This window comes from Furipterus horrens, unplaced genomic scaffold, assembly GCF_987537825.1.
Source record: "Furipterus horrens unplaced genomic scaffold, mFurHor1.1.pri manual_scaffold_11, whole genome shotgun sequence".
In the NCBI taxonomy this organism is placed as follows: domain Eukaryota; kingdom Metazoa; phylum Chordata; class Mammalia; order Chiroptera; family Furipteridae; genus Furipterus; species Furipterus horrens.
This window is the reverse complement of record NW_028327181.1, coordinates 2,929,910-3,048,172: the sequence shown is the minus strand read 5'-3', so window position 1 is coordinate 3,048,172 and position 118,263 is coordinate 2,929,910. Positions and strand designations below refer to the sequence as shown.

Sequence of the window (118,263 nt, the reverse complement as noted above, 5' to 3'; positions counted from 1 at the left end):
GTATGTGTGTATGTATTTATTTCTGGAGGGAGGAGAAAGGAGGGAGAGGAACACCGATGGGAGAGAGACGTCCATCGGTTGCCTCTGATACGCACCTGACGGGATCGACCTTACAACCCAAGCAGGTGCCCTGACCGGGATTTGAACCTGTGACTCTTCGCTTTTTGGGATGATGCCCAACCCGCTGAGCCACACCAGTCAGGCCACAAAGAATATGTTTAAGGCTCTAGGTGCTCATTGCCAAGCTGCGTGCACTTCAAGAGGGCTTGGCAAACGTCCGCTCCTGCCACAAACTAGGGTCTGCCTCACCACACCTCTAATGCCCAGCGATATTCGTAAAACTTTTTTTGCTAATTCGATGGATGAAAACATTCTCTCTTCGTAGGTTTGTGTTTCTTCAACATGTATGACAGTGAACCTTAAGAAAACCACTTGCAATGCTGACTAGGCAAGCAGAGCCTCTCGTTTTATTCTTGGGCATAAACGTGCAGGGAATGGCAAGGTCAAGGGGGGGCACTAGAACGTAACAAATGGGAACATGTCGGCCTGCCCACAACTGAGCGAAACGGGGTTCCGCCCCAGCCTTCCCGCTGGTGTCTTTGTTCAGAACATGGCTCTGACCCGTGAAGTGTCAGCTCCTGGTCTACCAGAGACGTCACTGTTTTAAACACAAATATTTGAGTTTATTTTAAGTTAAGCTTATTTGCTATTCAAATGTACAGCTAGCCAGGTCTCTTGTTGTTATATTTGTTATATTTTTATTAGTCTTGATCATTTTAAAAATTATCCCACTCTTGTCTCCATGCTGTTGCCTAAATATATTTTTAAAATATAAGCCAAATAGCCTCCACACCTGGCCTCAGGCTTCTCACTGGCTGCGCCTTTCACGTCGCGTGAAACCTGAGTGGCCAAGCGAGACCCAGGGGCCCCTTGGTTCACATTAGGAACAGGGATGCGCTCGAGGAAGATGAATTATAAAAAGGCCCTCCTCTTGGCGGATCTACAAAAAGGCATTCTCTGCAGAAGGCCCCATTTTTTACTGTGTTTAAAAGCGGGATCCACCACAGCTCCATGCCCCCGGCCCACTCGGGACGTCCTGCGTGACGGAGCCCCACCTGCCTTTCTCGCCTCGGTGCCTGCCACGCCCTCTTCCTCTGACCAGCCTCCCCCAGCCTACGCCCCGCCCCCAGCGACTCGCCGTGACATTGACACGGACTTCCTTCACAAAACCATCCCAAGTTCTCTCTCTTGGCTTGTTTACCGACCGTCTCACTGTTCATTTTCTCCCCGGACCCTAGAACAACGCCTTGCAGAGCTGACTCTTAACGAGTAGGCATGACAGGTGAATTTTGACTCCTCGTGACCAAGGTAGCATTTTGATCTTGAGTATTGCATGGTCACATGAGCAAATGACAGCAGCTCCTTAAAGAAAGGGGAAGTGAGCCACAAGTAAAGAAGGAAAGGCTCTATACTTAATGTTTGTGACTCGGGCACATCCTTTCATCACCTGCTTTGAATGAGGTGGCTGAATGTCCATGCCTCTGACTACTTAGAGGAGAGAATGTCATCAGTGGGTGATCTCCTGCCACGCCCTACAGATAGAAAAGCTCCGTCTTCGTGCTGCTTCTCTGCGGCCCAGAGACGTGAAGCCTGTCTATTGGGAATGTGTCGGCTCCCTCGCTGGCGTAGTGTTTGACACTTGTTTCTGAGCAAGAGGATAAGGCTAAGGAATTCTGGTGAGCGCATCTGTCAGACGGCAGTAGCCAACGACGCACGCAGAGCAACTCGGGGGACCCAGCCGGTTCTTTTTTTGGTGAATGCCAGCCTCATGCGTGGGATGGGCCTGTGGTTACTTTGTACACATTTATACTGCTGTATGACAGTAATCCTTATCAAAGTACAGGACATTCTAGGACCCCAGAAGACTACCTGGTGTCCCTTCCCAGAGCACGCTCTGTCCAAAGGTAACTACTATCATGACCTTTATCGTAGACTATTAAATTTTCCATGGTTTTGAACTTCATAAATGGACTCTCCTAGAGTCTGAATTCATGATTCGACATTAAAAGATTCATCCACATTCTTCTGTGTAACATTAGCTATGGTTCATCCTCTCCCACTGTCATGAAGGTTAAAAACCTCCGCAGTCAAAAGCTTTTTGGAAGAAAAGGGTTTTTCAAGCCATCTGCTCGCCAGAAAAGGACCCGGTCCTGGGAGCTGCGGCCCAAACCCGCCAGCAGTGGGGCTCGGGGAGGCGGCACCGGATCCATCATCTGGGACCCGATGGGCTCTTTTGAAGACGTAAGTTGTTTTGAAAGAATTTACGCTGGCCGTAGGTGGGGGCGGGGCCGAAAAGGTGACGCAGGGACAATTCTAGGGTAGGTGCATGTCTGTAAGGAAGAAATGTCATCCACTTGCAGTTTGCTGTGGGCAACAGGCCAGAAGCCTTGTGCGCACAGAGGATGGGGTGGCATCTGGGGGCCCCCGAGTTCTCTTTAGAGAACAGCCTGAAACTTGGTTCAGGGCCCCAACATACGTTCAGGAACATGAGCCGTGTTTTGTGAGCTGATCCACAGCTCGTCACTGGTTGATTACCCCTGTCTCTTCCTCCTGCTCTCCAGGCCCTAAGACTGAACGGAGGGCATCCGAGGACTTCTGCCTGTCGTGAGTATCCTATCGTGCCGATACACCGAGGTGGAGCCTTCCTACTGCAGACAGATCCTCAGGGTTGTTGCCGGTTTTGAGCTTTCTTGCCCACGTCTTTGGGTGGACATAAGCCCTCACCGTGGTGGCTCTATTTCCGGGAGTGGAAGTGCTTTAGGGGGTACGGCCGAGCAGTCTTCCCGGCGGTTGGACCAGCCTGCTCCCCGACCCGTTGTGCATGAGAAGCAGATTGCTCTACGTCTTCAACAACACGTAACCCCAGCCGTTCTGACGGGGCACCTTACACACGCTCTTGATGAGCCCTGGCCAGGCGGCTCCGTTAGCCAGAGCACCGTCCCATGCACCAGAAAGGCCATGGGTCTGATTCCCCGTTAGGGCTCACAGCTGGGTTGTGGGTTCCCAGGTGGGGCACGCACAGGAGGCAACCCATCAATGTCTCTCTCTCTCTCTCTCATATCAATGAACATATCCCCCGGTGAGGATTTTTTTTTTTTTAAGTAAGATCAAACATCTTATCTTGTCCTTCACTGCGGTTTCTCTTCCTTCCCCTTCTCCCTTGAGATCTGCGGCCGAGTTAAACTCGGTTTATCTGCGCATCTGAGAGTCCCGTGTCCTCCCCACTATCTGATCCCCGTGAGGGGGTGCCCGCAGCAAGATCCTAATCTTAAGTCACAGCAGCTGAGTCTTACAACTTTACCGAAGAGCAGAGAGCTAACAGAGCGTTGCGGGCTTTTGTTGTTGTCTTCCCGGCGCTCTGCGTATCCAGAAGCAACCTCACCTGTGCTTCTAGGACAGCCAAGACCCAATGTTTTCCAAAGGGCATAAAGAAAGTTCTAGGACGAGTACTCTTCTCCAGCTCCCCTTCCAATGTCCGTAGGACTCAGGAACGTGACTTCCAAACTGACTTTCCCTTGGGAAGTGATCCTAAAGCTTAAAAAATAAAACTTGGGGGAAAAATGGGACAACTGTAAATTGAATAACCAAAAATTAAAATTAAAAAAAATAATAATAAAAAATAAATAAATAAAACTTTATGGAGATATGGCTCACATACCTTACAACTCACTCATTTAAAGTGTACAACTCAGTGACTTTTGGGTCTGTTCACAGATATACACAACCACCACCGCCGTCAATATTAGGATGTTTGCCTCACCTCTGCGGGACAATCTTTACCTATTGTCCCCCGTCACCCCCCTTCAGCCCCCACCCCTCCCCTAAGCAGCCACCAGTCTGCGCTCAGTCCCTAGGGGTGCACCTGTCCTGAGCGTCTCCTGTGAAGGGAGTCAGGCAGCCTGTGGCCTTCTGTGCTGGCTTCTCTTACTTCACGTGTTGTGACAGGAGTCAGTGCTCCGCTCCTTTCCACGGGGGGACCGTGTGCCGTTGCATGAACGGGCCGTGTTCTGTTTATCCGTTCATCTGTGGATGGAAGTTTGGGTTGCTTTTCCTCTTTTGGCTGTCACGAAAAGTGCTGCTGTGTCCTCTGGGCTTTTTCACCATCTTGCTATTCGCAGGGTTTTTTAATTACCTTTTTTTCAACATGTATGTATGGACTTAGTCTAAAGACATCAGGACTCTAAAATCAAATGTCTTCCTACTCCCTGCGTGGTCCCTGGGAGACAATGCAATGAACCATATGAAATGCGTTTAAGTCAACACCAACTTCGTGAAATTATTTTGGCCCCGATGTTCTTTGAAACAGAGCAGGCCTATGACCTTGCTAAGCAGGACCGAATTTTATTCTTCTGAGCTCATGTCCCCAAGACTAGAAGAGCAGGAATGGAACGGGACTAACCGCCCCCGGCAGCTGCAGGCAAAAGATAACACAGGCACAAACTGCGCCTTAGACAAAACCACTCCAAACCCTCGCTGTTGCAACGCACCTCACAGCCCGGCAGCCACATATCAGCAACGCCCCCCCTCCACTTTTATAATCCAACAAAAGCAGGACCCCTGCGTCTCCCTGCCGGTGTATCGCTTCCCACGTAAGCCCCTTTCGTCCCGTGGGAAGTGAATAAACCTTGGCTCCCTGCATTTTCTTCTCTTTGCGAATTCTTCCACGTCACGAGCCACCCTGACATTCTTTTCTTAAATCTTCAAAGGATACATTACTCAGAGCCCTTACTATATCTCAGACCTCAAAAGGGGAAGTGGTAATTTCCACGTTTTCCTCTCCCCTCACCCCGTGATGCCACACGCCCTGGACCTGTCAATGTTTTGGAACGTGTGGAGCCAGAATATCTAGGAAAACTGTCCTTATCAAAAGCATTTGCTGGTGCTTCCCTCTTTCTCTCTTTTTAAATGACTCTTAGCCAACCAGGGTACGCAGCATTCCGAGTAATAGTTCTACCGTTCAGAAGTTTGCCGGGTAAAATAAGGACTCGACATGCTAATGTATTAGCGGGTGGCCTTTTCTCGGGAAGGTGCCTGCTTTGGGTTCAGTCTAGATTACTGGTGGGATGTTTCCATCTTTTCATTTTTACTCTGGGCTTGGAGGGGACAAAACGAGGAGCTGATAGCAAGAATGGGAAGGAAACGTGAGTGGTGAGGGCCGTAAGGACAAGTGAAGGAGGAACCCTGGAGCGCGAGAGGCAGAAAGAACCAGGTGACGGTCCGGGACCTTGTTGGGCCACCCCAGCATTTTCTGTCACCTCCTTTGTTAGGTCTCTTGAAAGGCAGTAGGAGAAAAACTCAGTTTCTCTCCCGTTTTCCCAAATAGCTCTGCGTTCATTTTCAGGGGCTGCCTGGGAACATCACAGCTTCATTCTGTCATGGTTCTAGAGGCCAGATGTCCAAAGTCACCGTGTCGGCAGAGCCACCGTCCCTCCGAAGGCTCTCGGGAGAAGTCTCTCTTGCCCTGTCCAGCTTCTGCTGGCTCCCTGGCTTGTGACAACATCACTCCTGTCTGTCCCCTGTGTTACATGGCGCTCTTCCTGTGTGTCTCCGTGTGTCCTCTTCTGCCTCGTAGGGACACTTGTGACTGGATTCAGGGCCCAGCCTAACCCTATATCACATCTGCAATGACACTGTTTCTGGATAAGGCTGCATCCTGAGGTTCCAGGCAGACATGAATTTGGGGAGCTGGGTGGGTAGCAACGCTGTTCCTCCCATTACAAGCTTCTTCCTGAAATCCCACTGCTTCTGCCTTTGGGAAAGCGCATACGCCTTTGCGGGACAGTGAGCTCTCCACCTATTTTTAAAATTTAAAAAAATATGTTTATTGATTTTGGAGAGAGAGAGAGAGAGAAACATCGATGTGGGAGAGGAACATCGATTGGTTACCTCCCATTCGGGCCCCGACCGGGGATCGAACCTGCAATCTAGGAAGGCGCCCCGACCGGGAATTGAACCCCCAACCCTTAGTCTTCGGGACAATGCTCCAGCCACCTGAGCCACACTGGCCAGGGCTCTGCCTAGCTCCTGATGGAAACATTCAGTTTATAAATTTTACTGAAGTAAACTAACGTACAGAAATTGATGGATTTCCACACAGCGAGCGTGCCCACCTAACAAGCACCCGCGTCAAGATCCAGAACGTTCCTAGTACGGATAGGAACCATATGCTCTCCTTGGTTCTCCATTAAATTAAGCAGTAACTTTAATGGTGGTAAAAATACCCATGAAATGTACCATTTTAACCATTTTTAAGTGTACAGGTCAGTGGCAGTAAACGCAGTCACCTCCATCCATTCCAGAACTTTCTGACCTTGTAAAACTGAAACTCTGTCCCCTTGGGACACAAACCCCACCCCCACCACCTCCGCCAGCCCTTGGCAGTCACCCTCCCGCTCTCTGTCTCTGTGAACTTGACTGCTCCGGTCCCCGGCGTGAGTGGAACCCGCAGTGTCTGTCCTGCGCCCGGCTTCTCTCCCTCAGCGTCACGTCCTCGGGGCTCGCCCAGGTACCAGGGGCTCCTTCCTTCTTGAGGCTAAGACGACAGAAAAACCATCTCCTTCTGAAAGGTGATGGTCCCCATCTTTGGATTTTGATGGCTAAGTCTTCCCTCATTTCCATCCCTGATCTAATTAATTTTTTTAAATGTATGTTTCTTCAGTGGTTTCCTCCTTGATGCTTAGAGATTTCAGTTTTCCGGGGTTTTTTAACCGGAATCTAGCCCTTCTGCTAGTTTCTGTGGTTTGGGCCTGTTACTCAATGTCCTGTGTGTTTTCACTATCCCCTTGAATCTACAGAAAAGCGAAGAAAGCAACAGGCTTCACAGTAAATAAGACGAACCGGAGGGACGAGTCTCAAAGAGCCGTTCTTATTCCTCGTTCTCTGTTTGCACTTGGCCCGCGGCCCGAGGTCCCCACGCAGGCAGCAGCTCGGCTGCCACTCGGCGTCCTTCCCGGCGACCCTCTGAAAGTCAGCAGGCTTCTGTGTTCTGTTTTATTTTGGTGCTTGCTCGTTGTTTTGGAAATACTTACATTCCAGGTGCTTCAAGATTTCTGGAATAAACAGCTCACCTCTCCTTAGACAGGACCCAGGGAATAAATAAACTCCCAGATGAGTGGGAAATCAGGACTCAACCAAGGCGTGAGGACAGGGAAGAGTGGGATTCCACACCCCTGTTAGATATCCTCAGATGAGTGCATCTTAATTCGTTTTCCTCACGGATAGTTTCCTGCAGCCCTTTTGGGGAACTGTAGCGCCTTCGTGAGCACAGATAAAGGATCTGTGTCCCTTAATCCATCCGCTGGGAAACAGGTTTGTGCTGTAGGCGACTTAGTCACTTCATTTTCATAGTTTACCCATTATACACCGACTTAATGACTACCTGCCAAGAGATACCGTGAGATCGAGATCAAACCCAACAACACTTCGAGTGTTAATCCCTAAAGCAGCCTTTAAATGTCCCTGTACGCACCCGCCCAGCTTGCTGTGTTGGGGGTAGGGCAGGAGCCTTCTGGGGCGGCCCCGGGAGGGACGGGACAGGTGGGGGAGAGAGAGCCAGTCATTGCTCTGCCTCCTCCCCGGCACAGCCCAGGGGTGCAGGAAAGTCAGTGACCTTGAAAAGGCACGTGCGCACCCTCACCGCCTGGAATGGACACCACACACGCAGAAAGTACAACTTCCCTCCAACGTCTGGTCCGGCTCAGTGTCCACGTTAAGATCCCGAGAGGAGCCACACACACTTTGGCGGTGTCGTTCTCAGAGCTGACAAGCCCATAATTATTTCAACACCGGACCTAAAGCGAGTCCATCCAGTTTCGGAAGTGCCAGGGAGCCAGCAGGGTGGGTGAGACTGGGGTTCATCTTGGGGGCCACACACGCACACACATACACACCGTCCGTGCCCAGCCCCGAGAAGGGACCGCCACGGAGAAGTCTCCATCAGTAGCTATTCGCCTATAAGCGGAAACGCCTTTGCCTTGCTTTTCCAGAGCCTTGAAGTCCGTCTCAATTTGGATGCTTTTGGCTGCAAGAAATAGAAACCCAGCTAGAAAAGGCTGTAAGCAAAGAGGGCGATGACTAAGTCTCGTGATCTGAAGCAGAGACAAGGTCCCCAGAGCCCGCTCCTCCCGCCTACCTTCCATCGACTTGTCTCCCCACCACCCCCCGCAGAAGGGGTCAGCTGCTCCAGACGTTACACCCTTAGGCAAAACTTCCCAAAGCTCCTTTCTTAAAAAATTGCAATTTACATGACACCATATGAACCATTTTTATTTTATTTATTTTATTTTTTAAGTATATTTTATTATGTTGTTACAGTAGTCCCAATTTTTCCCCCTTTGCTCCCCTCTGCCCAGTACCCCACTTCCCTCCAGCAATCCCACCCCCCTTAGTTCATGTCCATGGGTTGTGCATATAAGTTCTTTGGCTTCACCCTTTCCTATATTATTCTTAACTTCCCCCTGTCCATTTTGTACTAACCGATTATGCTTCTTAGTCCCTGAACCATTTCCCCATTTCTCCCCCTTCCCCTTCCCAGCTGATAACCCTTCATATCATCCCCACACCTATGATTCTGTTCCTGTTCTGGTTTGCTTAGTTGGATTTTGTTTTTATGTTTTAGATTCAGTTGTTGGTAGTTGTGACTTTGTTGTCATTTTAATGTTCATAGTGTTAATCTTTTTCTTAAGTAAGTCCCTTTGACATTTCATATAACAATAGCTTGGTGATGATGAGCTCCTTTAGCTTTACCTTCTCTGGGAAGCACTTCATCTGCCCTTCCTTTCTAAATGAGAGCTTTTCTGGGTAGAAGAATCTTGGTTGTAAGTCCTTGCTTTTCATCACCTTGAATACTTCTTGCCAGCAAAGTTTCTTTTGAGAAATCAGCTGACAGTCTTCTAGGCACCCCTTTGTAGGTAACTCTGCTTTTCTCTTGCTGCTTTTAAGATTCTCTTTTTATCCTGAACCTTGGCATTTTAATTATGATGTGTCTTGGTGTGGTCCTCTTTGGGTCCAGCTTATTCGGGACTCTGTGCTTCCTGGACTTGGATGTCTATTTCCTTCGTGAAATTTGGGGAGTTTTCCTTCATTATTTTCTCATATAAGCTTTCAGTTTCTTGCTCTTCCTCTTCTCCTTCTGGTATCCCTATGATTCGAATATTGGTGTGTTTAAAGTTGTACCAGAGATTCCTAAGCCTCTCCTCATTTTTTTCAATTCTTGTTTCCTCATTCTGTACTGGTTGACTGCTTTTTCTTCCTTATGTTCCAAATCATTGATTTAAACCCTGGTTTCTTTCCCTTCACCATTGTTTTTGTGTGAATTTTCCTTTGTTTCATTTAGCATAGCCTTCACTTCTTTCCTTATGCGTTTGCTATACTCAAGCATATCTGTCAAGCCTGTGAGCATCTTTATCACCAGTGTTTTGAACTCTTCATTTGTTAGGTTGGCTATCTCCTTGTTTGTTAGGTTGGCCATCTCCTCATTGCTTTGTTCTCCCACTGGAACCTTGATCCGTTCACTCTTTTGGGCCATACTTCTCTGTCTCCTCATCTTGAAAGGCTCCTGTGTTTGTTTGCCTCTGTGTCTTAGGTAGAGCTGTCGCTCCTGTTATGTTGTAAGGGGCAGAGCCTTAGGGATTCCTCAGTACAGGGCAACTCGTTTCACCACATTGTGACACTGTGGGGGGGGGGGTCTGAGAGGGAACAATGCTGCCTGCCCAGCACTCGCCCCTTTTCCAGGAACCTCTTCCACTTCCATATGGGACTGGCGCCCCTCTAGCTCTTGCCCTGGCCGTCGTTCCCAGAGTGGGTGGGTCTGCGGACATTCTAGGACCCTGGGGGCTCTTCAAACAAGCGGACTCTGCTGGAGACCAGCAGTTTCTGCCTCCGCCCCAGCCCCCGCTGGTCTGCACAGTCAGAGGCAATGAGGCTTGATTTTCCCTGGTGCTGGGACCGTGAGCTGCGAGGTCTGGTCTGGTGCTGGGAGCGCTCCCCAGGTGTCCCTCCTCAGGTGTCCCTCCCTAGTTTTGAAAACCTGTGACTGTGCTTTCTCCCGGTCTGCTGCTGCCACTACTGCCGCTGCCACCACCACACTGCATCCTCTCTGCCCCGGCTCTGTCCCTCCGACCTGTCTGGGTAAGTATTTCTTCTTTATATCTTTGTTTGCTGGACTTCCATGCAGCTTGATTTTCTGGGACTTCTTGTTGACTCTAGTTTTGAGGTACTTTTATTCCTTCTTAGTTGTGGAGGGAGATGCAATGTGTCTGTCTATGCCTCCATCTTGGCCAGAAGTCCCCAAATGAACCAGTTTTAAAGTGAACAGTTCAGTGGCACTTAGTCCATTCACTATGTTGGCAACCACCACTTCTATCCAGTTCCAACATTTCTATCACATGTTTAGAGAGAGGGGAAGTGAGGGAGAGAAGCATCAATGTATCAGTCCATTGCCTCTCGCATGTGCCCCAACCAGGGACTGAACCTACAACCCAGGCATGTGTCCTGACCAGGAATCGAGGTGACCTTTCATTCTGTGGGATGACAGCCAACCACTGAGCCACACCAGCCAGGGCATCACCAGCATTCTTGAGGCACAGAGGATGATGGGGCGGGAAAAACACAGGTCTTCATGTGCACATGTTGAAAAATGATCATAGGAGTCAGATTCTAAATGCAAAGACGTAGGACTACCTTAATTAATATCAGTTCCATTTTCCTTTTTATAGATGCACAAAAGTGTTATAGCGAATAAAAAAACCAAAGACTGAGACCAAAAATATCAAAAGGCTAGAAAGAAGCATGACGTTGTTTCACTCGTTGTATTATTTTCCTTTCTTTGTGGCCCATAAAATAAAGATATGTCTTCTAACATGTGATATTTTGCACTTGATTTGAGACAGGATGTTCCAGGGGCTTGAGCGTTTCCAGATCTTTCTCACTTCTCTGGGTTTGCTTATAGAACTTCCATTCCCTCGGGTAACCTGAGCATTCGTGTGGTTTTTTACAACCCAGAAGATCCCAAGTAACACAGACAAAAGTTGATCAGAAACTGATTAAGCTCAAAGCATTGTGGGCTCTGAAGGAACATGCCCCACCCCCTGGACCAGAACGAGGCAAGCCTCACCCCGAGGGCCAGCTGACCCCCCAATGACTTTTTTCCAAAGGTGAATTCTGTAGGGGTGTGTTTCAGGGGTGACTGTCAGGTGTTAGGCCACAGACTAGTCTTGGTGCCAGTGTTTCTTAGCCCTATTTTCCATTCCTGCACGTCTTCAAGCTGCCTTTTCAGACATCTTATTCCTCAGTGTCCCCCTCCATGAATTTTTTTCTTATGGTGATAAAATATACAAACATAAAGTCCACCACTCTAACCAGTTCTGTCTCTGGGGATTCGCCTGTTCTGGACGTTTCCCACCAATGGAGTCACCCACCCTGTGGTCTTGGTGTCTGATGTCTCTTGCTCAGCACCGTGTTTGGAGGTTCATTCACGTTGTCACAGGTGTCAGAACTTCATTCCCTTGTGTGGCTGGACCACATTTGCTTGTTTATCCAGTTGTCTCTTGGTGGACATTTGGGGTGTTGTCACGTTCTGGCAATTGTGAGTAACGCTGCTGGGACACCTCTGTGTGCACGTTTTTGTTTGAACACCTGTTCCGATCCCTCTGGATAGTTTCTCAGGAGGGTGCCTGCTGCGTCCGACGGGAACCCGGTGTTTGAGGGATGCGCTACCAAGCTGGTTTTCACGGTAGCTGCATTTTCCGTTCTCCTCGGCGGTGGGTGGGTTCCGGCTTCCCCGCGTCCTCGCCGGCGCCCCCGTGAGAGGTCAACACCGCGGCTATATCGTGCATTTGTGCGCGTGCTGTGGACCTGCAGGCGCAGCCTCTGTGCCTCGTGGAAACGTGGGCAGGGGTCAGAGACTCAGAAGCCCGCGGGAGTTCATAAGCACACTGCTGGCTCATCACACACACACGCCTGCCAGCCCTTTGGCCGGCAGAGCGCCGGGTGGCAGACCCTGAGGGACTTGACTTTAAAAAGTTTGCCGGGGCGAGGCAGCATAATTCAGTCTTTTCCCTTTTCCTTCGGATGGGCATTCACTTGGTTCACACACACACACACACACACACAAGCTCCGATAAACATCCTTGTCCTTAACTAGTGGTCTTTCTCTTTCTTTGGGACAGATTCCCAGGAGGGGGACTAGTGGGTCAGAGGGTATGTTTAGTTTGAATTTTAACAGATGTTACCAGATTGCTTTCCGAAACGGCGCCAGCCCTCACATGCGTGAGCGTGCCCTTTCCTCCGCATCCGCGCCAGCGTCCGCTGTCAGCCCTCGGTCACGTCAGTCTCATGGATGTAAAGTGTGGTTTCATTTCTTCTCCTTCTTCTTCTTCTTTATTTTTTAGATTTTACTTATTTACTTTTAGAAAGAAGGGAAGGAAGGGAGAGAAAGAGGGAGAGAAACACCCATTTATGAGAGCGATCGGTTGCCTCTTGCACGTCCCCGACTGGGGACCCGGCCTGCAGCCCAGGCATGTGCCCTGACCGGGAATTGAACCAGCGACCCCTCGGTCCGCAGACTGGCCCTCAGTCCATGGAGCCACACCCGCCAGGACTCATTGCTTTTTTAATTGGCATTTTCTGACCATTGTTGACTCTGAGGGTCCTCTCCTACGCTGGCTGGCCATTGGGCTTTGCCTCTCTGAAAACGGTCTGTTTATATCTCAGTCCGTTTCTGCATCGGTTCTTTGTCTTGTTCTGATCGGTTGGTAAACACTCTCTATAAGCGTCTGTTGGCCTTTGGCTTCATCGCTCAGAAGTGATTAAGAGCGCTGGCTGTGGGGCCGGAGGCCCAGGGTCACATCGGAACCGACCCCTGCCTGGCCCTGTGACCGCGGCCAGTCATTCACCCCGGTATTGTCTCTGTTTACTCATCTATAAAGGGGCCCCCGTTGTCCTCCACGTCACTCCTACTTCCTACCTGCCAAAGAAGGACGACGGTGCCTGGCACACAGTCAGTTCATCAGCAGCCGTCAGTGACTATTATTTATATCACAAATATTTTCCCAGCGCCACCATCTGAGCTGGCTTTGTTTACGGTTTCCCTTGTCACACAAACTGTCTTCGTGTTTACGCGGTCAAATATATCCATGTTTCCCTTCATCGCTCCTGAGTTCCCAGGCTCGGTTAGGACGGTACCTCCCGATCTCCTTTGTGACCAATTTCCTTCCACGGAGGATCAGAGGCACATCCTGACCCTGAAGGGCAGTGTCCTACCGACTCCAGGACCCATTTCCCAGTCCCCTCCCTCACCCCAGTGAGATGGGAACTTGAGGACACCGTCACTGACTGGAGCTCAGGCTTCCTGGTCGGGATTTCCCACAGCGTGGAAGCCGCCAAAGCAGCCACTACCCCCGGGCATGTGGTGTTGGGGGGTCCGCTTGTACTTACAACGCTGCAGATGCCAGACACGCGGGGTTTGCCCCCCCACCCAGCTCTCCAGATACCAACTGGGTGTCCTCCAGTTCCGTTTAATCCTGACACTAATGAATTACCCGGACTTGGCATCAGCTCCCACGGGGGAGGGCTCAGTCCCCGAGTGTCCCCCACCCCCACTCCAGAGACCAGTTGCAAGTCCCCTGTTGCCACCTGTACTGCTGACCACCCGGCTCTAAGTCAGGGGTTTCCATGTCTGATAATTGGCAGGAATGGCTCCCTGAACTCAGGGACATGCTTTCATCTGCTACTGATTTGTTACCAAGGGAACACGCGACAGGCCACATGAAGAGGTGCCCGGCGGGGTCTGGGAGTGTCCCAAGCACGGGAGCTTCCCTGCCCGTGGAGCTGGGGAGCTGGGCTGGTGACTCCCACGGTCTAGGGGTTTGCCATGCAGCTTTTCTTATGTAAGCATGAAGGATGAAATAATCGGCAGCTGATGAGGCAGCTCCCCATCCAGCGCGTCTGACCTCCCTGGAGGTCCCGGCTGAAGTTCAACTGCTAATTCTAATCCTGCCTGGGTCTTTCTGGCACCCAGCCCCGGCCCTGAAGCTCTGTGGGGCCCCGCCCCCGCCGCCTCATCAGCATGTGAAAGGCACTCATCTCTCCAGAGATTCCCAGGATTTCAGGAGCTGGGTGCCAGGTCAGTCTCCTGAGCTCGCCGGGCTCAGCCTTAGGCCAGGAGCGTGTGCTGTTCCCGGTCTGCTGGGCTCCTGGGGGCCGTGGCCACCGCGACCCGGGGCCTTGAGTAAGCCCTCGACCTCTGTGCCTCGTTTGCTAATTTAAAACATGGGTGAAATGAGAGCCACCTCATGGGCTTAAAGGGACCGATTATAAAACATGATCTTAGCCCCGGCTGGGTAGCTCAGTCGGTTAGAGCATCTTCTGATACAGCAAGGTTGTGGGTTTGACCCCTGGTCAGGGCACGTGCAAGAAGCAACAACGAACGCATAAATCAGTGGAAAACCAAAGCAAACTCTCTCTCTCTCTCGCTCTCAAATCAATAAAAAATAAAATAATACATGCTAAAAACAACTGAACTGTACACTTGAAAAGGGTGAGTTTATCACTTCTTGGCCGTTCAGCTAAGGTCAAGTATAAGCATCGATTAAAAAATGTATCAGGAGCTTCAAAAGCTGGGAGGGTCCCCGGGCTGCTCATCGGCTCTGCGCCCTGGCACCTCGCCCATGGGCGGCACAGCTGGCACTTTATGCCGGGAATGTCTGGTTCCAAAGTCCCTTCCCGCTGCCACACCCTGCTGGTGCCGTGCAGCCCGGGCCGGAAGGCCGTGCTGAGCTTGAGCTTTATTCCGTTAAAGGTGTTTGAGGCAGGAAAAGGGCATAATTCAACTTTTGGTTTAGAAAGAGTATCCTTAGGAGCTTTATGTGTCAGTTCTCAGTTAGAAGTAATAACAGCAGATTAAAATATTGAGGGAGGGTTTTTTTTTCTGGATTGATTATAATAATCTTAATAGTCTTGTTGAAAAAAAAATTTTTTTTAAATCATGACTGAAATAGCGGTGTCTACGGGAACCCCAGAGCACAGTGTAATTTTCTTCCGTCAGTCGGTTTTTGGAAAACACGCTCGTGGGTGCCTGTGCGGGGGGTTTCCGCCAGCGGACAGGAGGTGGGCTGGGGCAGAGAAGCAGCAGCTGGACAATGTTTGCCTGCGCAGAGCCAACCTGCCCTCCGTGGTACTCTTCTAGTTTGCCCGAAGGTGCATTCCTCTGCTGTGCAGCACAGGGGGCCTGGCGTGAAAGTCTGCTCGGCTTCATCTGTGCTGCGTGGCTTTAAACAAGCCCGTGTGGCGTTCCGGCCAAGCCGTGAAAACACAGGAGGCACGCGGGGGAGGGCGAGTCGGTCTACAGGCGTGAGCGCGTGAAACCCAGCGTTTATGCCTGTGTTATGATTTATTAATTACTGCATCCGTTCCCACGTGAGCCTCTGTACACCTGCCTCGGCCCCGCCCTGCACAAGGGAGATGATCAGACCCTGCGTCCATCTCCTGGGGCCGTCGTGACAAAGCGCCACAGACCGGGCGGTGTAGCCAGCAGGAATGCGTCCTGGCCCGAAGTCCGAGACAAGGCTCCGCGGGATGGACGTGTACCATGCTCTGTCCCCGTCAGCCACCGAAGGACATTGGCAGGTCCCTCTTCCCACACGGAGTCAAAGCGCTGCAGATGGTCACAGCCCCCCTTGCATGCCTTGCCCCCCTGCCTTCTCCAGAAAGGATCTGTGTCTGGCGGTTACTATGCCTCCTTCTCAGCCATGATTTTTGTTTTATGACATATGATGTTTCCGAAAACCATGTTATCTTGATGAGCAGGTGTGAGTCCTTTACCTAAATGTTACCATCGTGCGGGTATCTTTGGGCAGCTTGCTTTTCGCTCTAGATGTTACGCTCACGGCTCAGTCCTGTCGCTGAAGGTTCGTTTTCCTTCATTTCCACAGTGTCCCCGCCGGTGCCCGTGTTAGTTACTATGTATCCAATCCCCCACTTCCGGTTTGCACTATCATAAACAATGTTGCAATGAACATCCCGAATCTGCCCCCTTGTGAGGCGGCAGCTTCTTTAGAAAGACAAGATGAACTTCCAACGAGGAAGACAGCGGCCGTCCGCCAGGCAGCGTGGGAGAAGGGAAACAAATATTCACAGCGTGCAGGGCGCTGTCAGGCACTAAGTGCAGGGTCTCAGCCTGGACCTGGGAGGTACCTGAGGGTCTACTGGGGGGCAGCCTGGAAAGTTCCAGAAATATTGACCACCAAAGGGCGCAGGGGATTCACCCTACTTTTCCTGAGTTCCCGCTGCTCATCTGTCATTTGCATTTTCTCAGAAGCCTGAAGGCAAAGACTAGAGTCAGACTCTTTGTGTTTGCTCCCTCGGCCCCTCACTTAAAGGCTGGGTGACATCGGGCACGTGGTTCAAACTCTCTGGCCTCAGAGTTCCTTAGTCTGTGAAATGGAAACAGCGCCCCGCGACACCCGGGGAGGCTTCCGGAAGAATGAAGTGAGGTCGTCTGTGCGGAGCGCGGAGCGCGGGGACAGCACCCAGGACATCTCCGCCACAGTGGCTGACGGGGATCAGATGCTGCCCCCGAACATGGCGTCTTTCCTCTGCGAGTCTGCCTTTGCCTCGTTGCTTTACCAAACCTGAAAGGGACCGTCAAGACCATTTTCCTGCGAAGCCATCATGTCCCTAAGGGGGGATATTTCGCCGCCACGCTGAAAGGAATCCACGGTTTTTCAACCTGACCGCATCGTAGGTCAGTCCGGCTTCTCGTCTCGTTTCAGTTGCTTTGGAAACGCCACGCTCCACTCCTGACACCTGCTGACGGCTGTAAGCCCCTCTCTGGGTGGGGCCAGAGTGCCGGGCAGGTCAATATGCGTTAAGGGCCCAGAAGCACGAGCCACCCCCTGGCAGGGCCGTGGCGTTGTGGACCCCAGGTCCGGCCTGATGTTTGCAACGCCACACGCAGACACCCCCTCTCCAGGAGGAGACAGGGCGGCCGATTGTTTGTTCCATTTGAGCCCAAAGAAAATCCAGCACTGCTCACGGGCAGCTAAGCCTGCCCGAGGGTATTGCTTTGCCCCAACCTGGTTGCGTGATATAAAAAATAACCAGATTTCATTCTCCAGAGAGCCCTTCTAAAGGGTTCCGGAACTCAGGCGTGAAGGCCCATGTCTGAATGGGTTGGAGACAATTTCAGTGGCATCCCTTCCTGCAGGTCGGGACGATGGTTTTATAACATGGCGGACACTTGGAAAGCCAGGGCACCGAGAGGCACTTTGCTGAGAGTCCCAGCGTGCCGTGTGCCTCAGTGAAACACCAGGTGACCTGGAGTGTGCTCGGAGGAACACCTGGCGGAGAGCTGCTTCCACACCGACAAGAGTCTAAAAATACCCTTTACCCAGCTGCTGCGGGACGGCTCCCTGCCGCTGCAGTAAAACATGGTTGGAGATGCATCGGGGTCTCTGCGGTGGGAATCTGACCCGAGAGACCCAAGTATTGCGGACGGAGTCATATTCGGGGCGAGGAGCTGGCTGAAGGCCACGTGCGCATCTGCAGCAGCTGCCCGGGCCTGGCTGGCTGCTGTCTCAGCCTGTTGGAGGCCCGCCGCCCTCCTTCCAGGACTTGCCGCTCTTTTGTTTTTACTGGTTTTTTGCTTAAGCGAATTGGAACTTAGTGTCCATTGTTTGCATCCATGAGGACCTTGAGTTAAACAATTATCAGAAGAAGGCATCTTCTCATGACCATAAGGGGAAAAAGAATTTCTGTCCCAGGAAGCGTGCCAGTAATAGAAACAGCTCAATCTCAACGATCAAGGAACTTCAGTTCCAACTGGAAGAAGTCGTGAATTTCAGCCAAAAGATGGGGGAGCAGGGGGAAACCCATGGCTCGGTGGGTTGGTACATGATCCATTTCCGGTACGTGCCAACTTCACCAAATGCGCCACTGTCCAAGGCACCGGATGACCCACCCCTCAGCTAAATTCTGGTTATAGAAGCAAAGTAGGGGGAAGAAGGGGTCCGCTGGGCCTCAGGGACCACCGTGCAGACGGCTGCTTGCTGTAAGCAGGAAGCCAACAGACGGACGGTGGGCTCAGAAATTCTTTTGAAATTTCAATCAAAAGGCCTGTGACGGACCAGAATACTAGGCGCAGTTACACCCTCTCCTTGGAGGCAAGGCACCATGAGGCAAAGAGGCTAATACGTTTGGAAAGATAAGGGCAGTTCATAAAATTGGAAACAAACACAATGCTGCACCCTGATTTTATGTTTCTAGACATGGGGAGTGTGACCTCTTGCAGCCTGGAAGAAATTGTTTGGGGGTGGCTAGAAAGAGCCCTACTTCTTCCTTTGCAGGGAGTAAACTCATGACCCTGAGAGCGGGTACCTTCCAAAATAAAGAGGCAGCAATGGTGAATGCATAAACGATTAAGACTGCCCCTTCCAATATATGGACACATAGACCGTACACACTTACACATACACACACACACACACTGCCCCCCGCTTTGAGACCAAGCACAGCACCCCGTTGGGTTAGCCCAGAATGCCATCGCTTGCTCCTGTTTTAAAGTAACGTTGGGATTCCCCTGGTCGGGGAAACAGAAACATTTAGGAGACTATTCTCTTAATAAGTATTGTTGCTGAACAAGGAAGATGGGGGTGTCCTTGTTTTACAGACCTGTAACCAAATGTGATTTAAATTTTAAAGCAACATATGTTTATAGATAATTACGATAGTAATACAGGTCATCACTGGTAAGGACAAAATAAGCCAAAGTCTGGGAAGGAAAAGGCAAACCATCTGCGATCCCAGCCCCCAGAATCCACGCGGAGGCTCCGGTTTGTGTTCTTCTGCTGGGTCATGCTGGGCATCTACACACGGATGAGCAGATTTTAAGGGAATGGAGCTCATATTCTGTTTTGAAACTCTAAGGAGCAGAATTGAACATGGAAAGGCAGGTCCACCCAGGATCTCAGACTGTGCCCTTATTTGGAACAAGGGTCTTTGTAGATGTGATGAAGGTAAGGATCCCAAGATGAGATCGTTCTGGATTAGGGCAGCCCCTAAATCCAGCGCTAAGTGTCTTGGTTAGAGACAAAGAAGCAGACACCAGGAGAAGAAGGCTACATGGAGACGGGGGCAGAGATTGGAGTGATGCCTCTTCAAGCCGAGAAAGGCCAGCAATAGCCAGAAGCCAGAAGAGAGACAAGCCACAGATTCCCCCAGGGAGCCTCCCGAAGGACCCAACCCCACTGACACGGGGATTTGGACTTCTGGCCCCCAGAATTGTAAGCGAATACGTGTTCGCTGGTTTAAGCAGCCAGGTCTACGGTACTTTGTAATAGCAGCCTTAGAAAACCAATATGCTCATGGCCCAACTGGTGTGGCTCAGCGGGCTGGGCACCATCCTGCAAAGCAAAGGGTCATCTGTTCGATTCCTGACGAGGGCACGTGCCTGGGTTGCAGGTTTGGTCCCTGGTTGGGGTGCATGTGAGAGGGGGCCAATTGTTTCTGTCTCGTGTGGATGTTTCTCTCCCTCCTTTCCCCTCTATAAAAATAAAATTTTAAATTAAAAAAAAAAAAAAAAAGGCCCTGGCTGGTGTGGCTCTGTGGATTGAGCATCAGCCAATGAACTGAAAAGTCACTGGTTCGAATCCCAGTCAGGGTGCATGCCCGGGTTGTGGGCCAGGTCCCCAGTTGGGGGCACGTGAGAGGCAACCAGTTGATGTTTCTCTCCCTCTCTTTCTCCCTCCCTCCTCTCTCTCTCCAAAAATAAACAAACAGACAGGCAGATAGGAAACCGGCCGCTCACACACCAGACTCGTTCCCCCTCGGGGCCTTTGCACTTTCCATTCCCACTGCACCGGACGCCCGCCCCACCTGGACTTCTGCATTGTCCGCTCTGCCTGGTCATCCCGGTCCCTTTCCAGTGGAGAGTTTCCCAGTCGCCCCAGCCCCACGCCCGCGTTCTCCGGTCGCCCTGCTTCGCCGCCTGCCTCTCCCTCGTGACTGAGTCCCCTTTCTGTCTGCTGGGGACCCCTTTTCCATCTGCCTCCCTGCCTTGAATGTGAGTTTTTCGAGAAGAGGGTCTTCGGCACCTTGGTTCTCCTTTTATTCCCACCCACCACCCCAAGCAGTTGGTGCTTCATGGGCAAATCAAGAGAAAGGAAGAAAGCAAAGGGCGACGGGCGTTGCCAGTTCTGAACAGGTCAGAGCGGCGCTGCCAGGCTCCCCACTGACTCACTAGACCAGGGAGTCCCTGCCTTGCAGGGAGCAGGCCTCTGCCTGTCCCCTTCCACTTCGGTGATCTCCGCTTTCCACTTTCTACCTCTAGGAGTTGATGGGAGAACCAGATAGGCAAAGTGCTCCCAAAACACTTAAGACACTCCAGAAGGGCTATCTCTTTTCACTGACTGCCGTTCAGCTGCAGCGGGGCCCTGAGGATCTGCATGTCTTATCTGTATCTAAGTCGGAAGGTCAGAGCAAGCCTCGTCTTGCTAGAGATTCGAGGAGGGACAGGAGCTGGGTATGAAAGCGTAACAGAAACTTGGACGGATCACAGACTCAAACCGAGACATCTCCTTTCCATCCCAGAACTGTGAACCGAAACTTCCACAGAAGTTCCTTCTTCTCCTCCTCTGCAAACCCCAGTCTGGCCCTACCCCTTCATAAATACGCAAATAATAATAGCAAGAGTCACCAAAATCTTAATAAGAGGTAAAACACTCTTGCAATCCTGACTGTAACTACCCTTTTGAATGGAATGGTGTTTGTTTATCCCCTGCCCTGCCCCATCCTGGCCCCAGTGCATATGGAATCGTTAATGTTACAGGAGAGAGAGTTTCAACCAGGACACAGTAAACAGCCCGTCAGGTCTCTCTCTGCTTAACTGAGAAGCTCCAGTTCTGTGGATCGTCACCCAGACACATGCAACACCAGACCGTGTCCCACATCAAAGTTTATTGAAGTGGTGGACTCTTAGGAGTACAGAAACATGAGCAAGTGAGTTGTAAACAAGAGAGGGACGGGTTAATTGCAGGCTGTGACGCACAAATGCCATTTCCTTTCCCTTAGTGGCTTGGCTCAGTGCCTCTGGGGCTAATCTGTCTCCTTCTTACCACCACTGGGGACTCAGACAGTAACCGAAGTCCATGAGTCTCTGTCTGGTGCAGTTCTGCTGAAGCTTCGGTAAAAGATGAACGGATTCCGTGGGTCGCGGGGGATCTGCTGGCTTATGGGAAGATGCCTGGGTTCCCTCCAGGAGCAATAACTTCTCCCCAATCCCTCAGCTCTCCTTTTCTCATCCTGGGCCCCGGCCAGGCTGGGCACGGCCCCAGGAGCTGAGAACCATCCGTCCAAGTCTCAGGCAGGGGAAGGGAAGACGCTGGTGCCTCACAGGTGCCCACGGGCATCTCTGTGGCTCCAGCTTCTCTTGGCAGAAGTGCGGACGGTTTTGCCATTTTCAGGTCTGCAAGTATCTGAGCTGGAGCAGAAGGTTCCAACGTCTGGAAAATTCATTCTCCACTCGTCCAAGAGTCCCCAGGGTGGCCCTCTGCCACCCAGTGGCCCACTTCGCCCCAGCTCTCCTCTGTATCAGAGTCTCCCAATCAATCTGGAAGTTACAGGAAACCTCGGGCCAAGTCTCAGGACGTTCCTCCGTGCACCAGCCACAGTTTCCCCAGAGATCTATGTTCTTGGAGGAAATCTCCCTCCTGAGCCTGGTTACTTAAGTAGAGGCTGGAGTCAGACCAGGCGGGCTCCACGGCTCACTGAATTCGGTCATCACAGTGGCTGGGACACTCCTGCTCACACTCACATCCCCCGTGAGCTCCATGCTTGTGCTGCGGTTATTCTCCATCTCCTCTGGCGTCTTCTTCCGCAGGTAGCGGTTGATCAAGGTGGCGAAGAAGTTGGGGAATGAGGGGCTGGAAAAGTAGTACACCACAGGGTCCAGCATGCTGTTCATGTAGGTGAAGCTGAGGGTGATGAAAAAGGCCAGGTCCACAGAGCTGTATACGTTGCAGTCCGTCAGGCCCATGGTGTGCAGGAGCCAGAAAATGCGCATACGCACAGCCACGCTGGGCAGGAAGCAGATGATGAAGACCACGGCCACCACCATGATGAAGGTGATGGCCTTCTTGATCTTGGCATGCCTGTCCATCTGTCGCTGCCGGAGACTCCAGATGATCTGGACCGAGCAGAACAGGATGATGCCCAGGGGCAGGAAGAACTCCAGGAGGAACATGGCATCGTGCCACCTGAAGGTATTACAGATGCTAAAACTGCTGCACAGGTACGCGCCGTGATTTTCGATCAGCATCTTCTTGTACAGCAGGTGAACCGTCAGGCCGATGGTCACAGCCCACAGGACGCAGGAGATGACGGCCGCCGTCCGGTTGGACATCTTGTTCAGGGCGTGGTGGGGATGGACCACCCGGAAGTACCTGTCCACGGCCACCACCGTGAGGAAGATGATGCTGCCCTGGCGGTTCATGGCCAGCATGAAGAGCATCAGCCGGCAAGCGACGTCCCCGAACTTCCAGTCCCACTTCCTCACGTAGTTGTCCAACAGGAAGGGCAGGCAGATGATCAGGAGAAAGTCTGCCACGGCCAAGTTGAACAGGAAGATCCGGCTGGATTTCCAGGACTTGAGGTGGAAGCAGAAAATCCACAGGGCAAGGCCATTGCCCAGCAGCCCGAACACGAACTCCAGCCCCAGCAGCGTCGGCAGGACGTGGGCGATGAAGTCATCTCGGAACACGCAGCAGCTCATGTTGCGAATCTGCAGAAAGTGGCCCTGCTGGCGCGGCGGGGCCATGGATGCATGGAGGCCGGCGCACGGGCGCCTCACCTCGCCAGCGCTCGGGGAAAGAGGTACGTGTCTGTGTGGCGGACGTGTGGCTCCCCGCCCGCCTTTATGTCACGTCAGGGTGTTGAAACAGATGACTGAATGGTTACCAGGAAACTACAAAATCGCTTAAAAAAAAAAAAAAAAAAAAACCAGCAAGGCTCTTATGCAACCTGCTGTTTGCATAAACAAGTAATAAAAATCCCCAGGGCGGGCAGGAACCCACACCATCTTCTCAATGTAAAGAACAGCTTTGGACAAGCTGACTCACGTGTGAACCGCAGACACGTGGGGGGCGTCCCTCGGGAAGCCGGTCTACCGAGCGCTCAGCGCTGGGGGGTCAATCCGCCGTCACGTGGCCGGGGCCCACCGCCAGCAGCAACGGCAGGAATGGTTCGCGGAGCTCGGCAGCCGGGTTTCCAGAAACACTCAGAATGAGTACGAACTCGTAGCAGGCAAACGACCTAGGGCACAGCAGAGCCGTGATTTCTCTCGGGAAGGCCCCGGGGACAGAAAGGGTCTCTCTTGCGAGAACAGATGTCTTGCGTGTTAGGGTCCCGCGCCGTCTTCTCGGCCCAGACGTGGAGCGACTGCTTTCCATACCAGAACTCTGCAAGGACGTTCTCCTTAGCCCAAGGCGGGGGGGGGGGGGGGGGGGGGAGAGATATAAGCTCCTTGAGAGCAGCATAAAATGTCCTGCCACGCTGGGAGACACGCCAGGGGTCCGGGGCCCTAAGTGGAGGGTTTTGTTTGTGTTAGATTTTGATATGCTTTCCTGCCCAGGTGATTTGTGTCCACAGACGTGATTTTTTAAATGGAATAAGGTTTATTTTTCAGAGCAGTTGGAGATCCTCAGCCACCCTGAGCAGAAAGGACAGAGAGTTCCTGTGTAACTCCCGTCCGCACACGCACACAGCCGCCCCCACGCAGCATGGATAGCTTAAAAGCCCCCATTTTTCTTTTCTGTAATTAAACCTAGAGTGACAAGACTTGAGAGGACTTTTAACTCTACTCTGACGCAGGCCACCCCTCCACTCATCATTTCTTTGCTTCTCTGTGTAACTGAGTGCAACCCTGCAGCACATCACTGCCCTGGGATATTTTAGTCTGTGGACTTCTTGCTTTGCTAGAAGTTTCTAAATTGCTTCTACTTCGAGTTAGAAATAGGAAATGTTTCATTTTTCTTTCTTTCTTTTTTCCTCCCTTTCTTCCATCCTTTCTTTCTTTCTCTTTCTTTCTTTTCAGAGAAAGAGAAACATCAATGTGACCAAGAAGCATCAGTTGGCTGCCATCCATACACATCCCGACCAGGGATCAAACCTGAAACCCAGGCATGTGCCCTGACCGGGAATCAAACACACAACCTTTCAGTTACAGAGGACACTCCAACCTACTGAGCCACACGGACCAGGGCAGAACTTCTGTTCCTTTAGCTGCATGTCCAGGTTCAATAGCAGAGGTTTGTACACCCTTGACAGTAAATTAGTCAGGATGATCTAACATTAGACTCTCATAGGAACCAGACATACCCGATGAGGAAGATGATGATAAAGGTGATGCTTACGCCGAAATTCCAGGGAACTTCCAACATGTCAGACCCCATGCTCAGGGCTTTGAGTACGCGGCCTCGTCTTCCCCTGACTGAAGCCTGTGAGGCAGGGGCAATGACTGATTCAGATTTCAAGATGAGGAAAGTGAAGCTCATAGAGGCTGGTCATATATTCAAGGCTACCCAGCTCACAAGAGCAGAGCATGGATGGGGGTGTGGCCTTGGCCCCCAAGTCTGTGTCCTGGACCACCGCACACCCAGCCTCTTCTGCGAGCGTCCATCAGGCTGCACTGCGCCGAGGCCACACTGTGTGGGTGTCTCAAGGCTCCAGGGAAATGACAGGTATTCGGTCCCTGTCCTTGCTGCCTGTGACTACCACGCTCTCTTCTTGGGCACACGGGGACTCATCACTTATACCCATAAACTGATCCTAAGGGTCTTTATTAACTAAAAATTGGAGAAACTGACCACTACTAGGTTACTTCTGGGAGCTGAAGTTTGCCAGAGACCCTCCCTTTCTAAATGTTACAGTTTTATTATATTTGTGGATTTAATGATCCTCGACAAAATTAGAAAAGAGCAACAAATATTGTTAAGTTTGAAAAAAGAGAAAAACTGGAGAGGCTGGTGGCGCGCTCTGGCTTCGCCACCAACGGGCGGTGAACCCCCTAAACCCTCAGCTTCCTCATGGGCAAGTTTGGGGGTTGGATCCTCTCCAAGCTTCCTTCCCATTCTCACATCTTCGGGTTCTGAACCAGCGATTTTCCACTGGCATGCCGCAAGAAGTTTTAAAACACGCAAGACCAGGCTATTTAGTCAGGGGCACTGACCTCTTTTTTCTTAAATTGTCAAATAAAAAAATGACAGCAGCCCGCATGACTGTAGCCGTCTGGTGTGAGTGAACCAAAGTTACACCTGTTTTCTGGAAGACCAGCAACAACATATATTTTGGGGTGCACCGCAGAACCATAAGAACTGGCTTCCATGTGCCGTGAGATAAAAAGGGTCGAAAATCACTTCTGCCCAGTCACTCGGGCAGAAGGTAAATTCCGGCCTCCTGAGTCCTGGCGCCCGCTATGGAATTTCCAGTCTTCCCACCCCGCCACGGGCAGGTTTTGTCTTGCGTGTGTCCTTCGTGTGTGTATTTTTTTTTCTTTCTGGTGCATGAGTTGCACAGAAACTTGTTGTAATGAGTCATGTCAACGGCTCACACAGTGACTCGGCCGCATTTTGTGCAAAGTCCCCTTACCGTCCACGACTTCCACGGTAACGCAGATCCCCACACCTGCTTTTCTCATCAGAGCTGGAGCGTGTGCCCCTGAACTGGATGCAACTGTTTTTTTAAATTAAAGATAACAAAAGCAACCATTTATCAATGGTTTGCTCTGTGGCCGGCACTGGAGACGGGACCTCTCCTGATCCTCAGAACCCCTGCGTGTGCTGCGCTGATTTATCCTCATCCCCGTTTGACAGGTCAGAACGCGGAGCTTAGAGCGGGGAAGTCACTCACTACCTGTCTTAGAGCCGGCTCTGCCCCCGTGGGCCTGCGGTTGGCTGGGCTCGGCCGGGGAGCTCTCAGCTGGGGACCCTCAGAGGACAGCTGGATGCAGGCAGTACCCCAGGGCTTCTGTCCTCACGGCCCCTTCCTGTGTTCTCACCGCAGGGCAGACGAGACATCTCGTGAGGCTGCTCGGGGCTTCCAGAGTCCCGCAGGGTGACCTTGTTAATGCCTGGGCGCAGAAACCTCAGCGTGCCAGCTCCGCCGCATTCTGCGGGGTAAAGCGAGTCCTGGAGCCATTTCCTAGTGCACGGGGAGGGACCCCTGCAGGCGGGGCATGCAGGATGCAGGGGACAGGGTGGCAGACTTGCCTCGCAGATGGCAAATGACACTAACTTAGGACACTTGGCTGGTGGGAAGTAGGAGGCCTCTGGAGTGCTGATGAAGACGAGGAGGTAGGGGAACGGTGGGGGGGGGGGTGCGGTGGGGAAGTGAGGAGGAAGCTGGGGATGCCCCCAGGCAGGGGCACAGAAAACGGAAGAAGCCTGAGATCTTGCTTCCCAGCCATTGTCATCAGCCTAACTCAAGTAAAATCTTATAAAAATTCAAAAAGGAAAATAAAAAGAAAGAAGGGAGACACTTCAGGGTTTTGAAACAAAGTGTTGAATTTACTGTTCAAAACCCAAGGGCACGAACACTTGAAACATGTGTAATTTTATTAATCAATGTCACTCCCCATAAATTCAATTAAAACAAACAAACCAGTAAACCTAAGGGCCCACCAGAATAACCAAATGATGTTGAAAAAGAAGAACACAGTTAAGTAACTCACACTTCCGGGCGTTAAAACTCGCGGCAAAGCTTCAGAGGTGAAGACAGTGTGCGGTCCTGGCGCGAGGACGGGCGCAGAGCCAGCGGGCAGGGTTGGGGACGCAGCCACAATGCCGTCGGCCGGTTTTGTGTGGACAAACCAATGGCGGACAGAAGAGTCCTTGTAATAAGTGATGCTGGGACCGTCGGACAGCCGCGCACACGCCGAAGAATGAAGCTTCCTTGCCCCGCACACAAAAATTAACACAACACGCACCCCAGGCCTACAGGTAGGACAGGAAATTTTGGACGGAAACGGAGAGGTCAGTCTTGAGGACCTCGGCGTCCGCAAAGGCTTCTTCGCCCGACGGCAAACACACAAACAACAAATGTGGGACCTCGGACTTTGTCACTTTAAAGGAGTGTTGTTTTTTACAAAAGAAGAAAAGAAAGTGCTTGTTACACAAACAAAACGAGCAGGCGCCTGTGGGCAAGAGCGCAGAAGAAGGCCGTTCGTCCGCCGTTGGTTGGAAGTACTGGTGGGTGTCGCCATTGTGCTGGGCGAACCGTTGGTGCCTAACAAACGCCGATGCCATCAGAGCTAACGCCAGAGAGGACGGCAGCTGAGAGCAATAGTACTTGCGCTGTGTCGGGCCCCGCTTTCACATTTAAGCTCCTTGAGTACGACACCCTTTGGGGGCTGGTGCCTTCCTGGCCCCCAGTTTACGACGAGGAAAGAAAAGCATTGACAGGGTGAGCAACTGGCCCGAGGTCACATAGCCAGTCAGGGGCGGGACACGATGGAGCCCCAGCAGTCCGGCTCCCGGGTCAGCTCTCAGCCACTGCGCCTGACCTCTGACCCAGCACTTCCATGTCTAAGAATCTAGCTTCCCAAAACTCCAGCCCATGTGCCCAAAGATATGTCACTCAGAATATTCACCACAGCACGGTGGCAATAGAGGGACATTGGAAGTAGCCCACACATCCATTGAAAGGCCATTGATTACACCAAGGTTGCAGGTTCCATCCCCAGTCAGGGCACGTACAAGAATCAACCAGAGATGCATAAATAAATGGACCAACAAATTGATGTTTCTCTCTCTCTCTCTCCCTTCCTTTCTCTCTCTAAACTCAATGAATTTAAAAAAGAATTAAGGCCATTGGTTAGACAAACTACATGTGGTTTGTTTATACAACAAAATTGAGTTGAAAATACTGAGCTTGATCTCGGTTTGGATGGAAGAAGCAATTTATGATAAAAATACCTCAGAAAATTATGTAATCTTTATTATAGATTTTATATATATCCTGCTTTAGCAAAACAAAAGGTTCATTATTTGTACGCAAGTGTGTATATACTCCGACTGCTAAAGATCATCACCTCTATGAAAGGAAGACTTTTACTTCTTTATATATTTGTGTGTTCTTTGCATTTTGAACAAAAACATATGTGCTTTCTGTACTCAGAGAAATTTAATTTTTTTTTTTTTCAAGAATGGCATCTGAAAAGCTACTCACGAGCCTGTCCCGGCGGGCTGTGAACAGACCCTCGGTCCCCGTGGGTCCCACGTCGCCGCAGCCCAGCCCGGGCCCTTCACCCCTGCACGGGGGTCCCCGCAGTCCCCACCCTGCTTCCCCACCTCTCTGCTCCCTACCGGAGGGAATACCTGCGCCCACTGAGTCATCTGCTTGCTTCCTCTCCGTCCTCCAGCCCTAAGTCCCTGAGTCACTTCCTCTGAGAGGCCTGCCCCAACCTAAGCCGGGATTAGGGGGGTGGGGGGGTTCTCCTGCGGAACCACGTGGACCGCAGGTGCCCTGAGTGGAAATTTTAGTTCCCCTTGGTTTCTACAATAGAGCCCGTGGGGGCAGGAGCTGGGTTTCCCACTGCGTTTCTGCTGTGCTCGGCACGGAGCTGGCTACTAAGAAATGCACTGACAGGCGGAATGAACGGATGAATGTAGCTTCACAAGGAGGGAGACAGTGACCCCGTCCCACGCCCTTGTCCCATGGCTGGGGAAGCTGGTTACATGTTAGGCCCACATGTGAGGTCATCTGTTCACTTCAGCTCAACATCTCCCTGTCTGTCTGTCTGTCTGTGCGTGTAAAATATAGGGCCCCAGCTTCCTGGCTGAGCTCCGAAGGGCTCTGTGTTGAGTCTAACGCTCCGCTGTCACCACCTTGAAATCTGAAAACTTTGTGGAACAAGGGACCTCGCGTTTTCATTTGGCACGGGGCCGGCAAACTGCGGAGCTTGTCCCAAAGCCGTTCATAAACTCCCATGACGGTGGGGTCCCGACTCCTGCCGGAAACGCCCGTGGGGTTAGGAGGCACGGACGGCCAGCCCGCTGAGACCGTGCGCCACCACGTGTCCCCGGCTGGGCTCCCTGGGCCCAGAGCTCTTCTAATCCCCTCCAGGCAGCCCCTGCCTCTGGGGACTTCAGACCTCATCCCAACCCTTCCACTTAAAAAACTTATTTCTTCAGTTACAGTTGATGTACAAGATTATGTTCGTTTCGGGGGTACCACACAGTGGCTAGACGTTTCTATAACCTGCAGAGTGCGCCCCCGTAAGTCTGGGCCCACCGGGCACCGTACGGAGCTGTTACAGCACTGACTGTGCTCCCGGTGCTGCATGTCACACAGCCCGTGACGGCTCTGTAACCGCCAGCCCGGCCCCTCCGTGCCTTCGCCCTCCCACCAGCCCCCACCCGCCTCCCGTCTCCGCCGCTGTGGGTCTCCTTCCGCTCGGCCTGTTCGTTTGCTTTGTTCCTCAGATCCCACGTACAAGTGAAAGCCTCTGGCACTGGGCTTCCTCTGTCTGAGGACCCTCTAGTCCACCGTGTCGTCATCGGGGCATGACTCCATTCTTTTTTTTACGGCTGAGTCATAGGCCGTGGGACACACGCACCACTTCTTCTGTACCTGTTCATCTGCGGACGGACGCTTTGGGGGCTACACTAAATAACACTGCAATAGATGGATGGATGCGTGTGTCTTTTCAATGTAATGTTTTGGGTTTCTTTGGATAAATACCTAGAAGGGGAATTCCTGGGTCTGTCTTTGTCTCTTGTTTTGGCCTCTGTTTTAAAGTCTGTTTTTTAATCCCTTCACTTTTAATAAACAGTTAGGAAACCCACTCTGAGAATAGATCGGAACTGGAATGTTTATGCTTTCAGCACCTATAAAAGGTACTCTCTGTATGTGTGTATACGGTGCAATTTCTATAGAATAAACGGGCTGACAGCCATTCTAGCTTTTATGTGACCGTTCCTGAAAGACTCTGAGAAAGAGGAACAAACACCTTCCAAATCGATTTCATTTTCCTCTTCTGGGTAGTTTAAACCATCCCCTTCAACAAAGTCATCCTCCCCTTCCTTACAGTTTCTGAAGAACACGTCTTGCTAAGATTTCTCTTCCATCACATTCTATGAACCCAAAAAGGGAAGCAAAATGAGAGCCAAGTTCATGCTTGGGTTTTGGTTTTCCTTTTAATTGGCTCGTGTTGTGTGTTCACGAGAACCCCTGCACACCACCAGCTGTGAATTTAGACATTTTTCCATGGGGGGTAAAGTCTTCTGAGCCATTTAGCACAGGGTCACACACAGGCACGGACTTGCTTTGGGAACCCTTTTTATTAAAATGACGCAACAAAGGAGCAGCCCAAGAAAGAAGTAGAACTAAAAATAGAATTAAAAGCAGAAGTGGGAATTTTCACAGATTACTTTTAGAAAGATGAATGATTCTTTGTTGCTGAATAGAATTCTACCCTGGCCGGGAAGTGGACTAGGTTAGAGCGTCGCCCTGATGTGCCAAGATTCTGGGTTCGATCCCCAATCAGTGCACGTACAAGACTCAACCAATGATGCATAAATAAGTGGAACAACAAATTGATGTCTCTCTCTTTCTTTTCCTCTCTCTCTAAAAAAAAAAAAAAAAAAAAAAAAAAATCCTGGCCTCACTCCTCCCCAAGCACCTGGGGAATGGAAGAATTCAGGTAGCCACAGTGCAGCGTCCACGTAGGGGCTCTGAACCCCAAAGGAAATGACTTCTGTGCCTTCGTTTCTTTCCACGTAAAGTGTGCTAACATAAAAAGCCACAATGTTAAGTACTTATGGCCACTGGCTGTGCTGAACATTTTCTGCACATTTATTCATCCACTCAAATATTTGTTGAGCACCTACTATGTGCAGCCCCTCTCCCGAGCACTGGGGATATAACAGTGACCTAAGTCCCCATGCTTCAGAATCTCATGTTCGTTACATCTGCCCAACGACCTTCTGAAATCGACTATTATTGTTACTCTTGTTGGACAGATGAGGAAATTACAGCGTGGTTAAGTCCAGTCTGCCCCTGGTTCACACGTCCGGCAGGTGGCTGGGTGGGGGTTCATGCTCTGATTTCTCTGACTTGGCACAGCCTGTACTTTTCACCAGGCTGTGCAGCGCCTCTGAAAAGGGAAGCAATAAGGACAGCCCAGAGGGGGTTTGGGGGGGGCGTCAAAGGACTAAAAGCTGGTACGGTGCAGCCCTGACTGGTGAGGCTCTGTGGGTTGGGCATTGTCCTGGACACCTAAAGGTCGTGGGTTCAATTCCCCGTTAGGGCACATGCCTGGGTTGGGGGTTCGGTCCCCAGTAAGGGCGCCTACGAGCGGCAACGGATCGGTGTTTCTCTCTCACATGGATGTTTCCCTCCCGCTCCTTCCTCCCCCTTCCCCTCCCTCCCTCCCTCCCTCTCTCACAGCAATGAAAAAACAAACAAACTGAAAGCTGGTATGGTCTTTAAGTGCAGGGAGCACCCTGGGAATTTGAGAACACGGAAACAAAGACACCAAGAACCATGTTCCCCACGTTGTGGCTTGAGAACAGAGTTCAGGTTGGATCTTCCCCTGAGTCCAGGGCAGAGCAAACCCATCCGGCGTGGGGGGCTCTCCGTGGGACACCCACATGCGGCCAGGACGCTCGCCCTTCCCACCCTTGGTGTGTGTGCAGAATCCTGCACTGAGAGGGAAACACTGATGTTGACAGAAATTAGTCTCCAAACCGCTCTACAAGCTAGATTTAAGGGTGAACGTCATTAACCTCTCTGCCTCCCCCCAAAAAGCTGTGCTATCATATAAGCACTGACGAGCATAGCACCGTGCCTGGCACGGCACGCGAATGCAGTAAACACTGCAGAGCAGACGAAGGACTCCTTTCGGCTCACAGTCCCACAGCAAGCAGGCAAAAGCAATCCCGCTGGACTTGGCACTTCCCAAAGGCCAACGGGATTTGTTTCCTAAGCTCAGCTCCCACTGGAAAAATCAGGGCAGGTAAACATACCCCTCGGTGTGTTCTTTGAAATGCAAAGGCTTGCAGAAAAATGTGGAGCCCCAAGGAGGTCAGAGCAGATGGTTTTTGCTGTCATTCTTCCTGGGCCACTGAGAAGTCAAGAAAGGAACAGAGGCCCCCCACTCCCCACTGTGAGGATGAAAATCACCACAATCAAGACATTCCAATCTACAGAGCCCCACGCAGCTCGAAATAAAAGTCTTGACTTAGTCCCGTTTCTGTTTTCCAAGACGAGTGATGATTTAAGGTCAGAGACGAGGAAATACTCCTAACTCATCAAGTTCATTAACTCCCCACGAGAACGAGAACGTGACAGGTTCAGCACCTATTTCCTCAGCCGTTTAAAATGACACAGGTGCCCAGCTCGTCCTCACGCCCACCCCCACCCAGCACACCCATGCCCCGTTTACTGTCCCCGTCACTGTAATCAGATCCCATAGATGCAACCAACTCACTTCGCAGCTGGCACCTTCCAAAAAGGCCTGGCAGCCAGAACTGTGTTTCCAACAGAGTGAGGAGGTTACAGCCCAGAAAGGGGGGCCTTTTCAAAGCCCCCACCCCTCCGCGTCAATGATTTTGAAGTCCTCAATCTGTCCTCCTCGGCTCTGTCCGTCGGTCTGGTTCCGGATCAGTTCAACACATTTGGAGACGCCAGGGCCCCTCGGAGCGGCTCTGCGGGCTGCCCGCCCCGCCGGCGCAGCCTCTGCGGCACAGGGCGGGGATGGGCACCTCCTCCGGCCTCGGGGGCGCGGGGCGTCCCGGACGCCAGGGCCTCATGCTGCGGAGTTTGAGCTTGGTGTAGAATTTGGGGAACGAGGGGCTGGAGAAGTAGTACACCAGAGGGTCCAGCATGCTGTTCATGTAGGTGAAGCTGAGCGTCAGGTGCAGGGCCATGTGCACGGAAGGGCTGCAGACGCTGGAGGGCACCGTGCAGAGGAAGTACAGTCTGGCCGACACGCTGGGCAGGTAGCACGTGATGAACACGGCCGCCACCACGGCGATGAAGCGGGTCGCCCTCCGCATCCGCGCCTGCCTGGCCAGCTGCTGCCTCTGCCGCAGGCTCCAGATGACCCGGAAGGAGCAGAACAAGATGATGCCGAGGGGCAGGAAGAACTCCAGCTGGAACATGACGTCGTGCCAGCCGTTGGCCGACTCCATGATGAAGCTCTCGCAGGAGACGGTCTTCTCCTGCACACACAGGTGGCTCTCCGTCAGCAGATAGAGCGTCCCCAGGACCACCACGGCCCAGAGGGCGCAGACGATGCCGGCCGCCGTCCGGTTGGAGATGCTGTTCACCGCGTGGTGGGGGTGGACCACCTTGAAGTACCTGTCCACGGCCACCACCGTCAGGAAGACGATGCTCCCGGCCCTGTTCATGGCCAGCATGAAGAGCGCCACGCGGCAGGGAATGTCCTCGAAGGCCCACCGCCGGCCCCTGCGGTAGTAGTCCGTCCGCAGCGGCAGGCAGATCATGAGGAGGAAGTCGGCCACGGCCAAGTTGAAAAGGTAAATAGTGCTGGGCTTCCAGGTCTTCATGTGGAAGCAGAAGCCACATAGGGCGATGCCGTTGCCCAGGGCGCCCAGCACAAAGAACAGGATCAGCAGCGGGGGCATCACCTGAGAGATGGGGTCCTCCTGGATGAGGCAGCAGGACCCGTTGTCCATGGCGGACGGGGGGCCGGTGCTCGGGGTGCCGCGCGGCCCCCGGAGTCCCCGCAGTGCTTATCTGAAGGCTGCCACTCACCCGGCGGCTGCTTTTCTAGCTGCTTCTCCCCGGGATGCAGGCACCGGCAGCACATGAGAGCCTAGGGATGGCCTTTCTCTGGAGCCGGGGTCACCAGCTGCTGGACTCCCCTCGAGCCAGGCATGTGGCCCCGCAGAGCTGTGAGATGCAGGTGACCCTGCGGGCAGTCATCGTGGGGGGCGGCTGGAGAGGCGCTGGAGGTCCGGCCGGCTCCTGCTCCCTGTGCCGCCGAGCGCAGAGCTGCCCAGAAGGCACGGAAAGACCTTGTTTGTCCTTCCTCCTCCCGGAGGAGAAATACAAACAGTTCCCGGGAGGGAGGGGAGCCGTCCTGGGCCTCCGTCCGCTTTCCTCCCTAACCTTTGCCTGACTGGCCGTCCTCTGTCCTCTCCCATCCCCTGGGGCGCTCCCTGCGCTGCCAGAGAGGCCCGGGGCCACTTCCTGTGCCCACACCCAGAAACGCAGCCCTGCTGAGCCGGCGGGTCTGCAGAGGGGAGAAGTTCGAGAAGCCACACTTGTTGGGTGTTGAAAACAATTCTTTGAAGTGCGTGTGGGCCTCTCCTCCCCTGCGTTCCCCACCTCCCACACTTTGCCTCCTTCCCTGGGCCCAAGTGACCCGTGGCGTGGACCTGAAGCCGCTGGCGCAGGTCTGCCTCCACGGGGCAGCGTCCGGGGCCCTTGTCTCCCCGTGCCGCAGGCAGAAGAGGGTTTGGCTCGGAGCCTCAACACAGCCAAGCTCCGTGATACACATGTTCGTTTGTTTTTCTAATTTTTATTTTATTGGAATGACGTGCTGAGCACACTGGTGGGAGCGAATGGGGGTCGGGGCAGTTGGCCAAGGACTCTCTCTCTAAAATGATCACGGGGAGCCCTGGCCAGTGTGGCTCAGTCGGCCGGAGCGGCGTCCGGTAACTGAAAGGCTGTGCGTACAGTTCCCGCCGGTCAGGGCACATTACCTGGGTTGCAGATTTGATCCCCGGTTGGGGCACAAACAATCCGCAGTCTGGGCATTGTTGTGTGTGTGTGTCTCTCTCTCTCTTCCTCTGTCTCTAAAGCAATGAAAAAAAATGTCCTCGGGTGAGGATTAAAAAAATAATTAATCATAGGTAAAGTTAGACCGCACCGAAGTCGGAGTCTTTGCTAAATCTTCCGGTCCTTCGGTTTTAGGTACAATCTGTCTGTCCTGTGCCTTTCAGCCCCCAGCTTAGGAAAGGGGGGAGGGGAGGGAGTCGCCGAAAGAGAGGCTCCCTGCTCTCCTCCAGATGCAGATTAAATTCCTTCCACCCAATCCCAGACTCCGGATCAGCCCGGCCACATTCTCCGCTGCCCCCGCCCACGCACACACCACTGCCACCTCCCAGCTGTCGAAACTGGTGCGTTTCCTGACCGGTTTCCTTTCCTCTAGTCCATTCCCTGTGATTCCTCTTCCACGTGCAAGGTGATTTTTCTCAAGTATGGTTATGATCGTATCCTTTAAAACAACCTTTTTTCTTTTATTCAAAAGCCAGCATTAGCTCCCTTTGATCTGCCAATGTGGTAGCTATGTGGTTTGTGAGCCATATCTGGTTCGAAAACCAGTTTGATTTGGCCCACGTGGATACAACCCCAGGACTGTCCTATTAAAACCTGTATTTCTAGCCTCTCTTGGGAAACGGTGAGCTCTGGCTCCGCATGGTCAACAGTCCCACGTAGTAGCAACCAGCTGCCGCTGAGAGCAGCTGCCCCCTTCAGACAGGCCAAGAATTCTCCACTTTGCCGCAGTCCCCACCACTCCCTCGTGTATGCTCAGCCTCACTCATGCACATGCCTGGTCTCTGTTCTAGGTTAAAAGCCACATTCCTTGGATTAATGCACAAGGTCCTTTACAGGTGCTTCCCAAACTTCCTTTCCCATATCATTGTCCTGTTAGTCTCGTAACTTCTAATAAAAACGTGTGACCATCAAGCACCTACATTCAGCTCCCCCACTCATCCAAGAAGTCCCAGGAGACGGTGACCCTGGCAGAAAGAACAAAGACGAAGGGTCGCTTTCCACGAGAGCTGCCAGCCGCCATGTCCCCGCGGAGGCCTTGGTGGCTCTGGGAGAAGGCGTGTGAACATACGGGGTGACTTACAGGCTGGATTTGTCAGCAAACGGCACATGTTCTTCATGCTGTGTTAGCAGACGTGCCAGGATTCTTGTCAAAGCAAGAGCTTCCCTGTTCCTGTGTGGGTAACACCTGCCTTTCTTGTTTGTTTGTGTTTTCTACTTTATTTTTTAAATTGTTTATTCCATTACAGTCGTCCCAATTTTCCCCTTTACCCCCTCCACCCAGCCCGCCCTCCGCCTGCCTTTCTTTTCCTCTGCCTCTCTGGCTTCTCAAACGGCCTTCCCTTCTCTCTGTAGAATTTACTGGCAGGCAGAGGATTAAGGAAGAAAACGTAGGCTTCTCTTTCTCTGGAAGTCTGTTGTTGATCATGTGTGGGAAGGGGGTGCGTGCGAAATCTTTTTTGCTCTGAACCTAAGACTGCTCTAAAAAAAAAAAACAAAGTCTTAAAAACACTTATCCCAGATTTTAGTGCTGATCTTATTTTGACTCCTAGCTATTAACTGCAGTGCCCGAGGCAAATATAGGCTTTATGGAGGTAGTGAAACTAACATCATATTCTACACCAACTCCACTTACGTTTCAGAAATTAAATTAAAATGTAAAAAGGAAAAGTAAGCACAAAGGTTTATTGAGTGGACCTCCGAGGTGTTTCTGCCAGGTGCTGGGGGGTCCCCAAAGGAGGGAGATGCATGCGCTGTCTGCAGCTGAGTGTGCAGTCAGGGAAGGAAGGCAAAGGCATCGGTAACAAAGCAAACAGAACACATGGCTTAAGGCAACGTTTTCTCAGACGGTGGCAGACAGACGGACGGACTATAAGTGAGCTTTGAGGGGATACAGAGTAAAAAGCACCCGCGTTTTGTATTTACTGCTATGACTCGACTTGACTATGGGTTTCAGAAATACCAGCGGCCCCTGGAGCTCTGGGACCCCGGGAGTTCAGGCTTCTAGGGGCAGAAATGGGAGGAGCAGACACCCAGGCCTGGCAGGAGCTGGCAGAAGGAAGGCTGGGGGCGCAGCTGAGGGACCCCCCAGGCGGCTGGCTTTGGAGTCTCTGCCCCAGCACTGTGAGGGACAGAGCGGGCCACGCTGAGCGGGACACACTGCAGGGGACCCGGAACCCGGGGGCCGCGGGGAGCCCTGGGGCGGTGGCTTTGGTAAGGTTGGGGGGATGTAGTTGGAAAGGCGGGCTTTTGCCCCACCCCCACGGGCTCTCCTCTCGTCACTGTCACGGGGGAGTTGTGCAGGCTCAGAGCCCACGTTTTCCCTTTCCGGTGCCTCCCCGAAGCCTCTTCCTCGGACCCCACGTCAGACAAGGGGCCTTCATACCGTCCACCAAGTAGCTGACGCTGTGGGCTTGGGTCCCTCTTCTTCCTCACTCACCGCCCCCCCCCCCCCATCTGTTGAGCACAGGGCCTACCTCCCCCACCCCGGTTACCACCACTTCGACTGGTCCAAGGCTGCGGAGGAAGGACCCGCCTCCTGGCCGGTCCCCCTCCAGTCCGCGCCCCCAAACGCAACGCTGATGCTATTCCCCTGGCCGCCGCCCACCTGGGCCTGGCTCCCCGTTGTCCTGAGCAGGGAATCCAAGACAGCTGGGGAGACACCCCAGGAACTGGCCTTCACGCTGCCCAGGGGAGCCGCGCCCCCTTTAGTACCCGAAGGCGGCCTTATAGGGACCGCTGGGGACACGCGCCCTTCCCCCCGGGGCCTGGACAACTCCTGCTTTGTCAGCCTGCGCCTAGACCAGCATTTCCGATAGAAATCCCCGCAGAGATGGAAGTGTTGTGGAGTGTACCTGTAGCTTTTGAGCACTTAAAATGGAGCTAACGTGGGAACCGAAGGTTCCATTTTATTTCATTTTAATTAATTTAACACTGAAAATCCACACAAAGTTTGTGGTCAACATATAGGAACCCCGGGACAGACACCACTTCCTCCATCCTCCGGCCTTCTGGAATCTCCCTCTCTGGTCTGGCTTCGACCCTCCTCTCGGCCTTTCTGCCACCCACACACTCCGTGTCTGCCCCCCGCGAGCCCCCATCGCTGTGAAGGCTGGCACTGGGTCTGAGTTAGCTTCGCGTGTGCAGACGTAGCCCCGCGGGCGGCATCGTGGGGACACTTGGCAAGTATGTGCTGATTAAAGGAACGAGCTGAGGAGCAAATGACCCCAGACCTCGGCGGGTTACTTCTGCTCCTGGCTGGGGAACCACCACGGAACAGGAAGGGTGGACTGAAAGAACTGGAGAGCTGATCTGGGCTGATCTGGGGCGCCAGCTCCTCCGATGTCTTGCAAGATAACACGTCACTTCAGATGTGACAGGGGCAGAAAGTGGGGGATCTGCATGTGACAATGCGCGGGAAGACTCACTGCCCCTGGACACTTCTCCTTGATCCCCACGCTGCGGCCACCTGCCCGCACTGCCCAGGCCACGTGTGGGACGTTTTCCCCACTGCAGGTGATTCTGGGTGACCCCCTGGCACTGACCAGAGTTAGCACAGACCCCACAGGTTAAGGGTTTAGTCCCATGAAACGGCCCCTCATTTCAGAGGCCAGACGCAGGTTGTGAGTCCCCGCGTTACCCACAACTCTGTCCGACTTGGCTGCACTCTGGGGTTCCCATGACCCCCCCCCGATCCCATCATGTGTTAGAACCGCTCACAGAACTCAGGAAAACGCTCCCGAATGCTGATCAGTTCATTCTATAACAAAAGGATGTGACCCAGGATACAGATGAGTGCTAGGTACCCACAGTGAGGTCTGGAAGGGTCCCAGTGCAGGACTTCTGTCCCCATGGAGGTGGGGTGTGTCACCCCCCAGCACCTCCCCACGTTCACCAGCCCCCTACTTAGGGATGTCTGTGGAGGCCTCACCAACGGGCGTGGCCCATCGTCCACCCCACCGCCAGCCCTGCTCCCCTCTCTGGAGATTGGGGTTTAGGGCTGAGAATTCCAAGCTTCTAATCACAGCTTGGTCCTTCTGGTGACAAGCCCCAAGGATCACCTCAATGAGGACAAGAGACGCTCCAGATAATTCCGAGGCATTTAAGAGCTCTGTGTCAGGAACCAAGGACAGAGACCAATTTATACATATATATATATTTCTTGTTATTTTACTGGTAGGAATCCAGGGGCTCAGCCTCCCCCGAAATGCCCCTGCCAGGGGCCTGAGTATATGACTGTTAGCTTCCTCGGCTGCTGTGACAAATTCCTGCAAGCTTGGTGACTTGAGACAACGGGAATCGGTCTGAAATGAAGGCGAATGGGAATCGGTCTGAAATGGAGGCGTCAGCAGGACTGTGCTCCCTCCGGAGGCCGAGGAAGGGCTTGTTTCTGCCATTTCCAGCTGTTGGTGGCCGCCAGCAGTCCTGGGCTTGTGGCTGCGTCCCTCCAATCTCTGCCTCCCTGCTCACAGGACCTTCTCTCTCTGTGCCTCTTAGAAGGACACTTGCCATTGGACATAGGGCCCGGATAATCCAGGATGACCTCATCTCAGGTCCATTGACTTAATTACATCTACAAAAAAAATTTTTTCCCAAATAAGGTCATATTTGCAGTTTTTTGGCGGGGGTCAGAATGTAGACTTATCTTTTGTGGGGTGGCAACCATTTAGCCCACTATAGCAGCCTTTTCAACCTCAGGGTTTGAGTCCTGGGGTTCCTTTCTCTACCCAACTAGTTCAGAATGCTTTCTGTGGGAAGGAGCGAGAGTCACTAACTGAGATGAAGGTCCCAATGATTCATCATATCTTCTGCTTGTTTCTGCTCAGCAGAGCTGCTGTCCAGGAAGGAGCCAGTGAGGGGCCCAAAGGTTAAGGGGAAGGACAGGGATTGCTCCACTGTGAGATGGGGGAGCACCCTGACATGTGACAAGGAAGCTCCCCGCCATTTCAAACTGAGTCTTAAAAATTGTAAACTTTTTTTTTTTTTTACCTATATAAGGTGCAAGAAATATTAAAAAGGAGGGGTGGCTATAGATTTCATGAGATTTAAGAGCTAGATCAACCGACTATTGGTTCTCTGAGCCAAACAACTCCAACTGTTAAAAAGAATGCAAGCCCTGGCTGGCACCTAGTCGGTTGAAGCGTAGCCTGGTGCACCACAAGGTCATGGGTTCAATTCTCAGTCAGGGCACATACCTAGGCTGAAGGTTCAGTCCCCAGGCTGGGCTCACACGAGAAGCTCTGACGATGTTCCCTTCTCTCCCTCTCTCTCTCTCTCCCCCCTCCCTCCTTCTCTCTCTCTAAGATTAATAAGCATGCTTTAGGTGAGGATAAAGAAAAAAGAATGTGACATTTGGGGCAATCTGAACACCAATTGACTAAGTAAAGATATTAAGGAATTATTGCTAATTATTATAAGTGTGATAATGACCTGCCCTGGCTGGTTTAGCTCAGTGGATTGAGCGTCGGCCTGCGAGCTAAGTGTCGCTGGTTCGATCTTCCAGTCAGGGTACATCAGAGAAGGAAAACTCTGACTCCAAAAAACCTCCGCTGCCTTGCGGCATACCTCTTCAGGGGAAAGGCTAAGGGAGTAAACCCCGACAGAAAATCCGGAGCCGGAGTCCCTAAGGCGGTTTGACGTTGTAGTCAACACCGGCAACTCCTGCGGCGCACCTGAAGCCAAGCTGTATTGACTCCGTCTTTCCCTTGGACCCTTCAGCTGCGAAGAGAGGGGGGGTCTGCTGCATGGGCAACAGCAGACCCTCCATATCACCCTGCCCAGGCTCTGTAGCTTCAGCGTCATCACAAGAAGTCGATTCAACACGGGAGGAGACAGATACCGTGTCACTCCCAAGTCGGACTGCACAACCATTCTCGGCGGTGCAGATAGACTCTTAAGAAGCTACACCATCGTCTCTCGAGACGGACGGCTGCCGACGACGACGACGATAATGACAGGTTGGCTCTGTTTAAAGACAGAGCCCTTATAGTTTAGAAATCAATAGTGAAACAGATGTACATGTAAGTATACGATAGATGGTATGTGGTTCGAAGAAGTTCAACGGGAGAAAGGGCAGAAACACGTGAAGGGAGCTTCTGAGTTCTTGATTGTGATGCTTGCCTTATGGGCACATGGATGTTCACTGTTCTGTCCAGCCTGGGCTGCGCAGCTCTGCTGTCCCCGTACAGCGAGGCTGACCAGGAAGACGTCTAAGACATCGTGTTGAATGAACACACACACACACACACACTGGAGTGTGGGCAGCATATCTCCATTTTGGGAAGGTAAAAAATAACATGTACGCCCTCAGTGCTGGTGGCAGCGGACGGTGTTTCAGCTGCTGTGGGAGCCAGCCTGGCAGTTCGTCACAAAGTGAAACGCAGACCTGCCCAGTGACGCACCGACTCTGCGCCTGGGGGTCGACCCCGAAGAACTGAGAACAGGACCCCAGCAACCACTTGTATGGAAGACGCCTCGCAGAGCTGTTCACAGCAGCCGAAAGGTAGGTAGCGTGATGGTGGGTTTTTGCGTCAGCTTGGCTGGGCTGCTGGGCCCAGGTATCTGGCTGAACATCGCCCCGGGTGTCTCTGTGAGGGTGGCTCGGATGAGAGCAGTCATTAAACTGGTGGGCGCTGAGCAAAGCAGATGGCACCCCACGTGTCGGTGAGCCTCGTCCAATCAGTGTTGGGCGTTCTTCAAACGAAGCTTGATGTCCCCCCTAATGAGAAAGAATCCCGCCAGCAGATGGCCTTCAAGCTTGGCTGCCATGTGGAGTCTTCCCTGGGTCTCCAGTGGGTTTTGGACTTGCCAGTATTCATAATCACACAGCCCAAATCCTTAAAATTGCTCTGGCTTCAGTTTCTCTGAAGAACCCTGAGTAATACAAGTGGAGACAGCCCCAGTGTTTAACCCACTGATGACCAGGTAAACCAACTATGTAGATGCTGACAATGGAATCTTACTCAGCCGTGAAAAGGGATGACGTACTGACTCACGCTCCAAAGGTATGAACCTCGGGAACACTGGAAGTGAAAGCAGCCAGACACAAAAGGTGACCTCGTGCGTGGCTCCAGTTCCATGAAACAACCAGAATAAAAATCATCGAGACAGCAAGGAGGTGAGTGATCGCCAGGGACTGGGCAGCGGGACAAAGCAGAGACAGGTTTCACTGCAGAACGAACAAAGTGCCTGCCCCATCGCGATTACATGTATCATTTTTGTCAATTAATCCCCCTTACGTATTGAATATTTATGGGCCTCTTGCAGCAGAACCGGCTGTGTTCCTGTCAGTCCTGCGTTGCAAGAACAAATGACCTTATTAAACGTCTGCTTTGGGGAGAAGCAGAACAGGTTGGTTTTCATGAACTTCGGTCACGCCTGCTCCTTCTCTTGTCAGCTCAGTCCCCTGACCCTACTCCCTCTGAGCAGGGGTTTGGGGTTAAGGACCCAGCTAGATGCTATCTCTGTCTTCCCAGCATCCACACGCCCTCCTTTTGGCATCAGCCCCCTGATCTCCTTTGGTGACTCCTCTGTCTGTCCCTAAGCTTTGACCATCTCTGAGGTTTGAAAGACTTTAGCTGCATCTCGTCTCTAGGAATGGGCATGTGACCTGGCCTGGCCAATCAGAGCGTCCCACCCCTGTGGCCACTATGACTGAGTGCTAAGTGCTGACCCAGAAAAAGGTCTAAGATATCTTGTTAAATGATCAGGGATGGGCATAGGACTCAAAAAGCTAATGATTTCCTCCCGGTCTTAGTCCATCTGGGCTGCTCTAACAAAATACCATAGATTCGGTGGTTTCTAAGCAACGGAAATCGATTTCTCCCAGCTCTGGAGGCTGGGACGTCCAAGATCAAGGTGCCGGCAGATTCACTGTCTGGTGAGAGGCCATTTCCTGGCAACTATCTGCTTGCTGCATCCTCACATGGCAGAAGGAAAAGGGAGTTCCCGGGTCTCTGCTACAAGGCCACTAATCTCACTAGTCACCTCCCGAGGTCCCCACCTCCTGATGCCATCACATGAGAGGGGAGAATTTCAAACTGTGGAGCTTGCAGGGACACAAACATTCATCTATGGCAGATTCGCACCTGAGATGCATGCTAGAACCACCGGAAAAGATCGTCTCTCTTCTGGGGCTGCTCAGCCAGTAGAACATAACCGACATATTTTGGAATTATGATGAAAGCACGGGGAAGAAGCCAAGAGATGAAAAAAAGATAGTTTCCTTTCTAAGAAATTTTAAATTTGCAATAATTCGCTGAAAAGTGAAGTACACAGTGAGCCCCATACGTGGGCCCAGAACTACCAAGCGTAAGCACTTTTCGCGTTTGCTGAAGTGTAAAATTTTCACCAATGTCATTTAAAAAGTTTTAATAAACCATTTGGAACATCCAAGACCCAAGAGAAGCTACCATCTTGCTCTCGAGAAAGCAACCCTTAGAGGGTGTCCATCCTTTCAAGGGAGAAAAGGGACAAAACTCTCTTCTCAGAAGAAGAATGGGCGTTTTGGACTCAGACCCAAGCTAACAAGGTGGACGCATTAGCGCTGAAGGGAGCTCAATGGTGGGGGGTAAACTGAGCCCGGGTCACTCAGCGGTCCCCATTCATGGGGGCCTCCCCCCACACGTATGTTGATTCCAGCTTTCTGTGTGGCATGTGTCTGGTAATTTATTGCAAATATGAAAGCATCAGAGTTTGAGATGTTATTTTACGTACGCAACTGGGACAGATTGTGGGCCCTATGATGTCTCTGTTTGGGCCAGGCCTTGTTCTGAGAACTTTAAAATGCCCCCTTGAGTAGGGAAAGAAAGGAATGAAATGACAGCCCATTTATTTCTTTATTTTTAGCTAAAGGTTTTATTTATTTCTTTTTAGAGCGAGGGGAAGGGAGGGAGAAAGAGAGGGCGGGCAACATCAGTGTACCAGAGAAACATCGACTGGCTGCCTCTCGTGCCCCCATCTGGGAACCTGGCCCGAAACACAGGCATGTGCCCTGACTGGGAATCGAACCGGTGATCTTTCAGCTTGCAGGACTATGCCCAACCCTCTGAGCCGCACCAGTCAGGGCATGACAGCTCACTTAATCTGCCACAGTCCATACCAACCTGCCTGACACGTGTATTGTAATTAGTAGTGAAAGTACAAATTATTATAATGTTTTTCACTCTTGCAGTCATTTGGGAGCTTCATCAAAGCTGCAGATTTGTTTAGGAGACTGCGCTCCGCAAGGCCATGCTGTGCCCTGTGTGTGTACCAATGGGGGCAAAGGTTGGCAGACGCTGGGCTGGAGCAGGTCTTAACAAACCTCTGTAGGGGCTGCCCACGCCCTAAGCCCTTGCATCCAGCAGAACTCATTTGAAAGCGCTGCTCCAGTTAAAACTGGCTTCAACAAAAATGGGAGCTTGCTGACTTTGATAACTGGAAGGGCCGGGGTTAGAGCTGACCTCAGGCGTGCTGGGATCAGGGGTCGAAGTTCCCCGTCTCCCAGCTCTGCCCTCCCTCGTGCTGACTTTCTCCCCAGGCCTCATGGGTGTAGGCTGGCTGCCAGCGCCCTCTGAGACGCAAGTCCAGTGGCAAAGAGCCTCTTTTCTGGAAGTTCCCTCAGAGCGTGCTGGGGGGCTCAAGCTCATTGATCTACGCTTGATCAATTCATCACTGCTACCACAGGACCCCGCGTGCGGATGGTCTTAGACCCCGGTTACGTGGCTCACCTCAGACCAGGGTTGCGAAGTAACGGACGGGGGAGAGATGAACCCCTCCAGATCGAAACAGACCGGTTACAGAGACGGGGTGCTAGAAAGGCAACCCACAAATATCTACTCCACCCCAAGGAACCGTCTTGAAGATGCCCAGAAAGAACCAGATGGGAGAGAATGTGTGGCTAAGGGCCAAACCATCCCCAAGAGTGGGGGAAAAGCAACGCTCCGGTTCTGGAGAAAATAGGTGGTATGACAAGGTGTCACCTGTGGTGAGGAGCCACTTCTACTTCAAGGAGCCTGGGGAACTCCTTTTCTTCGCTGCAAGACTTCTCAGAAAGGGGCAGAGCGTGGCTTCCTCCGAACCACGGGTCTTGCAACATCGCTTCCCCGTCGCCCCCAGCCCGGTCTCCCTCTGACCCCTTCCTTCAGGCCTGCTTCGCTGGGCAGCAGGGTCCCTCTTGTCGTAAAGGAGATCCTGCACCCGATCTTCTGGTGGGATCATTGGGAATGCGTTCTGTGAATGAAAGGGGCTGGGGTGGAGGTGGGGAGGGTGTTTGATTCTCACAAGAGGAAGCTCTAGAAGCAAGACAGGCAGGAGCTGATATGGTGACTCAGCAATGCTGTCAGGGACACAGGCTATTTATACGTCCCTGTCCCTAATAATCCTTAGCATGTGTACCTTTGTCCTCAGGCCAGCTCACTCCTGCTGCGAGATGGCCGTGGCACCTCCCCCCGGCTGTGTTCAGGATCCAGTTGGAAAGAGGGGAGACAGGTCAAAGCTCTTTTTTAAAAAATCTGAGGCCTCGTCTTTTTATGTGAAAAGTGTTAATATATATATAATTTATATATTATATATTTGTAATAACACTTTTATATATATATGTAACTGATTTTAGAGAGAGAGGAAGGGAGAGAGAGAAGCAGCGATCTGTTGCCTCCTGTCTGCACCCCAACAGGGAGCTGAACCCGCAGTCCTTTGGTGTACGGGACAACGCCCCAACCCACTAAGCCACCTGGCCAGGGCTTACATAATATGTTTTTAAAAGAATAAAAGCATGGCTTTTATCCAATTATAAAATAAACGTGTCAAAGTTGATTTCACTCTGTAATTAATAAGGGACTCAATAAGACGTTAAAACCGATTCAAAGGAGAATCGCAGCTCCTCCAGACACGGTTACTTGCATTTCTATGGACAAGAGCTAGTTGCATGACTATCAGTTCTTTTCTACAACTTATGACATTGTAAAATAGCTCCAAGACACCCAAGAGAACGCTAGCCAGGACACCCAGTATTCTTTTTGTCCATTTAAAAGTCCTTCACAGTGCTTCCCGGCAGGAGAGACCCCCTCCTCAGCATCTGTCTGTGTGTATCTCGGCGACCAGAACTGTGTCACTTAGTTACCTTTGCTGCAAGGGATGCTGGGAAATTTCACCTGCTGTCTCATGTGAAATGGGATTCTGTTAGAAGGGAAATCTGCCTCACCTATACACCCACTTGCTGTGTTAAGGGCACTAGATTATTTAATAACTTTTAAAACCATTACTGTATTTTTTCCTATTACCATTTATCTTCTTCACATGCTCTCCCACCCCCACCCTGCCCTCCCCTGCATTTAATCATTTGTAGCACATGTGAGTATGAGGATGGATGTAGGAGACATCTGCTGTTTTTGATGCATCAGCATCACTTCCTCTCCTGGTCAGACGGCCTCGCATTGCTTTTGGGATGTACCCTGTCCCCACTCTCCAAACCCAGTTCCAAAGGTGGACACTCCTCTCAGGTCCTGTCTAGTTACGGTGACTGATTTAGGGATGAACACAGCTGGAGCCAGGCCAATCAGACCCAACTTTGGGATGTTTGACAGAACAAAACTAACTTACACTAGAAAACAGCAACACTTAAATCTGAAAGACAGCGTCCATTTTCTGACAATGCTTGGTGTACAGGTGGATTCTGTGTCCTTTCCAATAATTCGGCCTCCTCTCACAGAGCCTGTGGCTTCCTGGTGAGAAACCTGTGTGACATTTCTTTACTACCTTGCTCCTCCTTTTCAGACCTGAGAGCTGACGGGCTGTGGCAGGCGATGGGACTCGCAGATCTGGGTTTAAATGCCAGCGGCGACCGGCAGAGCCCACGCAGAAAACAGAGCCCCGTCTAAGTATGTAAAGCAGAGGAGAATTTCATTCAGGGGAATGGAAGACTAAACCGAAGTAGCTGAGACATCTCAGTGACTAGCGGCAGCAAGAAGCCATGACCACTAGAGTGGGGGCCGTGTTCCAGGAGCCCCCCACCCAAGCAGAGAGAACCTGCTACTGGCAGACTTGCTGTGCAAGAGGGTGGGGTGGGGTGGGGTGGGTGGGAAGGGGGCCACTCACAGGGCTGCCTCCCACTGGCTGCACCTCGCCGGAAGCTCTGGGACGAGGAAGCGTGGGAATACAGTCGATGCCGGCCAGCGCCCGCTTCCCTGCAAAGCAGAGCGGGAAGAGTGAGGGATGGAAATGAGGGCGTCGGGTCGGCCATGCAAGACTGGCCCCTCCATGTTTCATCACCTCTAAAGGGACACTGGCTGTAAGATGCAGCCTTAGTTTGTGCACCACGAAGAAAGAAAAAGCCCTGGTCGGGCAGCTCCGTTGGTCAGAGCATCATCCGCCTCGACAAGGGCTGTGGGTTCGATCCCCAGTCAGGACACAAACAAGAATAAACAATGATGCATAAACAAGTGGAAAAATAATTTGATGTCTTTCTCTCTCTCTCTCAAATCAAACAATAAATATTTTTTAAAAAGAAAGAAAAATGCTTCCAATTAACAATACAATGCTCAGGTTCCGTCCATTGCAATGCGTCTTGTTACGAGAAATGTTAAAACGTGAAAAATATGTCTTAAAATCAATAAAACACACTATTAGGAGTATGATCTTAAGCCTATGTGAACTTAACTCATCTCCACCTTTGGGCTTTGATTTTTTAAATTTATTATTTACTTTTTCGATTTAATTTTTATGGCATGTTTTCCCGATAACCCCCTCCCCGCAGCAGTGGGTTTTGATTTTACCATCTGGAAATTAAGAGACAATAATACCTAGCTCATGGGGTTTTTATAAGGATTAAATCAGCTACCACGCCTGAGGCTGCTGAGCGACAGTAGAGACTTTGTCTCTTGTTCGCTGTATCCGGGGTGCCTAGCGCAGTACCAGGGCACAGTGGGAACCCAAGGACGTTTTGTGGAATGAGTCCCTCTGGACTCTGTATCCCCCAAAGAGCGGGTTCTTAGCGCAGAGTGGGAGGGGGGGTGTCAATAAGCGGAAGCTATGCCCTGGCTGGTGTGGTTCAGCAGACTGAGCGCCGGCCTATGAACCTAAAGGTCGCAGGTTCGATTCCCCATCAGGACACAGGCCTGGGTTGCGGGCTAAGTCCCCACTTGAGGGGGCGAGAGGCACCCGATCGATGTCTCTCTCCCTCTCCTTCTCCCTCCCTTGCCCTCTCTCTAAAAATAAATAAGTAAAAAATCTTTAGAAAAACAAATGGAAGCTATTATTATTGGAGTCGGAAGCTATTATTATTGGAATCAGACAGGCTTGGGAACAAGATCTTTCACTGATGTCATCTGAAGCGGACTCTTGCGGGGAGGAAACTGCTCTCTTCCTGAAGAGAGATGTTAGAGTGGAGGCCACGGTCCGGAGGAAAAGACGAACCGGATGGGCTCATGGAGACAAAGTTCGTTCCGAACAGAACACGGAAGGGTGCTGGCGGCGGCGGCGGCGAAGGACGTTGGCAAGGAATCGGGGGGACTAAGGTGCAGGATAAAGCGACACGGAAAAGAACGCCTCGCCCCTCCTCCTCCACAAAGCGCATTTTTGTCCCCAGCGCTCCCCGATCGTCGCGGCCCTGCCAGGGCTGTCGGGCGGCTCCCGTATCACCAAGGGGCCCCCGCGGCAAAGCGCACACCCCCGGGCGTGCGCGCGTCTCCCAGGCTGCAGCCTCCCGCGGGGAAGCCGAGACGGGACCCACGCCACGCACAAGGGCAGGGAACCGCGAAGAGAGCGACGGAAACGTCGGCAGGGCGGCGCGATCGCGGGCGACGAGGAAAACCTCAAGGGCGCCGACTCGGTCTCTTTAAGAACAACGCGGCCAGCGCGGAACGGGGCTGAATGAAGCCCAACGCCTTTTCCAGCCGCGGCCTCCCCGCCGAGGACAAGCCTCCAGGATGCGTCCCAGGCTCCGGGACAAAGTTCCCGTGGCTCATGAACACGGGGTCCCAGCGGGTGGCGACGCACGTTTCCTCGGTTCGGATCAGCCCGCCCGGCGCGCTCAGGCTCCCGCGGGTAACGAGCGCCGCCTACTGGGAGTCGGGCTCTCGGCCGCTTGGCCCCGCCCCCGAGCGAAATGCGCATGCTCCCCAGTTCCTCATTGCCTTTCTGGCTTCTCGCGACAGCCACCCAGAGGCGGCCTGAGTCTCGCGATAAAGGCTCATTGTCTCGCGGGACCGCGCCGGCAGACGGGCTCTCGGGTGGCCGAAGCCGGAGAAGAGAAGTCGCATGTGTCGCTTCAGCTGGCGGTAGTGGCGGGAGCGGAGGCGTCGGCGGCTGTACGATCGCCTGGGTAACGACCCCTCGTGCTTTTCCCACTTGGGGGAAATTCGCGTAGAGAACGTGGGGGAAGCTGAGGCGCTGCCGGGCGGAAGGGGGCCGGGCCGGGCGTCTCCGCATCCCCGCCCACATGGGCCCCGCAGGTGCCCCCGGGATCGCCCCTCTCCGCTGGGCCGCCCCCGCCACCGCAGTGCCGGGACTTCGGGCCCCTTCCCGGCTCTCCTGCGCCCGTGTCTCGCCCGCGACGCCGGGCTCCCCGCCCCCTCCCGCCCCCATTCCGCTTTCCAGCCCCTGCCCTCCGGACCCCCCCGGCGGCCCCTCCCTGCTTCGCGGGTCCTTTTCTCCCACCTGCTTGGCGGCCCTTCTCTCGCGCCGCGGGGCGCATCCCTTCCCTCCCACCCCGTCCCCGCCGAAGTTCCCCCCGTGCTTCCCCCCGACCAGTTCCTCTTGTCCCGGCGCCCCCGCCCCCCCCGTTCCCTCGCTCCGCTGTGGGCCTGATGCGGGTCCGGCCGGCAGCTCGCGTCCCCGGGAGGGGAAGCAGAGCCGGGGTGGGGGGACGTGGGGCGGGAGGACGCGGCCGCGCCCCGCTTCCCCCGCGGCCCCGAGCGGCGGCGTTGTGAAGGCGCGCTCTCCCCCCGCGTGCAGGGGTGTGAGATGGCCGCTGACGGTTCCGAGGCTGGGGGGCCCGACGGCAGAGGAGACCCCCGGAGCAACGTCAAGTTAGACGCAGACTACCCGCTGCGAGTGCTGTACTGCGGAGGCAAGTGTACGGGGACGGGCAGCGCTCCGCCAGCCCCGTGCCAGCGGCCAGCCCGGCTGTGACGGGGGGCTTCCTGGAGGAGGGGGCCTGGGTCTTGAGGCAGGAGGAGGGCGTGGGCGAGGCGGGTTCAGGGGCCTGTAGTAGGACAGCCTTGGGAACGGGTTCTTGGTTCGATTAAAAAATAATCAGTAGCTCGGATCGGCTTTTCATCCCCCTTGAGTATTGCTCATCGTTTTCAGTGCAGAAATACTTGTGCATCGTAAGTGCTCTGATTTTATTAGCACCTTGGAAACTTTCAGAAAACTTGGAAGGTACAAAACAGTAAAAGGGCGAGTAAATAATAAAAATTTAAAAAGGTTTTATTTATGTCTAGAGCAAGGGGAAGGGAGAGGAAAAGAGAGGGAGAAAAACATCAGTGTGCAGAAGGCACATTGAAGGGTTGCCTCTCACGCGCCCCCCGCCGCGGACCCGGCCGGCAACCCAGGCCTGTGCCCTGACCGGGAATCGAACCGCTGCCTGTTGGTTCGCACTCCAGTGCTCAGTCCACTGAGCCACACCAGGCGGGGCTCAATATTAATTTTTTTAAGAAAATATTTTCAACCACTGATGTGCCCCGCTTGGCCATCTACTACTCCTCGTGTGACCTCGGCCGATTCCCACGTTTATAAAATGTATCACAACAGACGAGGTCAGAGGGCTGTCGTGAAGAATAAATGAGACACGTGCTCCCGAAGGCCCCACCTGCTAACGCCACCCTGTTGGGCGGAGAACCTCGAGATGGGGCTTAGAGGGACGAAGACATTCAGACCAGCGCAGGAAGGCTCATGGGTGACGGCACTCTGTTCTCGTGTATCACGCCGGCAGGCATGTGATGTCAGGTTGTGCCGCTTCGTGATGTGAAGTCTGCGGGGGGCTGCCAGACCTTTGCCCTGAGACGCTAGTTCACTGGGAGTAACTGATCGGACGAGGAAAATTGATTTTAGAAGCAAATAACGGTGAACTCACAAGAATTGTCCAGATTTGTTCGTTGTATAAGAACTTCCTGAACTGAGTATTACCGGAAACGATGTCCCGAGTCCTACAGCTTTCGTGTTTGCCGTGATGGTGTTAGCACACAGTTATAAACGGCAAGTGGGGCCGGGCGTCTGCGCCTGCCAGCGCCTGCCCTCGGGCTGGGGGGTGAGAGCCCTGCTCAGCAGGGGGGGGCTTCAGGACGCGGGAGAGAGAGATGCTGGGTGCCAGCTTTCTGCCGCGTCCCGCCTTGGTCACCGGCTGAGCTCGTCAACCTTTTTCATCAGGGCCTCCTCTCAGGCAGGTCACTGTCGTCCGGCCGGCGCTCAGCTGCCGCCTGTGCGCTGTGTGATGCAGCGGTTCAGGGCACGAGCTTCAGCAGCAGACAAGGGTTCAAGTCCTGTTCTGACCAGAGGCAAGCGGCCTACTGACTCCGTGTCTCGTTGTTGTCACCTGTGTGTGACGGAGATGATAATTCTCAGCTCGTGGGGTTGTGACGATTAAACATAATCACGATAGAAAGCACAGCCTGACGTGTTAGGTACCCACTGCGTGGGAATTGCCGCTATGGGTGGCGGGGTACCCCTCGCCCTCCCGCATCTCAAGGTACTGGGCACGCCGACCGACCCCATTCTTTACCTTAAAGATAAAAACAAAACGAGCAGTTGACCCGGTAATGGAGTTAGACTTACAGGTGGGAAGCCATTTGAGGCCTTGGGTCCCTCGGCCCATGTAAACGCTACAGTGACAGGGCGGCCCCAGCGCTCCTCCCCGCCCTACAGCTGTCTGGTCTTCTGTAGCGTCATGGGGGAGAGAGAAGGACGAGGAGCGTGACCGCAGAGACGGTGGCGGGGTGCCCCTGTGCTTCCCAGGTGTCAGTGTGGCTGACGGCGGTGGCCTTGGGACAAGCTGTTCAATCCCAGCCCCACTCAGGCGGCGGCGTTTGGGGAGCTGGCCCCTGAAGTGGTGGTGGGGACACCTTAAGGTGTGCAAGGTCGTCAAGGTAGCGAGACGTTCTTCTGTAGATCAAAGAGATCGGGATGATATTTCCATTAACCGTGTGACTTTTACCTTGGGCGGGGCATGATGGGAAGCTTCTACAAAGTAGCACAGAAAAAATAGAGGAAAAAGTAGAAATGAGGCATTTTATCAAATATAAAATAAAAGTTATGGTGAGTGCTGTACGTGTGTGTGTGTATCTATATATATTTAAGTTTTTAATTGTGTTTTTCTCTCCATTTCCCCAGTCTGTTCATTACCAACGGAGGTAAGTTCTTTTAAAATCCTTAAGCCCGCCCTGGCTGCTGTGGCTCGGGGGATTGAGTGCTGGCCTGCGGACCGAAGGGTTGCCGGTTCGGTTCCCTGGTTGGGGGTGTGCGAGAGGCAGCCAGCAGCCTGTCGATGTCTCTCTCACGCAGTGATGTTTCTCTCCCGCTGTCTCCCTCCATTCCCCTCTCTTTAAGAATAAATAAATGAAATGTTAAAAAAAAAATAATGTTCTTAAGCCTGTGCATTTGAGGTCTTTGATTTTACGGCTAGCTTTAGAACTTATTTTTCATTTTCATTTTTCTTTCTTTCTTTTTTTTTTTTTAAAGATTTTATTTGTTTATTCCCAGGCAGGTGCCCCGACTGGGAATCAAACCTGCGACCTTTCGGTTTGCAGCTGACATTCAGTCCACTGAGCCACAGCAGCCAGGGCTTAGCTTTCGTTTCTTATCATCTGATAGTAGATTTTCAATCTTTTTATTGAGAAATTTGGTTTAGAATATTTTTATGGTCTTACAAGTGTTTCCTTTAGATTTTGAGTCTTATGTGTACACCTTTTGGTCTTGGCTCTGCAGTTTGAATTTTTACATGGAACTCACGAGTAGTCAGGTCGCTAAGAAAACAGCAGTAACCTAACGCCAACGTGTAATGTACAAGCAGAGGAAAGCGTGCGTTATTTGCAAGACTTACGTTAACAAGCTTCTAAGTCAGGCTGTGGGCGAGTCCTGAAAATAACGAGACGCCTGTGTGCCCCCAGCAAGAAGTAGACACTTGTTTCTGTCACTTTGCTCCTCGTTCTCGTGGCCCTCCTGTTTGGTGGAGAAGAAATGAGTTACTTCAGTGAGGCAGCGCCTCGCTCCCTGTAACTTCTCATTTCTTACGGGCGCTCCCTGGCTGCATACAGGGTTCCTGCGGATAAGCCGCCCCGCAGGTGGGGGTAGTTAGTTGTGTTCTTTATGTAGCAAGTACGGGGAATGATTTTGTACTAAAATGTATTGGTTGATTGCAAATGTTTTGTTGTAACTCGGTTTGTTCTTTCCCCCCAGTACTGTGAATACATGCCTGATGTTGCTAAATGTAGGCAGTGGTTAGAGAAGAATTTCCCAACTGAGTTTGCAAAGCTTACTGTAGGTATGAACTTTTCTTCTTTCATTAAAGCTTGTGTACCTGACGCACATGCGCGCACAGCATTATTTTAAAGATACGCAAGTCTTCCTTTAGTAGGGTGGTTCTGGACTTACAACCTCTATCTATGGACTTTAACACTGTTTTCAGTTCTTGGGGTAAAATTTCTTATCTAAAATGACACACGGCTTCATGTGCCCGCTCTCTGAGTCACAGGGCGCGTCAGAGTCACCGTCCTTATGTGGAGAACAGGACAGGATTCGGGGCAGATATCTTTTCACTCATTTAACAGGTTCTTGTGAGTGCATCACGTGCTGCTGCCCTTTCAGATGCTTGGGGTAAAGCAGTAAACAAAAGATGCAGTTGGGCGTTATATTCTAGGAGGGGGACGGACAAAATAAGCAAAATAGGACAGACAACGTAATCCCGTTACAGAGCGGTAAGCGGGAATGCGGAGGTAAGAGTTCCCGGGGAGGGAACTTGAAACACTAGGGGCGGCCAGGACAGAGTTTGCTGAAAAGGGGGCGTTGGGACAAGACCAGCGGGGAGCGCAGGGCGGTCTCCGAGGGCCGGCGGGGCAGCCAGCCCAGGCCTCAGGCCAGAGCTTCCCGGCCCCCCAGGGAGCGGCCCGGGCCTCTGTGTCTGGGGCTTGTTGGCGAGGGGCGCAGGGAAGGAGGTGAAGCCGGAGAGGTAACGGGGGCCCACACCCCGAGGCCAAGTGCAGGCCTCTACCCACTGTTGCGGGGGCTTGGATGGGGGGCAGGGAGGTCGGACTTTGCTCCTCCAGCGCCTCTCTGGCCGTGGTCTGAACGGACGGAAGGGGGCACAGGCAGCAAAGCGGGGACACGGGCTGGGGGGCTCCCGCAGGGACCATTCAGAATTTGATGACAGCCTGGGCCAGATGGTAGCAGCGGCGGGGTGGAGAGCGGTCAGGTTCCGGATATATTTTGAAGGTAGAGCTGACGGGGTTCTCGGCTGCACCCCGGTGGGGGCGAGGAGAGGGCCATCCAGGGTTTTGACCTAAGCAACCAGACGAGTTGCTGGTGCCGGAGGTGAGGAAGCGTGCGGAGGGACAGACTTGCTCGGCTGGGAGAGAAAAGCGAGGCAGGAGCAGGAGGAAGGGGGGGCCGGGCCGGGGGCAGGCCTAGCAGGTGCAGCGGCGCGGTCCCGCTGGGCGCTGCTTTGGCTCCCGGGCGGCTTCCGTGCGGCACGGCCCTTGAAACTTGATGAGGCCTTTTGGGTATCGGCTGCAGGGTCACTGTTGGGGGCTGGGTGAGAGCCCCCAAGGCTGGTGTTAGAGTCGGGGTACGTGGCTGGCCCTGAGCTTGACCTGCCTAGGACAGGATGTGACTTGGGGCGGGGGGGGGGGGGCTTTATTCAGAACGGGGCTTCCTGGTAACGAGGTCAGTATGTTTAGATGCTGAATACTCCTGCAAAGTCTCCACGCTCCTTTCGTGCGGCTAAAAAATCACCACCAATCAGAGACTTCGCTTTGTCTCCGTCACCATACACTTAACCACAGGCATCGCAGAGTTAGACTTCCTGGGAATCTAGCAGCGGTGTCATTCGCTTTATGAATGTCATGCTCGGTTGTTGGCCAACTTATTTGTGTACGCAGTTGCTCGAAGGTGATACTCTTTAACAGTAGTAGGAAGTGATGTTAATGCTTTTGGATTTCATTTTTGCATCTAGAAAATTCACCCAAACAAGAAGCTGGAATTAGCGAAGGTCAAGGAACAGCAGGAGAAGAGGAGGAGAAGAAAAAACAGAAGAGAGGTGAGCCCCGCATCCGTGCTTTGAGGCCCCAGACCTGCCTCCTCTCTGCCCGAAGCGTGAAGTCATGAGAGCGACCCCGGTGTGAGCGGCCTCTGCCTGTTGCTGTCATTGCACGTCAGGCCCTGCAGAGGGACACAGGGTCTCGCTGTCGGCGCGTAGCGTGTGGTAGGGCTTGGGTTTCGTCAGGGAACTAGACCTAAGCAACATGCTTTGTCCGCCATGTGCACATAAAGCAAGCTCACTGATGATTTGAAAACTTTGTTACCTTATTAAAATACTTGTGTATTCTATTTAATTAGAGTGAGGACATTTATATAAAATTTTTCTCATTACTTCTGACAGCTCAGTTGAAGTTTTTTCTTAAAGACTATTTATTTAGTTTTAGAGAGAGGGAAAGGAAGAGAGAAAGAAAGGGAGAGAAATATCGATGTGTGGTTGCCTCTTGTGCACCCCTAGCTGGGGACCCGGCCCACAACCCGGGCCGGGCACGTGCCCTGACTGGGAATTGAACCGGCGACTCTTTGGTTCGCAGGCCGGCGCTCAGTCCACTGAGCCACACCAGCCGGGGCGGATTTTTTTTCTTTTTAACTGGTGTCGCCTGTGTCTGTCTGCGTGTCCGAAGATTAACTCCTGCTCTGGCTCCTGCCCCTGCCTGTTTCTCCTCCTTCATTCGCCCTTGCGACTAAAATTAGCCTATTAAGTATTTTCAGGACTTTGCATCTTTTAAAAAAATTTCCCAAGAGGCCATGTCTGTTTTCGCCTTATCCTTCTGCTTCCCTTCCCGGCCAGGCTTCTTCCGTCAGAGGAGACTCTGTCCGTGCTGTTCCGTCGCTCCCTGCTCACTGCCCCGCCTGTCCCGACCTGCTGTTCACGCCACTGGGACCCTCCAGTGAGGGTCACCAAAGACCTGGGAGTTGCTGAGCACTGAGGGCATTGGGGGCCCCCTCCTGAAGTGCTGTGCCTTCTCGGCCTCCGCGCTCCCCCTTCTCACCCCCTCCCTGCTCCCCAGGCTTCCTGCGGACTTCTCGTCCCCCTGCCATCTCCCAGATTGGGAGTCCCCAGGATCCTGCCCTCTGACCTTTCCATTCTGCACGTTCTCCTTGGGTGGCGCTTCCACGCTCGCAGCTGGTGCCGCCGCCGACACTTAATCCCCCGGCCGGTGTCCCTAGTCCCGGCGCAGGTCCCCCGGGCACCTCAGGGGCGGCCCTCTCAGAGTCAGCCCCGTCCCGGAGCTGTCCCTTCTGCTTACCTGCTTTGGTTAATGACAGCGCAGGTTCCCCAGTCCTCTCGGCCGGAGGCTGAGACCTCTCTCAAGTTCTCTTTTCTGTCCCTGTTCGTCACTTCTAAGTTCTGTTGCTTCTCTCTCTGTCTTACTCTCTGCCCTGGACCAGTAGCTGCCATTGCTTTGGTTTAGATTTTGGTCCACGTTTGCCCGAGCCACTGCGGAAGCCCCCTCCGTGGCCGCCAGCCTGGCTCTTCGCAGGCCCGCCCTCCCCGCCGTAGGCTGGTCTCTTAGCACGTCAGTCTGGTCATCTCCTTCCCGCGCCGTCGGTCGGTGGCGGGTCTCCTTCCTCCGCGGAAGAGGAAGCGGCCACGCTCGGTGTGCTGCTCCTGTGGTGACCGGGCCGTGCGTGCTGCTTTCCGGGCCGCCCGGCTCCGTCGGACCGGTGCGGCGCCTCGTCCTGCCTCTGCGCTCGCTCCCTGTCCCTGGAGCGTCCTTTCCGAAACCTCTCCAGCTTGGACAGTGGCTTGTTCTGCAAGAGCTTCGGTGCTGCTTCCGCTGGGAAACCTGCTCTGTCCTTCAGAAGCAGAGTAAATGCCGCGTTCGTGGGTCCTGTTGTCGTAGGTGGCAGGGCGCCGTGATCGTGTCCCTTTCTTTGTCTCCCTTCGCTGGACAGAATCCTTACAGGGGCAGGGCTGCGTCCTGTTCGCTTCCTGTCCTTAGCTCAGTGTGTGGCACATGTCACTTAAATATTTATTGAGTGAATACCCACGCACATGTTCATTAATTCTGTACTAGAAAAAGACGCTTTAGAAATAATAATTGGTACCTTTTGCAAATAACAAGTGTAAAGACAGTGTTCTCTAGTTTTGTTGAAGTGCAGCGATTAACACTGCGCTCCTGCTTACCGAGTACAGGTGGGCGGGGTCAGATAAAGCAGAAGAAGAAGACGGTGCCACAGAAGGTCACCATAGCCAAGATCCCCAGGGCGAAGAAGAAGTACGTCACGCGAGTGTGCGGACTTGCGACGTTTGGTGAGTTTAACCTTAAGTACATTTAAAATGTGTGAGCTATATATATTTTTTCTCTCTTAAAAATATGGTACCATGAAAATTTCAATTTTGAAGAGATTATATTTTGCAGAGGGAGCTGCTTTTACTTTTTCTTTTCCAGAATTTCGGCTAGGACACATTTTATGTAGAATGGGGAGGGCGAGATAAGGTCCGGGTGGAAGCCTCCCTTGGCCCTGCAGGCTGGGTGGCTTGTCCCCTCCGGGAATGACAGCAGAGGGGGAGGGCCAGTGGTGGGGGCAGAATATCCTGCTTCAGAGCCTCATCAGGTCCTGGAGCCTCAAATGACCAGCGGAGCGGGGTGAGATTGTAGACCCCAGTCCCCTCGTGTGACAACACAGATTGCAGAACGGTCACTGGGCTACATCTTAAATATTAGCTTTGTTTCTGAAAAGGGATAAACAGAAGAGCTTCATTGTTCTCCAGAGTATATGTGTAATGGAATCATGTCACTGGGCTTACTTTGTTGCTGTGTGAGTTGTGAATCCTGTTGGCGATGCTGTTTTATGTGCTGAGGTTTTAGCTGGCCTGGAATCTTTGGATTTTTAAGACCACTGTATGTGATAGTAACCATTGCTCTGAAAGGAATCCGAAACCCGTGAACATGTGGTCTCTTTTGTGAATTTAAAATGCAGATCAGATTTCAAAATGGAAAACTATCCTTGACGTACAATTCTAATTATAGTCTTGCTGTTTCTTTTCTTAAAATAACAGAAATTGATCTTAAAGAAGCACAAAGATTTTTTGCTCAAAAATTCTCCTGCGGTGCCTCGGTGACAGGGGAGGACGAGATCATCATTCAGGGAGACTTTACAGACGACATCATTGATGTCATTCAGGAAAAGTGGCCAGAGGTGGGTAAATGGGCCGTATCCACCTGTAGAGAGAAGTTTTTAAAGCAGGTTGCTTCCGTGTTATTTGGTACTGCAGCTCACGACATGTACTTATTCATGTTTTATAGGTAGATGACGATAGCATCGAAGACCTTGGAGAAGTCAAGAAGTGATTTTGAAGAGTTGTCTGTATTTAATGGTCTGAACTGAGAGCTGGTATAGCCAAAGGGGGAGAGGCCTTTTGAAAAAAAAGATATTTATCCTACAGTAAAACTGTAGCCCCCCTCGCCCTCGGCGTCTCACTGTTGCGTACAAGGCTGCTTGTTTTTTTATTGCCAAAGTCTAATGAGCAGGGGAGACCGTCATGCTTCTGCATGAAGTAGAATTTAGTCAAATAAAAAATTTTGGTCCCTTGGTACTGACTTTTCTCTTTCTCTCTTTTAAACTTTTTATTTTTGGAAAAACACTGTAGACTTTTTGTGGGAAGTTTATCTGTTATTTTTTAAATGGCCATGATTTAATCAAATCATGATTTCAAGTTGAATGTTTTAAAGAATTTTAATTTGACTTCATCCCCAGTACTATCTCCTGGCTTCTTTGGTGTGATAGTTTTGAGGTGCTTGAGCATCGGATAGATTTGTGGTTGAATTGGCTTCATTGTTACCGACCAAATCCACTTTGTGGGCACATCAGCATGGTGGGAGTTGTTCAAGCTATTCTGGGTGATATTTGGTGGAGTATATTAAAAGCCTTAAAACCATCTGCACTGTCCGACCCAGGAAGCCACTTCTTTGACATTATCCTAAAGACAGAGGTCTTGTGCTCATCGCGATGTTATTCATAATATCAAAAAAATTGCAAATGATGTAAATGAAAAATGGGGAGATGGTTGAAATGATGGTGTGTCACATGGTAGAATATTACACATGGTTTTGAGCGGAAGGCCATTCCCAGAGGCTGAGAGTTCTTGTTCTGGCTATACATCATGAGTGTAAAATTCTGCTAACCAGTTGCAGATATAAACCCATGTTGGCTGGGGAACAGCAGTTAAAACATGTTTTTTTCACAAGAGAAACTGACAATTTTAATGAATGCACTAAGTGAATTTAAACTTTGTTTTTATAAAGGTCTTAAGTCAGGTGCTACAAATTGAAAAGAAGACTCATGGTATTTTAATTGCTACAAACACCTTTAAGAAATTTAGAATCTATTGTCTATTGCCATGCAAATTACAATCTTGAATGTTTTTTTTAATAATCAAATTCTTAGAATGTGTAGTAAAGATATAAATTAAAGAAAATTTTGCATTAACTGTGAATTTTACTAAATATGATTATTATCTGATGAAGCAAATTTATCCATCAAGACCATTTGGTATGTGTTATGTATGTATTTTGTTGGTGCTGAAAGATGTCTGTGTGCCTGTATCAACATGTGTGACTTCATGTAAAGATTCTTAATGTTCACAGTTCTTGGCAAATGCAGTTTCAGTCCATATACCGCCAGCAGTTGAAGTTATTGCAGGAAAATGCGGGATTAAATTGTCCTTGTGTATAACACGTGTGAATCTTTTTCTTTGACCTGAATTTTAAAATGCAGCATAGTATAATCTCTGATTAAAATGTACCAATAGAACAGAGATGGACTGTAATTCATACATTCTCTTTATGTGTGTTTTATGGAACATTTTCACCATCTAGTATTTTAAGCAAAAAGAAGACTAACCCTTAAACAACCTGACCTCATAACGTGTGTAAGAGCATTGCCATGACGAAGCTGGTAGCTTCACATGCAAACGCAGTTTTGGTATGTGGTTTTTATTCATTAAAGAAAGAGGTGCCGCTAGTGATTTTAAATTTCTTTTTAGCTATTACATAGAAACCTCAGTCAATCAGCTGTTGCTTAAGATGTAATGCATGGTAGCTTTCTCACTTTTAGTTAAAAATGACTATTTTAAAGATGATTCTCCCTTTTAGAGCGTACCTTTGTTCTTTACTACATTTCTTAGGAAATGGGGAGGGAGACCGGGGTAAGTCCATTTAACCCATCCGTTTGTGTTAGACTGAGCGCAACAGCAATGCGGTGTAATTCTTAAGCTCTCCAAACATTTTGTGTCATTTGAAAGTTCCAGCTTCTCTTTCAAGATTTTGTTTTAAAGAAAACCTGTGGGCATGAGTTTAAAATATTGAGGATTTTGATTTGCAACTAGTCATACTCTCGCCACATCCAAGTAATATTCACAGCTGCGGTGTCATGAGGTGGACCGCACTTACTGTGTTCATACTTTTATAGCGAGGGTTTGGCATGTGGTCGCCCGGCAACCAATGGCATTTTAGGGCTTCCTTAAAACACACACACACACATCTTACGATGGTGAAATTGGAAAAGCATTTGGATTAAAATGCTCCCCAGAAGGAAAACTGACATGCAACCACTGTGTTTTGCATCTCCTTCCACTGACACACTGTTCTTAACAACTAGTCAGATTTTTATTTCTTGATTTTAAATTGAAGGTGTTGTCTTGTTGGTTCTGCTAAACACGACCTATCCTAAGGAGGCACCTGTCACCCAAATCAGTAAAGCTTGAGAACAGGAAAGTAATTTTGTTCCATTTTCAGATTTTATAAACAAGGGCATGTTTTGCTCATTCATAGTCAATCCAAAAGTAAAGCTGAAATACCGTAAGGCTGTATTTGGTAACTCGTCCTGCCAGTAACGCCCTCTTACCAATTAAGCAGCAAGGGTGGGTGACCAGGGCTTAAAGGTGATTATTATTATTTTTTTTTATAGTTCAGTTCCTGTATGACAGGAGTAAAAGGGGGAAGAAGGGGGGACCATGAAACCACATGTGAAAAAGCTTAGGTTCAACCCAGAATGTGGCCAATTTATTTGTCAGGATAAAGTTGCAAAATTCTCGTTGCTATTCAAGAGCTACATCTCGAGGCCAAACAAAATATTTTTTTCTTTTCATCTGCGATTCTCAGTCGAGAGCCGTCTGCTGTGCTGGCCAGGTGTCTGCCCCCCTCCGTTACCGGTTGGATGCCGCGGACTGAGCTCAGCGCCAGGCGCACGCGGCAGCGGACCCGGCAGCGCACGGCTCGGTGACCGGGGACCTAACCCCAGGCGGTGGGGACAGCAACGGCTCTTTCCTGCTCCATCCTTTCCCGGGCAGAGCCGGGCTGTGCGGACGGCGAGTAAGCAAGGGACGGCACGTTCTCAGGTAAACAATTCACGAGCCCCAGGCCCGCACGTGGAAGCACAAACCATCGGGAGCGCGGCGTGGTCCGTGGGGAGCCAACTTCCCGCGAGAGCGGGGTGACACCCCCCCCACCCGGCGACACCGTGGGGCGGGCGGGCGCGCTCCGCGGGGCAGGCGGTTTGGGTGGGCGCGGGGCTCGCGGGCTCGGGGCTCCCCCGCCGCTCCGGGCAGGCGCGCCGATGGCGTCTCTAAGGTGACGCTGCGCACCGCGACCTGCTCGGCGCGGAGGAAACGCCTATGAACCTTTCGGCGACCTTCGTCGCCGGGCGCCAGGTGGGCGGCCGCCGGCCACCTCGGGGCCCTGCGTGCGTTTCCGGCCGGCCTTGGGCGGGTTCTACGGCCCGGTTTCTGCTTCACATCTGAAACAGTACCCAGGTCGTCGGGGCAAATCGGGGCGCCCCGGCCGCTTCCTTGTCCTACCAGAAGCCTGTTACCCGTCCCGACGCGGAGACCGGGGGCGGGACCGGGCGCTCGCGTCCTGACCCACGGGAAACGCGGGCGCTGGTGGGAGCTGCGGGGCGCCGCCCCCGCGCTGCCTGCCTTCGTTCGCTCCGTATACGATACCATGCGCTTTTCTGAGTACTCGGCCCCTGGTCTCTTCCCTGATCCTAGAATATGTTGAATATATACTGTACTCCTCGTGGCGCGCTCCCTGCTGTCTCCCCAGCTGCTTGGTGCTCAGTAAATATTTGTTGAATGAATGAATGAATGAATAGCCCACCAACGACTGGAATTCAAGCCTTGTGATTTGGAATCCCTTGACTCCAAATTCCATTTTCTGTGTTTAGTTTCTACTGACTGTATTTCACTTGTCGTTATTCACAGTCTTCTTCAGGAAGCAGGAATGATGTGGTAGACTCGAGCCTCTGGGAACTTTCCCTCCCACCTTTATGATAGAATTCTTCAAGAAACACCTTTAGTTCTTTACTTCATTGGTGGGGACAGTACCATGTTTCGAAATGTAATGTCGTCGGCAGCCGTCCGTCTCGAGAGACGATGGTGTAGCTTCTTAAGAGTCTATCTGCACCGCCGAGAATGGCTGTGCAGTCCGACTCGGGAGTGACATGGTATCTGTCTCCTCCCGTGTTGAATCGACATCTTGTGATGACGCTGAAGCTACAGAGCCTGGGCAGGGTAATATGGAGGGTCTGCTGTTGCCCATGCAGCAGACCCCCCCTCTCTTCGCAGCTGAAGGGTCCAAGGGAAAGACGGAGTCGATACAGCTTGGGTTCAGGTGCGCCGCAGGAGTTGCCGGTGTTGACTACAACGTCAAACCGCCTTAGGGACTCCGGCTCCGGATTTTCTGTCGGGGTTTACTCCCTTAGCCTTTCCCCTGAAGAGGTATGCCGCAAGGCAGCGGAGGTTTTTTGGAGTCAGAGTTTTCCTTCTCTGATGTACCCTGACTGGAAGATCGAACCAGCGACACTTAGCTCGCAGGCCGACGCTCAATCCACTGAGCTAAACCAGCCAGGGCAACGAAATGTAATGTACAGTCTTGATAATAGTGAACGCTGGTCGAATGCCTGCAAAGTGCTGTGTCGTGTGACATGCTTGACCGAGCTCGTCTTGAGTGATCCACGCGACTCTTTAAGAAGTCACAGTGCTGTTATTACCGTTCTCCAGATAAGGAAGCGAAGGCTTTAAGTTCAGTAACTTGCCCAAGGTTATAGAGCCACCAGGAGGCTAATTCTGGGTTCCTCACTTGGTCAGACAACGTTCCTGCACTGGACTTTAAAATAATGGATGCTTGAAAGGGAACTCCTCTGGATAAGTTTGGTAGATACGAAACTGGCATCAAAGTGGCATCATGGTTATATGAACATGTTCGTTTTTAGAGATTCATGTGGGAGTTTCTTGTGCTGTCCTCCGTCTTCTGTGTACGTCTGAAATTCTTCCTTTCCAAACTGTGTTTCTTTAGAAGGCATGTTGAGTTTGGACCATTCCCGGTATTAAATTGTTCTTGGAATATAGATGGGTCAGATGTGACAGGCGTTATCTACATTTAACCAGTAATTATCTGACGCCGGGGCAAGGGAAGGGATCGTATTGCTGACTGGCACATGGAGAGGGTTGACCAGAGAGGAACAAAATGCAGGATGGGTTCATTTGTAATTAGCCAGTGGAGGTCGTCCCAACGGTCCCGCTCTCTGAGCGGCGTGTGTGGTGTGGCAGGTGACAGAGGCCGTGCACAGTGAGTGTGAACTTGTTTTAAATACACACAGTTTTGATGCCACATAATAAATAGTGAATAAAACTTAGTTAATGGAAACTACCTTGAACAGGCAGCAAAAAAAAAAAAGCGCTATAATTAGGCTAATGTATGCTGTGGATTCGTTTTATTCTGATGCACAACCCCTTTCTGTGACTTAGAACATCGGGTCAGAAAGTGAGGTCTCCACTGTCGAGAAGCAGCGGAAGGAGCTGCAGCTGCTCCTCGGGGAGCTGAAAGACCGCGACAAGGAGCTCAATGACATGGTGGCGGTGCATCAGAGGCAGCTCCTTTCGTGGGAGGAGGACCGGCAGAAAGTGTTGACTTTGGAAGAGCGTTGCAGCAAGTTGGAAGGTCAGACATGCGCTCGGCAGCCTCCGTCACGCACTGCTAGGAGCTCACATGTGAAGCAAGCTCACGGGCAGCAGTGCTATCCCGACACGGTGGTTACCTGCCGTCCTGGAGCTGCGTTCCCCTGCAGGCGCGCCTCTGCGACCATAGGCCGGGGCCTCCGCGTCTGCGTTATAACCAGTTCCCAGGTGGTGTCAGTGCTCCTGGTCCAAGGACCACGTTTGAGTATCAGGGCTCTGGAGAGAGTGGCGAACACGCACCAGGATGCGTGTACAGGGCCATTCAGAGCAGCGTTGTTCATTATTGCTGCAGAGTGGAAACACGGTTTGGCATAATCCTTCGATGGGAGCTTATGTAGCAACGATAGTGAGCAAACGCAGGATGCAGACAACATGGATAAGATCAGGAGCCTGATCTTAAGTGAGAAAAGCAAACAGAACAATTGATGGGGCATAACTTTATTTCTGTGTGGTTCACAGTAACTATACAGGGTGGGGCCCTGGCTGCTGTGGCTCAGTGGACAGAGCACCAACATGCGAACCAAAGAGTTGCTAGTTCGATTCCCAGTCAGGGCACAGGCCTGGGTTGCGGGCCAGGTCCCCAGTTGGGGGCGTGTGAGAAGGAACCACACAGTGATGTTTCTCTCCCTCTCTTTCTCCCTCCCTTCCCCTCTCTCTAAAAATAAATAAATAAAATCTAAAAAGAATAAAAAATAAAATAAACTCTACAGGGTGGGGCAAAAGTAGGTTTACTGTGGTATCCACTTTCGAATACAATAATGAATAAGTAATAATATAATCCAAGAATAAACTCCGTTTTAGGGATGTGGTTACAGGCGGTAAAACTCTAATAAAAAGCAAGGACACGAATAAGATCAGACTGGCCGTTGGGAAAGAGATTTTCTAGGGGACGGGGTCGTGCGTTCCTAATAAAGACTTTGAAAAGAGGAGTTATCGGGTAACTCTTCGGCGCACTTACTTTGTAACCGTGTGTTGGAAACCAGTGCGTTTTCAGCTTCCGATCTGACGACGAGGAACTTATTGATGAATTTCCCTCAGGTGAACTACATAAAAGAACTGAAATAATCAGGTCACTCACAAAGAAGGTAAAGGCCCTTGAAGCTAATCAGCTGGAGTGCCAGACAGCTCTTCAGAAGACCCAACTGCAGCTTCAGGAAATGGCCCAGAAGGCCACGCATTCCTCTCTCCTCTCTGAAGACCTCGAGGTCGGTTTTATTTTGTGATAAACTTCACTAGCCCAAATTCTGTTTGTCTTTCAGTTACTGAAAATTTAAATTTACACGTTGCCCTTAAAAATGCATACGCGTGTGTATGAAAGTATATCCATCCAGCCCTGACCTCGTGTGGCACAGGGGGTTGGAGCATCATCCTAGAAACCAAAAGGTTGCAGGTTCGATTCCCAGTCGGGGCACATGCCTGGGTTGTGGGTTTGGCCCCCATTCAGGGCACGAACGAGAGGCAACCCATCGATGTTTCCCTCCCGCTCTCTTTCTCCCTCCTTTCTACTCACTCTAAAAATACCTAAAAAGCAAGCAAGCAAGAAACTATATCCATCCATCCTCACAGGCTTGTGTTCATTGCCCTGCTCTGGTTAGCTGTCTGGGAGGTGAAGCTTCATGACAGCCCTTTCCTCGCTGGTAGGCCATCTGGTTTGGCGGCATCTGTCATTTCATCAACAATGCGTTATTTTAGAAAGCCTTTCTCAAAGTCTGAGATCAGCACCAGCACGTCTTGGTCACTTCCAGTTATGCTTTCTGAAGAACTGTGTCTCGTCTGATACGATGAGCAGATTCCGGCCCATGTCAGTGGCCCTTCGGGAATAATGTCTGTAAGATGGGCTTCTCCGTTTTCAGGTGAAACTGGTCAGTCACCAGATATGAGAGGCACAGGGAAGAGGCCGTTTTTTGGTTCTGTCCTTCAGATTCTTCTTGCTTCATAGTGATATTCGGTATAGATCTTGGTAAGATAATGAGTCTTAAGAACTCATAATAGTATTGCTTTTATTTTATGCCTTTTTTTCTTTTATACTTTTAGAATACTAGAGAGTTTCTAACTATAAACTATTCTAGACTCTATTGATATGTTCAGTTAAAAAATGGAAGTATTTCCGTCTGCTCAGGCTGCCATAACAAAATATCATAGACTAGGGGGCTTAAACAATAGAAATTTCTTTTCTCACCATCTGGAGGCTGCAAGTCCAAGATCAAGGTTCCAGCACAGTCATTTTCTGGTGAGGGCTCTCTTCTTGGCTTATAGACAGCCACCTTCTTGCTGTGTTTGGAACAGAGAGAGTCAGCAAGCTCTCTGGCTTTTTTTTTTTTTTTTTTTTTTTCCTTTATTGACTTAGAGAGAGAGAAAGAGAGAGATGGCCTATTGTCCCACTTATTGATGCATTCATTGGCTAACTCTTGCATGTGCCCTGACCGGGGATCGAACCCACAACACTGGCGTATTGGGATGGTGCTCTAACCAACGGAGCTACCCAGCCAAGGCTGGTATATTTTATCATAAGGATACTAATCCCATCATGGGGTCCCACTCTCATGACCTCTAATTCTATTTATCTCTCAAAGGCCCGTCTCCAAATACCACCACATTGGAGGTTAGGGCTTATATTTTGTGGGGGTTTCACATCAGTCCATAGCAGGAAGATTTTTTAAAATTAATACATTATTTTTAAGAGCTGTTTTATGTTCACAACAAAATGGAGTGGAATGTACAGATATTTCTTATATATACTCTGCCCCGCCTGCCCAGAATGAACATTCCTTTTGATCACTGCTTACTTAGCCCACTTGGTTACTAAAAAAAGTTAAAGAAAAAAACAAAATAGAAGAATGAGCCCAGAGTGTGGCTCCTGGTGGTAACGAAAGCTTTTATATGGCTCATAAATCGGCCTTTATGTGTTGTTTCCTTGCAGGCTAGAAACGAAAATCTCAGCAATACATTGGTGGAACTTTCTGCTCAGGTAGGACAATTACAAGCCCGAGAACAGTCTCTCACAACGATGATCAAGCTAAAGGTAATTCAGAGTAATACACCTCCTTTGCCGCGGTACTTCGTGGCTTATAAAGTACAGCCACTCACATTACGGTGCTTGAATTCCATAGCGGCGCAGACGGATGGAGCGACCCGTGCGGCTCTCTCTTTTTTAAAGTCTCATTTTAGGAGTGAGAGAAGCAAGTTTTAAAATGACGTCCCCAAGGCGTGGGGAGAGGAGGGAGGCCTCCACTTTTGGTTCCTGTGTCCAGATCTCGGTCCACGGCCGCGTGCACCTGCATTCCCTCGTTTCTTCCGGTTACCCGCGGTCAGGCCGTTGGCCATCAGAGGGCTTGTTAATGTTACGGTTTCTTTAATCGAGAGAAAAACGTTACCGACCGAGCCGTTATATATGTAGTCACTAACATGCCATAAACGGTGACTGATCAGCAATCTCTTTGGCCATAGCACACATGTTTGACAACTGATGTTCGTACAGTGGGTCCCTCATGGTAACTCACGTGTGATTTTGCCCGGCACATTAATGTTGTGAAGTGATCAGGGGCAGGCTTTCTTAAAAAGAACATGTTTCAAGCTCCAGGGCTGTCTGTAGTGAAGCAGTGACCGGCTTCGTGGCTTCTGCATGGCCCGCGAGTCTCAGTGACGGCGTGGAGGGGGTCGGCTGACTGACGCGTCCGGACTGGCACTGCTGACCTGTGTCTGCGGCCCTAGTAGGGCTGCAGGGTCTTTGCTGTCGGTCTGATCACAAAGGCCCATCAGCTTCCGAATGGCGTGCCTGGCCCTGTCCTTGCCCATCGCTCCTCCTGGCGTGAGGAGCGTAGGCCGGGCGGTTCCCCGGAGCGCTCTGGTGACGCTGTCGCACAAAGCCTGTCCTGATGCAGAGCAAAATCCTGCTGATAACGGTGATTCCGTGTGAGCGGGGAAGGGAGGGAGCGACTACTTACTGTTGACATGTTTATACTTTCCGGGATTGTTCGAATTGCTCTTCATCCAGCAGGTACTTTTTTTGTAATTAAAAAACTACCTGAACAATAGGAGGCTCTGATTTGGGCATTTGGGGGATGAGCTCTTGAGTCCGCCATGTTACCAGCGAGAAGAAGGGAAGAAAGAGGGGGCCCGTGGGGTTTCTCTGGGGTCCAGGGCACGAGCCTCTTAGATGCCGCGAGGGGAGTTGGACTGGCTGGCTCTGCACTTTCTGAGACACTGAGCCGCGGGGGGTCGGGCCTGGCGTCTGCGGCCCGCTGGCCGGGTTCCCGTGGGGGTCCTGTCACCGACCCGGTGCGTGGCTGTGGGCAGCTTGCTGTTGGCCGCCTCTCACGTGGGCGTGGCAGCACCTGCATCGGAGGGTTCCGGCGCGGATTAAATGCCTTACACAGGACGGCGCCGAGAACGGGGCCCGGCACACAGTGACGTCTTTTTGTCTTGACTCGTCGGAGTCCTACAGTCTTATCCCCCAGCCCTTCAATTTGGTGCGTAGGACAAAGACATCATCGAGGCGGTCAGTCACATCGCCGACTGCTCGGGTAAATTTAAGCTGCTGGAGCACGCTCTGCGCGACGCCAGGGCGGCGGAGACCTGCGTGGTGAAGGAGAAGCAGGACTACAGGCAGAAGCTGAAGGCCCTGAAGGTGGAGCTCAGTAAGCTTAAAGGTGAGGGGGAGACATACATTCTGGCATCTGCCCTGGGGACACGTTCTTTGTCCGCCCGGGCTCACTGCATCCGACGTGGGGTTGAGACGCGGGACTGCTGCTGGCTTCAGGCCCTGCCGTGGGTGTCCATGTCGCGTGCATGGAACCGGGCTGCCGTTTTTGTCCTACGAGACAAATGAAAGAGCCGGGGAGACCGCAGGAGGCGTGGTCTTGGTTAAAGAGTCCTGCCTTCGCTGCACGGGTACCCGCTGCTGGCCAGTGACACCATCTCCGTGGCGGGCGGCAGCGAGCCTCTGTCACCCACGCAGCCCGGAGCCCGTGGGAACCGCTGATCTCCGGGGGCTCAGTGGAGCTGCTCACTGGGGCAGATCCGCCCCCCACCCCACCCCCCGCGTCCCCGGCAGGCCCTCCTTGCCACGGTGAAGGCGGAGCGGAGGGAGGCAGCAGAACCATGTGAGGGCCGGGGTGCAGGGGGCTGCTGCAGGGGGGTGCACTTGGGCGGTAGATCCCACGGGCTCCTCATCATCGGAAGGGGCGCTGAGGCCAGGAGAGGCGTCACAGTGCGTGTCCTTCTAGGAACTGGTGTTTGTTTAAGAACTTTTTTCCCCCTTCTGTCTGTGAAGAGGATCTAAGTGAAAAGACAACGGAGAGCAATGAGCAGCGAGAAGAGATCATTCGCCTCAAGCAGGACAACAGTTGCTTGCACGACGAGCTGATTTTTATGGGTAAAAACAGGCGATCAGTGTAAGGGGCTGAATGCACTTGTATTATATTTGTATCCTAACCTCCCCGCGGTGCGGCCGTGGCAGGCCACAGGCATGATCCCTCTCTCAGAAACGTTTTCTCTTTTTTCTTTTCCAACACCCTCTGCGGGCTGGGGAGGGACCACGGGGCGGGGGCTTGCAAAGCTGTTTTTGCGCTGCCTGGTTAACTGTTTCCTCTCCTGTAAAAGCGGCTGCCACCCTCTCTCCTCACCTGAGCCCCTGACTGTACTTCTCACTGCAAGTTCATTTAGAAAGAACCCCCCGAACTGAAGAAGGAAGGTTGTTTTTACTTTTGCAAATACTACATACAAATTAGCGGTTAAACATTTTTCCGGTTTCGCCAAGTAGATTACCTGTAATCACCATGGTCGCGAAACTATTCACGTGTCTCGTGACCTTAGTAAGACCCTAAAATAACAATGTTGGGGGTGAGTTTTTCATGATTTACAAAGCAAGTTTACCAGCGGGGTTTCACTTCGGCCCCCTTCTGACAAACGGACGTCCCTGCGCCGCCCCCAGCGTTGCCCCGTCCCTGCGTGGCCCAGCGTCTCAGCTGCCACGGGGCAGGACCTCTCCTTCCTCTGCTCCCCGCCGAGACCCACTGGCACGCAGATCTTATCTCCACCCCTGGCAGCCAAGAGCCTTCCTATTAGGCTTCCCCTTTGGCGCATCATGTTAGGAAAATCATAGACTTGGAGATAAAATTCCAATAGAAATTCAACAAACATACTTTTGGTCTACTCACACCTGCCCTCAGTGCCCTGCCTTCTAGGGAGAGACTACATTTCTGCCGTTAAAAGGGACACGTGCAGTATTTTATTAAAACTTTTTCCAACTTGAATCTCATGCAGAAGATATGGCTCTAGCACTAGAGGTCACTGTTTCCATGGTTAGAGTTGCGGTCTCAAAGGATCGCCTCGCAGGGCTCAGGAGACAGAGCGGAAGGGACGCCTTGTATTTGCTACAGGTGTATATTTAGCTTCAGAGCGGAGCTTGAACAACCTCTGGGCCGGCGTCCGAGTGCCTGGCGCTCTGCTGCCCGCTAAGCGGCTCGGAGGCCCGGATGGAGGCACAGCTCACGGGGGGCCCCCAGCAGGGCAGGGCCAGGCTCCCCTAGACCGCCTCTCTTCTTCTTGCCTCACCAATTTCCACTCTTACAGCCTATTAGTATTTACTAAGTAAAACATCTGGAACCTGTTGTTAGACCTATAATAAACCCATTTTGTGAAATAATTTTTTAAATCACTTGCTCAGCTGGGTCCTTAAGCATCTTTTTTACTCCTACCCCCGTCTCAGAACAATTTCTGGGAGCAAAGAGGTCTGTATGGAGAGGGCCGATGACAATATTTCAGTGATATTTTCTCCTTCCACAGCAGAGAGAGAGAAAAGGAAGGACGAGCTCCTTGATATCGCCAAGTCGAAGCAGGAGCGCACGAACGCGGAGCTGCACAGCCTGAGGCAGGTGCGTCCCCAGTCACCCGCCGGCCCTCTTCGGTGGGACACGTTTACGCGCCAGCGTCAGGTTGGGAAACATGTGTCTGTTGTTGATTTTGTTGATGGAGCTTTGGGAATCCCAACTGCATTAGATGTGTTTTGTATTTAGGACAGCAGATAGGCTCTTGTTTATGGTTAATTAGAGGTTAGGAGACTAGTTACACCAACACACCTCGGTGCTAACCCGGGGGGGCAAAAAGCAAAAACTTGCACCGTATTTCTCTAATCACTACCGGATCTGTTTTAGCATTTAAAAGTACCAAATTGTGGACTCAGTTTAGTGTTTTTTAAAAAATTATTTATTTGTTTGTTTACTTATTTATTTATTTTTAGAGAGAGGGGAGAGGAGAGAGAGAGGGGAGAGGAGAAAGAGAGGGAGAGAAACATCACTGTGTGGTTGCCTCTCACTTGCACCCCCAACTGGGGACCTGACGTGCAACCTAGTCACGTGCCCTGACTGGGAATCGAACCAGCAACACTTGGTTTGCAGGCCGACGCTCAATCCACTGAGCCACGGCAGCCGGGGTTCAGTTTAGTTTTATTGTTACACTTTGCATTGATTTATCACTGTCTACGGCAGATTTACGTAAAACAACAGAGTGATCTGCAGTTTCTTAACTTCAATGTGGAAAATTCTGAGGAGTTACTGCAGCTCTATAACTCAAAGATGGAGGAATCAAAGGCCCCGGAGTCCAGGTAACCGCAGGAAGAAGCTGTCACCGTGCCCTTGCGTTTCATTTCATCACTGACCAATACTTGTTAAGGCGCTTTGTGGGGGCCAGCACCTACGGCTGTTCCCTAGGCAGTGGGAATGACCATGTGTGAGCTAACAGTGATCCTTGTCATCCCGGGTTGTACTGAGGCCTGAGCTTAGGATTGCAGGCATGATCCTAATCTGGCCACTTGCAAGAAGAAATGCATCAAACATTATCTGTGTGTCTGTTGTGGAGAAGGCTTTGAGTTAAAGATCATATGTTCATCCATTCAGGTCTCAGTGCTGCAGGTGCCGGGCGAGGAGCAGGGCAGATACAGGCGCCCAGGGTGGATACAGGTGCCTGGGGCGGATACAGGCACCCAGGGCAGATACAGGCACCCGGGGAAGATACAGGCGCCTGGCGCAGATACAGGTGCATGGGGCTGATATGGGCACCGGGGGCAGATACAGGTGCCCGGGGTGGATACAGGTGCCCGGGGCGGATACAGGCACCCGGGGTAGATACAGACGCTCGGGTGGATACAGGCGCCCGGGGCGGATACAGGCACCCGGGGCAGATACAGGTGCCCGGGGCAGATACAGGCGCCCAGGACCGGGAATGCGCCTGGAGGCAGTAACGTGGAGTGGCACACACAGCTGCAGTTAGAGCTCCGCTAGCTGAGGGCCTGCTCTGCTCCTACCTCGTTTTTTCTGTTCCCTTATTAATAGACAGAGATGTCGTCCCTTACCTATTATAAGCAGCATGTGAATTAAATGGGTTTCTGCAAAATTAAAATAGAAATGTGTGAGGCGTGGTTTGATTGAACAGGCACGTAAGTGTCCCAGTTAACCTTAGTCTCTTTTCTGAAGGGGTCGCGGAAAGGAGCCCCTTTTGGGGATGTTCCCCGCCGCTGCCCGTGACCCCACGGCTGCCCTGGGTGGATGGCAGCTCCTTTGCCCCCCAGGTCGGGGTTGCAGGAATGGGCTGCCCGGGGCAGGCCTTGGGGCAGACGGTGCAACAGGGGGCCCTGCGCGGCTCCCCCGCGGCCTCTGCTGGGGCTCCACAACGCCAGGGCCCCCACTGCAGCCCCTGCTGCTGCGCACCTGGGGGCTGGAGCTCCCCCGCAGGCAACGGCCCTGACCCACGGGCCCTTTTCCTCTGTTGAAAGAAACGCCCAAACCTGTAGAGAATTTTAATGAGTTTATTGGAGCCAAACTGATAACATACGCCAGCGATCGAGACCTCAAATGCCCCCCAGGGTGGCAGTCTTGCAGCTTTTCCGAGCCAGAATCAAAGGCAGGGGCAGGAAGTCCCTTGGGGGTAGGTTAAGTGCTGGCTTTATGTGTGTTCCTGTGACGTGGACAGAATCGGGGAGGGAAATGGCAGACCAGGCAGCAGGTGTTCACAGAACACTCAGCGTCGGTCGGAGTCTGTCGCAGGTCTCGGGGGGATTAAAAGGCAGCTTCTACACGTAAAAAAGTCTGTTGAGAAGACAGGGGACGTGGGACTTAGTGTGGCGGGAGTTAGGGGGGAAGGAGGAGGGGACAGCGTGGGCTTGGGGGTCAGAAAGGCTTCCTGAGGGGCGCAGGCTGAAATCGGGCCCTGAGGAAAGAGGGAATAGCCTTCCTTATATTTAATTTCAGACAAATGGGTCTTATTGGGGTTCAGGTCAACTAATGAGATTGGGGTAAAATATTTAGAAGGACAGTATCAAGTGTATCTTATTAACTTCCGTTTTTTTGTCATGCCACTGAAGCAGAGACATGTATTTATCTGACCTTGAAAGTGACCACGCAAAAGTCGACAGCAGGAGGGAGAAGAATCAGAAGCCACTGGTTAAGGACCAGAACTGTGAGGCCACACTGATTCAGCACCACAGGTCCGGCAGGAGCCCTTGCGATGCCTGCCGAGAGGGCAAGCCGCAGGTGAATGCCTCGCTGGGGGGAGGAAATGTGACTGCGGTCTCATCTCTGTTTACAAAAGACTTAACGGAGAGACAAAAGTCTTGGTCTCTGGGAGGAAAACTCCAGACTGAACCCGAAAACAAAAGTGCATTGTGCAAGGTCCATGCCACATCCCCCGGAGGTGACGGAATTGGGATTCCGACGGAAGAGAAACCGCTCCCAGAAGCCTCGGGCCCCTCCTATGAAAAGCCCTGGCACGATGTCACTGTTTACCTGGGCCTGGCCGAAGGCTCTGGCTCCAAACAACCAGAAAAGCTGGATGCTGAAGGCCAAGATCACGTGGAAACACTGGGAGTCTCATGTTGCCACAACAGCGAGGCCTGTCTGGGTGCAAATGGCATCTGTGGGTTCCGGTGCTGCCACCCGGGGGACTTCATCGTGGAGGCCCCAGGCCAGATGTCTGACACCGAGTGGATGAGCATCTTCAAGCCTTCCCACCTGCAGAGGGTCGTTTGCCGCAAGCCGGTGTGCACCTGCCCGGAAAGTGCCGGCGGACCCACGCACAGCTCCTCCCGCAGGTGAGTGACGGTGGCATCTCCAAACGCCCCGGGCGCCCGCGGACAGGCCAGCGGCCGTGGGCGTTTGCAAACGGAATTTGCGGCAGAGGCTCAGGTCATGACTGTACAGACTGAACTGGATTCCAGTGAAAAGTCTGTCCCTAGGGCAGCCTCTGAGGCAAAGGTTTGGCTTGAAAACCAAGCCAGGTGTCGGGAGAGCCGGACAAATGTGTTTTACTGGAAATCCAACAGGTGGGTCACCACGCTGCTCCGGGGCATTCCGCACCCGGGACCGTTCGGAGGGATAAGCCGTGTCCGTGTGTCCAGAAGGGATGCGTTCCGGAGGCCCCGGATGAGAGGTTCCCTTCGTCCTTATCCTTGGTTGCCCCCCGCACTTAGGTGTCCAACCGCTCCTGCCTCTGTGTTCGCTGTGCATTTCCCAGACTCTCTTAAATCATGCAGGAGAGCGAATACTTGTATTCCACAGGCCGGCAACGTGATTTAAGGAGAGAAAACGTGTTAGTCATTATTAGCATGTGCTGCACATGCATTATTAGTATACGTGCATCAGTCAGGCCTGTCTTCTCGTCAGAACGGCTGGAGTTGGCATGTGGGCAGTGCCAGGCTACTGTCAGCTGTGTGCGAGTCACACCTGGCTCCTCGGTCTTCGGTGGCAGAAAGGTCGGAGCTTCTGTATTAAGGGCCTTAGGATACTCATCACTTTGGCTGTCGTAGGACTTATACCTACATTCCCTTTCTGCTATTTACATTATTTGGACTGTCCTTTGGCTCTTTGAGAAGCCTGAGTCACTTAAAAGTCATACATGTAGTTAATCTGTCAGTTGCAACAATTTTTAAAAGTCAGTTGTCACACTTTGCCATCTGTTCACGTTTGGGTTGGAAAGATCCTCTCTCAGCAACGGTAGCTCTGAGCGGGGCCCCAGCGCCCAGACCTCGCCGAGCGTAGGGGACATGTATTAAATGTACAAGAGGAATCCAAATATAAAGTCAGAGTTTTCTTTCAAGACCGTTTTGACTTCCCTTCTGGTTCTGCCACCAGAGGCCCGTGCCAAGGCCTCGGTGACAGACGCGTGACTGAGTGGAGAAGAGAGCGCCGCTTCCCTGTGTTTCCCTCCCTGACTAAGCGTGCACATCTGTGCACCGTTCCATCGGACAGATCAGGGCACCTGTGGCGGGAGGAGCCCTGGCCGCCTGCTGTCGCTTAGTTACAGGTCACACGGAAGGCAGAGGGGCCGTGGCCTCCTGCCTGTCCCAGAGCAGCTTCGGCTGTTCTCTCTGCCTGCAGGCCAGACCCTGAGGACGGACGCGGAGCTGAGCGGTGTGTGTTTGTCCTTTAAGTTGGAGAAACCGCAGAATTAAGGAGCTGCAGCAGGGCCGCCCCACGTTCCCAGGGGGGCTTCCAAATGCGCCACTAACAAAAGCAGCCTCGCAAACCGGAGCTAAAATTTGTACAGATTACACTACGTCCATTTTCCCCTCCCTTTTGGTGGATTCTGTCTCCCAGCGTTTGTTTCTTTTGCGGGGCAGGAGAGGAGGGAAATGTCCGTATTCTATCATTACCCTCCAACTAAGAACTCGGTTTTAATTATCGCAAAGAGTACGCATTAATTTATAGTATGTTACTCAAGTGTTCTATTCAAATCTATAATGTTCTGCTCAAATGTGAGCTGCTTCATTAAAGAGACAGAGAGCGTGACTTCTGTCTGCGGGGGTACTTTCACGTGTAAGAGCTGGGGAGCTGCGCGTTTGCCGCCGTCCTAAGACGTCTGTTTCTGTCTGGCTTTACCCCTCCCAGCGAGCTCGCTGCCGTCTGTCCCGCGCTCTGTCTGGCTTCTGCCGGAAGGCAGGGTGAGAAGGTGCTGGGGACGGAGGCCCCGTCTGACAAGAAGAACTCACCTAAGATGCTGCTAGTGAGCAACGAGGCGGTGTCCTCCAGTGAGAAGGTTCGTACGTCCCTTAGAAACACCCAGCCCGTTCCTGCAGGACCCTCCCCGCCTGCTTTCCTTCGTCCGTAGCACTCGTGTTCACCTGCCCAGTCTTGGCCATTCCTCGGTCTTATGTAAGTTATAGGACCTTATGTTACAAATATCCTGTAGATTAGCTTTGGGCAAGATGGCCCTCAGGCTCTGCAGGGGATCGATGTATCAGGTTTTGATTGCTAAGTATTTTAAATGTACAAAAAATGAAGACAGTACCAAGCAGTTGCGTGGGACACTGGGTTTAATTAACATGTTTCCATTTTGCCCTAGTGGCTTTCTGCTTCCTGTTAAAGAGGAAAAGTGTTGCGGATAAGGTATCAATCGCCCCTCTCCCCACACCCCCTCCCCCGCTAACACCATTCTGAAGTTGCTCCCATGCTTGCTTTTATACTTTTGTTACATGGAAGTATATACTTAAACATCACATAATGTTGCTTTGCGTGTGTTTAAAACGCACATACACGGGAAAATAGTGTCTGTATTCTTTGCAATGTGACTTCCCCAACTTTGTCAGTACTTTGTGGCATTTAACCATGCGGACACCTGCGGGCCTGGTCTGCCCATTCTGGTTGCTGACAGAGGCGCAGTGTGTTGCCTGACTCACACGCTGTGTCTGTCCCCACCCCCGTGGGTGGTGTGGCCGCTCCCACCCGTCCCTGTGTGGGTGAGCCCATGTCGTCTTCATAAACAAGGCCTCCGTCTAAGCTCTTCCAACAGGAAATAAGTTCAAGTCCACTTAATGACGCTTGGTGTTATTCTGGAAAGATATCTGGCTTTGAAATCAAACTGAGCTGTGTCCAAATCTCACCTTTTGCTTTGTCTCAGCTCAGTGACCTTAGTAAAGTTATTTAATTTCTCTGAGCCTCGGTTCCTTCCACTGCAAATGTGCTGTAATAACATCACGGTCGCTTGGTCTAAATGAGGTGGTGCCCGGCCTGGCTCCTAGCGGGAATTTGATGAGCCTTTGTTCTCTTTGTCAAAAATTGACCGTGTGGCTCAGTGGACTGAGCGCTGGCCTGTGAACCGAAAGGTCACCGGTTCCATTCCCAGTCAGGGCACAGGCCTGGGTTGCAGGTCAGATCCCCAGTTGGGGGCGCATGAGAGGCAACCACACGTTGGTGTTTCTCTCCCTTTCTTTCTCCCTCCCTTCCCCTCTCTCTAAAAATAATAAAGTTAAAAAAAATTTTTTTTTAAGTTGACCATTCCAAGTGTTACCTGGCATCTGGAGCAACTGAGACTGTCATTCACTGGTGGTGGGAATATAAATGGTACAGCCGCTTTGGAAAACACCTGGGTAGTTTCTTAAAAAGCTGAATAGGCACCTACCGTGTGACCCAGATGTTTCACTCCTACAGGAGTGGAAACATGTGTCCACACAGAGACTCATACATGAATATTCAGGCTTTATCTGTGGTAGCTAAAACACTGGAAACAACCCGAATATATGTTAATAGATGAATAAACTGTTTTATACAATAGAGTGCTTCTCAGCAATAAGAAGAAATGACTACACACATACACACACACACGCACACCATGGGTGAATCTCAAGGTAATGACGCTGAATGAAAGAAGCCAAACGGACCAACGTATAACTGTGTTCATAAAAAATTCTAGAATATGTAAACTAATCTCTGGTGACAGAAAGCAGATTGGCAGTTGTCTGGGGACAGGAACAGGGGTTGGGGGTGGACTCACAGGGGCGGGCCTTCCGAAGAGGTACAGGTGTGACATGTGCAATCCCAGCTCACGCAGGTCAGAACCCTTCAGGCTGCACGCTGTGTTATACAGGTGACTGCATGTCAGTTCTACCGGGAAGCCATAAAGAGCAGAGGAAATACTACCTACTGCCTTTTTTAGCTTTGGAGAGACTTTTCTTGTCAATGTTTGTACCTGGTTTTCTGAGGCAGTGTATGACATTGCATGTCCATATTATCCATGCATGTGTACGTATATATATTTGTGTGTGTGTGGTCAATATATATTTGTTAGCAGATATTTATTTAGCATCTTTTAGAAAAAATGCTTAACGGAAAATTAGAAATTAGCTTTTCTTAATGAAAAAAATCAGTCTTGGTGCTTTTGAGAGTAGTTGGCATGCTAAAAATTCAGATCCCAAGGTGGAAAATTAAACCAGGACAAACTAAGGCACGCTTCCACATATTTTTAAAAGCCCATAAGCCTTTCGCGTTACGCATTTTGCAAGTATTCTGACGTTCTAATTACAGCTTTGGCGAGTTGGCTTAGAAGAACTCAGCAGTGCCTTGGATTCGCTTACCACGTGGATGTTGCTTAATTAGTTGTCGTAAGGTCTGTTTACATCAAATTGTTTAGCCAAGTAGCTTCTAAGAAAGAAATGGAATTTGGTTATTCTGTTTGGTATTTAATGTCCTGTTTTGGTACATAATAACCTACTGTCAGAGGAAGATCAGCGGACGGTCAGCATCTGGTTTGCTGCATTGTGTGCGTACCCGGGAACGTGGGGGGCTGCTTCTGGGTTTCATGGGCGCCTTCACCGTTGCCCCCCCAGGATGGCTTTTCTCCCACGAGCAAGCTGCAGCGCCTGCTGGCCGAGTCCCGGCAGATGGTCACGCACCTGGAGCTGAGCACCCTGCTCCCCATCAGCTCGGAGAGCCTCCCCGGCGCTGCCGGCCAGGTGCGTGCTGCCTTCCCTCGCGCCCCATGGGTGGGGCCCGGGTGCTCCCCTGAGTGCGCGCGTGTGCTGTGCGTTGCTGGTCGGGCAGGGAGCGAAGGTTCCCTTATGTCTCGGGGTGGAGTGGGGGGGGGGGAGCACCCTTTTTTTGGTTTGGCTTTTAGCACACTGGTTTTGAGGAAGAAAAGGTCATACTTGGTGTCACTGCACCCAGACGTCCTCCTTCTGATTACCTGGGCACAGGAAGATACATTCTTGGGGGTTAAAATGAACATTCCGTTAGAGAAAACGTCACACGCACACAGAAGTAGAATGAAGACCTTCCTGCCGCCTCTGTGTGTGCGTCGCCCCGGCCACACGCGCTGTCCCCTGAAGCGCTGGGAACCCACCCTAAACGTCAGTCACTGTCCTCACTGTGCCTCTCCAGCCGTAAGGACGCCCAGCCGCACCAATAATTATTCTTAAGCATCATCCAGTGACAAGATTGTGGTGATTTCCCCACTTATCTCAAAAATGTCTTGTTACTCTTTGCTCTGATTACTATCCCGCCAGGGTTTATACTTGGCATTTGGATTTGTCCCTTCAGGTCTCTCTTAGCCACTGACGCTTCCTTCCCCCGCCCTTTTCCCTCTTCTTCCTCCTCTTTCTTCTTCCCCTCCCTTCTGGGCCTCCTCCATTGTTTTCCCGATGACATTTGTTTACGGAGGAAACATTAGGTTACTGGTCCTGTGGAATCTGCCGCCTTCTGGATCTTGCTGACTCTGTCCTCACTGTTATTTAACGCATTCTTCTCCCCCCATAATTCCTATAAACTAGCATTTAGATAGAGCCGCTTGATGGGACTTGAGGTCCGTTTGGGGTTTTGTTTGTTTGGGCGACTGCGGCGTAGGGGTCGGTGGTGCCATCTGTCCCCTTCGGGCTCCACCGTGGGAGGCGGGGCCTTGGGGCTGGCCGCCCCGTTCTAGGTGGGAGGCTCGATCAGGCGCTCGGACGTCGGTCAGCTTGAGCTTTTCATTAGCGATAACCGTGCCTCGGATGAACCTCCCTGGCTGCAGTCCTGCCCCTGCGCAAAGCTGTTGTGATGTCTTAAAATGTCCTTTCTCTGTAGCACTGCCTCAGAATTACAGAATGCTAGTCCTGCCGCCAGATCTTACAATGTCAGTTAACGCACGAATAAAGAAGAGTCTGTGTTGTTATATCACAATCTTATTGAGTATTTTGGTAACTACAGTTACTTCTGCTGAAATACAGCAAACGCCTGGGTTCTTAAAAATCACCGCTCTCTGCCAAGCTGCACAATAAAACCCACACCGCGTGCAGGGACCATGGGGTCAGGAGCGTCGCTTAGCTCAGAAACTTTGTCAGTGATACGTTTTGAAAAGAGCTGGGAGTGGCATCAAATGGCAGGGCAGTGTTCTATGTGTTGAGAGGACCAAAGTCTGCCTGCGGGAGAGGTGGCAGCTGTGACCGACTGGGAAGTGGGAGAGCAGGGGTGTCGGACGGAGAGGGGCAGCAGCAGGGGGCAGATGTGGCTGCGAGCGCCCCGTGTGTGTACCACACGTGTGTCCCTGCATGGCTCGGCTCCGCCCAGCTGGGCACAGTTCGCCTGGTGTTTCTCGTGCACGAAGTCCCGTGTAAACAAATGCAAACTTCCCGCTCTGCTCAGACTGTTCCTCATATATCAGACGTGTCGGGACAAGTTCCCATTGTCAAAGCAAGTGCCACAGCAGGACCGGCGGCACCCGGCACTCCTGCTCGCCTGCGCCTGGCCTGGCTCCGCGCTCAGCCTCTTCCCTAGGGTTTGCAGCTCAGGTCCTGTCCAGGACACCATCAGCAGCCCCTCCCTCACTGTCGTCCTCGGAGCACCGTCACAGCACGTGGTGGCTGCTCCCACGTCTCCCTGCTTGCCCCTGAACCCGTTAGGCGGCCCCTCTTACTCAGCAACAGTGCCCGCTGCAGGGGACGCTCAGCAATGCCCCGAGAGGGGCTGGAGGGAAAGGGCAGAGCCGCGGCCTCAGATGTAGACCCCAGATCACTTAGACTGTTGGAGGCTGGAGAAAACGCAGCGGAAGAGGCTTCTTGAGCTACAGGGACCCAGAAGAGACGTCTAGTCTCGGCCTTCCGTTTTCCAGGTGAGGAATAGCGGTTAAGCCCCGCGCCTCCCATCCCGCAGCTAGAGTCCGACCGTCATTTAGCTGGGAAAATATTGGCTTGGGATGAAACGTGTTTCCCGCTGGACTGTTACATGATTCTGGATACCGTGGGACAACAATGAGCAGAAATCCACTGGGCAGTGACCTTGACAAGCTCCTCCCCTCTGGTCATTTCTGCAGTAGGAAGCAGGGGGGTGTCCGGATTGGCCTGTCTGCCCCACGGGGGTTTTGCCCTCTGTTGCGAAAGACAAAGGCCTCACTTCAAAGCCTGTCTCTGAAACGCTCAGGGCTGCTGGGGCGAGGAGCACAAGTGACGGTATCCCGGCAGGGACCGCGGCACAGCTGCCTGTGGGTGACAGAGCTGACCCCTGGGCGCAGCAGTGTCCCTGGGGGAACCTCTCCTGCAGACACACGTGCATGCATGTCAAATATTGCACGTCCTTCCTCGCAGCATTGCTTTATGACAGCAAACGCTTGGTGACAGCCGGGTGAACGGCCCCGGTACGTCCGCGCGCTGGAGCACTGCCCCGCCATGCCAGGACGAGGGCAGTCCCGGGCGCGGAAGCGTTTCTGGGGTGTGTTGTGAAGAGGAGAGAAGATGCTGAGAGCGTCACGTGGTATCCTCCGTGTGGACGAGAGGGGGTGGGAATAAGAAGGTACGAGCATGTGATTTTTATTTTCAAATCATGTCAGTGTGTTAACTACTGAAAAAACAGCAGGAATTCAAGAACAGAGGAAAAGAGAGTAGAACACAGCACAGCTGACCTTGACCTTGTCCCCTCCCGCTGCCACGGCAGCCGTCTGCTGGCTCGAGGTGTGGGGACAGGAGCGGCTCCACCTGGAACGGGGCTGGGAGCTTGGACAGATGCAGGGGGCGGCCGCCCTCACCCCAGGTCTGGGCCGTCGGTGTCATCGAGGGGCTGCTTCGCCGATTTGGTGGCCGCTGGTAGAGCCTATGGATCCCTCTTAGACTCGTGTTTTAAGTGAGGAAGATCAAACCCGTGGGCTTGTAAGGGGCGTGGGCAGGCTGTTTGAGGAGGGAAGGCAGCAGGCGAAGCCCGGCGGTCTGGAAGTGCGGGGTCAGCCCGGCGTGGCCGGACTGACGCAGGCCCACAGGGAGGGGGACAGCCGGAAGGGGGCCTGACCCTATGAGCTGGAGTTCACAGCTACATCTACCTGTGTCTTTCCAGGTATCATCCTCCTCTTTCCTTCTGGGTTTTACTTTTTTTTACCTTAAAAAAAAAAATCTCCCCAAAGGCCCAACCATGCTGACCAAGCCCTCAAGGAGGCACATCGGTGGATTAGGTGCTTAGGGGTGTTGATTCTTATTGGTGACCGTTACCTCCATGAGGGCTCCCCACCGAGTCTGGATTATGGCTGACAGAGAGGCAGGCATGTTTGGGCATCCTCCAGAGTTCAGCCCGCCCCACGAGGGGAGACTGAGGGCCCCCCGTCAATGCGTCTTTGCTGTGTGGATGGCTGGATGGGAGTTGTGTGAAGTTCCTTCGTGGTATTTCATTAATTCCTTGCGGTCTTCTAAAGGCACTTCTGCCATGTTTGCATATACTGTCCTTTAGTGCTTTCTAGTTTTTGTATCCCGGTTACTAATTTGGGACTTGTTTTGTAGAACTTAGAAGTCTCTGAAGGGCCACCTCCGAAAAGCACCTCTCAGTAACTGCAGAGAACAAGAGTCAGCGTCCACACTCAGCGTCCGTGGGTAACTCACCTTTGCTTCCCCTGCCTTCCGTCTCAAAGGGCGTTTAATGAGTAACCTGGGAACGCTGATAAGGCGGGATGAAGGCTGCCGTGTGTTTGACCTGCAGTCCTTTCTCTTCTGTTTGACCTGCTTACACATGCCTCCCAGATTTAATCGGGGTAAAATGTCAATTACCCCTAAGACACAGGGAGATCAAAAAAGTTCTTGTTCTCAATACCTAAGACTTTTAAATCCAAGGAAGTGGCTGCGTAGAGCTTTCAAAATCAGAATCTCCCTTAACATTTCATCTGACTGGAGAAAAGTCTTTTCGTGGGGTTTCAAGTTATAGAGAAAGGGTTATTGACTCAGGAAGCACTTTCTTGGTGTGTGTTTCCTGCTACCAAACCTTCATTTCACATGCTGCAGTTTCTTTAGAATCCAGTGAAAGTTAAAAGGTATTAATCATCTTAAATGTTTTCAATGTAAGCACAGAACACTTAAAAAAAAACTTGGTGGAAGCAGAGAGCCTCAGGAGTCCCCTCCCTTTCTCCCCTGTCCGGTTCCTTCTCTCTCTGCTGAGAAGTGTCCATATTTATAACCTTTTGCATGACCTTATGATGATGAACATCAGGATGTAGTTAATTTGTCAGAGACGGGGAGCTCGGAGCGCACCGGCCAGCAGCATTGGTTTTACTAACTTCGTGTTTCCATCCTACAGAAGCCCATGGCTCACCTCCGGCCATCAATACCTCATCCTTAACCTCGAAAACAAAAGGAGGATTGTAATCCTTCATAAGCGACATTTCATACCCAAGGGAGGCCGAAACTGAAAGTTAATGTTAAACATCTCTATTTTGTTTGTTTTCAAGTTAACTGTTTGCATGTGTCAGAAGTATTTTTCATTGTGAGAAATTAGACCTTCTTCTCTGTCGTACATACTCAAACTTGAAACTACGCTGAGAGGAAAAGACGCAGACGACAATTCGATACTAGAGACGCTCTTTAAAGTATGAACGTCAAATAGAGAACCCCTGTCTATAAAGTGCTATTTTCACTACCTGATTTTTTAAAAACCCGTGCATATATTTAACTTACAACCAGTAGCCTCTCAGAATCAGCTCCAAATATGTGACAAATAGTATTCTCTTCTCTTGTGGTTTTAGCTATAAAATATTTTTAACTGGAAGGTACCTCCTCGGTTACTGACCATTGAGGCCCTTCTGTCCCCACGCGGAGCAGAACCCCATCTTCCCCGGGTCTGTGATCATCCCGTCTGCCATGCACACAGCAGCTTGCTGAAAGATCACGTTTTACTGCATTTTTAAAAAATTATTAAAGTCTGAAACACTTCCATTTTAACTTGTAATTTAATTTTTTAAAGACTGTAGTATGTGCCTCTCTGTCCTTCTAAGAGAATTGATCAGCTTCAGTTAATAAAAAAATATTTTTAATAATAAATTTGTTTGGTGTCTTTTTATTATACAAGAGCGACATGAGGAAGGTTGGTGGCTTGAAACCGAACCTGGCCAGCTAATTTCCACAGGAATGGGAGTGGGTTTGGGGAGCATTTCAGATATCAGAGATCTGTTGTGCTGTGTGAATGCCCCTTTGTTCATGGGCTCCAGGGCTGCTTCAGAGATGATTTTCAGGAGAGTGGATGTGCCACCCCATTTAGCCTTTTTAAGTAGAGTGCTGAAAAGAGAAATTGAGTGAGGTTTGGCCGTGTTCTATATAAATGCTCGCTTTTTCCCTCTGGCTTGGCTGCCCGGTCCCAAGCATGTCCCAGAAAGGTATTGAATCGTTGATTCTGAATGATTGCCTCCCAGTTAGAAACCTCCAATGGCCCTGCAGAGGCTGACTTCCCCTCTGAGGACCAGCACGTTATAATTTCTCTCCGGTGGTCTGATGAAGTGTCTTTCTCTCCACGCATCCGCTGGCCTAGTGACAAGGGACCCTGAGTTGGTGCTAAGAAGGAGAATTTCAGGAGCTAATGGACTGGCGAAGTCAAAAGTTATTTTGGGGCTGGAGTTACGATGTTGTTTTATTTCATTTAGAGAGGACGGTTATTGAAGCTGGGGAGCGTGGAATGCAGGAGGGGCTGAGATAGGAGAGGCCAGATCGCAGCAACAGGAGTGAGCCTGGGCGGGGCTGCCTCGGCCCTTGGAGAGGAAGTCCCGGAGGCAGGAGAAGGAAGCCCGCTGGGCTGCGTGGACCCGGGAAACAAGGTACAGAGGCAGAAGGAGGGCCTTGGAGACAGGGTCGGGGTGGTCCCAGGATGAGCGGCCGCTGCGCTGACCCCTGGCTGCAGGTCTCCTGGGAACCTTCGGAGCTTAGGAGAAAGAGAGCAAAAGCACACTTTTTAAAATTTTCTGTGTGGCTGACGTTACTTAAACATGCGAGCAACTTCTGTTAAAGAGAAGCGGCCCCAGTGTGTTTGAAGTGGTTGCAAGATAAGACTAGATTTTCACATTTCCATTTTGTATCATGTATATTCTTTATCTTAAGAGGAAGCAGCTACATTGTACTCTAATTTGCCTGCCAGAAATTACCTCAGCCATCAGAAGAGACTGATGAAAGGGTATTTTTTAGAATTTGTGTGTACTCATATTTTCAACAAAATACCCTAAAAGAAAGAAATTCTGAATCAAAATAATACATAGACACTAAGCACAGTTTTCCCTGAAATGTGCTAATAGAACGCATGGGATTGAGAGGCGTGGTGCGGTGAGGTTGGCTCATTTCAGGAGCAGGGCTGAGTTTGCAGCCCTCCGCATGCCATGGCGGCCGGATCCTGGCGTGTCCTCGCTGGCCCTGAGCTGAGATTCTTTTCTCTCTACTGAGATACCTGTATCTAAGTGCTCGTTTTGAAACAGTTCACCTTACCTTCTCTTGAGCCATTTGTGAATGATTTTGTTAGCGTCCACTTCAGAAAGGTTCATCCTGGGGCTTCTAGTCAAGATAGCAGCACAGGCAGACATGGCTCAAATCTTCACACAACCACATCAAAATTACAACTAAACTATAGAACAACCATCACTCAGAACCATCAGAGATCAGGTTGAATGAAAGTCTGACAACTACGGATTTAAAGAAACCAGATCCATCCAGACCTGGTAGGAGGGGGGCAGACATAGGGCAGGTGGGTCCCTCACCCATGTGCGGTGGATAAAATCCGGAGGGATAGCTCGGGAGTGAGGAGTCCCAGCCCCACACCAGGCCCCCCTGCCCAGGGTTCCAGTGCCAGGAAGATAAGTCTCCACAACTTCTAGCTGTGGGGTCTGACCTTGGCCGGCTCCACCCGGGAAACCCCAGAGCCAGCGCACCCGGTGGATACTACAGACCACGTCGGGACACCACCTCCCTACCCCTGCACAGCTGATCCTCCGTGGAGGGCAGAGGCTGGTGGTAATTGGTCACAGCCAGTCCTTGCAGCTGACGGACCTGGGTAAATCCCTCCCATTGACCTTTCAGCAGCAACCAAGGCTCAGCAACAAGAGGAGGGTGTACTCAGCCCACATGAAGGGTGCACCTCAAGTACCAGTTTAGGTGACAGGGGAGGCGGTGCCACAGGGAGGCTGCCAAAACTAGGAGACAAAGAAACATGTCCCAAATGAAAGAACAGATCAAAACTCCAGGAAAAGAGCTACACGAAATGGAGATAAACAATCTCTCAGATGCAGAGTTCAAAACACTGGTTATAAGGATGCTCAGGAGCTTAGTGAGGACCCCAGCAGCATAAAAAAGGTCCAGTCAGAAACGAAGGACCCACTAAGTGAAATAAAGAGCAATTTACAGGGAAACAACAGTAGAGCGGGTGAAGCCTAGTATTAAATCAATGATTTGAAACATAAGGAAGCAAAAAAAACAACCAATCATAACAAGGAGAAAAAAGAATGAAAAAAACCCCACAAAAACAGGATAGTATAAGCAGCCTCTGGGGTGCCAGGAGGAGAAGAACAATAAATTAGAAATTTATTTGAAAAAATAGTGAAAGAAAACTACCCTAATTTGGTGAAGGAAATAGACATGCAAGTTCAGGAAGCACAGAGTCCCATACAAATGTTTGCAAAGAGGACCGCTCCAAGACACATCATAATTAAAATGCCAAAGGTTAAAGATAAAGAGAGAATCTTAAAAGCAGCAAGAGAAAATAAGTTAATTACCTACAGGGGAGTTCCCATAGACTGTCAGCTGATTTTGCTAAAGAAACTCTGCAGGCAGGAAGGGTTTGGCAGGAAATATTCAAAGTCATGAAAAGCAGGGACCTGTAGCTGAGATTGCTCTACCCAGCAAAACTATCATTTAGAATCGAAGAGCAGGGAAAGAGCTTCCCAGACAAGAAAAACTAAAGGAGTTCATCATCACCAAACCAATATATGAAATGTTAAAGGGACTTATTTAAGAAAAAGAAGATCAAACCTATGAACAATAAAATGGCAAAAACAAAACAAAACGCATATCTATCAACAATTGAATCTAAAAAACAAACTAAGCAAACAAGAACAGAGACAGAATCATGGATGCAGAGAGCATTTTGATGGTTGCCAAATGGAAGGAGCTGTGGGGGTGAAGAGGTGAGGGGATTAAGAAATACAAATAGGTAGTTACAGAATAGCCGTGGGGATGTAAAGTACAGTATAGGAAATGGAGCAGCCGAAGAACTTATATGCATGACCCATGGACATGAACAATAGTGGGGTGACTGCCTGAGGGAGTGGGCGGTGCTGGATGGAGGGGGGCAAAAGGGGAAAAATCAGGACGACTGTAATAGCATAATCAATGAAATATAATGTTTTGTTTTTTTTTTAAAAAAAGGTCCACCCTTCTAGGCCTTAAGCAGAATAATCTTAGCCCTGGCTGTTATGGCTCAGTGGATTGAATGTCAGCCTGGGAACCAAAAGGTTGCCAGTTTGATTCCCAGTCAGGGCACGTGCCTGGGTTGTGGGCCGGGTCTCTGGCTGATGACTTTGAGGTACAATTGATTGATGTTTTTCTGCCTTCATTTCTTCTTCCCTTCCCCTCTCTCCAAAAATAAATAAATAAAATCTTAAAGAAAAAAAAGGATAATCTTAGCAACCACTTCATAAAGGATAGAGAACAGAATAATAAACTTGGGTTAAGAAACCAGACAAGGTAGGTTAAAAACCAGGATGGTTTTTGGGAGGAGTTTATCCAATGAGGAGGGCACATTAATCACTCTCGTGAGGGTGATTTCTGGGTTCTCTGCCAAATATGTACTTAGGAGATCTAACAGAAAAAGAAAATCATTTGCCCTGGCTGGTGTGGCTCAGTAGATTGGGCATTGGCCTGCGAACCAAAAGGTCACCGGTTTGATTCCCAGTCAGGGCACATGCCTGCATTGCAGGCCAGGTTCCCAGTTGAGGGGTGTGCAAGAGGCAATCAATTGAAGATGAACGTTTCTCTCCCTCTCTTTCTCTCTCCCTTCCCCTTTCGCTAAAAATAAATAAATAAAATCTTTTTAAAAAAATCCTTTGAGTACACACAGAAATTACTGCGCTTTGCTGGCCACTAGAAGAGACACACAGCAGTGAGCAAAGCAGACTCAATGGTTGTGTACAGACCTTAATCAAATAATCACAAGTAGGGCATGAAAAGCCGGTATGTGCTATGAAATACAGCTCTGAGCACTGTGGTGGCATGTAACCAGGGCACAGGGCAGGGGCGGAGGTTCAGAGAAGCCTTCCCTGAAAACGTGCTGCCCGGAGCAGGAGGTGAAAGATGAGTACGCCAACAGAAGAGGAAGAGCATTCCAGGCAGTATGTTCAAAGGCCCTGGGGTAGGGAGTGGGACGTGTTTTTGGACCTGCTGGGCCAGGATGGCGCAAGAGGAAGCTGGACGAGGGGGTGAGGGCCTCACACATCAGTGAGGCAGAGTGGGGGTTGCGGCACTGTCCTTTTAATGAACGATGTCAACTCTGCTCTTTATCTTCTTGGTTTTTCCTGGAAACAAGGTCTAAGTCGTATCCAGACCCTTTGCCTTGGTGACGCCCCAGGGGAAGCATGGAACAGCCCTGGAGATACACCGCAGTGACACCTGCTTCTGTGGATGCGGAGAACCCCAGCCCTGGGTTGCAGGCCCAGCCTCCCTGAGAGGTGTTCCCCGGGATGAAGCTCGAGCAACCCAGAGCGAGGAAGCGGGGCTCCTGTGTCCCCAGGAACGCTCTTTCATAAAACCGAGCCAAATGTCTACATGTAGCAAGCGATGGGGGTTATGACTCACTTTTCAACCCTTCGTTTCACATGCATTTTAAAATAACTTTAAAATTTTATTTAACTTTAGAGAGGGAAAGGGAGGGAGAATGAGAGGGTGAGGAACATTGACGTGAGAGAGAAACACCCATCAGCCGCACCCCAAGTTGCGCCCCCGGCCCGCAACCTAGGCATGTGCCCTGACTGGCAATTGAACCGGTGATTTTTTGCATTGTGGGATGACGCTCAACCCACTGAGCCACACCGGTCACGGCTCACGTGCAGTTTTGAACACCGCTAGGCATCCTGCTAGGCACTGAGAGTATAAAGCTGAGGAAGACGGTGGTCCTTGCTCTGTAGTAGTTCAAAATCTTACCTACATGCAGATAAATTAGGATTCATCAGAGATGCTGTAGCCCAGGGCTGTGGGATCCCAGCAAGTGTTCAGCACGGTGCCTAGCATGGTGATATCCTCCTGAGTATTCAAATGAGTGGTAGTCGCTTGCTAAATATCAAGTCACTATAGCGGATGGTCTCAACCCAGCGGCGCTATTGCCTGGTGTAAAAGAAGATGCGGTGTTAGGTGTGATGTTCGCTGGAGAACCGGAGTTTGGGAAGAGTTGGTGTGGAGCCAGCAGCCCCTGGATGGTGGGCCGTTGTTCCACCCCAGCTGACTGGGCGGTGGAGGATTAAAAATAAGATAATGCGTGCAAAGGGCTTAGCCCAGTGCCTTAACAAATAAGGAGCATTCAATAACTATTCGCTGCTGCAGTCACTGCGTGGTTATTCTGGGAAAGAAGCCTGCCAGCGATTGGAATTAGTACGGTTAGGTCCTCTCTGGTGGAGAGCCTCATCAAGTATCCTTTTCCAGGTCCTCAGTGTCTGCTCCAGGGCCAGGCAGTGAGGAACCACCGGCCTGCAGCAAGGGTGGGGAGACAGTGGTCAAGGTTACAAGGCCGTCACTTGTCCTCTTCCAGAGAGTCCTTCGTAGCTGTTTTGGGTGATTTCACACCTATGCTCCACTAGGAAAATTGAGGGTAACGAACAAACAACCGTGTGAAAGCATATACTTGGGAGAGCTGTGCTTTTTAAAACAGACTTCAGTCCTGTGACCAAGAATTTAAAAAGCAAAGCCAACGAAAACAACGCTGTCGAAAGTCCCCTGCCACCTGCCGCGGCATCTCTTGGATGCACTTCAATGGCTGCCTCTCCGGGCCCCTCCCTGCTCCTCGGCCCAGCAAGGGGTCCGCAGGCGGAAGCCTGCAGTCTAAAAACACACCCCACAGCCCCGCGCGGGTGACAGCTGCAGTTACGTTAGAGATGCACAGACAGGGGGCCGCTTCATTGTCTGCATTTTGACACAAATTCTTATGACGCTGAAACAAACAAAAATGTCTAGCTGTGCTTCCATTGGTCAGATTCATTGAGGCCGAATTTTCTCCAATGAACCAGATCCCGGGCTGGTGTAGACGGGACTTCTTGAGCCCGGGATGGTGGGGTGTGTGTGGGAAAGAAGTTGGCCTGGGCCCCCCCATCGATAGGAAGAAGGAGCGACGGCCCGGGGAGCGGGCAGAGTGAGCGCGGAGCGGCTGTTGGCCTTGGCCTAGACCGCCGGGCTAGGGGGCGGGGCGGGGCAGGGCGCGGGGCGGAGCGATCGCGGGGGCGGGGTCAGGAGCCGGGGAGGCGGGCAGGAGGGGCGGGGCGATCTCGGGGGCGTGGCCAAGAGCCTGGGCTACAGGAGGGTGGGGTGGGGCCAGGAGCCCGGACTGCAGGCGGGAGGGGCGGGGCCAGCTCCGGGGCGGGGCCAGGAACCCTGGCTGCGGGCGGGAGGGCGGGGCGCAGCGGCCTCTAGGTGCCTAGGCTCGGGCGGCCGGCCCGGGCGCGCTCATTCGCGCGGAGACGGCCGGGGAGCGCAGGCGGCGGCAGGATGAACAGCATCAAGAACGTGCCGGCGCGGGTGCTGAGCCGCAGGCCCGGCCACAGCCTGGAGGCCGAGCGCGAGCAGTTCGACAAGACCCAGGCGAGCAGCGGGGCCGCGGCGGGCTGATGGGCGGGCGGCGCCCTCTCCCCTCTCCCCTCGCCCGTGTCCCTTAGGGCCTGGTCTGCGACCGCATCCGGAGCGCCGGGGCCGCTCCCCGGCCTCGGCCGCCTGAGCCGCTCCGCGAGCAGGTGAACCGGAAGCGCGCGCCGGCGCCGGCGCGGGGCCGAGGTGCGGCTGGGGACCGAGGTGGCTGGGGGCCCCGGTGGCCGGAAGCCGAGATGCGGCGGTGGGCCAGGTGGGATCAAGGCGGCTCCGGGCCCAGGTGCGCGCCGGCGCGGCCCGACTGGATTTCGCTGTCCCGGCCGTGTCCCCTCCCCAGCTCCGGCGGACCAGCCCCTGGCCTCTTCCACGCCTGATAAAAAATGCCCCCATCGCAGGGAAGCAATGCATGTCCTTGAAGGAAACTCCCTGTTTCCTTTTCTCCCGAGCTGTTTTTCGGGGCCGCGCAATATCTTATTACCTGCTGGGCGAAAAGTTTCACGTATGCAGCCAGACTTGTTTGCCCGAGCGCTGGCTCACACAGAAGTAGTTTCACACCCCCTTATTAAATACCGGCGCCTGACAGACGGAAACTTCCTGGGCCCCCTTCCTGCACTTCCCACGCGCCTGCATCTCCGTCCCGGGAAGGTTATTTTAATCATGAAACAATGGCGCGGGTGTATATTTGGACATGTGTTCCTGCGGGAACACGACGCTGTGCTTCTGGTTTTCTGTTCCTTTTCATTTTGCAAACACGGAGGCATTCTTAGGCCTGGGGGATGGTAGCGCACACTTGTTTATTTGCCAAAAAAGTCAACCAAGGCCCCCTGGCCAGGTAGGTAGCTCAGTTGGTTAGAGCGGCATTCATCCCCAGGTGCCAAGGTTGTGGGTTCCATCTCAGGTCAGGATCAGCCAATGAATGCGTAAATAAGAGGAACAACAAATCGACGTCTTTCTCTTTTTCTCTCTAAAATCAATAAATAAAAGTTTAAAAAGTCAACCAAATTTAAATAGCCAAGAAAGATCTTACTTTTGAAATACAGGAAGCCAGAAGGACCCCTCCCACCCCTGCCTGAAGCTGGAAGGTGCCATTTGTGGCGGCCGGAGCAGGTGCCTTCCCCACCTCTCCCTACAGAGAGCAGGGACTTCTGCGGTTGCTTTCGAAACAAGTTAGCACATACGGTCTACCACAGCTGTTGTGTTGAAAGAAGAACTTGGGGAGCTACAACTTTCGTGCTTGTGATTAACAATGAAAATGGTAATAAAAGGTTGGGGCACCAAGGTCTGATGGAAAGCCTAGTGCCACATTAACCTAGACACAAGTTAATTTATCCTTTTGATCATCATCCTCTGGCCTATGGTGTTTGTCCGTTTTTTAACCCCGAGAGCCCATCATAAAAACAAATGTGGCATTTAAACTTATTCATACATAATTGATTGTGCCAGGAACTTGCGGAAGGATAGGGAGAAATTTAATTGGCAGAATCAGGGTGTTGTCAGAAGCTTTATTCATTCCCTGATTTTTTTCCCCTTGCTTTTGAGGAGGTGTAAAGGGGTCTGATTGCTACATAGAGAAGGTGGAATTTAAAGGGCTAAGTTCATTGATCTCCTTTTTTTTTAAGTTCCTGTGTCCCAAGCACTTGTTTTAAAAATATTTTATTTATTTATTTTTAGAGGGAGGGGAAGGGAGGGAAAAAGAGAGGGAGAGAAACAATATGTGGTTGCCTCTTGCATGCACCAACTGGGGACCTGGCCTGCAACCCAGGCATGTGCCTTGATTGGGAGTCAAACTGACGACCCTTTGGTTCACAGGCCAGCACTCAATCTACTGAGCCACACCAGCCAGGGCTTGATCTAACTCTTAATCAAGGGCAACCTTCTTTAATGTCAAAGAGAAGGGATCTGATATAGGTCCACACATTTTGGTGGTTGGTTTTGTAAACAAGGTGTTTTGTTTGTTTTTGCTTGTTGGCTTTTCTCTCAGTGGCTGAGAACGTTACTTACAATAAATAGCTTTCTAATGGATGAAAATAGCATTTACCTATTTCAGGGCTCGCTTTTCTTTCTCCTAGAAAAGAGAGTTTGGGCTCAGTGTCTGGCTTTGCTTGTCTTCAGAGTGGCTTACTGAGGGATGTAGGAGTAAGGTTTGTGCATGGTTAATATTTAATTAGATCTTTCCCAGAAATATCTAGTGAGCTGCCAGCCAGGCCCCAGAGGTGGAAGGGACCTGGAGAGCTGAGCTTGCCACTTACATGTTTCCTCTGGACACAGAATAGCACGTCCGATCCACAGATGCTCCTTCCCTGTGTGTCCACAGCGACCACAGCAAAGGGTTGCTTTGGCCTCCTTAGAATTTACATCCTTGCGACCTGTGAGCCTTGCCCTTCCTTGTGAACTCCTGGGTCAGGAACAGGAAAAATGCTTACATATTAATTGTCTTGACAGGCCACACACCCTGTTTAACAGTCAGGAGTGTTCGGGGGGAGGGGGGTGTACCCGGTAGGAGTGGGGGTTGTGGTGTGTGTGCAATCCTAGGGGGAGGGTCCAGAAGGCTGGTCCGTTCTTCCCCGCGACTTCAGTCCCTTTGGTAATAAAGCCCTTTTCAAAACGGATGTGAGAAAGTGGTGTTGGCTTGTTGCTGGTGCAGTGCTGTTCTGAATCTAGGGTGCCCCAGGGTACAGGGCACCGCATTGTGAACCCGCGCACAGCCCGGACTGCAGGAAAGGGGGTGTGGCCACGTGGAAGGCCCCTGTGGGCAGGTGGACCTGAGCGCTTGTCTGTGGCCTGGGGCCAGGTGCTCAGCCCCTGAAACTGTTTCCTTGTCTGTAAAAGCGGAGGTAATTGCACCCACCTCATATACCTGTTTTAAGGCGTAGGTTGATGTGGGATGATCAGCTGAATATCAGTCCCTCAGAGATGCACATGCCCTGATTCCCGGAACCTCTGAGGGTGCCAAGCAGGTGCTCATCAGCTGACCTTAAGGTGGAGCTAATTGCCTGGGTGAGCCAGGTGGGCCCAGTGCAGCAGTCACAGGGCCTTCAAGTGTCGCAAAGGGAAGCGGGGCAGGTCGGCAGTGTTTCAACCGCTGGCCTTACCAAGGGAGGAAGGGGCCGCTAGCAGAGGAACTTGGCCGGCATCTAGAAGCTGGAAAAGGCGGGCAGTGGATTCTCTTGCAGAACCTCCAGAAAGGCCCCTTTCGCACCGTGAGATCCCTTTTGGACTTCTGAGCACCAGAGCTGTCAGATGGTGTGTGTTGTTTTAAACCTCTGCCTTTGGGGCGATTTGTTATAGCAGCAGTAGGTCCCTAATACACACAGAATGCAAAGCAGGTAGTGTTGCGCTCTGCAAGTTGTCAGCTAGCTGTCTTTCTCCCTTCCTGCCCCGTCCCCCAGAAGCTTTAAAATTTCAGAACCATTTCAGGCCTGCCTTCCACTAGCAAGGAGACTCGCCTTTCAGGCCTGTTATGGATGAGGACTCAGCAGACAGGAGTCTTGGAAATGCCAGATTTCCGGTCTTGCTTTTTCCTTAGCTGTGAGTTCCTTTGCTCCTCTGAGCCTCAGTCTCCCCTTCAGGACGTGGAAATAGAGCCCCAAAGCTTCCCCCCAGGCCAGTCGGAAGAGGGGCCCCGCTTGGGCTGCCTGCCCGGGTGTTGGGGGTGTTAGGCGTGGGGAAGGAGCTGGAGAGAGGGCAGGCTGCGGAAACGAGGTCATGGGTCTGACTTTCCCAGGTCAGTGACATGTCCCCACAGCAGCCTCAAGGAACCCAAATCTCGTAAAGAGGACCACTTAGTGACTGAGGACCTCAGCCGTGTTAGGACAGCCCTGCCCAGCAGGAGCAGAGCCCGAACCACGACTTGACTTCCCACGTCTGAGTAGCCACGTTAAGGAAGTCAACAGAAACACGTTCCTTTTTATTGTATCTTTTCTTCAGCCCGGCGTCTCCAGATGTAACCATTTCATTCTGTAATCTCTATAAAAGTTATACGAGTGGGATAGCTGACATCCTTTTCCTCCTCCTGAGTCCTCCGAATCCGTGTGTGTCTGACACTCAGGGCTCGTCTGGGTGGGGGCTCACGCTCAGGGGCTCAGTAGCCACCGGGGTCCAGAGAGGACGGCACAGCGCAGTGTGAGAGTCACGGGGTCGGGGGCGTGGGAGCTTTAAGAAACATCAGTGCCTGGGTGCCTGAGAGTCAGCGTGGTGTGGTCCGGGCCGGAGCCCTGGGCCCTGTTTCTGTTTTGTTTTGTTTTGTTTTTTGAGTTTCCCTGCCAGGAATTCTTTAGAATCTCATTATTAAAGGCAGACCACAGGGCACAGACAAGTGTTTGGTCACTTACCGTGAGCTTCTGGTCTGCACGCTGTTCTCAGACACACAGCGCTCTTTCCACGCGCGCTGCTCCCTCTGCCCTGCCTCTCCCATCCCGCTCCTGCCCTTGCTCCCTCCAGGGCGTCCCCTCTGATGGGCAGGTGCCCTACGCGCGCCCACCCTGTGTCTTCATTACTCTTTCTAAGCTCTCTTAACTCACCCCTTTCTGGGCCTCATTTGAAAGTTTACCAAAAATCCCTGAGTCTGAGGAGAAATCTAATCCATGTAGTGGACAGCCATCCTACCACTGTCGCGGGGGCGCACCTCACCGTGTCCCCATGTGCAGGCCTGGCGCCTGGCACCTGCCACAGACGGGTTCAGTGGCTGAAGAGTGGAGGCAAGCCAAGGCTCCTTTCTGCAAAGGGGAGGGAGAGCCCGGTTCACAGCCACCCTAGGATGCTGCCCCCAAAGCCGGACATGAGCCGCTCCGGCCGCACTTACCCGCACCCCCCAGGTCCTCCAGCTGGGGTGGGTCATGGGTGGTGAGCTGTACCCTGCCACCTGATTCTGCCCTCTCTGTGATGCTCAGGCAGGCAGCTGACTTCCTGACTCTGGGGCTGCCAGAATCCCCCTCAGCCCCCTGGGTATCCAGTGACCTCCTGGTGCAGATGGGGGTGGGGATGGAGCTGCCAGTCCTTGCCCTCCCTCTTCCCATCTTTGATGGTCATTTGCCCCGTAACACGTGCAGGAGAAGTGTTTACTGTGTGTCTGTTGGCTCGCTTCTGGTGCCTTGGGATGTGCTACAGGGAGAGGAAGATCATTTCTGTCCCCCTGTCCCCTCCAAGAGCCATGTTTCGGTGAAGAAGGTGGCAGGTGCCCTGTGGCGAGCCGTTAGGAGCGGACAGTGCCTCCGTCTCCTGTTCTGCGCAGGGGACACAGTGTGAACACCCAGGTCACGCCGCGAGGGTTGACAGACTTCCTGGCACAGAGGAAATGCCGTGTCCACGGTGGCGCAGAAGGGCAGGTTGGACCAAAAGAAGTAGCAATAACGTCCCTCTCGGGTCCTGTCCCTGTGCCCTGTATTGGCAGGGAGGAGCGGGAGCTGATCTGCAGCCCGGCTGGGCGGACCCCAGCAGGTGCTCACGGTCCCCTTCCCTGGGACAGCAGGCCCGCTTCCAGGGACTGTGTCCTCTGGGAAGATACTCCAGGGGAGGCCCCGGGGAGTCGGGGCAGCCGGCTTGTGACTCCCTTGGCAGAAACGCTGCCCTTCTGACCTTGCCCCGGGCCAGCGCCCCTCCGGGCCCGGCAGGGCGGCCTGTTTGTGAATGAAACCCGCCCGGGCGCCCGGTGCAGCAGCTCGGAGTGGAAACTCTGGAGCCGTGTCTGGGGCTGCTTGGCTGGGCACAGGGAAACCCAGCCAGCTAACCTGAGACGCCAGCGGCCGGGCTGCGCTGTCGCCAGGCCCTCCCCTCCTGCACTTGGTCCCAGGCGGAACTCCGGTGTCACCTGGTCTGGGAGGCCGGCAGCTGCGCGGCCTTCCAGGCTCCCCGGTTCTCATGATGTTGCCGGTCTGCCTCTCTGTCCCCCGCATACTGCAGCTGAGCTGGGGCAGTGGGCACCATTGTGTCGCTTCCCCTCTGGGCCTCCGAAAGCCCCACCCCCTGAGCCCCAAGATCCTCAGGCAGGGAGGCGTGGCCTCCTCTCGTGTCCCAGCGCCTAGGGGCACATGGCTCAGGGGACACTTGGCGCATGCGGCCTCCGGATTCCCTGTGAGTCCTCAGAGCTGCGGAAGGGCTGAGTCTGCAGGGAGGGGGTCACGTGAGGCGGGGCTGTTGCTTCTCCTGCTGCCCTAAACAGTCCTCAGACTGCAGAAGGCTCGCCTGCCGGCGAGTGACTCAGGCCCCTGGCTTGTGGGACAGACAGGTCTGTGGAGTGATGTCACCAGGCCCAGGGAACGAACCGCCCCGGCTGGCTCCCTGTCCATTCCCGGGGTGGGACTCAGGGCGCGGCTGGTCTTCTCCTGTGTCACCAGCAGTTGGGGGAGAGGAGGCAGAGGGCGGGCCCCTCCTGGGAGTGGGAGGATCCTTCCTGGCTCATGCCCGTCCTCCAGGAGGGCAGGTGACCATGGCTTGGCCCTCAGTTTCACAATTGAGAGGCTGGGACCGACCGTGAGCTGGGAAGTGAAGGAAGAGAAATGGCGGTTCACGCCGCGGGACCGGCGTCGCTCCAACGCCTTCCCAGCCGCAGAGATCACGGAGCTGCAGCCTGGGGCCGAGCGTGCCTGGCTGCTTTGCATGTGACCACATCCGAGCCGCCTCCTCAGCTACAGAAATTCTGTGTTTTTGTTCATCAATGGCCTTTGAGGTGGCAAAGGCGTCTGAATGAGGCCTCTCTGTCCTTCAGACAGCTCTGGGCACGCCGGGGCAGAATAACCCACCTCTCTGCCAGTGCCCGAGCCCCGGCCCTTTGAAGGACGGTTTTGTCCCCGCCGTGTGCGTCATGATAACAGTACAAGGAGGCTTAAGTCTGATTCATCGCAGGGCTTATTTTTAAAATAGAAATTGTTTTATAGTTGACTTCAGTACTTAACTCCCGTGGTTAAGTTACTAGCTGGAGAAAGACACTCACAGCCTTGAATTTAACCAGCACTTATATTTGAAAGAGCTTTGTTCACTCAAATGTTCACTCTTCCATTCATCCAGTGAAGACTTATTGGGAGCCAGGGTCGGGGCTGGGGACTGGGGATATAGCAGGGATCAGACCTGCAGGGTTCCTCACGCCGCGCCTGTCTGTTCAGGGATCAGAGGTAGACAGGGAATAACTCATGAGCAAGGCAGTTCCTGAAAGTAAATGTCCTCAGTGAGAGTCAGCAGGAGGACTGCGTGTGGGGCGGGTGGGACAGACCCTCCCGGAGGGGGCATTTCAGCCACCGCGGGGGGCTGGGGGTTTTTCTTCCTGCTTCCCAGATGGGGAAGTTGTGATCTGGGAAGGGGGCTTTTCCAAAGCGAGGGCTCCCCTTGGAGTCAGGCGGATGGGGACATGGTCTGAGGGCTGGGGCGCTGCAGTGACAGTGGTGGAGCTGAGTGAGGAGGCCTGTGTTTGTCCCCAGACACGTGGGCCCCTGGGGCGGGGTTTCCCTGAGTTCGTGTCCCCCGCCATGAATAGTGAATAGTGCCCGGCAGACGAGAGGGTGTCAGATGTCCCTGAGAACAGCCAGGGCTGCAGCCTCTGGTCACGCAGCTCTGACCCCTTGCCGAGGACTCGGTTGGTGCGTGATGGACTCCATCCCTCAGGGACTGCCCCCTCCGCGCTGCCCCCCGGACTGTGTGGCTGTCCCCAGACTTCGTGTGCCCCCTGTGCCCAGCATGAAGCCCCTCAGCCGATGGAGTGGGCACTGGGCTGAGCCGCCCTTGACCAGAGCTTCCTGCTTGGTCCCCTGGCGTCGCCGACCGTCCACGCCTCGAGCTCACATCAGGGGAATCACGGCCGTGGCTCCAGCTGCCTCGCCGGGTCTGGGTCTCCTGTCTCCTGAGTCAGCACCTGGTGTGTGTCCCTGCACGTGGCCTGACCAGGGACGAGTGTCATCGTGGCTCTGTCCAGCCCGGTCCTGGATTGTCTCCTCCAGCTTCACTCCTGGGGCCCCTGCCGGCACCAGATTGGGTTTTCATTAGACAAACAAGGACGAGATTGTTCATGGAAGCCAGGGCAGGTGTGGCTCAATGGGGTCCTTGTAAGAGGCCTTGGGGACTGTCCCCCCCCCCGGCCACAGGACAGAAGCCACCAGGGAGGGAGCTGGAGGGAGCTGAGGTGAAGCCCAGGCCCAGGGTCCGACACCCTGGCCCACAGGAATGGGGAGCTGCTTGGCACCACCCTGGTTTGAACAAATCCCCATCCAGACTCTGCGTCCTGCCTGGAGTCAGGCCAGGTCCTCAGCGAGCTGGGCTCCCGTGGCGTCTGCGCTCCCTGGGCCCCTCCCCGGCAGAGGCGGGCTGGGGGTGCGGTGGGGGCTGAGAGGACAGGCAGGAGGCCCACAGGCTGTGCTGCAGTCTCCTGGTGGGACTTGATGGGGGAGGGCCGTGTGAGGGTCTGTGAGTGCGTGAAGTGTGCAGGACAGCGCCAGCCAGCGCAAAAGCCCTCGGCCGGTGGTCCGTCATCGTGACCTGGGGGGGCGAGTAACTTCCTCAGCCTCGATTTCCCCATCCTTCCTCATCCCCCTGCTCCCAGGGCCACTTCGGAGATTAACTGATACAGCAGCCACAAGGCACTCCGCAGAGCCTGGCACTCGGCTGAGCGCCTCCGAGTCCCTTTGTCCCTAGGTTTTCGCGACCTGTGGCGTGACAGCGCTTTTACATTCTGACTCTCTCTGGGACGTGCTAGAGCCTCCCCAGCCCTGAGCCTCTGGCCGCTCCGGCCCCGGCCGCCCCGCTGCCTGGTGCCCACCCTGCCTTGGGAAGAGCAGGCGGCTCCCGCCCTCACCGAACGGGGCGCGGACCGCTGGAGAGCTCCAGGCCAGGCGGCCCGGGCCGGGGTGCGGACCTGTCCGACGTCTCCAGCACAGAAGGAGCAGTGTGGTCTGAACGGCCAGGAGACCGGTCCACACGCCGCCCTCTCTGCCTCTGCAGACCCTCTGTGCCCTCCCCTAAAGCCCCCGGAGTCGCTGTCCTGCTCGTCCTGCTGTCCTGCCAGCGTTCGTGTGTGTGGGGGAGCCAGGCCCTGCCCCCAACCCCCCACCACTCAGAGGGAGGGTGGAAGCTGCCCTCTTCCTCCCTGGGACCCAGAGACGCTGACATCCCCAGGGCGGTGGCCACCCGCTCCCCAGCACTGGGTCCTCCGTCCCAACATGGGGGCGTCGTCAGCCCGTCCCCGGAAGACTGCTCTGCCTGCGGCGGTCGGTCCCGTCAGCAGCTGGAGGGACTAAACTGCCTGCTGTTGGTGGGTGCACCCAGGCGCAGGGAGGCGGGGTTCTGGGAGCTCGTGGGCTTGGAGAATCCACACATGGTCGCGGGCCCCCGTTTCTGCTTTGGTTTCCCAGTCACCCCCGGGGCTGGCGTGAGGCTGCCGTGCCATGTAGACAGAGCCAGGTGACAGCGCTGCCCCGATGGGACTGTCAGCCCAGGAGCCGAGCCGTGTCGGAACCGCCCCGCGGAGTCCAGCCTGAAGGAGACCCCGAAGCATGGCCCATGTCTGCGGCCCCTGCGGGGGGGTGTCCGACAGGCCAGGCCAGCCTGGGAGGCGGCGGGTGTCCCCGGGGCTTGGCTGCGGCTACCGGCAGGAACACGGAGGCCCTGTGAGGGGCCCACAGGCTCCCTCTGTGTGAGCTCCGAGCCCCCCCACCCGCACATCTGCCCCTGCACACTGCGGGCCGTGTTCCCCCCGGGCGGAGCCCCGGGCCTGCAGCCAGCACCAGCGGGCAGGACTGGAGCGCGGGGTGGGGTGGGGGGGCTGACAGATGCTCCATGCTACTGAAAGCCTGAGTGCCAGGCACTGGGGGGGGCTGGGGGGTGCGGCGGTGACTGTCCAGGCAGGACCGCCCCTCGTGGTGCTGTCATCGGGACGGGGAAAGCAGGACAAGGGAAACATTGTTGTCAGTGGGTGCCCAGCACGTGGGGACGCGTCAATTGGGGGGTCTAAGTAGGGTGGCATCAGGTGGCAGCAGGACAGTGACAAGATGAGCAGAGACCCCAGAGGGTTCGGGGTGGGGCCCAGCAATGAGAGGCGCTGCTGATAAAGTGAAAGCCTGTGCCAAGGGGGCTAAGGGGGGGCCGGAGGAGGGGCGCCTCGCCCTAGCCGCGGGCCCTGCTTAGCAGCTGCTCCTCCCTGCTCCGGAAAGGCCACAGCCAGCCTGCGCCTTAGGTGGGGTCCTGCCCCCCTGCTCGCTGGCCACTGGCCTGGAGGAGAAAGGGGGAGGCCTGCGGGAGGCCCAGCCCTTCCTGGGGTCCGCTGGGGCCCTGCTGGGAGTGCGGGGTACACCTTCGGTCCTCAGCCGCCCCCGGGCGGCCTGCTCTGCAGGGATGGCTTTCAGCTCCGCTCTTGCCTGGAATCTCTGGACCAGGTGGCAGTTGTCAGAAGAGCCAGCTCAGGTGTCAGGGCAGCTGGGGGATGGGGTTACACAGCCCGCAGACCAGACACTCCCGGCTTCTGAGCTGGCAGCGGCTTATTGCTGGGGTAGGTGTGGCCCGCCCCTTGCCTGGCGCTGCCCGAGGCCCGCTCTCCCCAGCTCCGTGCCCACAGCGGGAGGTGCCTGGGAGCAGCCTCGCTGAGGACACAGGACGTGAAGGCAGCCAGGTCCGCCTTTGCCCTCATTAGTTGTACAGACAAGAAACCTAAGCCCCGTGCCTTGGTTTTCCCGTCAGGGAAACGGGCTCACAGCCACGTCGAGGGTTTTTGCCGGAAGGCATGTGGCCTGTGCCTGGTGCCTCATTGCCCCTGTCGCGGACGCAGTCCTGCCTGGGCGGGGAGTCCTTCTTACGTGGGCACAGCGTCTCCCACAGCCGCTGCTCAGTGGTGCTTGCTGCCCGGAGGCAGGCGCTGAGGGTGAGGGGCCTCCCCCACATGGTGGCAGCGGCTTGGACAGCCCGAGAAGCCAGAGCCTGCAGGGGCTGCTGTCCCAGCCCGGCCTTGGTGCTGCGGAGCGGCCCCCAAGGGGCCTGGCATGTGGTCGCAGCCCCAGCACTGCCTACGCCCCTGTGAACCGGGCTGCGGTGAGCACCGTGTGTGGAAGGTCCGCCTGCCTTGCTGGGGGGTCAGGGGCCGCCCCCGCCCAGCCCCCAGCAACACCAGCTCCTGGGTCTGAGCGTCTGCAGAGCAAGGCCGCCTTCGCCCCCACGGGGCTGCTTCTCTTACGGAGGAAGCCCCTGCCCACAGCACACCAAACACGAGTGGGCCGCCTCCGCGCCCGGCAGGGCCAGTTTCTGTTGTCAGATGCCACAAGTGGGGAGCACGGGGGCTGCTGGCGGCGCTGTGCCTCAGGCCCCCTCTGCCCTGTCCTCTCGCTCCTGCTTCGGGTCGTGTGCTTCCTGTTGGCAAGGTGGTGACCCAGGGCTCAGGGCCTGGCGCGGGCTGCAGAGCCAGCGATCGCGCAGCTCCTGGGCCAGCCTGGGGGGCCTGCGGCGTGGGCCCTGGCTGAGGGAGAGGCGGCCAGTCCTGAGGGGTGTCTGCGTCGGTCGGGGCCCTGCCCGTCATTCTTGGGCAGCTCTTCTCGGTCCCCAAACACTCGTGTGCCCAGCTCAGTGCTGGGTCAGTGGACAGAAGCTTATGAGACCTGCCGCCAGGTGGAGAAATAAAACTTCCGCAAGTCAACCCAGGGGTGGGGGTAGTTCCTGTGTGAAGTGGGCAGGGGGTGACTGACAGCAGGTGCCCTGAGCCTTTGGTGAGGGAGCAGTCACATCCAGGAAGCCTTCCTGGGAGAGGAGGCATTGAGCTAAGGACGAGACCAGGCTCTCGAGAGGAGAGTACCTTCATTAAGGATGAGATTGCTGCTTGCTTAGGGCCCAAGTGGCAGCAGCAGGTGTGCTGGGCAATCCCCTTCTGCCACCCCCACTGGGGCCGTGGTCACCATCTGCCTCCCTGGGGTGGGAACTGAGTCAGGGCTCGTCCCCACCCGGGACAGAGGCCGCCTGTGCGGCAGGTGACAGGTGTAGCCTGGTCCCCATGTCGCGGCTGTGTAGGCCTTGTCAGCTTGTGTCACCTCGGGGTCCTGCCACGGTAAGGTCGGGCTGCCACACGTCTGGTCACGGGGTGCCGTGAGGGCTCAGCTTCTCCCAGAGTTGAGAGAGGCCAGGTGTGGGGCCGTGGCCGTGCCCAGCTCCCTGGGGCCAGACAGCCAGCTTTGTTCCTTATCGCCCAGACCCCTGAAAGCTCCTGGCGGCTTTGCGGCTGCAGGTGTCAGCTGTCGTTTGAGCTGCGCACATCAAGCCTTCAGAGGTTCGGTCTGATTGTCTCTACGCTCCCCTTCGCCACCCTGGCTGAGTGCCGCCCTGTTCTCTGCTGGGTGGTTTCTAAGCTCTGCCTCCTCTCTCCCCTCCAGGCCATCAGTATCAGCAAAGCCATCAACACCCAGGAGGCCCCCGTGAAGGAGAAGCACGCCCGGCGTATCCTTTCCTTCCCTGCCTACAGTGGCCCCGGCCCTTCGTCCCTCTGGGTCCCTGGGGGGTGGCGAGAGGGTGCAGGCGGGCGGGGGGCTGCCCTGCATGGTTCAGGGCAGCAGGGTGGCGCAGCAGGCCCACCCTCACCCAGACGGGAGGCCCACGGGGCGTATCCACCTGTGGCCCTGGGCCGGCCAGCTCTCCCGCTCACCCAGCTCGGGTCAGACTCTGAGTCCCATCTTGGGACCACCGCTGGGTCCAGTTAAATCCGAGGGTCACGACCCTGCCTTTTTTTGCCCTTGGCTGAGAACCATAGCTCTCGGACCTGCGGCAGGTGCGGAGGGGTGCGGGGAGGAGGCGCTCGGAGCCGGGGCGCGGCGTTGGCTTCCCGCACGGGTCTCTGCTCCCCGCACTTGGCCTTAACGCTGGTGGGCATCATCCTGGGCACGCACCACGAGAAGGGGGCCTTCACCTTCTGGTCCTATGCCATCGGCCTGCCCCTGCCCAGCAGCTCCATCCTCAGCTGGAAGTTCTGCCACGTCCTCCACAAGGTCCTGCGAGATGGGCACCCCAACGTGAGTCGCCGCCGTCCACTGGTCCCGAGAGGGTCTCCCGCTCCAGCCACCCCGCTCTCAGGGTAGCGGGGGCCGGGGGCCTGGCCTTCTGTCTGCTGCCACCTGAGCAGGCGGGCACCCCAGGGGAGCAGAGGAGCGGTGTCCCTTTGAAACGAGAGACTCTGTCCTGCCTTGCCCGCTGCCCTCAGCCCTGTCCCCCCCCAACCGTGTGCCAGCTAGCAGGGGAGTCACTGTGTCGGGGCCCTCCTGCCAGTCAGAGTGCTTCTTCTTCCCCCCTCGCCCCCACAGGTCCTCCACGACTGCCAGCGGTACCGCAGCAACGTCCGGGAGATCGGGGAGCTGTGGGTAGGTGCCGCGTGAGCTTGGCGGCCTCGCCCCTCGCAGACGGCACTGTCCACAAAGTCCAGCCGTGGTCCTGCGTGGCGTTCGAGGGCCCCAGCATGGGGGCCGAGCACTGGCAGCGCCGGGGATGGGTGTCTTTCTGCTCACGCTCTCAGAGCAGAAGTTGGAGTGGTGCTTTTGGGGGCGGGAGTGGGGCGAGGTGAGCCTCCTACGTGGGGCTGCGGCCTTGCCTTAGAGGGTCTGGGACAGGAAGTTTCAAGTGCAGGGCTTGGGGCCCCCGGTCCCTGAGAGTCGGGACGCGCGGCAGGCCCCGTGTCTGGGCGTGTCTCAGTGGCCGTGCAAGCCCTTGTGTGGGGTGCAGGCTCCTGGGCCCCCCAGACCGGCTGCTGTAGGACCTTGGGATTGGAAGTCTGTGTTCTCTGGAAGCTCTCATCAGGGATTGGGCGGCCCCTGGGTGGGAGTGATGATAGGGCCCACAAGGGTGGCAGAACCCCAGAGCTGCTGTGATTTACCAGTGCCCCCAAGTAAGGAAAGGGGCAGCCGGGGTGCCGTTTGCAGATGCGGGCCCAGCTAGCGTGGCCCCGGGGGACGCGGTGTTGGGAGGTGACGGGAGAGGCAGCTGGGAGGACACAGTCACAGGCCTGTCGGAATGCGCCTCCCCGGCTGCCGCCAGCATTTTAACAGCACTCAGCTCAGAGCCGGCCGCTGCCCACACGAGGAGCAAGACGCCCAAGTACGGGCGCGGGCAGGGGCGGCAGGCTGGGGGCCTGCGGGGGTGCTCAGGAGGGAGGCGCCGGCCGCCTCTGGCGGGTTGTGACACTTGCTGAGTAGGTGACGGGGTGGGTGGGTGATGACTCTCGGCCTGTCACCTCAGCCTCCCGGTCTGCCCTGTGGCATGCCAGGGCCTGTGGCATTCTCAGTCCCATTCCCGGGGCAGCGGCCCCTGACCCCAGCCCCTCTCTCCGCAGGGGCACCTGCATGATCGGTATGGACAGCTAGTAAACATTTACACCAAGCTCCTGCTGACCAAGATCTCCTTCCACGTTAAGGTAGCTCCTCAGGGGGGTCGAGGGGCTGGCGGGGCCCTGGGCGCTTCCCTCGTGTTGTCCTGTGACTTAGAGGAGGCGGCTTCTGCTCTGTCCTGAACTGGATCCTAGGCAGGGGTTCCCCGCCCCCGCCCGCCGGGCCACAGACCAGTACCTGCTTGGGCTGCCCAGCAGGAGGGGAGGGGCGGGTGGGCGAGTGAAGCAGCCTCTGTATTTACAGCCGCCCCCCAGGGATCTAGGCTGCGGCTCCTCAGGAGCATCTAGTGCCCGAGGCTCGGGGGGTGGAGCCGGGCGGGAAGCTCACGCCGCACTGGGCAGCGGCTGCAGACACAGACTCCCATTAGCAGGAGGTCTGACTGCACAGGGACCGTGCTAATCGGCTGCTTGCAGGCTCGGGTCAAAACCCTCTCAGAGCGTGAGTGGCAGGTGACAGCTGAGCTGCACCTGGTGGCCGGCGTTAAGTCAGACTCCGACCTTCTTCTAGTCCGTGCGCGGCCCGCCCGTTATCTTACCGACCCCTCCCGTCTGCGCCTCGGTCCCAGCATGTGGTGCGCTGTGTAGTTACTTCATTCTGTCTTATAATGCGATGAAAGCAGAAATAAAGTGCACTGTAAATGTGGCGCCCTGGAATCACCCCCAACCCCCCCTCCGGCTGGTGGCAGAACTGTCTTCCCCGGAACTGGACCCTGGGCCATAGGCTGGGGGAGGCTGCCCCGGGGAAGCGAGGGGTGCGGCACCCCGAAGTCAGAGCGCCGCGAGGCGTCTCCCAAGGGCACCGGAGGGGGCCCTGGCCGGGCCCTGCGCTCCAGGCAGCCTCTCGCCCCGGGTGCGCGCCCTGTCCTCTGGCCTCGGCCTCACGCAGTGCCCAGGGCAGGTGGAGGCTTCTCCAGCCTCTTCCCTCCCTTAAAAGCTGGGGCCGGTTCTGGGCCCCGGCCTCCCGGGGCTGCTGTTGAGTGGGGGTGTCCTCCACAGCACCCCCAGTTTCCTGCGAGCCTGGAGGTGACCGACGAGGTGTTGGAGAAGGCGGCCGGGACCGACATCAACGACATGTGAGCCCCTCCGGGAGGTGGGCCAGCCTGGGCCCCCCTGAGTGTCCCTGAAGCCCCCCAGCCCCGCTCTGGTCGTCTCCCCAAGGGATGAGGCTGACGTGGAAGGGGTGGGGTTTGTGTGGGATCCGGCATTTCTGGCTGGAGGGCTGTTGTCCTGTGCAAAGGTGCGTTGACAGCCTGGGGGGGTTCTGACAGGGGCGTGGCCCACAGTGCCCCCGCTCAGCGCCCCCCTCCTGCAGCTTCCAGCTCACCGTGGAGATGTTCGATTACATGGACTGTGAGCTGAAGCTTTCCGAGTCAGGTGAGCTTGCCGCCTCTGAGCCAGACACTCACCGTCGCCCCACACACCTGCCCCTCGGGGGTCCACACGCGGGGGTGCCGGGCCCCTGGCGGGTATGGTGTCTGCTGTTCCTTCCACCAAGTGAACCCACTCCTCCTGGCACGGTGTGGGAAGGGCAGGGGCGGGGCTGCATCTTTGGGTCCTGACCCGGGGTCCCGCCTGCGAGGGCCAGTTCAGGTCACCTGGCATGTTTTCCACTATGAGAGGCCTCTGAGTCACGGCGCCAGGGAGCTGGCAGCCATGGGCAGGAAGTCTCAGGGCTCCCCCTCCTGGGGCCATGGAGGTAATTGTTTTGGGTGACAGCTTCAGAATAACTTGTGGGTGACTCACGCTTCACATGGGCAGATTGAGAAGCAAATGCCTGTTTAAGGGAAAATCAAGAGTTAGAGGTGGGTCTGGACTCTGAGCCTGGGCGGTCCAGTGGGCACTTGGAGCTAAACCTGCATGCCTGCGGGGGAAGGCCCTGCCTGGGACCCACCCAGGGAGCGGCGGGCCAGTGTCCAGGGCCGTGGCAGCCAGCCTGTGCCCTGGCAGAGACGCCTGTGGTCCCCACCCGTGTGCTGCCCTTGGCCTGGGTGGGGGCTGAATGTGAGGAGGGCAGGGGTCCCCACGAGGGAAGGTGGAGAAAGCCCGCAGGCAGGCCCGCCAGCCCTGGTGACACTGACGTCTTGTTAAGCACAAATAAGGGGCACCCCTTTAGTGCCACGTGCCAGGGTCTCCCTGGAGAAAGGTGCAGGGGCGTTTCCCCTGCTGAGACGCTGCTCCTGGCTCGGTCTGTAGAATAACAGCTGGGATGGGGGCGCCCTGAGCGCCCGTCTGTGGAGAAAAGGCTATGTCTGGAAAAACCTCCAAATGGTACATCAGGTGTGTTGTCATTTTTCCTGAGAAAAAGTGTACTTGACCTGTAATTAACAATTAAGTGTTTACAACGGGAAGGGCAGCACTTGGCTCCTGCCTGTTCCTCCTGTCCCTCCTGGGCATTCCTGTGTAACCATGGAGGTGTGTGGCAGTCCCAGCCCAGGCAAGGGGACAGCGGGACCCCTGCTTGGGACCAGCGTCCCGGCGGCCCCCCCGCCTTGGTGTGCTGCCTGCACCTCGTCATCTCTGCCCAGACAGGAGGCCGCGGGGGAGGCGGCCTCATGTTTACCCTTTTCCCTCCTGCTTGGACGACCTGATGAAAGGCATGATTGTCAGGGTTGACCCTGGTGCAAGTGAGGGTTGGGGGTCACTTGGGGTTTGCAGAGCCGAGTCCTGACCCTCCTGCAGCTCTGCGTCTCGGGCCCCCCCGGCCCAGCTGAGCTGGGTTTTCTCTGCCTGACCTGTCACCCTAGTTCGAGGGAGCACTGGCCTCGCTCTGGGGCTGCCATAGCCCATGGGGCAGCCAGTCTGGGCGTGAGGAGCCGTGGTGTCTGAGGACCCGGACAGAGCCCCAGTGTCCAGCTGGGAGTGGTAAAGCCAGGCCACCCAGCCGCCTCCCAGGGCTTCTGTGACCATATCACGCAACCGCAGCGGGGCCTGTGCCCAGCGCTGTCTGCACGCGGCGCGGGATCACCTGCCATCCTCTGCCTGCGCCTGCCAGCCCCTGTGCTCACACGCCTCCTCCCGCCTCTCCTCTGCAGTGTTCCGGCAGCTCAACACGGCCATCGCCGTGTCCCAGATGTCCTCGGGCCAGTGCCGCCTGGCGCCCCTCATCCAGGTCATCCAGGACTGCAGCCACCTCTACCACTACACGGTCAAGCTCATGTTCAAGCTGCACTCCTGTGAGTCCAGGGCCCCTGCGGTCCAGCCAGAGCCCAGAGGGGCTCGTACTGACCGGTGTGACTGTGTCAGGGGTGAGAAGTCGAGAAATTGATTAATAGCAGCAGTGATAAGCTTATTACCCAGTAATATAAATACCATAATCGGTGAAAGATCACCACTTTCCCAACCAAACCTTAGTGAGAAAAGCGCGTGGTTCTGCCATCCTCTTGCGCGTGGGGCCTTGGAGAGGGTCCCGTGGCCCCTGTGTTCAGCCGGTGCCTCGTGTCTCTGCAGTGGGGTCTCCTCCCCAGAGTCACTCTGAGAACCACTGGCCAAGGGCATGTGAGCCTTTCAAATACTAGCCCAGGGCAAACTGGGGTCGAAAGCGAGCTCACAGCCCTCGGAACCCGGCCCCAGCGGGACCGCCCCTCCCACTCAGGTTTCTTCCCTCCATAGCAGGCACCGGCCGGCTGGCGGTGATCTCTGGTCAGTGAGGCTTTCTAGAATATGGAGGAACAGGCCGGGGGAGGGGAGGTGTGACACTGGAGTTTGGGCGGCCGCAGAGCGTGAGCACAGACCAAGTTCATTAACCCTGTGCCCCAGGTCTCCCGGCGGACACGCTGCAAGGCCACAGGGACCGATTCCACGAGCAGTTTCACAGGTAGCGGTCGGGCCGGTGGGCTGGGGCCACCCGCCGGGCCGGCTCCGCCCTGACCTCCCGCACACTCCCCGCAGCCTCAGAAACTTCTTCCGCAGAGCATCCGACATGCTGTACTTCAAGCGCCTTATCCAGATCCCCCGGCTGCCCGAGGTACCAGCCTGATGGCCCTGTCCGCCGGCCGCCGCCCAGGTCCCCACTCTGGGTCCTGAGCCCTTGCAGGGCCCGGGGTGCCTGGGAGGGCCCCCCCATGGGCTCTGGGGGTGGTGAGGGAAGGCTCCTGGGTGGGCTGGCTGGGGTGGGGGACGCTGAGTTGCTCCCGCCTGTGACCCTCTCAGGGCCCCCCGAACTTCCTGCGGGCCTCGGCGCTGGCTGAGCACATCAAGCCGGTGGTGGTGATCCCCGAGGAAGCCCCTGAGGATGAGGAGCCAGAGACCCTCATTGAGATCAGCACAGCCCCCCCTGCCGCCGAGCCAGCGGTGAGCGGCCCCTCCTTCTGCCTGGGGGGCTGGGGCAGCTGCACCTCCCTCCACTCCCCCCTCTCCTGGCCCGGAGGGTGAGAGTCACGGTGCTTTGCTGTGGCAGGTGGTGGCGGACCTCTTTGGTCAGACCTTTGGACCCCCCAATGGCTCCGTGAAGGACGACAGGTGAGGCCAGGGTGCAGCTGCAGAGGGTGGGGCGGGGGGTGGCCAGCGTGGAGCTGGGGTTGGGAGGGGCCCCAGGCGGGGACAGAGACTTGGGACACCCAGATCCCAAGGGACCGCTGAGGAGCCCCCAGCGCCCGTGCGGGGTCGTCTGGTTCTCCTGGCTGACTGAACTTGAATGCCAGGCCTGTGCGGGCCTCAGAGAACCTCTGTCCGCAGGGACCTCCAGATTGAGACCTTGAAGAGAGAGGTGGAGACCCTCCGCGGCGAACTGGAGAAGATGAGGCAGGAGGTGAGGGCGCCGGGCTGGGCGGCTGCGCCCACCACCCGCACGCAGGCTCGCACGGGCCCACGCCCACGTCCGCATGCTTCCCGCCGCCACAGGCCCAGCGGTACATCGCCCAGCTGAAGGGCCAGGTGAACACGCTGGAGACCGAGCTGGAGGAGCAGCGGAAGCAGAAGCAGAAGGCGCTGGTGGACAACGAGCAGCTCCGCCACGAGCTGGCCCAGCTCCGGGCTGCCCAGCAGGAGGGCCAGCGGCACCGCAGCCTGCGCGAGGAGGCGGAGAGTGCGCGGCCGGGGCGGGGCGGGGGTGGGAGGCGGAGAGTGCGCGGCCGGGGCGGGGCGGGGCGGGGCGGGGCGGGGCGGGGCGGGGCTGGGATGGGAGGCCGAGAGTGCGGGGGCGGGGCGGGCCGGGGCGGGGGCGGGGCCGGAGCTGGGGTGGGAGGCGGAGAGTGCGCGGCCGGGGCGGGCCGGGGCGGGGCGGGGGCGGGCCGGGGCGGGGCGGGGGCGGGGCGGGGCCGGGAGGCCGGTGCGGGGAGGGGCGGGGCTGGGGTGGGAGGCCGAGAGTGCGGGGGGCGGGGCAGGGGCGGGGCGGGGCGGGGGGGGGGGTGGGAGGCCGAGAGTGCGCGGCCGGGGCGGGGTGGGGCGGGGCCTGGGCGGGAGGCCGAGGGTGCGTGGCCGGGGCGGGGCGGGGCGGGGGCGGGGCGGGGCGGGAGCGGGGCGCGGCCGGGCGGGGCAGGGCCGGGGCGGGGCCGGGGCGGGAGGCCGGGCCCAGCGGGAGGGTCTGGTCCCCAGTGGGGGGCGCTGCTGAGCTGGGGGTCACGGCCCCCCCTCTCCCCTGCAGAGAAGGCCAGCGCCACAGAGGCGCGCTACGCCAAGCTGAAGGAGCAGCACAGCAAGCTCATCGCCACGCACGCGGAGCTGCTCAGGAGGGTGGGGTCCTGCCCTGTGGCTGCTGGCAGGGGTGGGGGCTGGGGGGCGCCCCCGGCGGTGGCTGAGCGTCAGCCGGTCCCTGCCCGTGCAGAACGCAGACACGGCCAAGCAGCTGACGGAGAAGCAGCAGAACCAGGAGGAGGTGACGCGGGTGAAGGAGCAGCTGGCTTTCCAGATGGAGCAGGTGAAGCGGGAGTCCGAGATGAAGGTGCGTCCCCTGCGTGCACAAGCCGGCTCTGGAGTCCCCTCGCACCGCTGTCCGTGCGGCACACTGGCCCCGTGACACATCCTCCTTCCTGTCCAGCTGGAGGAGCAGAGTGACCAGTTAGAGAAGCTCAGGAGGGAGCTGGAGGCCAAGGCCGGAGAGCTGGCGCGCGCGCGGGAGGCCCTGAGCCGCACGGAGCAGGTGCGGGGCTGCTGCTGCAGGGCCTGGGGGCAGGGGCAGGGCGGGACGGACGGGAGGGGCCTCCTTCCCACGAACCGCGCCAGGCCGAGGTGCCGCTGGGTCGGTCAGAGGCCCCTCGGCAACCCTGGTGCGTGGCTCCGATCCGGCACGTGGGGCCCACGCAGGAAACGGGCCCTGGCCTTCAGGAAGCTCGCGGCCCCGGGGGGCGGGTGGAGATGGGCCCTGGGAGCCCCGCTCACGCGCCGGGTGTTCACAGAGCGGCTCGGAGCTGAGCTCGCGGCTGGACGCGCTGAGCGCAGAGAAGGAGGCGCTGAGCGGCGCGGCGCGGCAGCGGGAGGCCGAGCTGCAGGCGGCCCAGAGCCTGGTGCGGGAGAAGGAGGCGGCGCTGAGCGAGGAGCAGCAGCGTCACTCCCAGGAGAGGGCCGAGCTGCAGGGGCGGCTGGCGGACAAGGTAGCGGGCCTCCCACACCAGGCGTGGCTGCCGGCCAAGGTGTCCCCCCCACGGGCCCCCCACTGGGAGTGGCCCAGTCGGTGGGTCACGGGCTCATCCTCCACTCCTGGGACGTTTCACGGCTCCAGAGGGAGCCCCTCCACCACCCCAGCCCCTGGCCGCCTCTCACCGGATTTCTGTCTCTGGATGAGCCTGTGGGGACATTGCAGAAATGGAATCGGAGAACAGGGCTGGCTTCTTTCACTCAGCACGTGTGTTCTGGGCTCACATGTGTTTCAGACCTTCATACCTCTTCCTGGCCCAGTAATGCTCTGCTGCGTGGACGGACCACGTGTTGTCTGTCCGTCAGCAGGTGATGGACACTTTGGTGGTTTCCACTTTCTGGTTATTGCGCGTGATGCCACTGGGAACGTTTGCGTACAAGGCTTTGTGTGGACGCGCTTTTATTTCTCTTGGCTACGTAACGATGGGTGGGTTTTCTGGGCCATGTGGTGACTGTGTCTAACCTTCGAGGAGCCACCAATGTTTCCTGAAGCAGCTGAGCCATCTTCCCTGCCCCCAGGGCGTGTGCGTGCGTCCCGGCCTCCCTACGTCCTTATCCGACTTGTTGCCGCTGTTGTTCTGGCCAGAAGGCCTAGTGCTGCCTTGCTGTGGTTTACATGTGCATGTCCCTGGTGGCTGATGCTGAGGCTCTTTACGTGTCCCATGGCCCTTTGTATGCCTTGGGAGAAATGTCTGTCCAGAGCCTTTGCCTACTCCTTTAACTGGGTTGTTTGTCTTTCTAGTGCTGAGCTGCCTCCCCCACTCTCGGTGAGGGGGGCCCCATCCCTGGGGGTGGAGCAGGGCCTGGGTGCCAACCACCTCCCCCGCGAGGGTCTCAGCTGGCTGCCCTGGGGGCAGGTCTTCAAGCTGCCTCTCCCCCCTCTGCCCCCAGGAGTCTCAGGAGCAGGGGCTGCAGCAGAAGCTCCTGGATGAGCAGTTCGCGGTGCTCCGGCGCACCGCCGCGGAGGCCGAGCGCATTCTGCAGGACGCCGTGGGCAAGCTGGACGACCCCCTGCACCTGCGCTGCACCTGCTCCCCGGGTAGGGCCGCCGACCTGGCCACCTGCTTTCCCGACCAGCTGGCAGGGGGGTGCTCACCCACCCCAGGAGGCTCTGCCCCTCACCCCTCACCCCTGTGCTCGCAGACTACCTGGTGAGCAGGGCCCAGGTGGCCCTGGATGCTGTGAGTGCCCTGCAGACGGGCCACGCCCAGTACCTGACCTGCAGGACAGGTGAGTGCGGGGGCGGGGGCGGGACTGGGCGGGCAGAGGCTGTCGGCAGTTGGGTGCTGGTCCCTGGACCCTGGCTGTGCCCTGCCTTTGGCGAGGTTTCCCGCAACGGTCCCTCTTCAGGATGCTGAGCAGGGCCTCCCACCATCTGTGCCCCTTGGGAGCCCTGTCCTGCAGGCCTGGGCCACAGACCAGGGTTTGGTTCCCGCTCTGCTGCTTTCCGGCTGCATGGCCTGGGCCTAGCGCCTCCCACTCTCCTGAGCGCTCCTCTTCGCCCGTGGACCGGCGTGGATTCGCGTGGACTGGGGCCCGGGTGCCTGTGTCGGGCTTGCTGGGTGGGGGAGCAGCGCCTGCTGGGAGGTGCCGGCAGCCTCAGGGAACTTGCTCCTTGCCCGCAGACGCCTCTGCCCTGGTGGCTGCCCTGACCCAGTTCTCCCACCTGGCTGCGGACACCATCGTCCATGGCAGTGCCACTGCGCACCTGGCGCCCAGCGACCCTGCTGACCGTAAGTGGGCCTGTGCCCCACGGGCCCTCGCGATGGGCCAGGGCAGGGACAGGTCTGGTGACTGGCCGGGCGCCTCCCACGGGTCTCGCGCCCGCTCCCCTCACAGCCCTCTCCCGCAGGCCTGGTGGGCGCCTGCAGGGCGTGTGGCGCCCGGGCGCTGGAGCTCGTGCGGCAGCTGCAGGACCCGCAGGCTATGCAGCAGGCCCAGCCCGGCCTGGTGCGGACGCCCCTGCAGGACATTCTTCAGCTGGGCCAGGTGAGTGTGCAGCCAGGCTCTGAGTGTGGACTGGGCTCTGTTCGGGGACAGTGGGGCTGGGGGCAGGGGCTCGGCTCCCCAACTTTTCTGCCCCTTCCTTCAGTTTGTGCTGGACGGGGGCTCATGAACAGCCTGCCGCTGTGGGACCTGGGGGAGGATAGAGCACCCGTTCCCGCAAAGTCCTGCTGCCTCGGGCTCCTTGTGGGTTGACTGGGGGTCGAAGGCACCCCACCAAACCCCTGGGCGCCCTCCTTCCCCAGGAGCTGAAGCCCAAGAGCCTGGATGTGCGTCAGGAGGAGCTTGGGGCCATGGTGGACAAGGAGATGGCAGCCACGTCCGCGGCCATCGAGGAGGCGGTGCGGAGGATTGAGGTGAGGACCGGGATGCAGTTTCCCCAGAGCCCTGGCGGCTGGGGGGCTGAGCGCAGGCCGCTCCCACCTCTGCAAAGGACAGGCGGCCGTGCGGGTCAGGGCAGGGAGGCAGCCTGGCGGCTTGCCCTGAGCTGAGCCCTCCCCTCCCCGGCCCAGCGGCTGTTCCTGGGGCCTGGTCCGGCACCGGAGCCCCCCTTCCCCTCACACTGCCCTCCTCCCCGCCTGCTCACGGCTCTGTCCCTCGCACAGGACATGATGAACCAGGCCCGCCACGCCAGCTCTGGGGTGAAACTGGAGGTGAACGAGAGGTGAGCGCCCTGCTTCCCCCGGCCCATGACGAGGCAGGTTCCCACGGCCTCCCAGAGCCAGGGGCTCTGCCCTCCTGACTGCGTAGCTCTACAGAAGCACAGGGAATGGGGCCCACACGGCTGAGCACCTGGTGGCAGGCCCGCGTTTGTCCATACAAGAGGCTAGAGGCCTGGCCGGCTCCCTGACCTCCATGCCCTCCCCGCTGCGGCTTCCCCGGGGCCACACAGCAGATCTCTCTCTCTCCCCCCCTGCCTCCTCCCGTCCACAGGATCCTCAACTCCTGCACAGACCTCATGAAGGTGAGCGGCCGGCTGGGACCCCAGGGCGGGCGGGTGGGCTTTGTCGTGGCGAGGGCTGCCCGAGAGTGACACACGGCGTGGTCTTGGCAGGCCATCCGGCTCCTGGTGACCACGTCCACCAGCCTACAGAAGGAGATTGTGGAGAGCGGCCGGGTGAGTTGGCCCCGCAGCCGGGCAGCGAGGCGGGGGCTCCTGCAGCGGCCCTGACCCGTGCCCTCTCCATCCCGCGCTGCCCCAGCCCCCGCCGCAGTGCGCGCAGTGCCTGGAATCCCAGCTGCAGCCCCTTCCCCGCGGAGGCGCCCCTGTGGCCTGCGGGAGGGGGAAGGACTCCGGGGGCATCCGTTGCCCCTGTGACGGCTGACCGGCCGATCGCGCCCCGCCCCGCCCCGCTGTCGCCACTAGGGGGCAGCCACGCAGCAGGAATTTTACGCCAAGAACTCCCGGTGGACTGAAGGTCTCATCTCAGCCTCCAAGGCCGTGGGCTGGGGAGCCACGCAGCTGGTGTATGTCGCCCCAGGTGGGGGGCAGCAGGGAGCGTGGTGCCCGGGGCTGGGGAGGAAGCGTGGGGGTGGCCCGGCTCTCCGTGGGGCTGGAGACCCAGGCCCTGCCCGGCTCTGCCCCCAGGGAGTCGGCGGACAAGGTGGTGCTGCACACGGGCAAGTTCGAAGAGCTCATCGTCTGCTCCCACGAGATCGCAGCCAGCACGGCCCAGCTGGTGGCCGCCTCCAAGGTGAGGCTCCGTGCCTTGGCTCCTGGCTGTGGCCCGAGACATCAGGCCGGGGCCACGCTCACCACCCCTCGCTCCCCCAGGTGAAGGCCAAAAAGGACAGCTCCCACCTGAGCCGCCTGCAAGAATGTTCCCGTACCGTCAACGTGATGGCCGCTAACGTGGTGGCCTCCACCAAGTCAGGCCAAGAGCAGATTGAAGACAGAGGTGAGTGCGGGGGCCTGGGAGTGGCTGGGCGGTCGGCGTGGGGCCCAGACACTTAGCCGCCCCCTCCGGCCACAGACACCATGGACTTCTCCGGCTTTTCCCTCATCAAGCTGAAGAAGCAGGAGATGGAGACCCAGGTAGGTGCCCGCGCCCACCCCACAGCCGCCGGCCTCCTGGGTTCACGGCTGAGCTCCTGAGGGCGGGAGGGCCCCCCTGGGGGGGGGGGTCAGGGGCCTGCTGAGCCGTGCGGCTGCAGGTCCGGGTCCTGGAGCTGGAGAAGACGCTGGAGGCAGAGCGCGTGCGGCTCGGGGAACTTCGGAAGCAGCACTACGTGCTGGCCGGGGGGGTGGGGACGCCCAGCCAGGAGGAGCCCGGCCAGCCCAGCGCCGCCCCCCACAGCGGGACCTCCAAGAAGCCTCCCCTGGCCCAGAAGCCCAGTGTGATCCCCAGGCAGGACCACCAGGTAGGACCCCCAGGTGCCTGGCGTCAGTGCTCGGATGGGCGGGGCCCTGGAGGCTGCTCCCCGGCCTCTGCTCCCAGGCCTGCGGGACCCAGGCCCATGGGCGGGTCAGGAAACACTGACCAGCAGGAGTGAAAACGCTGCCCCAGCGGCCCCCCGGGACTCAGCATTGCTTGAGGGGAAGATGCAGGGGGCTGAGGACACAGGGGTGGGGCGCAGGGTGCTGGGGTACTGGGGGCCTGGCCTGGGCTGGGTCGTGCGCCCACCCCTGGCTGTGTCCAGTGAGCCCCTCGCCTTTACTCCTGCAGCTGGACAGAAAGGATGGCGCCTGCCCGGCTCAGCTCGTGAACTCCTAGGCTCCGAAGGGCCCCTGGGGGGCTGGCGGGCACGCCTAGGCCCACGTGGCTGCCTGGACTCTGCTAAGAGGCTTGGGGGGCGCAGCCCGTGCACCAGGTGCCCCGGCCTGCCCCGCAGCTTTGACCGAGGCCCCCGGCCCTTACGGAGCCCGGGGCATCTGGGCTGAGCGGGGCTGACGGGCGGTCCTCTTGGATGAGTATTCATCAGCCACAGGCACCCTGAGAGCAGCCAGCGCCCCCTTCCTCCTCGGGCCTTGCGCTAGGGCAGCAGTGGTGGGTGCTGAGGAGGACGGGGCCCTTGTCTGGGGTGAGAGCCCCGCTGGGCCACGGCCACAGGTGCTGCCCTCACTCCTGGAGTCTGTCCTGCTGAAAGCTGGTGACCGCCGCTTCCTGTTTTCTGTGCCGTCTGGCCGCCTTCGCCCCGGAGGCCATGCTGACCGCTCCCCGTCGGCCGCGACCTCCGGATCAAGGGAGCCTTGTGCTGCACAGGACGGGACGGCCCACTCTGCCCGGCGCTCAGGCCCAGCGCAGCCGCCCCGCCCCGCCCTGCCCAGTCGGAGGCCCGGAGTGGACTTGTGTTGCTGAGAGCCCCTCGGGGAGTGGCTGGGTGGGGTGGGGACCCGGCTGGGACGAGCATGAGGATCCAGGTCTCTGGAGTTTAGTGTTCCCTTGTATGAGAGTTGGACTGGCAATAAAATGTACTTTGACTGTTGTGACCATGCAGCGGTGAGGGGCTGCACCTGGGCTGTCTGTTTCTCTGTGGCCGGACGTGGGTGGGGACCCGCTTAGTTTCCGCAGGTGGACCCCAGAGCACTTGGAGCCCCGGCAGACCTGGCTGGTGCCGTTCTGGTTCTGCCGGGTGTCATCCAGGCAGTTCCTCTGGGAGGTTTGTCCCTGGAAGCCCTGGACACCAGGGGCTTTTCTCTGCTGCCCCCAGGCCACCTCCAGGCCTCCATTCCCAGCCCCCCTGGTTCTTGACCCCCTGCCCCCAGCCCTGTGGCAAGCCAGGCCTCTTGGGAAAGGAAGGGGTGACTGGCTCCTGGCCCCCACAGCCTGTACATTTAAGAGACCTTCACGGAGGCCAGGCTTCTGGGAGCACAGCTGGCCTCCAGGCGCCCTCCCCCACCGTGCACCCTCCCCCACCGTGCGCCCCGGGAGGGGGTGGCTTCTGGCGGCTTGCCTCGGCCAACTGCCCTCAGACCCTCCCACTCCCAGATCCAGCATTTGGAACAGAAGGACAGTGCGGGAGGTGGAGGGAGGGGTCGACTTGGGTAGCTCCTGCCCAGCTGGCAGGACCCCCACTGTGTGGCCTCAGATGGCTTCCACTCCCCAGCCTCGGTTTCCTAGAGGAGGAGGTGGGGCTCTGGCCCCCCCACCCTGGGCAACTGAGGCACAGGTGGGTCAGGTGTGAAAGTTATTTGAAAACTAATTTCTGTAAATGGGGAGGAGACTCTGTGGGTTTTTTTTTTTTTTTTTGGTGTGTGTTTTTTTTTTTTTTTTGCAATCACGTTACTGAGCACCTTGGCCATGCCAAACATCGTGCCAGGCACCAGGGATGCAGCAGCAAACAAAACAGGCATCAACCCCACAGGGCTTCTCTGAGGAGGAGGAGAGAGAAAATACACTGGTGAATAAACAACGCTTGTTTTTAAAACGATTCTATTTATTTTTCTAGAGAAGGGAAGGGAGGGAGAGCAGGAGAGAAACATCAATTGGGCGCCTCTCACAGGTGCCCCGACTCAGGGCCGAGCCAACAAGCCGGGCCTGTGCCCTGATGGGAATCGAGCAGGCGGCCTCATGACGCCCAACCCACGGA

At 54.6% G+C, this 118,263-nt stretch overlaps 5 protein-coding genes and 1 pseudogene across 5 annotated transcripts; 3 read left to right on the top strand and 3 right to left on the bottom strand.

Moving 5' to 3' along the window:
- Positions 1–20,989: 20,989 nt before the first annotated feature.
- HCAR2 (hydroxycarboxylic acid receptor 2) lies at positions 20,990–22,990 on the bottom strand. The gene has a single exon (XM_090290847.1). It carries the CDS (start codon positions 22,865–22,867, stop codon positions 21,776–21,778), a length of 1,092 nt encoding a protein of 363 aa, XP_090146973.1. The 5' UTR covers positions 22,868–22,990; the 3' UTR covers positions 20,990–21,775.
- A 9,489-nt stretch (positions 22,991–32,479) lies between these two features.
- On the bottom strand, positions 32,480–34,399 carry HCAR1 (hydroxycarboxylic acid receptor 1). The gene has a single exon (XM_090291193.1). The coding sequence runs from the start codon at positions 33,744–33,746 to the stop codon at positions 32,715–32,717; it is 1,032 nt and encodes a 343-aa protein (XP_090147319.1). The 5' UTR covers positions 33,747–34,399; the 3' UTR covers positions 32,480–32,714.
- Positions 34,400–49,012: 14,613 nt separating this feature from the next.
- Positions 49,013–58,615, top strand: DENR (density regulated re-initiation and release factor). Its single transcript, XM_090291337.1, has 8 exons — positions 49,013–49,150; positions 49,783–49,897; positions 52,156–52,175; positions 53,221–53,305; positions 54,992–55,075; positions 57,215–57,331; positions 58,082–58,221; positions 58,329–58,615. The coding sequence occupies exons 2-8, from the start codon at positions 49,792–49,794 to the stop codon at positions 58,371–58,373; spliced, it is 597 nt and encodes a 198-aa protein (XP_090147463.1). The 5' UTR covers positions 49,013–49,150; positions 49,783–49,791; the 3' UTR covers positions 58,374–58,615.
- Positions 58,616–61,696: 3,081 nt separating this feature from the next.
- On the top strand, positions 61,697–79,194 carry CCDC62 (coiled-coil domain containing 62). The gene is made up of 12 exons (XM_090291371.1): positions 61,697–61,732; positions 63,830–64,022; positions 65,078–65,244; positions 66,960–67,061; positions 68,517–68,688; positions 69,312–69,413; positions 70,826–70,914; positions 71,527–71,642; positions 73,398–74,123; positions 75,919–76,066; positions 78,633–78,758; positions 78,920–79,194. The coding sequence occupies exons 1-12, from the start codon at positions 61,697–61,699 to the stop codon at positions 79,019–79,021; spliced, it is 2,079 nt and encodes a 692-aa protein (XP_090147497.1). The 3' UTR covers positions 79,022–79,194.
- A 553-nt stretch (positions 79,195–79,747) lies between these two features.
- Positions 79,748–79,830, bottom strand: LOC149996749 (U4 spliceosomal RNA; annotated as a pseudogene).
- A 10,834-nt stretch (positions 79,831–90,664) lies between these two features.
- HIP1R (huntingtin interacting protein 1 related) lies at positions 90,665–117,159 on the top strand. Its single transcript, XM_090257402.1, has 32 exons — positions 90,665–90,833; positions 103,163–103,227; positions 103,654–103,795; positions 104,084–104,140; positions 105,106–105,186; positions 106,156–106,232; positions 106,472–106,533; positions 108,192–108,332; positions 108,916–108,973; positions 109,048–109,123; positions 109,309–109,449; positions 109,556–109,617; positions 109,834–109,906; positions 109,999–110,182; positions 110,741–110,829; positions 110,921–111,037; positions 111,134–111,235; positions 111,492–111,686; positions 112,621–112,768; positions 112,873–112,959; positions 113,355–113,462; positions 113,582–113,718; positions 113,979–114,089; positions 114,339–114,397; positions 114,667–114,697; positions 114,788–114,850; positions 115,100–115,200; positions 115,322–115,427; positions 115,508–115,631; positions 115,707–115,768; positions 115,888–116,094; positions 116,400–117,159. Exons 1-32 carry the CDS (start codon positions 90,741–90,743, stop codon positions 116,445–116,447), a joined length of 3,207 nt encoding a protein of 1,068 aa, XP_090113528.1. The 5' UTR covers positions 90,665–90,740; the 3' UTR covers positions 116,448–117,159.
- Positions 117,160–118,263: the final 1,104 nt, after the last annotated feature.

What these genes read in the sequence shown, in the direction of transcription:
- HCAR2 (XM_090290847.1), bottom strand. Translation starts at nt 22,867, where the DNA reads ATGGCCCCGCCGCGCCAGCAGGGCCACTTTCTGCAGATTCGCAACATG.
- HCAR1 (XM_090291193.1), bottom strand. Translation starts at nt 33,746, where the DNA reads ATGGACAACGGGTCCTGCTGCCTCATCCAGGAGGACCCCATCTCTCAG.
- DENR (XM_090291337.1), top strand. Translation starts at nt 49,792, where the DNA reads ATGGCCGCTGACGGTTCCGAGGCTGGGGGGCCCGACGGCAGAGGAGAC. An exon ending in GTTTGCAAAGCTTACTGTAG is followed by an intron (nt 53,306 to 54,991) that starts GTATGAACTTTT and finishes TTTTGCATCTAG; the next exon opens with AAAATTCACCCAAACAAGAA. An exon ending in TTCAGGAAAAGTGGCCAGAG is followed by an intron (nt 58,222 to 58,328) that starts GTGGGTAAATGG and finishes CATGTTTTATAG; the next exon opens with GTAGATGACGATAGCATCGA.
- CCDC62 (XM_090291371.1), top strand. Translation starts at nt 61,697, where the DNA reads ATGAACCTTTCGGCGACCTTCGTCGCCGGGCGCCAG. An exon ending in GCGTTGCAGCAAGTTGGAAG is followed by an intron (nt 64,023 to 65,077) that starts GTCAGACATGCG and finishes AATTTCCCTCAG; the next exon opens with GTGAACTACATAAAAGAACT. An exon ending in GGAGCTCAGTAAGCTTAAAG is followed by an intron (nt 68,689 to 69,311) that starts GTGAGGGGGAGA and finishes CTGTCTGTGAAG; the next exon opens with AGGATCTAAGTGAAAAGACA.
- HIP1R (XM_090257402.1), top strand. Translation starts at nt 90,741, where the DNA reads ATGAACAGCATCAAGAACGTGCCGGCGCGGGTGCTGAGCCGCAGGCCC. An exon ending in CCCCTGCCGCCGAGCCAGCG is followed by an intron (nt 109,450 to 109,555) that starts GTGAGCGGCCCC and finishes TTGCTGTGGCAG; the next exon opens with GTGGTGGCGGACCTCTTTGG. An exon ending in AGGGGCGGCTGGCGGACAAG is followed by an intron (nt 111,687 to 112,620) that starts GTAGCGGGCCTC and finishes CTCTGCCCCCAG; the next exon opens with GAGTCTCAGGAGCAGGGGCT.